This window comes from Gorilla gorilla, chromosome 19 (assembly GCF_029281585.2).
Source record: "Gorilla gorilla gorilla isolate KB3781 chromosome 19, NHGRI_mGorGor1-v2.1_pri, whole genome shotgun sequence".
NCBI lineage: Eukaryota > Metazoa > Chordata > Mammalia > Primates > Hominidae > Gorilla > Gorilla gorilla.
This window is the reverse complement of record NC_073243.2, coordinates 18215463-18359641: the sequence shown is the minus strand read 5'-3', so window position 1 is coordinate 18359641 and position 144179 is coordinate 18215463. Positions and strand designations below refer to the sequence as shown.

The 144179-nt window shown below is 40.4% G+C and overlaps 7 protein-coding genes across 9 annotated transcripts in view; 3 read left to right on the top strand and 4 right to left on the bottom strand.

Moving 5' to 3' along the window:
• The window catches only part of LOC101144085 (olfactory receptor 1D5), a 993-nt gene extending 591 nt beyond the window's left edge, over positions 1-402 (bottom strand). Inside the window, exon 1 of the mRNA XM_004058271.5 lies at positions 1-402. This exon is cut by the window's left edge and continues 591 nt beyond it. Coding sequence (XP_004058319.5) covers positions 1-348 — 348 coding nt within the window. The 5' untranslated portion in view covers positions 349-402.
• Positions 403-21734: 21332 nt separating this feature from the next.
• On the bottom strand, positions 21735-32951 carry OR1A1 (olfactory receptor family 1 subfamily A member 1). 2 transcript variants are annotated; one of them, XM_063700433.1, is made up of 4 exons: positions 32618-32951; positions 31636-32054; positions 28037-28169; positions 21735-25014 (listed from the first exon to the last, which is right to left on the bottom strand). In XM_063700433.1, exon 4 carries the CDS (start codon positions 25007-25009, stop codon positions 24080-24082), a length of 930 nt encoding a protein of 309 aa, XP_063556503.1. In that variant the 5' UTR covers positions 25010-25014; positions 28037-28169; positions 31636-32054; positions 32618-32951; the 3' UTR covers positions 21735-24079. The 2 variants fall into 2 exon arrangements, with proteins under 2 accessions (XP_063556503.1, XP_063556502.1); XM_063700432.1 differs by lacking the exons at positions 28037-28169; positions 31636-32054.
• A 9236-nt stretch (positions 32952-42187) lies between these two features.
• On the bottom strand, positions 42188-43118 carry OR1A2 (olfactory receptor family 1 subfamily A member 2). Its single transcript, XM_004058269.4, is given in 2 exon segments — positions 42188-42376; positions 42378-43118. Coding segments are annotated over 2 exon segments (930 nt in total).
• Positions 43119-85133: 42015 nt separating this feature from the next.
• On the top strand, positions 85134-86204 carry LOC134757652 (olfactory receptor 1P1). The gene has a single exon (XM_063700900.1). It carries the CDS (start codon positions 85134-85136, stop codon positions 86202-86204), a length of 1071 nt encoding a protein of 356 aa, XP_063556970.1.
• A 20034-nt stretch (positions 86205-106238) lies between these two features.
• On the top strand, positions 106239-107294 carry LOC101141868 (olfactory receptor 1G1). Its single transcript, XM_019013074.2, has one exon. It carries the CDS (start codon positions 106239-106241, stop codon positions 107292-107294), a length of 1056 nt encoding a protein of 351 aa, XP_018868619.2.
• Positions 107295-116412: 9118 nt separating this feature from the next.
• LOC101141498 (olfactory receptor 1E3) lies at positions 116413-118072 on the bottom strand. Its single transcript, XM_031003477.3, has 2 exons — positions 117899-118072; positions 116413-117453 (listed from the first exon to the last, which is right to left on the bottom strand). Exons 1-2 carry the CDS (start codon positions 118070-118072, stop codon positions 116413-116415), a joined length of 1215 nt encoding a protein of 404 aa, XP_030859337.3.
• A 9622-nt stretch (positions 118073-127694) lies between these two features.
• On the top strand, positions 127695-143640 carry OR1D2 (olfactory receptor family 1 subfamily D member 2). 2 transcript variants are annotated; one of them, XM_004058263.5, is made up of 2 exons: positions 127695-128013; positions 139073-143640. In XM_004058263.5, the coding sequence occupies exon 2, from the start codon at positions 139123-139125 to the stop codon at positions 140059-140061; it is 939 nt and encodes a 312-aa protein (XP_004058311.4). In that variant the 5' UTR covers positions 127695-128013; positions 139073-139122; the 3' UTR covers positions 140062-143640. The 2 variants fall into 2 exon arrangements, with proteins under 2 accessions (XP_004058311.4, XP_055223126.2); XM_055367151.2 differs by having other exon boundaries at positions 127695-128018.
• Positions 143641-144179: the final 539 nt, after the last annotated feature.

Below are 144179 nucleotides of genomic sequence, written 5' to 3'. Positions count from 1 at the left end.
GGCCAGGATGAGGTTGTCCAGGGTCACCAAGGAGACCAGGAAGTAAAGCTGTGTCAGACACTCTGCATAGGAGATGGCTTTGTTCTGGGACTGGAAGTTCACCAGCATCTTGGGGATTGTGTTGGTGACAAAGAAGAGGTCAGTGAAGGAGAGGTTGGCCAGGAAGAAGTACATGGGGGTGTGCAGGCGGGAATCAGAGCTGATGGCCAGGATGATGAGCACATTTCCCAGCACCGTGACCAGGTACATGGACAGGAACATCCAAAACAGGATCTGCTGCTGCTCAGGACTCTCTGAGATCCCCAGGAGAAGGAACTGTGAGTTCTCACTCTGGTTATCTCCATCCATTCCCCCTACTTTCTATAACATTAACACCAACAAATGTTTATTAAGTGCCCTCATTTGAATAAGGACACGAAGATAAGCAAAATCAACTCTTTTCTTAGAATTAAAATATCTTGGACTAAACTTTAAAAATAATAAAAGCAACAGGTCATTATAGGCACAAAAATAGAATATGGAAAGTATGCAACTTATTTATTCCAGCAACTTCTAAGCTGACATACTGAATATTATAAAAACAATGTCTAAGCCTTATTTTTAATCCTGCCATCTTCCAATAGTCTTGAAGTGTTTAAAGTTTAGTGTGTTACGTTATGATTTTATACAGGGTTTTAAGTGGTATTTAATACAGGTATATGCATTACAAGAAAAGATTATTGTCCAATTGGAGGAAGTGGAGAAATAAAATATTGGAAAGGAGGAAGAAGTATTATTATTACTGGTTGATATAATGATCTCTCTGGGAAATCTAAGAAAATCAGTGGAAACATCATTAGAAAAAAAAAGATACCTGTGATTAGTCAGTGAAGTGACCCATGACAAAATGAACCGGCCCTCAGCTTTCATGGTCCCCGTAAGCCACGTAGTGCAGCGCTAAAGACCGTCCTGTGGGAACTCTTTTTTTTTTTTTTAATTTTACTTTTAGATTCAGGGGGTGCATGTGCAGATTTGTTACAAGGATATATTGAGAGATGCTGACGTTTGGGCATCTATTGATCCCGAACTCTTAAATTCAAGTCGAAGCACTGCCTCTTCTTGGCCGTAATGCCTCAGGCACGTCACTTGTGTTCTTTAAGACTCAGGTTTTTTTAATGTGAAAAATGGGTTGGGGTGAGGAGAAAATTAAGGAATAAAGTACTTAACACAAAGAGCTGACATGTGGAGAGCACTCAATAAATAGTACCTGTTATTATATATGAATGATAAGAATACTAAGATTAAAATATGAAGCACATTATCAGCAAACAATCTATGCATTAAGATATTAATAAGAATCAGCTATGGTCTTCAAATTCTCTATTGAGGCATAAAGTAAAACTTTATTAAATGGACAGATATAACCAAGATTCTAGATAAAAAAGATGAGATGTTGCAAAGGTGCATATTCTGAGTTGTTCTAAAATTTAACCTATTTGAAAGTTAAAATTGTAACAGGGTTTTAAAGAAACAAGAGCTTGTTTAAATTTCCTATAAAATAGGAATGAAAATAAGCTAGGAAAATGTTGAAGACAAGGAGACACTTGCTATATTAAGAACTTTAAAATAGTGGGGGTACTGGTGCTAGAACGAACAGATCAGTAGAACTGTCTAGAAACTTAAGAAACAGCCAAGTTCATGTGGAAGGTAACACTTTAATTCACCAGGGAAGGGTTGCATTATGCAATAAATGACATTAGGACAACTGTCCACCTATTTTTTGGGAAAAGTTACATCAGTGTTTTGTATTTTATCAAACATACTAAAACATACCAAACATACTAGTATATTTTATCAAAATATACTAAAGATTAAAAAATTATTTTTTCCTTTTGAAAACTGAACGTATATGGAATAAAACATTAAAAATCTGAAAAGTTATAAAGGAGATAATATAAATTATATCAAATTCCAGCATGTAGAGTTAGACAACCATGGCTAATGTCTTTTTAGCCGAGACATGCAGGACCACAAAAAGCCAGTCTTGTAACACAATAGGCAAAGAGCTTTGCAGAAAAACAGCCACCCTGAGCAGAGGCCCTGAGCAGGGAAAGGTCGTTCTTGTGTTTAAGGAAGTAAATATAGGCCAGCATGTCTGGGAGCAAAGAGGATATTGGTGAGACAGGATGTTGTGCAATGGCCAGTAATGAACTGTAAAGCAGAAGTGGCTGTGCATATTTAGCAACTATTGTTTTTCTTCGTAGTTTATCAACAGTATTTAAAAAATCAGGTATGGCTGTTGCATTTTTAATAAAACACTTTTTCAGTGTCACTCAAGATACATTATGTGAATAGCCTTCTTAATATGGAAGCATACTTGTATGCCCATTATGAACCACTGAATCAATTTGCTAATATTTTATTTAGACTTTTGTAGTCACAATTATTCGTGAAGTTTGTCTACAGTCTTTTTTGGTACGTGCCTTTTTAGTACGATTTGGCTTGCATCAGAGTCCATACTAAACTTGTATTCACTTATTGTCAAGTCTAACATTTAAAATTTCCTGCAATTTCTTTAATGGCTTACAAGAGAAATTTTAAAAATATTTTGTAGAATTCTTTTTGTATACATTTATGTATTTAGAGATTGGGTCTCACTCTGTTGCCCAGCCTGGAGTACAGCAGTGTCATCACAGCTCACTGTAGCCTTGAACTCCTGAGCTCAAGCCATCCTCCCACCTCAGCCTTCCGAGTAGCTGAGACCACAGGCGTGTGTCACCATGGCTGGCTGATTTAAATTTTTTCTGTAGAAACAGGGTCTTGCTATGTTGCCCAGACTGGTCTCCAACTCCTGGCCTCCAGCGATCCTTCTGCCTTGTCTTCCCAAAGTGGTTTGATTATAGTCATGAGCCACTGAGCCTGGCCTTGGAATTCTTTTTCTAAATAAAAATAGCTTCAGCAGGGTGCAGTGACTCATGCCTGTAATCCCAGCACTTTGGGAGGCAGAGGTGTGCATATCATTTTGGCCCAGCAGTTCCAGACCCAGCCTGGGCAACATGGCGAAACCCCATCTCTACTAAAAATACAAAATTAACTGGGTGTGGCCGCAGATGCCTGTAGTCCCAGCTACTTAGGAGGCTGAGGTGGTAGGATCACCTGAGCCTGGGAGGCCGAGGCTGCGGTGAGCCATGACTGTGCCGCTGCCCTCCAGCCTGGGCAACAGAGCAAGACCCTGTCTCAAAAAAATGGCTCTAAAAAACTATATTGTAATCTATTGATTATAGACAAAAAATTTCCATCGTGAACAATTAAAGCAATACGAAAAAATTTATACAATAAGTAAAAGTCATCCCAAATTCTGTCAGAGCAGCCACTGTTTACACTTTGGTGAAGATACTTTCCGTTTGATTCATTCAGTCACCTTTATTCACTCAGCAATGTGATGGGGAACTTCCTCCAAGTCAATATTGTCATTAGCTATTTTTGTTGTTGTTGTTGTTCAGGGACCTTATTTTTCAGCCTGCATGATAGTTGTTTTTTTTTGAGACGGAGTCTCTTGCTGTCACCCAGGCCAGACTGCAGTGGCACAATCTCAGCTCATTGCAACCTCTGCCTCCCGGCTTTAAGTGATTCTCCAGCCTCAGCCTCCCGAGTAGCTGGGACTATAGGTGCCCACCACCATGCCCAGCTAATTTTTGTACTTTTAGTGGAGAAGGGGTTTCACCATGTTGGCCAGGCTGGTCTTGAACTCCTGACCTCAAGTGATCCACCTGCTTTGGCCTCCCAAAGTGCTGGGATTACAGGCGTGAGCCGCATGATAGTTTTTAAATCTTAATATTTAAAAAAAACACAACCCAGCTACAGGCGTACCTTGGAGATATTGTGAGTTTGATTCCAGATCACCTCAATAGAGCAAATATTGCAATAAAGTGCATCACACAGTGTTGTGGTTTCCCAGTGTATACATGTTACGTTGACACTATACTGTAGTCTATTAAGTGTGCAGGAGCATTATGTCTAAAAATGTACATTCCTTAACTAAAAATACCTTATTGCTGAGAAATGATAGCAATCACCTGACCCTTCAGCAAGTTATGATCCTTTTGCTGGTGGAAGGTCTCACCTTGATGCTGACGGCTGCTGACTTACCAGTGTGGTGGTTGCTGAAGTTTGGGGTGGCTTTGGCAATTTCTTCAAACAAGAACGATAAAGTTGGCCACATCAGTTGACTCTTCCCTTTAGGAAACATTTCTCTGTAGCATGTGATGCTGCCTGACAACATTTTACCTACAGTAGAACTTCTTTCAAAATTGGAGGCCATCCTCTCAGACTCTGCCACTGCCTTGTCAAGTAAGTTCATGTCTATGCTGTATTCTTTGTCGTCATTTCAACCATGCTCACAGCATCTTCACCAGGAGTGGTGTTCATCTCGGGAAACTGCTTTCTTTGCTCATCCGTAAGAAGCAACTACTCATCGGTCCAAGTTTTATTACGAGATTGTAGCTCTTCAGTCACATCTTCAGGCTCCACTTCTAATTCTGTTCTCTGCTCTTTCCATCACACCTGCAGTTACGGAACTCTTCCTCCCAGCGAAGTCTCGAACTCCTCAAATTCATCCATGAGCATTGGAATCAACTTCTTCCCAACTCCTATTAATGTTGATATTTTGACCTGCTCCCATGAATCATGAATTTCTTAATGGCATCTACAATGGTGAATCCTTTCCAAGCTTTCCCTTACTTTGCCCAGATCCATCAGAGGAATCACTATCTATGGCATCTGTAGCCTTACAAAATGTGTTTCTTATATAATCATAAGTCTTGAAAGTAAAAATTACTCCTTGATCCCTGGGCGGCAGATTGGATATTGTCCTAGAGGCATGAAAACAGCATCAACCTTCTTGCACATCTCCATCGGAGTGCTTGGGTGACCATGAACATAATATTTTGAAAGGAATATTATTTTCTGAGTAGTAAGTGTCAACAGTGGCTTAAGATACTCAGTAAACCGTGTTATAAACAGACGTGCTGTCATCCAGGCTTTGTTGTTGCATTTATAGAGCACAAGCAGAATAGATTCAGCCTAATTCTTAAGGGCCCTAAGAGTTTTGAAATGGTCAGTGAGTGCTGGCTTCAACTTAGTCACCAGCTGTATTTGCCCATAACAAGAGAATCAGCCTGTCTTCGAAACTTTGAAGCCAGGCATTGACTTCTCCTCTCTAGCTATGAAAGTTCTAGATGGCATCTTTTTCCAGGAGAAAGCAGATTTGTTTACATTGAAAATCTGTTGTTGAGTGTACTCACCATTGTCAGTTATCTCATCTAGATCTTCTGGATAACTCGTTGCAGCTTCTACATCATCACTTTCTGCTTCACCTTGCACTCTTATGGAGAGGGCTGCTTCTCTTTAACCTTATGAGCCAACTTTTGCTAGCTTCAAATTTTCTTCTGCAGCTTTCTTAGTTGTCTCAGCCTCTGCAGAACTGAAGAGAATTAGGAACTTGCTCTGTATTAGACCTTGGCCTAAGGGAATGTTATTGCGGGTTTGAGCTTCTCTCCAGACCACTAAAATTTTCTCCATATCAGCTAGAAGGCTGTTTCACTCTCTTGTCATTTGTGTGTGCAGTGGAGTAGCACTGTTTAATTTCCTTCAAGAACTTGTCCTTTGCATTGACAATTTGGCTAACTGTTTTGTACAAGAGGTCTAGCGTTTGGCCTATCTCTGCTTTCGATTGTCTTTTTCAACCAGCTTAATCATTTCTGGCTTTTGATTTAAAGTGAGAGACATGTGACTCTCCTTTCACTTGTACACCTAGAGGCCTTTGTAGGGTTACTAACTGGCCTAATTTCAATATTGATATGTCTGAGAATAAGGAGGTCTGAGGAAAGGGAGAGAGACGGAGGAATGGCTGATCAGAGATGGAGGAATCGCTGATCAGCAGTCAGAACACACACGACATTTATTGATTCCGTCCTACTTCTTATGTGGGTGTGGTCCATGGCACCCCCAAATAATGGCAATGGTTACGTCAAAGATCACTGGCCACAGATGAGCATAACAGATGTAATCATGATGACAAAGTTTGAAATGTGAGAATTACCAAAATGTTACACAGAGATGTCAAATGAAGTATCCCTAACAGATATCTATAGAAAACTGCACCTCAAAATAGAACAAGATTCTTTTCAGCCATCCTTGGAATATTCCCCCAGACAGACCATATGCAAGGGCATAAAACAAATCTCAATGATATTCAACAGATGGAAATAACACAAAGTGTGTACTTCAATTACAAAGGAATGAAATTTGCGATGGAAAGAAGAAAAAATGGAGAAAACTCACATATTTGTGATAATCAAACCCCATCCTCCAAAATAACCAATGAATCAAAGAAGCAACAGAAACAAAAGATAAATGAAAGTGAAGATACGGCTTTCCAAAACTTAAGGGATTCGGCGAGTGTAGGGAAAACGGTGGATAGGAGGCAGGACTAACTTGCAGCTCCCACTTGGACGGACAGAGCAGCCCGTGGAGACTCCCATCGTGAGCTTTTGCTCCAAGAACAACCGCAGGAACATACCAGGAAAGCCGAGGTAGAGTGCTCACCTCTGCCTGAGCATGAAGCATGCTTTCGGACAAATTTATCGTGTATTTTCCCTACGGTAGCTGAGGCTCCCCATTTCCCAAGAATAGCTCAAGTTTATGGCCAGGCAGTCAAGGCACAGGATGCTTCAGCCCCAGTGGACTCTCCTGCTTGCCTGACCTCCACTCTCTACTCTAGCAGTGCCTTTGCAGTTTGTATGTTTCTAGAATACACAGAATATTTTGTCTCTGTCCTTCATACTGATTGTTCCTTTTCACCAAATATGCTTTCTTCATTCTGCTTTTCCAGACTGAATTTTTTTCCTTCAATTGTCAGCCTGGTAAGACCTGCTCTAGCACCTGCTTAAGCATCTCCTCCTCGTGACATCTCCCACCCCAGAGGTAACCACTCCAGTTTCTGCACTATTTTTGGCCTTTGTATTCTTTTTGGGATTGACCCTTTGCACATTTTGCTTAACTATCCATTCTCTGCAAGACTGAGAGAGTCTCGAGGGTAGGGACATTACTCTGAATTCCTGCATCCTCAGGATCTTGCACAATGCCAGGCATAATGTAGAGATCAGTAAAAGAAGGTTGAACTAAACTGTATAGAATAGTAGACATTTCATGCATTTGACATAAATGAATGGACAAGAGTCATGAGACCTGGTGCCCATGTATGGATGAAAATGTGGTTGCTTAGCTGATGCCAGGGGAATGTGGAGCGCGTTCTGCAAATTCAGTCTTGAACAGGACAAATTTGAAGTAGCAGCTGGGTAAGCAAATGTTGATGTGGGGACTGTGAGCAACCTAGAAGGTTAAAGTAAGTTGGAGCTACAAGCTTTGGTGGAGGTAGGATGGGGCAGGTAAGCATTTAGCAAATGAATGTGTTTTTTAATTTTAATTTAATTTAATTTTATTTTTTTGACAGAGTCTCACTCTGTCACCCAGGCTGGAGTGCAGTGGCGTGATCTCGGCTCACTGCAACCTCTGCCTCCCAGATTCAAACAATTCTCCTGCCTCAGCCTGCTGAGTAGCTGGGACTACAGGTGCCCACTACCATGTCCAGCTAATTTTTGTATTTTTAGTAGAGACAGGGTTTCAACATGTTGGTCAGGCTGGTCTCGAACTCCAGACCTCACGTGATCCTCCCACCTCAGCCTCCCACAGTGTTGGGATTACAGGCGTCAGCCACTGTGCCCAGCCATGAATGGACTTTTAAATCTCAATTTACAGATTTGAATTCCCTGATATCTAGGGTCAGTGGTATACTGAAAGGAAAGTTTGAGGCAGAAGTGTGGATTCAAATCCTAGATTAACGCATACAGCGTTTCCCCCCACCCCACCCACCCCCGGCAAATAACTCCTCATTTCTGAGCACTTGGACAGAGAATGTGCTTACCGCCTTATCTATATTAAGGTCTTTTATTTAGTCCACACACAGAACTATTTGGCTCTATGAGAGATGATTCCACCAAGAATTAGAAGAGCAATAATCTTTTTACAGTTACTCAGCTTGTAAAAGAATGGGGTCAGTATTTAACCCTCTTTACTGACTCAAAGCTGATGCCCCAACTACTCGACCACATGTTAAAGGACAGCAATAATGTCTACTTTATGCAACGTTAAGAGCTGAAATCCTGAATGTGGAAGGAGTTCTCTAGCTTGAAAGCTGATTTTAAATGGGAGGTGCTGTTATGGGGATGGCAAAGGGAGTCCTGTTTAACCATTTCCTCAAGCTTCTATCTCCCACCCCACTCCAGCAGGAAACTGCTCTCCACCCTGAACATGATTCTGCCCTACTCAGGCACCCTGGGATCCCTCAGTCCCCCCTCGGGTCTGCAGGGAGTGGTCCAGGATGTCAGGGTTGGGACGTAATCGTGTCCGGACACTTGGTGCAGCTACATGGGAGAGAGATGGGGGACATGTTATGATGGGCTTCGCATACAAAGGGATAAGCACTGCCTCGGTCAGAAACTAGAGGGCAGAGAGAGAGAGAGAAATAGGAGCCAGGCTGTCACCCAGAAGACTTAAGTACTGGGCCAGCGAAGGGCACTAGGAAGGAGGTGAACTCCCCGTCACAGAAGGGACTAGAACAGGCTGTACGATGCCATGGGCTGAGCGATCGTTTCAGAGCCAATTGGAGCATTTAGTGGAAGTAAGTGCTGGTTAAGGCCTCTTTTAGCTATAAGGTTCCAAATTACACATTCATGATGGAGTGGTCCTCTGGGATTTCAGTGAAACTGGGAGTAACCCTGAGGACATGCTCTGGAGACTCTTTGTATCTACAGCTTCCCACATCTCTTATCTGTTAGTTGTCTTACGGCTCTAACCACAAACGAGCCCGTTTATTTCCCACACTCCAGAACTTACGTGCAGCCTTGATCCGAAGAGATCTGCGCAAAGTCAGAGCGATTTGACGGCAGAGATGAGCCCATGACCAAAGCTCTGCTTGCCTCTTAGAAAAGCGGTTACAATGAGAAAGAGGGAGCTGATGGGCTCATCCCTGAGATCACCCCAAGGCCCCTACGTGACCTGAGCATGAAAAGCAGCACCGTGGTGATTCCCTGCAGGGCCCCAATCCTGAGCACACTCGCCCACCACCTCTGTTTCTGCCATGGAGAGAAACGGCTTCCACCTTCTTAGACCCCAGAAGAAACTACTTCCTTCCCGCCTTCTGGGTGGGACATCTTCCCAACAGGAGAGAAGGTAGGAGGGAGGTGATGGGACTTCAGAAAACCAAGGCTGCCCAGAGGACTGGACACCTCTGCTCGCCCGCCCTAAAGGTATCATCTCCCACGCTGCAGTGAGCACTAGGATCACCTGCGATGCTCCAAGACAAAAAGCTGATTTTCCCGCCCCTTCTCTGAAGTGCTGGTTCTGTTCTGAGGACCAAGTTATTTTTAGCGAGCCCCGAGTGATTCTGATCCTATGCTTCGGGAAACACTGCTCTCAGCCCAGAAGAGTCAGCAGGGTCTGAACGCTCGTGTGCTGTGAAGGCCGTAGAGACACAAACTCCCATGTAGCGCGGCCTGGGGGAGAGGACAGTGAGTGTGCGTGTGTTACAGAAAAATGCTGCAAGCTTGCTGTTGGGACACTGGCCTTTGTGCCTCCTCTGTTGCTCCCCAGCTGTAGGACTTTGAGTTGGGCAGTCGGTCCCCCAGAGCCACCATGCGGGCATTCTTGTAGGTTGTGAGAATCACAGGCAGCAGGGCGTGTGCCAGTGAGCCCGTGAAAACTGCAGAGTGCCAAAAGGATTGGAGGAATTGTTATCTTACCTTAAACACTTAGCAGTTAGATTATGAAGATGTGAGTATGTTTGCTTTTTGCATCCTTTGGCAAAGATTTAACAAAGATTTCTTTTAATGTCCTTTTTTATATTTTCTGCTAAAAGATTTATTGTTTTACTATTCACATTTAGATTTACTATCAATTTAAAACTGATTTTTGTATCAGGTGAGGTATAGGTCAAGATATATTTTTTATCCCACAAATATGAGAAAGAAAATGGAGGAGAAGATAAGAGGGAAGAGGGAGAAGGAGCATGAGCCTGAGGCGGACGCACCTTACCCACTGCTCTGTGCTGCTCTCAGAGTTCACTGGTTCGGCTGCCTCCACGTTCCTGCTCTACAGGATGAAAATTCAGTAAGGACATAAGAGACTATAATGCATTATTTCCTGAATAGAACTTGGTGACTTGTCCTATTTGCTAAATGTAAAGAAAGAGCAGAGAACTTGTTACCTGCATCTTCAGTCCCTGCAAAAGAGGAGACAGAATTTGAGGCTCTTTATGCCCTGATGAGCCTGGGGGGATTTGAGAACTGATGTCAGAATCCCAGATTCACGATGGAAAGGACTAAACAGGGACTGTATCAGACCTTATCAGTTTTGGAGCCGCCCTGGAGATACAATTCCAAGGTAGCCTCTTGAGATGAACATGGATAATTGCTCCAATGTTATTATCTAGAGGCAAGAACCTTGAGAAATGAGTCTTGTTTACGAGAAGTAAACCAGCTCCTTACTGCGCAGCAGTCCTAAAACACACGCTGGTAGTCGGCCAGAGATAAAGCAGCCCTCATACATATTGCAGCCTGGCTTTGACTTATCAGAGGTCTGGAAAATCTGAAGTACTAAACTTCGATTAGGATGATCTAGACTTCTAGTGACCCCAAGTTCTAAGCAAAAGCAATTGAAACAAAAATCCTATTTGGAGGAACAATGCCACCTTAGAGCTCAAATTACTTCTCTTAATACTTTTTCAAGCACAATATCCAACATACATCTGAAGATAAGACACACAAGGATGAAGGATTCCAACAGCAAGAACCAACAGATGGGAGGCATATAGGGACTCCAGATAATCTAATTATTAGACACAGATTTAAAAAGTCATGCTTATGGTGTCTTAGAAAATAAAATGAAACCTGAAAATTTCATCAGTGACTTTTACAAATGGAACAGTCATAATGAGTAACCAGCACTCAGATGAAAACACATTACTGGCCCTCCAGAAGTCACCTCATTTTCCTCTGTAGTCCTTGTTCCTACACAGGTAATCAGTATCTTGACTCCTAATAGCATAAATTAGCTTTATTCATTTTTGTACTTTATATTAAATCATACAGTTTGTTCTCTTTTGTATCTGCTTCTTTCACTCAACATTATATATGTGTGATTCAGCCACACTGTTGTATGTGGTTGTATATTATTGCTCATATTTATTGCTGTTTAACATTGTATGTGTGAATGTACCATTTAATAAATCCATTTAACCATTGATAGACATTAGTAGCCAGTTGGGCGTGTTCTGAAAAGAGCAGATGCACGTTTCTGTTGGAAATACATACCTGGCATTGAATTTCTGTAACCTAGGGCAGACTTTTGTGTAGTCAACAGGACTAAACAGTTTTCCAAACACGTGTCTCCATTTTAATTTCCCCATGCAGTGTATGACGGTTCTGGTTGCTCCAAATTTTAACATAAGGTGGTATCTGAAGATATTTTGGTGTGTGTGTAGTGGTTTTGTTTATGGTTATAATTTGTATTTTCATGTTGAGTAATGTGGTCAAGTACTTTCTTATATGGCTGTTTATCTGTGTCTGTCTATCTATCGTCTCTCTTTGTTGTCTATCTAACTACCACGTATCTTCTTGTGTAAAGTACCCATTCAAGTATTTTGCTTATTTTTCTATTATGTTATCTTTTTATGTTGGTTTGTATTTCCTTACATGCTTTGTGAGTCTTTGCAAATGCTTGTATTAGGTTGGGGCAAAAGCGATTGCGGTTTTTGCCATTGCTTTTAATGGCAAACCCGCAATCACATTTGCCCCAACCTAATAGACTATCTGTGTCAAGTTTGTGGGTTGGCTTTTATGCAACTAATGGTGGATTTTGAGAAACAGAAGATTTTAATTTTAATGTAGTCCAATTTATCAATTTTTGTTTCAGAATTATTGCTTTTTGCATCCTTTAAAAGTAATATTTGTGAAAGTTCTTTTTTATATTTTCTGCTAAAAGATGTATTGTTTTACCACTCACATTTAGATTTACCATCAATCTAAAACTGGTTTTCATGTCAGATGAGGTATAGGTCAAGATGTATTTTTATCCTACAAATATGAATCTCCAGCTGACCCAGTGCCATTTATTGAAAAGACCATCTTTCCATACTGCATTGTTGTGTAAATGGTTTTTTTACATCTTTATTGAGGTATAACTAACAAATAAAAATTATTTAAGGTTTATATAGTGCTGTTTTGATATATGTAATATATATCTATTGTAAATGATCACCACAGTCAAGCTAATTAGCATATCCATCATTTCACACAGTTACTCTTATTTTGGTGTGAGAATACACTAGATCTATTCTTTTTGCAAATTTTGACTATGTAACATTGTATTATTGGCTATAGACTGGGTATGGTGGCTCAGGCCTGTATTCTTAGCACTTTAGGAGGCTAGGGCGGGAGGATTACTTGAGGCCAGCAGTTTGAGACCAGCCTAGGCGACATAGTGAGACCCCATCTCTAGAGAAATTAATAAAGAATTAGTCAGGCCTGGCGGTGTGTGCCCACAGTCTTAGCTACTTGGGAGGCTGAGGTGGGAGAATTGCTTTAACCCAGGAGTTGGGGGCCACAGTGAACTATGATCCTGCCACTGCACTCCAGCTTGGGCGACAGAGCAAGACCTTGCCTCTAAAACACCACCACCACCACCAACAACAACAACAAACTGTAGTTACCGTGCTATATATTAGCTCTCCAGAACTTGCTCATAACTGGAAGTTTGTTACCTTTCACCAATGCTTCCTCAATTCCTCCGTCTCCTGACCTCTGGCAACCACTCTTTTAGTCTGCTTCTGTGAGCTATACTTTTAAAAAAATCTTTAGGCCAGGTGAGGTGGCTCACGCCTGTAATCCCAGTGCTTTGGGGGGCCGAGGCAGGCAGATCATGAGGTCAGGAGTTCAATACCATCCTGGCTAACACGGTGAAACCCCATCTCTACTAAAATACAAAAAAAATTAGCCGGGCATAGGTGGTGCACGCCTGTAGTCCCACCTACTCGGGAGGCTGAGGCAGGAGAATGGCGTAAAACCGGGAGGCGGAGCTTGCAGTGAGCCAAGATCATGCCACTGCACTCCAGCCTGGGAGACAGAGCGAGACTCCGTCTCAAAAAAAAAAAAAATCTTTAATTTTTAATTTTTGTGAGTTCATAGTACATGTATATATTTATGGGGTACATGAGACGCTTTGATACAAACATGCAATGTATCATAATTACATCATGGAAAATGGTATTTTCCCTCAAGTATTTATCCTTTGTGTTACAAACAATCCAATTATACCCTTTTAGTTATTTTACAACGTACAATTAAATTATTATTGACTATAGTCACCCTGTCCTGGGCCTTATTCATTCTGACGATTTTTTGTACCCATTAGCCATCTCCCTCCACCACTATCCTTCCCAGCCTCTGGTAAGGATCCTTCTACTCTCCATCTTGAGCTATATGTCTTCAGATTCCACATATAGGTGAGATCCTGCAGTTTTTGTCTTTCTTTGTGTGGCTTATTTTGCTTAGTGTAATGTTCTCCAGGTTCATCCATATCACAAATAGCAGGATTTACTTCTTTTTATGACTGAGTAATATATTTTGTGTGTGTGTGTGTGTGTGTGTGTGTGTAAGGTCTATAGGTCTGATTTTTATACATTGATTTTATATCCTGCAACTTTATTGAATTTGTTAATTCATTCTAACAGTTTATTTTGTGGTGTCTTTATGGGTTTCTACATATAAGATTATAAATAATTTTATTTTGTTCTGATTTGGATGTCTTTTTTTATCTTCTTTTTTTATTATTATACTTTAAGTCCTGGGATACAAGTGCAGAACGGGCAGGTTTGTTACATAGGTATACATGTGCCATGGTGGTTTGCTGCACCCATCAACCCGTCGTCTACATTAGATATTTCTTCTAATGCTATCCCTCCCCTAGCCCCCAACCCCCTGACAGGCCCCGGTATGTGATGTTCCCCTCCCTGTGTCCACGTGTTCTCATTGTTCAGCTCCCACTTATGAGTGAGAACATGCGGTGTTTGGCTTTCTGTTCCTGTGTTAGTTGATGTCTTTTTGTTTGTTTCCTAATTGATCTGGCTAGGACTTCCAGTATTATGTTGAATAGAAGTGTCAACATAGCATCCTTGCTTTCTTCCAAATGTTAGAAGAAAAGCTTTCAGTTATTCTTCATTGAGAATGATGCTCACTGTGGGCTTTTCATATATGACCTTTATTGTGTTGAGGTAAATGACTTCTATACTTAATTAGTTGAGAGTTTTCATCATGAAATGATTTTGAATTTTGTCAAATGCCTTCTCTGCATTTATGGATATAATCATGTAGTTTTTATCCTTCATTCTGTTAGTGTGGTATGTTATATTGACTGATTTGTGTATGTCAAATCAACCTTGCATCCAGGGATAAATCCTACTTGGCTATGTATTGTGCTGTTGAATTTGGTTTGTTTATATTTTACTGAGTATTTTGAATCTATGTTCATAAGAGATACTGGTCTGTGTTTTCCTTTCTTGTGGTGTCTTTGTCTGGCTTGGGTATCAGGGTGATGCTGATGTCATTAAATGAGTTTGGAAGTGTTTCCTACTATTATTTTTGGAAGAATTTAAGAAGTTTGGGTATTAATTCTTCTTTAGATATTTGGTAGAAATTACCTGCGAAGCCATCCGTTCATGTTTCTTTTATTGTTTGAAAGTTTGTTTTTTAAATTACTGATTCAATCTTCTTATTTGTTATTGGACTGTTCAGGCTTTCTACTTCTTATTCAGGTTGAAAGGTTGTGTGTTTCTAGAAATTTATCAGTTTCTTATAGGCTGTCCAATTAATTGGCTTGCAATTGTTTATAATAATACTTTCTGACCTTTTTTAATTTCCATGGCCATAGATAATAGAAATTTCACCCCTTCTGATTTTGTTCGAGTATTTCTTATTTTAAAAATGATTCTAGCTAAGAGTTTGTTAATTTTTTCACATTTTTTCCCAATAAACGATGTCTACTTTTGTCTATTTTTGATATTATTTTCTGTTTCATTTATTTCTGCTCTATTCTTTATTATTTTCTTCCTTCTGCTAACTTTGGGTTTAATGTCTTATTTTTTACTTCCTTAAGTGTAAACTTAGGTTGTTTATCTGAGATCTTTCTTCTTTCATAATGTAAGTTTCTCACTGTCAATTTCCCTCTTAGTACTGCATTTGCTGCAACTTGTAAGTTTTTGTATGTTGTGTTTATTTTCATTGTTTTCCCTGAAATATTTTTTAATTTTCTTTTTAATTTCCTCTTTGAGTCAATAGTTGTTCGGGAGTGTTTAATTTTCACATAATCTAGAATTTTCCTATTGTTATTGAATTCATTTTTCATTTTTTAATAGCCAGAAGTGGCATACAGAATGATTTCAGTCTTCTTAAGTTTGTTAACAATTATTTTGTAACCTAGCATGTGATTTTTCTTGGAAAATATTCCATGTCTGTTTTAGAAGAATGTGTTTTCTGCTGCTGTTGGGCAGAATGTTTTGTATATGTCTGACTCATGTGTTAGTTTATGGCATTGTTCAGATCTGGTGTTTCCTTATGGATTTTCTGTTCAGATTATAAATCCTTTATGGAAAGTCTCCTATTATTGTACTGCTTTTATGTATCCGTTAAAATCTGTCAATGTTTGCTTTATATAGTTAGGTGCTCTGATGTTTGGTACATGTATATTTATAATTGTTATATATTCCTGTAGAATCAACCATTTTGTCACTATGTAATGACCTTCTTTGTCTCTTGTAACAGCTTTTGAATTAAAGTCCATTTTATCTGATGTAAGTATAGCCACCCTGCACACTTGGTGTATTTGTCTGTTTTGACACTGTTATAAAGAACTGCCTGAGAGTGGGTAAAGACTAGGTAAGGAAAAGAGCTTTGATTGACTCACAGGTCTGCATGGCTGGGAATGCCTCAGGAAACTTACAATCATGGTAGAAGGCAAAGGGGAAGCAAGGCACATCTTACATGGCAGCAGGAGAGAGAGAAGGGGAGGGTGAAGTGCCACACTGTTAAACCATCAGATCTCATGAGAACTCACTCATTATCATGAGAACAGCATGGGGAAAATCTGCCTCCATGATCCAGTCACCTCTTCCAGTTCCCTCCCCTGACATGTGGGGATTACAATTCCAGATAAGATTTGGGTGGGACACAGAGCCATATCATATTATTCCAACCCTGGCCCCTCCCAAAATTCATGTTCTTCTCACATTTCAAAACCAATCATGCCTTCCCAATAGTCTCCCAAAGTCTTAACTCATTCAGGCATTCAAAAGTTCCAATCCAAAGTCTCATCTGGGACAAGGCAAGTCCCTTCTGCCTACTACCCTGTAAAATAAAAAACAGGTTAGTTACTTTGACACTTAGAAGATACAACGGGGATATAGGAATTGGGTAAATGCTCCCATTCCAAGAGGGAGAAATTGACCAAAACCAAGGGGCTACAGCCCTCATGCAAGTCCAAAACCCAGCAGGGCAGCCATTAAATCTTAAATCTCCAAAATAATCTCCTTTGACTCCATGTCTGACATCCAGGGCACACTGATGCAAGAGGTGGGCTCCCAAGGCCTTGGGCAGCTCCACGCCTGTGGCTCTGCAGGGTACAGCCCCTGCAACTGCTTTCATGGGCTGGCATTGAGTGCCTGTGGCTTTTCCAGCCACCTAGTGCAAGCTGTTGGTGGATCTACCATTTTGGGGGCCGGAGGATGGTGGCCCTCTTCTCACAGCTCCACTAGGCAGTTCTTCTATGGGGGGCTCCAGCCCCACTGCATTGCCCTAGTGGAGGTTCTCCATGAGGGCTCTGCTCTTGCCACAGACTTCTGCCTGGAAATCCAGGCATTTCCATACATCCTCTGGAACCTAGGCTGAGGTTCCCAAACCTCAACTCTTGTCTTCTGCATACCTGCAGGCCCAACACCATGTGGAAACCACCAATGCTTGGGACTTGTACCCTCTGAAGCAATGGCCTGAGCTTTACCTTGGCCCCTTTTAGCCATGGCTGGAGCTGCAGTGGCTGGGATGCAGGGTGGCATGTCCCGTGGCTGCATTGAGTCTTCTAGTCTTCCATGCCTGTGATTGAAGGGGCTGCTGTGAAGGTCTCTGAAATGCCCTGGAGACATTTTCCCCATTGTCTTGACTATTAACATTCGGCTCCTTGTTACTTATGCAAATTTCTGCAGCCAGTTTGAATTTCTCCCCAGAAAATGGGTTTTTCTTTTCTACTGCATGGCCAGGCTGCAAATTTTCCACACTTTTATGTTCTGCTTCTCTTTTAAACATAATTTCCAATTTCAGATTATCTCTTTGTGAATGCATATGACTATATGCTTTTAGAAACAGCCAGGTCACATCTTGAATGCTTTGCTGCTTAGAAATGTCGTCCATCGGATAACCTAAATAATCACTCTCAAGTACAAAGTTCCACAGATCTTTAGGGTGGTGCAAAATGCCTCCAGTGTCTTTGCTAAAGCATAGCAAGAATGACCTTTATTCTAGTTTACAATAAGTTCCTCATCTCCATCTGAGACTACCTCAGCCTGGACTTCATTGTCCATATCACTTTCAGCATTTTGTTCAAAACTATTCAACAAGTCTCTAGGAAGTTCCAAACTTTCCTACATCTTCATGTCTTCTTCTGAGTCCTCCAAACTGTTGCAGCCTCTACCTGTTACCCAGTTCCAAAGTTGCTTCTACATTTTCAAGTATGTTTATAGAGGTACCCTAATCCACTGATAACGATTTTCTGTATTAGTCCATTCTCACACTGCTATAAAAACTACCTGAGACTGGATAATGTATATTAAAAAAAAGAGGTTTAATTGACTCCATTTCTGCATAGCTGGGGAAGCATTCAGGAAACTTACAATCATGGCCGAAAGTGAAGGGGAAGCAAAGTACATCTTACTTGGCAGCAGGAGACAGAGGGGGCAGTGGGACGTGCCACACTTCTAAACCATCAGATCTCAGGAGAACTCACTCACTATTGTCAGGACAACATGAGGAAAATCTGCTGCCATGATCCAATCGCCTCCCACCAGGTTCCTCCCCTGACACATGAAGGTTACAATTTGAAATGAGATTTGGGTGGAGACACAGAGCCAAACCACATCACTTGGTTACTATTTGCATAGAATGTATTTTTTCTTCCCTTTACTTTCAGTTTCTGTGTGTCCTTAAATTTAAAGTTTGTGTCTTGTAGAAAGCACATAGTTGGATCATGTATTTTAATTCATTTAGCTGCTGTATATATTTTGAATAATGAGTGTAATTTGCTTATACTTGAAGTAATTATTGATAGGCAAACACTTACTATGGTCAATTTGTGATTGTGTTCTGTCTTTTTTGTCAGTCTTTTGTTTCTCTCTTTCTCAGAGAAACACCTCCCTTCTTTCTTTGTATCTGACCACAGGGAGTTAACCTTGCCATTACCCCACTATGATCTCTGTGAGGTGAGACTGGAGTGGGCATCCTGATAGGTGTCTTGGAATGCTGGGAAAGCTGGATGTCCATCTCTTGTTGTATTCTTTGGGATTTGATGATTTTTTAAAATAGTGATATACTTTGATCCTTTTCTCTTTGTTTTTAAAAGTTACTTTTATTTATTTATTTTAAGAGGCAGGGTTTCACTCTGTTGCCCAGGCTGGATTGCAGTGGCTCATGATCCTAGCTTACTGCAGTCTCCAACTCCTTGGCTCAAGTGATCCTCCCACTTCAGCTTCCTGAGTGGCTGAGACTACAGGCTCATGCCACCATGCCCTGTCAGTCTTATTTTTTGATTGTACAATGGCTTTTTCCTTGTGATTACCATGAGGTTTGGATAAAAATTCTTATAACAGTCTCTTTGAAGCTGATAACAACTTATCCACATAGAAAAACTCCACACATTATCTTCACACTTGGACACAGGAAGGGGAACATCACACACCAGGGCCTGTTGTGGGGTGGGGAATAATAATAATATAATATATAATATATAATAATATAATAAGAAAAAATAATTCAACAACAATATTTGGAGACTTCAACATACCACTTTCAATAATGAATAGAACAACTAGACAGAAGATCAACAAGGAAATAAAGACTTGATCAACACTGTAAATTAACTGTGCCTGACAGATGTCTATATAACACTCTGCCCAACAAAAGAAGAAAATTATTTTCAAGTGTCATTGGAACATTCTCTATGATAGACCATATGCTAGGCCATAAAACAAATCCCAATGATATTAAAAGGTTAGAAAAAATACAAAGTATGTTTTCCATCTACAATGGAATGAAATTAGCAATGAATAGCAGAAAAAATTGAAAAACATGTTTCATTTCCATATGTTATTTCATTTCCATATTGTGGAGGATAATATACTTCCAAGAAGGTTCTTCCAGGAATTTATCCATATCTGCTAAATGTTCTAGTTTCTGCTCATAGAGGTGTTCACAGTAGTCTCGAATTATCTTTTCTGTTTCTGTGGTGTCCATTTTGACTTAAACTTTTTTTTAAGAGATGGGGTCTTGCTGTGTTGCTCAGGCTGGTCTTGAACTCTTGGTCTCAAGCAGCTCTCCTACCCCAGCCTCCCAAAGTGCGGAGATAACAGGCATGAGCCACCAGGTCAGCGTAAATTCTATTTTCTTAGAATTAAGAATATCTTAAACCCAATTTTATAATTTTTGAAAATAAGAAAGTGATCACCATTCTAACTGGTGTGAGATGGTATCTCATTGTGGTTTTGATTTGCATTTCTCTGATGGCCAGCTTTGTAATGTAGGTAGATGTTATATATATAGCATCTAGCAAAAGGCAGTTGGAGCAATAAATGAGATTATGCAAATACAGAGCTTCTACATTTTACATGAGGTGGTGTGATATTAACTGTAAATGGACTGTGAGAAGCTAAGCATGTATATCGAAATCCTACAAGCATGAATGAAAACAGAAGATAAAGGGGAATAACTTAAAAAGCAATAAATAAATAGGAATCATAAAAAGGACCATTACCATGGCTGGAGTGTCCCCTCTGCTTGTGAAAGTTCTAGCCATGTTTCCTACAGGTGCACACATCCTGACTTCCTTAGGTATCTCTCCTCATTATTCTATATTCCCTCTACAGGCCAGCTGTGGAGTCAGAGGAAGAGCATTCAGCATGAGGAAAACTGGGCTCAAATACAAGATCTGCATTTTTCTAATTGAAAGACATGGGCTAAATCACTTCATCTTTTAGAGATGTGACTTCTTCATCTGGAAGGAGGGCTATTGCCATCTGTGCCACAGGACTATTTTGAAAATTAAAAGAGACAATAATATCTGTGATAGACGAAATGCACACACCCACATGCATATGTACATTTCATATGTAATGAAATGGCTACTTTGTCTGAACCTACGTGGCACATTAATTTCTTTTGTAGCACTTACCACTTTTCCTTGTTTCATTTTTTTCAAAAGCAAGTATTTGAGTGCTCAGTCAATAGTGCAGGACAATACACTGTGCTATGTCCCTTGACTGATATAAAAGGGAGAGAGACACATAGTTTGACTTGGAGGACCATCAAGTCTTGACTGTACAAGTGTCTTCCTTCCCCAACTAGAATCCTCATTCTCCAGCCTGGCTCCCTTTCTTGTAGTCATTCTGCAAGTCTCTTTGTTGAAAACTTGACTTATCAGCTCCCCTCTGATCCATGTTCTGTTAATTTTGCTCCAAAGCTTTGTATCTTCATTCTACTATTTAATTCAATACATCCCCAAGAGTCACAGGAACACTAAAAACACACCCAAAATGGAATTTTTTTTTTCTTAAATTGCTCTTTTGTCCACTACTGTCATTAAGGGCATCTTTTTCCTTTTAGTGACTCAAACTCAAAATCTTGTAGACATCTTATGGCTATCATAATAATTCATTCTATGGTTTCTATTTCCACACTACATTTGCATCTGGATCGTAGATGCAAAGGATACCTTCTTATATAGTATCTATCCTCTTTGGTACTTATTATTTCACCATGGGCAATAAACACCTAATTCCATTTGATCTTACTGAGTTTATCCGTAACAGCAAAATTAGTCTTGTATTCATTTTGTATCTTCACTCTCTCTTCCCTAGATTGCTTTAAGAGATGTCTAATTAAACTCCTGATCTCATCACTCTCCCCTCCTCCCTTACTGCTCTCTTATCTATCCATTCTTGATTAAAGAGAAGCTCTCTTCATTGTTTCATTCAGAGCTTTTATCTAAGTATCTATGTAACTATCAATCAATCATAATTTCATGAACACCCTGGACTCACCACTTAATCTGAATATTAGGACTGTAGTAATAACCTACATCTAACTATGTGATAACCCTAGTTCTATTCCCCCATTTCTTCTTTTGAATTTTCTCTCATCCTGAATCCTGTGGTCATTCTTTCTTTGCTTTTGTTTTTGTTTATTATTATTATTTATTAGTGACTGTCTTGGTAAGATTTTAGGAGGAGTTGTATTATCTTTAGATATAGTCTAAACTATGAAGTAAGCACAGAAATATTTCCCCGGGTCAGTTTCTTTTTTTTATTATTATACTTTTAATTCTGGGGTACATGTGCAGAACATGCAGGTTTGTTACATAGGTATACATGTGCCATGGTGGTTTGCTGCATCCATCAGCCTGACATCTACATTAGGTATTTCTCCTAATGCTATCCCTCCCCTTGCCCCCAACCCGCTGACAGGCCCTGGTGTGTGATGTGCCCTTCCTTGTGTCCATGTGTTCTCATTGTTTGACTCCCACTTATGAGTGAGAACGTGCAGTGTTTGGTTTTCTTTTCTTGTGTTAGTTTGCTGAGAATGATGGTTTCCAGCTTGATCCATGTCCCTGCAAAGGACATGAACTCATCCTTTTTTATGACTGCGTAGTATTCCATGGTGTATATGTGCCACATTTTCTTTATCCAGTGTATCATTGATGGGCATTTGGGTTGGTTCCAAGTCTTTGCTACTGTGAACAGTGCCACAATAAATATACTTGTGCATGTGTCTTTATAGCAGAATGATTTATAATCCTTTAGGTATATACCCAGTAATGGGATCACTGGATCAAATGGTATTTGTGGTTCTAGATCCTTGAGGAGTCACCACACTGTCTTCCATGATAGTTGAACTAATTTACACTCCCACCAACAGTGTAAAAACCTTCCTATTTCTCCACATCCTCTCCAGCATCTGTTGTTTCCTGACTTTTTAATGATCGCCATTCTAACTGGCATGAGATGGTATCTCATTGTGGTTTTGATTTGCATTTCTCTAATGACCAGTGATGTTGAGCTTTTTTTCATATGTTTATTGGCTGCATAAATGTCTTTTTTTGAGAAGTGTCTGTTCATATCCTTCGCCCACTTTTTGATAGGGTGGTTTTTTCCTGTAAATTTAAGTTCTTTGTAGATTCTAGATATTAGCCCTTTGTCAGATGGATAGATGGCAAAAATTTTCTCCCATTCTGTAGGTTGCCTGTTCACTCAGATGATAGTTTCTTTTGCTGTGCAGAAGCTCTTTAGTTTAATTAGATCGCATTTGTCAATTTTGGCTTTTGTTGCCATTGCTTTTGCTGTTTTAAACATGAAGTTTGCCCATGCCTGTGTCCTGAATGGTATTGCCTACGTTTTCTTCTAAGGTTTTTATGGTTTTAGGTCTTGCGTTTAAGCCTTTACTCCATCTTGAGTTAATTTTTGTATAAGATGTAAGAAAGGGGTCTGGTTTCATTTTTCTGCATATGGCTAGCCAGTTTTCCCAACACCATTTATTAAATGCGGAATCCTTTCTCCATTTCTTGTTTTTGTCAGGTTTGTCAAAGATCAGATGGTTGTAGATGTGTGGTGTTATTTGTGAGGTCTCTGTTCTGTTCTGTTGGGCTACATGTCTGTTTTGGTACCAGTACCATGCTGTTTTGGTTACTGTAGCCTTGTAGTATAGTTTGAAGTCAAGTAGCATGATGCCTCTAGCTTTGTTCTTTTTGCTTAGGATTGTCTTGGATATACGGGCTCTTTTTTAGTTCCATGCGAAATTTAAAGAAGTGTTTTCTAATTCTGTGAAGAATGTCAGTGGTAGCTTGATGGGAATAGCACTGAATCTATAAATTACTTTGGGCAGTATGGCCATTTTCATGATATTGATTCTTTGTATAAAAGAGGATGGAATGTTTTTCCATTTGTTTTTGTCCTCTCTTATTTCTTTGAGCAGTGGGTTTTAGTTTTCCTTGAAGAGTTCTTTCACGTCCCTTGTAAGCGGTATTCCTAGGTATTTTATTCCCTTTGTAGCAATTGTGAATGGGAGTTTCTTGAAAGGTTTAAAGGATGAGAAAATAATGTCTGGTTTGATTATCTCTAATTATAATATTACATTTCAGATATTAATATCTTATTCATTCCACTTCCACCAATATTTATTGGATGCACTTTATCTGACCAAGATTGCGAAGGTACAGTGATGTGTAAAAACAACTCCTGCCCTCAGAGGCTTGCAAGCCTAATAAGGGTGATTAAACTTAATAGTCAAATAAAAATGGACACACGAATAGTGATTTATAATCTTGGAAGCATGAGCTATTGTAATCAACACACCATGTGACCCATGTAGGGCACTTATTATTCCTAACATGTAGATGTGAGAGCTGAGGCTCAGATCTTCCCAACTTGACTCTGCTCGTCAGGACATACGCCCTATATCCCTGTGCTGCCACTCTGCCAAAAAGAGCAGCAATGAGTTGAAAGTGGTAATTTCAATAATCACTTATTATTAACTCATTAAAATGTTATAAGAGTTCTGAGATTAGGAATTTCAGGCTAGAAAGATCAGAGACTGCCTCATGTAGGAGGATGACTTCAGAACTGGATTTCCAATATACCGTAATTGGTGACTACAATATCCAGGGTAGGCCCTCACATTGGTTACGAGGAGATTCTCTTGTTGAAGAGTTTCTGCAGGGCAGCCTTCATGTCCCGATTTCTCAGACTGTAGATGAAAGGATTTAACATTGGGGTCACTGCCGTGCACATTACAGTGATCACTGCGTCTTTTAGGCTATAATTGGTCAAAGGGCGGAAATACATGCCCATGACTGTACCATAATACAAAGAGACAACCGTGAGGTGGGAACCACAGGTGGAGAAGGCCTTGAGCACGCCCTTGGTGGAAGGAACCTGGAAGACTGTGGAGAAGACTCGAATATAGGAGACAATGATGCATAGTAATGGCACAGAGAAAATGCCAACCCCTAGGTACATCATCTTCACATGAAAGTGGATGTCAGAACAGGATAACTTCAGCAAGGGGGTAATGTCACAGTAGAAGTTGGCCACTTCCTGGTTGCCACAGAAGGACAGACTAGCTGTGAGCAGAGTGTGGGGGAGGGCATTGGCATTTCCAATCACCCAAGACCCAGCAATAAGCCAGATACAAGACCGTGGACTCATAATTGTTGTGTAGTGAAGTGGGCGGCTGATGGCCACAGCTCGATCATATGCCATTGCAGCCAAGGTATAGCTGTCTGTGTTACCCAAGTCTATCATGAAATACATCTGCGTTAGGCATCCCCCAAAAGAGATGGATTTGCTGCCCGAGAGATGGTTGGCCAGCATCTTAGGGATGGTTACCGATGAGAAGAAGATGTCAACCAAGGAGAGGTTGGCAAGGAGAAAATACATGGGGTTGTGAAGGTGAACATCGGAGCAAATGGCTAGGACGATGAGCAGGTTTCCAATCAATGTGATGGGGTAAATGAACAGGAAGAGGATGTAGAAGAAATCTTCCTGTTCCTGCTGACCAGTAACTCCCAGGAGGATGAATTCCAGTGTAGAGGACTGGTTATTTTCCCTCATGGCTTCTTTAACATGAAAGGGGAGAGGAATATCATTATATTAGCATAGTTATTGTGTGTAGTGATAATCCTTCTCCATCACTTCTGACTTAAGTGATGCAGCTGTGTATACACCTGAGTTTATTAAATTATAGAGATATCCAGTATTTTGGGGAAACATCCCTGTAGGTCAATAGGACTAATTGTCATTTACCCCTTTATAGTCATGTCTAAAAAGTGAGCAATCTCTCAATCAGAAGTGCCCATCCTTCCTGTTCCAAGCACCACCACTAAACGCCTAGAAATTAATCATATAACAAATAATTGTCATGTCCCATGGTCTAGTCACTTTGTTAGACCTCATGGAGAAGTTATAAATATGTGACAAATACAGTTTATTTATCTGTTTATTCAAGACATGGTCTCTGTTCTCAAGGACCTTACAACTTAATGGAGAAGCCAAAATCACACACTAATTTTATTACCCATGATAAGGAGAGGACAGAATTTTGAAGTCTTTGACAAAATATTCCAGTGCAAAAGGTCTGCTGGTGGAAGGGCCAGCCCAGAAATTAGGAATTTTTCCATTGAAAAAACTCAGAGGGATCCCAGAGCCCAGGAGGTAACAGGTATCTACACTGCATCGGAAGATTGTAAATCACAGGGACCACTGCATTTAGATCCTACTAAAACAGTCTGGAGAATTTTCTCCCCAGGTGTCTCATTTTCAAAGTAAATTTTCACCATTTCCTTTGAAAGAAAGGAAAAAAGAGTTTTGTTTTTGTTTTTTTCTCTTTGGCAAGCCCTCAAATATATACAATCACAATGCCTTTCTCTCAGCCTTCTCTTCCTGTTCTTAATTATTTCTTTGGGTAACTCAAGCAACTCCTTAGTGGCTTCAACCATTGCTTAGTAAACTGTGAGGTCTACATCTGTAGGTGTGAACTTTTCCCTCCGTATTTCCACTTCACTCATACTGCCAACGTGACCAAACTGCACACACTGCACATCCAACCTAAGATGAGGGCAAGATTTTAGGGGAAGGAAAACCATATCTTGTTTATTTTTACCTCCTTCAGATAGATTATTATGGAATATTTTCTTTTTTTTCTTTTTTTTTTTTTTTTTTGAGATGGAGTCTCACTGCATCTTGCTCAGGCTGGAGTGCAGTGGTGTGATCTCGGCTCACTGCAAACTCCGCCTCCCGGGTTCAAGTGATTCTCCTGCCTCAGCCTCCTGAGTAGCTGGGATTACAGGCATGTGCCGCTACGCCTGGCTATATTTTTTTTTTTTTTTTTTTTTTTTGTATTTTTAGTAGAGATAGAGGTTTCATCACATTGGCCAGGCTGGTCTCAAACTCCTGACCTCAGGTGATCTGCCCGCCTCGGCCTCCCAAAGTGCTGGGATTACAGGCGTGAGCCACCGTGCCCAGCCGAATATTTTCTATTGTATATATCAATAAGTTTTCTCTTAATATTTTTTGAGTCAAATCCAGGTGTATTTCTTGTACTCCCCATATGTGGGATGCTCACAAGCTTAATGACTCAGTTTATCTCTCACCTCTACATCTAATCTTGTTGATTCTTCATTTAAAATAATTACTACATATTTCAGCCTTTCTACTAAATGTCCCAGTGCTTTAGCTCCATCATTGTTTTCTACCTGAAGTATTGTAATGCTAACTCAACTGCTTGACTCCAGGTTTCCACCTCTTTGATCCATTTTGTACTCTAAGACTTAAATTACAGCGGCAACGATCAGCTGCTTAGTCAAATCCGTGTTGTTCTCTTCTTCTTGGACGTTTAGTTAGACTACATTTCCCAGACTCCCTTGCAGTGAGGTGTGCTCATGTGACTGAGTTCTAGCCATTCCACATGTGTCCCAGTTCTGGGCTCCTCCACACCTTCTTACCCTTGTGCCAATTGGATGCAAATGGAGAGGAGGCTGAACGGGATGATGGAGACACATGGTGGAATGAACCTGTTTCCCTGGTACTCCACACTCAGGAGAACCTCCCCCAAACAAAAACATTTATTGTAACCATTATGTAGGAGAGAAATAAACCTTTACTTTGTTTAAGCCATTTTACATTTTGTGATCAACTTGTGACAGTTCTCCAGAATATCTGGCATTTACTAATTTTTCTAAAGAGATATTGACTCAAAAATATATTAGATCTGTAATTAATTCAATCCTCACTTCTCAGCATCTCTTGTACATGTTTGAATAATGTGCTAGGTATGAGGGATGTAGGTCTAATCATCTTTATCATTTCTCATTGATACAGGAGGTAGAAAGAAATTATTTAGGCAGATAGTGAAAGTAAAAGAGTCTTTGGCAGAGCTTCCCTTTTAACAAAAAGCAGCCCAATAAATTACTTTTTTTCTAACAAAGAGCAGCCTGAGAAATTGAGCTGCAGACATAGATAAGCAAGCCGGAAGCCTGCACAGGGGAAGGCTGGCAGCTGTGCCAATAGGAAAGGGCTACCTGGGGGCCAGACATATCCAACATGGAGGCTCCATCTTCCTTTTTTTGTTATCATGTGTACAATAAGGGAATGGGCAACATGGTGCAAGCCAGACGGAGAACCTACCTGCATAATTAAAGATTAGGGTGGGGGCTACCAGAAATTCGTGCCCTATGCAAATGGCACATCTAGTCCTAATCAGTTTTTCACACCCTATGCTAATGACACACCTGGTCCAGCCAGTCTTTCCTGCTCCATGTAAATCAGACTCTACCTCCTCACCAGGCATCTAACCCCCCCGCCTGTGTTTCACTGCAGATCCGGCAGCCCATTTCTCCAAGAACCCTCTCTCCAGCAGAGAGCTATCCTCTTTCTTTCACCTGTTAAACTTCCACTCTTATCCTCACTCTGTGTGTATCCACGTCCTTGATTTCCTTGGCTGTGAGGCAAGGAACCTCAGGTATTACCCCAGACAAGGAGGCCATTTCATAATTATGATGTACTTTCTCATCTCTGCACCTAAAGAAGTGTGATTTTCTCTCTTGAGATGCCCTCCGCCTTCTTCAAACAGAATCATAATACCTCAGGTGTCAAATCGTTCAGTAAATCTGGAGAGGCAGAGAGCATGGTTAGCTCATATGGTACAGATATGTGAGTTCAGAGGTGGAGCTCTTGGCATCATGGCAGACTAATTTGATGTTGACAGTTCCCATTCCTGTTAAAATACATTGAAGTTATAGAAAAATATCAAAGTAAAGAAAAAAAAAACCCAAAACACATAACCATACCTAAAAGAAAGAAATAGGAATACCTTAGTGTGAGAAACAAGAATAAAACTCAGAACAAGAAACATGAGCCATAGAGGATGCTGTGGTGGCCCCTTGGGGTCTCCATTCAGACATTAGCTAGTTCTTAAGCTCTGGGTATAAGGTCTTGATGCCCCTTGATACAATGTGACCACAGATCCACACGAAGCAGGGAGACTAATTTGAGACTCTGTTAAAAAACACTTGAAGTGTTGTCCTATTTGTGAAAAGAACACTAGAAGGAATTTTGCCATAAAAGAATTGGAAAGAAAAAGATAAGAGTTCACAGAAAATATTGTCTACAAAGAAAACCCAAGGGAATCGATGTTTCAGCAAGTTTGTTTGTTATAAACAAATATTTCAAAAATCAATACTATTCTTGTACTTAAACACTAAATTAGAAAATGCAATTCATTTTTATTTTTTCCCAGACACGCTTTTTCCAGTGCAAGAAAATATAATTAAATTTAATAAAGATTTATCTTAAAAAATAGCCATAGAAAATTTTAAGGAATCTAGAAATAATTCTAATAAGAGATCCAAAATTGATTTAAAAAATAAACTTTAGTGAAGCACAAAAATATTTAAAAGGTGGTGAGGTAAATTGTTAATGGAAGCCTCAATGTTGTGAAAATGTCAATCCTCTTCCAATTACTCTCTAAATTTAATGCAACCCCAAACCAAATACAAGTTTCTTTTAAACATGAGTTTGACAAACTGATCCAAAAATTCATGTAGGAGACTGGGCACGGTGGCTCACATCTGTAATCCCAGCACTTTGGGAGGCCGAGGCAGGCGGATTACCTGAGGTCAGGCATTTGAGACCAGCCTGGCCAACATGGAAAAACCCCATCTCTACTAAAAATACAAAAATTAGCCGGGCGTGGTGGTGCACACCTGTAATCCGAGCTACTTGGGAGGCTGAGGCAAAAGAATTGCTTGAAACTGCAGGGGCAGAGGTTGCAGTGAGCCGAGATTGTACCACTGCACTCCAGCCTGGGGGAAAGAGCAAAATTCTGACTCAAAAAAAAAATTCATTTAGGAGAATAAAGAGGAGAGATAAGACAATTTGAGGAAAGAAAGTGAGGTACTTTTTGTCTCATTAGGTACAAAAAAGGTTTACTGTGATAATTCAAACATCGGAGTAATAGTGAGTTAGAGACCGACAAAGAAATCAATATTTGGTCTAATAGACTAGGAAGGCCAGACACAGGTTAAGCATTTCTTAGAAAGTGGTGTGTGACATGAGGTGGTTTAGAAACAGGCAAGGAGAGGATGAACTATTTAGCCCAGAGTCATTGGACAGTTGGTTATCTGTATATGAGAAGTAATACAGAAAAATAATTCCTAAAGGATTAACTGTGAAAAGCAAAACATCAAAAAATTTAGTGGAAAATAAAGGGAAAATTTGTGTATGCTATCAAGATAGGAACTGATTTCCTACAAACTCATAAGAAAAAGACCAACAGGCCAGGTGCGGTGGCTCACACCTGTAATCCCAGCACTTTGGGAGGCTGAGGCGGGCAGATCACCTGAGGCCAGGAGTTGGAGACCGGCCTGGATAACATGGTGAAACCCCATCGCTACTAAAAACACAAAAATTAGCCAGGTGTGGTGGTGGGTGCCTGTGATCCCAGCTACTTGGGAGGCTGAGGCACGAGAATCACTTGAACCCGGGAAGCGGAGGTTGCAGTGAGTCAAGATTGCACCACTGCACTCCAGCCTAAGTGACAAAGCAAGACTCCATCTCAAAAAAACAAAAACAACAACAACAACAACAAAAAAGGACCAACAATACGGCAGAAGATAATGGTCCAAAGACTTGAATAGGCAAGTCATAGGAAACTGGCATGGCCCAATAAGCAAAGACCTTTAACTAAATTAAAAATAAAATTAAATTTAACATCTTTCATCTTGGAGTGTGTAAAGTGTAAAACTCTGACAATTCCAAGTGTTGGGAAAAATGAATACAGTAGTATTATATTACATTCAGAAAATAGTGAGCCCATATCCAGGAAAGTCGAAATTCACACATCTCTGACCCAGCCATTCTGCTTTCTGCTTAGCTTCTAGAGAAACTAGCACATGGGTGGAAGAAGACACATGTAAGATAATTTCAGCCACTCAGGAGGCTGATGTGGGAGAATTGCTTGAGCCCAGGAATTCAAGACCAGCCTGGGCAATAGTGTGAGACCCCATCTAAAAAAAAAAATGGAAAAGAAAAAAGAAGACGGGCACATGTGCATTGTCATATGGGAAACTTAGAAATGGTCTACCCACGGAGGCATGGATAAGTAAATTGTGCTATTTTCTTAGTAGTGAATCCTATGCAATAGTTAAAATGAATAAATTCATGGGGTAAATTAGGGAAGAAAAGCAATGTGATGATAAAAAGCAAGTTGCTGGAAGATATATGGCATGTCGCAATGTATATGTACATTTTAACACATAAAATAATACATTTGTATGTGGTAAAAGTGTAAATTCTGAATAGGAATATACTATCAACAATAGAATAGTGGTTTTCTCTGGAGTGAAAGGCAGAAAATAAGATTTTGGATGGGAACAAAGAAAATTTCAAGTGTATCTGTAATATCGATTTATTTAGAGACAAGGTCTCACTCTGTTGCCCAGGCTGGAGGGCAGTGGTATGATCGTGGCTCACTGCAGCCTTGAACTCCTGGTCTCAAGCAATCACCCTGAATCTGCCGCTCAAGTGGGACTACAGGTGTGTGCCACCACTCCCAGCTAATTTTTTAAAAATTGGATTTGTAGATTTCCATGATGTGTTTATTTCACATGGCATGCCTGTATCAAAACATCTCATGTTACCCCATAAAGATATGGTAAATTGAATTGTACTCTGTACCCACAAAAATTTTTTTAAAATAATAAAAATAATTTAACAATTATTTTTGTGGAGACAGGGTTTTGCTACGTTGCCCAGGTTGGTCTAAAACTCCTGGCCTGAAGTGATCCTCCCACCTCAGCCTCCCAAAGTATTGAAATTCCCGGCATAAGCCACCACACCTGGCCTGCAATATTTATGATATATTATTCTAAGTGAAGTAACTCAGGAATGGAAAACCAAACATCGTATGTTCTCACTGATATGTGGGAGCTAAGCTATGAGGATGCAAAGGCATAAGAATGATACAGTGGACTTTGGGGACTCGGGGAAGAGTGCGAGGGGGGCAAGGGATAAAAGACAACATATATGGTGCAGTGTATACTGCTTAGGTGATGGGTGCATCAGGATCTCACAAATCACCACTAAAGAACTTACTCGTGTAACCAAATACCACCTGTACCCCAGTAACTTAAGGAAAAATAAAATAATTTTAAAAATTAGAAAGAAACAGTTGGAGCAAATACCTAATGTTCCATTTGTAAAATCTAGATGATGAGCTTCTGTTGTTATTTCACATGTTCTGTGATGATTTGGTCCAGAGGACAGAGATGGAGCTGGGTGGCTCAAGTTCATGTTTCATTTAAGGTGGGAGATAGAATGTTCCTTGTAAAGACGTTGAGAATAAATGGAGGTTTATTTATACTGGAAGAGGGACCCAGGGGCCATATATCAGACCTAGGGGAAAGAGGTAAAAAGACCCTCTACCACCAAGAAGAGAAGCCAGGAGGTGCCTCAACATGCATGCTGGAGACGTAGTGGGCCTTGAGTTCACTGGGATGACATCAGGGTCTTGAACATTGCGGCGCCTTTAATACCCACTTTCCTGGAAAGCGTCATCCTCTGAGATATCAGCCATGTGAATGGGGTGGTACTGAGAACAATTCTGCAGGGACAGAGGAGGCAAGTGTTTCCCCATGTCATCTGGTAGCAGTGTAGACCACCAAGATGCATCTCTCAGTACTTTGAGACTTCCATGATAGTTCAGCTCATCAGTGCTTTGGTAATGAGATACTATGTTTTCTAATGGGCCTGTTAGCATGACCAAGGTGATTTTGTAGGTCTCTAAGACAATACACTTTTGGCAGGTGCTCTCGCTCTCTCTTACACACGCACACATGCACACACACACTATATTACTATAGGAGGTAGAAAGAGCTAAAGACTGAGAAAAGCAAATCAGAATTATCTTTTTCTGATGCTGTTTTCATGGACAACAGCCCAAGGAGAAACATTATCAGAAGGGTAGGGTCCTCCTCCTCCTCCTCCTCCTCCTTCTCTCTCTCTCTATCTCTATCTCTATCTTGTCCATCTGATCCTCAGAACTTGGATACTGGAGCCAGGCCAAGATTTGAGTTCTAATTTTGCCACTATCTCTGTGTGTGTCTTTGGGCAGTTCAATTTACCATCTTTTTATGTTTGATAAAATGACATCATAATTCGACTTACCTCTTAGGCAAGTAGCCCGCAGTTGCTGGCTATCTACCCTTTCATGTTGCTGTGATACAGTCTCTTCCAATGTCTAAGTCTCTACCTGTAGAGTCAGTTCAGATGCTTTTAAAAAGGGTCCTGGCCCTGTGGCCTTCACTTCTCCTCCACAGAAAGGAAGTTTGCAGTTAGCTCATCTAGCACCTGCTAACATCCCGTTTAAGGGCAGCCATGCTGGAGAAGCAGTGGCAGGATGGGGAACAATCCTCTGTTCCTGAGGTGGAGGACAAAGGAATGGGATGGTTTAGAGGGAGGAGCCCCCAGTTTCCCAACAGGGGAGCAGAAGGGACAAGAGGAGCTACCCCGAAAGGGCTTGAGGACAGGGAGTCGAGTTTCCTCCTCAAGGAAGCAGGCAGGTCACAGCATAGAGAAAACTGGGCATTAGTCTCCAGGTTATCAAGTCTCTGGAAAGGTGATTCCTCCAGGACTTCATCCAAGCCAAAGTTAGAGTAATTGTTGAAGCTTATTTACATACTCCTTCAACTGTGTCCCGAGGGGACGCAGTGGCTCACAAGAGTAATCATTTCCAGGAGGACGGATGGACTGGAGGCTTTCTAGAGAGTGTGTCTCCAAGGTCCAAGCCCTGGGGTGAGCTATTCCCACCTCGCTCTTGGAATGTGACCCCCTCTCCTTTGCACAAACGCAGAAGTGCCCCTTGGGAGCTACAAGGATTATGGTGGAGTTAAGCTCCTAGTCTTTCTTCCAGTCTGCTGTTTAGAGTACAAACAAGAGTTATAGTTCATCTTTTCTCTAGAATTTATTCTCAAGGAAGTTTAGGGTGGAAGTTATACTTGTGTACTTGTTTTTAATCTAGCATGCAGATAGTAGGCCTTTTTTTTTTTTTTTTTTTTTTTTTTAGAGTGGAAAGGGCCTAGTGTTATCTGGCCCACTTCACATATGTGTCACCGTTACAGTAGCCCTGACTAATGGTCATTCTCCTATGGCTTAGCATCTCCGGTGGCAGAGAGTTTACTGCCTTTCTGTAGAGGACCCTGAGAAGATGATGGGTTCTGGCTGGGTTTGAATTCTGGCTCTGCCACTAACTAGTTGGAACTGACCTCAGACATTTATGTATTTAATGCATTTACTCATATCTAAAATGTAATAACAACAATAGCAACAACAATATCTTCATTAAGTTGCTATAAGGATCAAATGAATGAATACCTGAAGGCTGTTTTTTGTTTTTTGGTTTTGTTTTTTTTTTTTGAGATGGAGTCTTGCTCTGTTGCCAGGTTGGAGTGCAGTGGCGCGATCTCGGCTCACTGCAACCTCCGTCTCCTGGGTTCAAGTGATTCTCCTGCCTCAGCCTCCTGAGTAGCTGGGACTACAGGTGCCCACCACCACACCTGGCTAATTTTTTGTATTTTCATTAGAGATGGGGTTTCACCGTGTTAGCCAGGATGGTCTCCATCTCCTGACCTCATGATCAGCCCACCTCAGCCTCCCAAAGTGCTGGGATTACAGGCGTGAGTCACTGAGCCCGGCCCCTGATAGCTCTTAAAACAGCCTGGCACATAGTTAGCACTTAGGAAATGTTAACTGTTATTCCTTCCTCTATGCTTTGCTACTTCTATACGACGACCTATAATACTGCCTGCTTTACTACTAGTCATGTGATTGTTGTATTATACAACTCTACAAAATCTATCAGATTCTACACATGGTAGAGGTTGAACCACTGGCAGAATTGCATTTTCCTGCAAACATGTTTCTGCCTGCGCCTTCCTGTTTGCTCTGTCTTTACCTGCCCTATATTGAGACCACATTTCGGTTTCCTGGACATGGACTCTCAGGCACAGATAAGATGACATTCCAGATAGATACTTTCTTCTTAGTAATCACATTTTGCTCCTTGTGCCCTTCTCAGAAGTTCTTACTGATTCCATGCTTTGTTTACTGGGTACGTATTAGGGGCCAAAATTGCACAATGGCATCGAATTATGAAGGAAATGATGCTTTTCCCCCTTCATTTCTTCTAAAAAATGTGATACATGTGCAGAACGTGCAGGTTTCTTACACAGGTATATGTGTGTCTTGGTGGTTTGCCTTTTTAAGAACTTTTAAGTTCAGGGCTACATGTACAGGATGTGCGGGTTTGTTATGTAGGTAAACGTGTATCATGGGGGTTTGTTGTACCGATTATTTCATCACCCAGGTATTAAGCTTAGTATCCATTAGTTATTTTTCCTGATTCTCTGCCTCCTCCCATCCTCCACCATCTGATAGGCCCCAGTGTGTGTGTTGTTTCCCTCTATGTGTCCATCTGTTCTCATCATTTAGCTCCTACTTATAAGCGAGAATATGCATTCTCGCTTATATTTGGTTTTCTGTTCTTGTGTTAGTTTGCTAAGGATAATGGCCTCCAAGCTCCATCCATGTCCCTGCAAAGGACATGATCTTGCAGAGTATTCCATGGCGTATATGTGCCACATTTTCTTTACCCAGTCTGTCATCGATGGGCATTTGGGTTGATTCATGTCTTTGCTGTTGCAAATGGTGCTGCAGTGAACATACACATGCATGTGTCTTTATAATAGAACAATTTCTGTCTCTTTGGGTGTATACCCAGTAATGGGGATTGCTGGGTTGAATGGTATTTCTGACTTTAGGTTTTTAAAGACTTGTCACACTGTCTTCCACAATGGTTGAACCAATTTACATGCCCACCAGCCCCTTTCTTACACTTTTTTTTTTTTTTTTTAGTCAGCACACGCACATTTATTGATTAAGTTTGCCTTCTTATATGGGCATGATTTGTGGCACACCAAAACAATTACAATAGTAAGATCAAAGATCAATGATCACAGATCATCATAACAGCAATAAAATAGGAGAGAATATTGTGATAATTACAAAATGTGATACAGAGACATGAAGTGAGCACACGCGATTGGAAAAATGACACTGATACTCTTGCTCGATGCAGGGTTGCCATAAACCTTCAATTTGTTAGAAAACAGAAACCAAAAACCAAAAACACAATATATGTGAAGAGCAATAAAGTTAAGTACAATAAAACAAAGTATTCCTGTGATTAATGGTAAATATTAAAGGTTGACCCACAAATGTCTTTTTAATCCGCAGCATGTCTGACACTATCCACTATGGGTCTGATAAGGAGGAACCCTGTGGTGTAAGAAGGTTATTGAGAATTTTCTCTCCATTTTTATACCATATACAAATATTAGCTCAAGATGGATTAAAGACTTAAAGGCAAAACCCAAAACTATAAAACCCTGGAAGACAACCTAGGCAATAGCATTCAAGACATAGGCATGGGCAAAAATTTCATGACAGAGACACCAAAAGCAATGGCAACAAAAGCAAAAATTGACAAATGGGATCTAGTTAAACTAAAGAGCTTCTGCACAGCAAAAGAAACTATCAACGGAGTAAACTTTAAGACAACCTACAGAATGGGAGAAAAATGTTGCAAACTATGCATCCAGCGAAGGTCTAATATCCAGCATCTATAAGGAACTTAGACAAGAAGAAAAGAAAAACCAACAACCTCATAAAAAGTGGGCAAAGGACATGAACAGACACTTCCCAGAAGACATACATGTGGCCAATGGGCATATGAAAAAGTCAACATCACTGATTATTAGAGAAATGCAAATCCAAACCACAGTGAGAAATACCACCTCACAGCAGTTAAAATGGCTATTAATAAAAAGTCAAAAAATAACAGATGCTGGCAAGGTTGTGGAGAAAAAGAGATCTTTTAAAATCTAAGTATTTATCACTATAAATTTTCCTCTAAGTACTACTTTCATTGCCTCCTATAAGTTTAGGTATGTTGTATTTTCATTTTTGTTTGTCTCAAGATATTGTCAGTTTTCTTTTTTATTTGACCCATTGGTGGTTCAAATGTGTGCTGTTAAATTTCCATGTATTTTTTGATTTTCCAGTTTTCTTTCTGTGATTACTTTGTAGTTTTGTTTCCATTGTGGCTGGTAAATATACTTGGTATGATTTTAATCTCCTTAAAGGTGTTAAGACTTCTTTTGTGACCAAACATGTGATTTATCCTGGTGAACGTCCATGTGTGCTTGAGAGGAGGTGTATTTTGCTGCAGTTGGGTGGAAAGTTCTGTATATGTCTCACAGTTCATTTGTTCTATAGTGTTATTCAAGTCCACTGTTTCCTGTTGATTTTCTGTCTCATTTCCCTATTCATTATCAAAGTGGGATATTACCGTATCTTACTGTTATATTGTTGCCTATTTCTCCCTTCAGTTCTGTCATTGTTTGTTTTATGTATTAGGGTACTCCAATGCTAGGTGCATATATATTTAAAATTATTATATTTTCCTGGTGGATTGATCCTTTTATCATTATATAATGTCCTTCTTTCTGTGATAGTTTCGATGTAAAGTCTGTTTTGTCCAATAAAAGACTATTTTTCCATCTCTTTACTTTAGCTTATATGTCCTTAAATCTAAAGTGAGTTTCTTCTAGACAGAATACACTTGGGTCTTGTTTTATTTTTTTTCTTAATCCTTTCAGACACTATATGTCTTTTGACCAGGGAGTTTAATGCATTTACATTTAAAGTAACTTTTGGTAAGGAAGAACTTACTATTGTTAGTTTTGTTTTTTTTTTCTATTAGTTGTAGTTCTTCTGACTGTCTTTTCCTTTCTTACTGGCTTCCTTTTTAAAAAAAAAAAGTTTAAAAATTGACAGATAAAACTGTACATATTTATTGTGTATAAGATAATGTTTTGAAATATATACACACATCTTGGAATGACTAAATCTAGCTAATGAAAATATGCATAACATCACAAAGTTATTATTTTGTGGTGAGAACACTTCAAATCTACTTTGTTGGCATTTTTCAATAATACAATATATCGTTAACTGTAGTCATTATGTTGTACAATAGATCCGTTGAACTTATTTCTTGTACTTAACTAAAATTTTGTATCCTTTGACCAACATCTCTCTGACACCTCCTTTTTGTTTTGATGATTTGTTTAGTGTTATGCTTTGATTCCTTTCTCTTTTTCTTTTGTAAAACTTCTATAGGATTTTTTTCTGTGATTTTCTTGGGGTTTATATGTATCTTCTGGTTATGACCATCAATTTTAATCTGATGATTACATACGAAACCTTGCACTTTTTTTCCTCTCTCACATTTTGTTGTTTTCATACTTCACATGTATTCATATTGTGTATCTTTTAATATATTTTATTTATATTCTAATATTTTTCTCTTTTAACTTTTATATTAGTTTTAAAAGTGATTTATCTACAATTACAGTTATGCAGTAATGTCAGTAATGTATATTTGTCCTCATATTTATCTTTACCAATAAGTTTCTTACTTTCTTTTAAAAAATTTTTTGTTTTGTAAATTAAAAATTTTTTTTAGAGACAGGATCTCACTCTGTCACCCAGGCTGTAGTACAGTGGCATGAGCGTAGCTCACTGTAGCCGCAAACTCCAGGGCTCAAGTAATCCTCCTGCCTCCGCCTCCTAAGTAACTAGGACTACAGGTATGTGACGCCATGCCTGGCTTTTTTTTTTCACAAATTTTTGGTAGAGATGGGGGTCTTGCTATGTTGACCAGGGTAATCTCAAATTCCTGGCCTCAAGCAGTTCTCACACCTCAGCCTCCCAAAGCACTGGGATTGTAGCTGTAAGCCACCACACCCAGTGGACTTTCTTATGCTATGGTGAGGTTTACTGACATTTGGTTCCAACTTGCAGAACTCCCTTCAGTGTTTCTGGTAATGCAGGTGCAGCGGTGATGAAGTTTTCCATTTTTTGTTTGTCTGGGAAAGTCTTTATCTCCTCTTCATTTTTGCTGAAAACTCACTGATAGTCTTATGAAACTTCCCTTGTGTATGACAAGTTGCTTTTTTATTTCTGCTTTCAAACTTGCCTCTTTGAATTTTGACAGTTTGATTACACTGTCTCTCAGTGTGGATTTTTGTTTTGTTTTGTTTTTGTTGTTGTTGTTGTTGTTTTTTGAGATGGAGTCTCGCTCTGTCGCCCAGGCTGGAGTGCAGTGGTGTGATCTTGACTCACTGCAAGCTCCGCCTCCTGGGTTCACGCCATTCTCCTGCCTCAGCCTCCTGAGTAGCTAGGACTACAGGTGCCCACCACCACACCTGGCTAATTTTTTGTATTTTTAGTAGAGACGGGGTTTCACCGTGTTAGCCAGGCTGGTCTGGATCTCCTGACCTTGTGATCTGCCCACCTCAGCATCCCAAAGTGCTGGGATTACAGGTGTGAGCCACCGCACCCGGCCTCAGTGTGGATTTTTAATTTTTGGTTCATCTTCTCTGGTGTCCTTTGGTTTCTTGGGTGTGAATATCCATTTCCTTCTACAGATTTGGGAAGCGTTCAGCCATTATTTCTTTGAATAAGCTTTCTGGTCTTGTCTTTTCTCCTTCAGGGACTCCATAACACAAATATTTGTCTGCTTGATGGTATCCCATAGAGCTTTCTTCACTTATTTCTATTCTTTTTTTCTCCCTTTACGAAATTATTTCCAATGACCTGTCTTTGAATTCACTGACCCTTCAGTTGATCTAGTCTGCTGTTGAACCCTTCTGGTAAATTTTTCCTTTCAAGTATTGTGGTTTTCAGCAACATGATTCTTGTTTGGCACTTTAAAAATATTTTTTATCTGTTTGTTAAAATTATCGCTTTGTTCATGCATTATTCTCTTCTCTTCAGTGAATATCTTTATGACAGTTATTTTGGTTCTCTATCAGGTAAATCACATTACTCTGTTTCATTACAATTGGTTTCTGGATATTTATCTTGCTCGTTTCTTTGGTACTTTTTTTTTCTTTTTTTTGAGATGGAGTCTCGCTCTGTCGCCCAGGCTGGAGTGCAGTGGCGTGATCTTGGTTCACTGCCAGCTCCGCCTCCCAGGTTCATGCCATTCTCCTGCCTCAGCCTCCCAAGTAGCTGGGACTACAGGCGCCCGCCACCACACCTGGCTAATTTTTTGTATTTTTAGTAGAGACGGGGTTTTACCGTGTTAGCCAGGATGGTCTCGATCTCCTGACCTCATGATCCTCCCGCCTCGGCCTCCCAAAATGCTAGGATTACAGTTGTGAGCCACCGCACCCAGCCACTTTGGTACAATTTAGCCTGGTTCTTCATTTTTTTTTTTTTGACCGTGTTGATGTCTGTGCATTAGACAAAGCAGGAACTTCTCACAGTCTTCATGGGCTGCTTTTCATACACTTTGTGTTAAACCCTGGGGTATGGAATCTGTGGCATCTACCAGCCCACAGCACCCTCTCATTCTTTTTCTGGCAGCTAGATTGTCCCATCAGAGCTCCAAGTCAGGTCAGAGAGACACCAGCCCTCTAAAGAGTCTTTCAGACACATTGGGGCACTGGATACACAAACCAACTTCCTCCCTTTAGTGGCAGAAGCTGGGAGCTACGCGGTCTCTTCTTAATTATATGACACTGTGCTTGGTTAGGGAATTTGTTGGCTGGATGTTCTGAGTCTCTTAGGTGGCTTTTTGGTAAGTCTAGTTTAACATTTGCCTGAAATGTGGGAGCCTTTCAGTTAGTTTTGGGATTTCTCACAAGGCAAATTTATCCATGAATTGTTTCTAAATGGATGTATTTGTGGGTGAGGGGAATGTCTGCAACTTCCTACTCTGCCACCTTGTTCTCAATTTTAGTTTTTGTTAAGTTTTCCTCATAGTACTCTTGTTCACTATTTCCACTAAAGGCATTTTTTTTTCTTTTAGTGGCTCAACCTCAAAATCTTAAAGACATACCTTTACTTACTATTATCATAAAAATACTATATCCTATTTTTTCTATTTCCATATTACCACTCTGTCTCACCCTTTGTCTATGTCTTCACTGTCTCATCCTAAGATTGTTTTAGGGGCTGCCTAATTTCACTCCTGATCTAACCACTACCTGCTCCTCCCTTATTGCCCTCTTACTAATCATTGATTCAAGATGAACTCTCATCCTCCGTTATTGCATCATGAAGAGCTTTTATTTAATCAATCTACCTATCTATACATCTGTCTGTCTATCATACTACCATGAATACCCAATGACCCATCACCCAACCTGAAAATTATGAGTTTAGTAGCAACCGAAATCTAACCATACGCTATCCCCATTTCCATCCCCTTAGTCTCTCCCCCTTGAATTTTCTCTCATCCTGATCCTATGCTCATCATTTTCTTTTGTTTTTAGTGCACTTTAATGGCATTTATGTATATTCCAGGAAAGCACATTTTTAGTTGTTTCAGTTGTTCATAACCATATAAAAAGCATTAATAATAATCTTTTGGGATTTGCATTTTTCAAACTTAATGTTGTGTTGCTGAGATTTAACCAAATTGTAGCATGGCTCTGTGGGTCATTCAGAAAAAGGGATTTCTCTACTGGCTGGAGTGACTGACCCCAGTTACCAAAGACATTGTGTTGCTGCTACACAATGAGAGGCAGAAGCTCATGATTACAATTATGTCTGGGGTGCTTCTTATTCTTTCCATACCCAGTAGCAAAGGTGAATATAAACTGCACCAACCAAAAGCATTTAAACAGTCGCTACTACTGCTGAGGCCTCAGATCCCCAGAAGTGAAAATTTGGCTTAGCTGACCAGATAAGGGCCAAGTGCCAGCTCTTTGGTACCTGTGTTCAGAGACCTGAGCATCAAATGTGTGGTCATCCCTCCTTGGAGGGTCTAGGTTTCGGTAACACCACATTTACACTTTTATTTTCCTAGTTCTGCCTGAGGTGTCTTCTTCATGCAGTTGGTAATCTGTGGGTGGCATCAGCATCTGCCTTTTCACTATTTAGTCTCTTTCAGGATACACCTATGTAGCCAATTCTCTGTATCAAATCTTCTTGGCATAAATATACCAAGTGTGATTTCTGTTTCCTGCATGGATCTTAACTGACCTTAACAGACATAACAGCTCTATAAAATACATGAGTGAATACTATGTAGTTTGATTATGTTTATTCATTATCAGATTGTATTTTAGAAACTAATATTTTTATACATTCTCCTGCTTTCCACCAATATTTTATATGATCAAAATACTAAAAAAGTAAGTGATATGTTAACACAGCTTTTGCCACCAGAGTACAAGTATAGTAGGGGTGGCTAGACATAAAAGTCCAGTAAAGATTACATTAGAATAGTAATTTGTAGCCTTCAAAGCATGGGCCATTTTGATATACACAAGCTGTGTCAGAGAGTCCGGCAGATATTATTTTCCTAACATGTAGATGTGCAAGCTGAGACTCAGACTTTTTCAACTTTACTCTGCTAGTAAATTTCTGGTAACTGGGACATGAACCTGATATTCCCAGCCTGCCACTCTCTCAAAAAAGAGCAGGAATTTGTCCAAAGTGATAATTTCAATAAAATATCACATCCGTTACAAGATTTCTGGTAGAGGAATTTCTGGCTCAAAAGAACAAAAGGAGCTTCTTGAAGGGCAATGACATTGGAGCTGGATTTCCAAGTGTATCCCACTTGGTCATTACAGTATCCAGTGTGTAATCTCACAGTGGCTATGAGGAGATTCTCTTGCTGAAGAGTTTCTGTAGGGCTGCCTTCATATCCCAATTTCTCAGACTATAGATGAAAGGATTTAATGCTGGGGTCACTGCCACATACATCACAGTTATCACTGCATCTTTGGGGCTGTAACTGGTCAGAGGGCGGAAATACATGCCCATCGTTGTACCATAATATAAAAAAAACAACTGTGAGGTGGCAGCCACAGGTACAGAAGGCTTTGAATAGACTCTTGGTAGATGGAACTTGGAAGACTGTGGAAAAGACCTGAACATAGGAGACAATGATGCATAGTAATGGCAAAGAGAAAACGCCGACCCCTAGGTACATCATCTTCACATTAAAGTGGACGTCAGAACAGGACAACTTCAGCAAAGGCATAATGTCACAGTAGAAATTGGCTACTTTCTGGTTGCCACAGAAGGACACACTAGCTGTGAGCAGAGTGTGGGGGAGAGCACTGGTGTTTCCAATCACCCAAGACCCAGCAATAAGCAGGATACAAGACCGTGGACTCATAATTGTTGTGTAATGAAGTGGGCAGCTGGTGGCCACAGCTCGATCATATGCCATTGCAGCCAAGGTATAGCTGTCTGCCTTGGCCAAGGCTATCATGAAATACATCTGCATTAGGCATCCCCCAAAGGAGATGAACTTGCTGCCCAAGAGATGGTTGGCCAGCACCTTAGGGATGGTTACGGATGAGAAGATGATGTCAACCAAGGAGAGGTTGGCAAGGAGAAAATACATGGGGTTGTGAAGGCGAATGTCAGCACGGATGGCCAAGATGATGAGCAGATTTCCAGTCAGTGTGATGGGGTAAATGCACAAAACAATCACAAAGAAGACATTATTCTGTTCTTGCTGACTAGTAACTCCCAGGAGAATAAAATCCAGGTTAAAGAATTGATTTTCTTTCTTCATGGCTTCTTCAGTATGAAAGGGGAGAGGAACCCAGAATTATTAGCGCAGTTAGTGTGTGTTATAGTCTTCCTTATCTACCACTTAAACATTTTTAATTATTTGACAAATTCACCTGCTGTCAAACTTATCCACCACTTTTCATTAGCCATGGCTATACCTGGTTTTTACAATCGTAAATATAGCCAGCACTTTTGGGTAAAATCTCTGTTGGTCAATGGGACGAACTCTCATTGACCTCCTGGACACTCATGTCTAAGAAGTTAGCGATCTGTGAAGTAAAGATGGTTGTCCTTCCAAATGTAGCACCACCACCTTAATATCTATAATTTAATCACATAACAAAAACCTAATTTCATGTTTCATGTCTTAGATTTTTTTTTACTTTGTAGAGAAACGATAAATATGTGAAAATACAGTTATTCATCCACTTATTTGTTACACAAGACATAGCATCTGTTCTCAAGGACCTTATAATTTAATAGGAAAGCCAGACTCACACAATAATTTTATTACACATGGTAAGAAAAGGATAGCCTCTTGGAGTCTTTGTGAAAAAACAAACAAAAAATACTCCAGTGCAAAGGATGTGTCATAGTAGGAATGCAGTGAACAATTTAAAGTTGTTCCTCCAACCAGTCTCCGGGTGAGCCCAGAGCCCAGGAAGTCAGAGGCGTCTACACTGCCATCAGATTCTAAAACAGAAAGACAACTGGCATTAGGTCCTAGAAAAACAAGCTCAGTGAACTTACTCCACAGGTGTTCGATTTTCAAAGATATTCCCTATCTTTTTGACAGCTTTTCTCTCTTTTCAAAGCCCATAACTATACATAATCACAGTGCTTTTTCCATTGGCCTTTGTCTTGGTTCATTTTGTGTTGCTATAACAGAATACTTGAGACTGGGGAATTTATAAGAAAAGAGGTTGAATTGTCTCATGGATCTGTAGGCTGGGACATTCAAGAGCATGGCCCTGGCTTCTGGCAAGGGCTTTCTTGCTGCATCATAACCTGTCAGAGAAGGTCAACAGGGAAGTGGACACAGGGGAAGAGAGAAAACCCGAGAAGTATACTGGTTTTATCACAACCCACTCTTGTGGGAACATTCCCTTAAGATTAATCCAGTCTTGAGAGAATGAGAACACACTTACTACCATGAGAACAGCACCAGACCACTCATGAGGGATCCACCCCCTTGACTCAAACGCTTCCCACTAGGCTTTACCTCCCAACACCTCCCACACTGGGGATCACATTTCAACATGAGTTTTGGTGAGGACAAACTCAATCCATAGCAGTCTTCTCTTCCTTGTCTTGCTTATTTCTTTTTGTAGTAATCCAAGTCCACAGTGGATTCAACTATTCTTTAGTAAACTGTCATGTCTGTATCTGTGGTCTCGATTTCTTTTTCCCATATTTCCATATTTAGTCATCCTGCTAACATGTCTGACCAAACTCCACACCCCACAGTCTGCACTTAAAACCTAAGTAGTTTGCAAGATGTTCTTTTTTTTGTTTTTTTGTTTTTTTTTTTTGAGACAGAGTCTCACTCTGTTGCCCAGGCTGGAGTGCAGTGGCGAGATCTCAGCTCACTGCAAGCTCCGCCTCCCGGGTTCACGCCATTCTCCTGCCTCAGCCTCCCGAGTAGCTGGGACTACAGGCACCCGCCACCATGCCTGGCTAATTTTTTGTATTTTTAGTAGAGACGGGGTTTCACGTGTTAGCCAGGATGATCTCGATCTCCTGACCTTGTGATCTGCCCATCTCGGCCTCCCAAAGTGCTGGGATTACAGGTGCAAGATGTTTTTGAAGAGGAAAATCATAACTTATGTCTTCCAAATTGACTTTTGTAAAATATCATTCATTTTGTGCACCAATTAATTTGCACTCAATTATTGAGTTGAACCCAGGTTTATTTCATGGTTCCCCACATGTGGGATTCTCACAGAAACACTCATCCAGTTTATCTTCTACCCGTACGTCTGACCTTATTGAATCTTCATTTGAAAAAATTGTTATATAACTCAACTTTTCTCTTTACTTACCTAAGCTAAATTACCCTTTACTAATTTAGCTTAGACCATCATCATTTTCAACTTAAATATTGTAGTAGTCCCTTAACTGCTTCACTACAGTTCCCTCTTCTTTGATCCATCTTGCATTTTGAGATCATGCTAATTGTTGTAGAGACTACAAACTGCTCACCTAAATCTGCATTGCTGTCTTCCTCTTGGACACTCTATTAGACTACATTTCCCAGCCTCCCTTGCAATGAGGTGTGGTAAGGTAACTTCATTTTACCAACTGAGTTCTACTTATTGAGCTCCTCCATACCCTTTTTCTCCTTGTCCCAACTGGATGCAAATGGTGAAGAGGCTGAATGTGACGACGGAGTTGCGTGGTGAAATGAGCCTATGTCCCTAGCTCTCCATATGCAGCAGAGCCACTCATGACCAAGAGGGCCCACTATGACCATTAGAGAAAAAGAAATTCTTATTTGTTTAAACAGTTACTTTTATTTTTTTAAAACACTTTTTTTTTTTTTTTTTTTGAGATGGAGTCGATCTGTCACCAGGCTGGAGTGCAGTGGTGCCATCTTGGCTCACTGCAACCTCCACCTCCCAGGTTCAAGTGGTTCTCCTGCCTCAGCCTCCCGAGTAGCTGAGACTACAGGCCTCTGCCACCACACCCGTCTAATTTTTGTATTTTTAGTGGAGACAGGGTTTCACCATATTGGCCAGGCTGGTCTCGAACTCCTGACCTTGTGATCCACCTGCCTGGGCCTCCCAAAGTGCTGAGATTACAGGTATGAGCCACTATGTCCAGCCTAAACATTTTCTGATGTATTTGCTACTGTAGCCCAATATATCCTAAGTAACTTAATTTTTTTCTTAAAACACTTTGCTGAATAATCTGATCTATAATTAATTCAATCATCAATTCCTGGTGTCTCATATAGTATACATGTGAAGTACATGCTAAGCCCTGGGTATGCAGGTCTAATTATCTTATCCCCAAACATGATGTGTTCTTTCATCTTTGCACCTAAAGTCACTTGGCTTTCTGTCTTGAAATGCCCTTTCTCATCTTCACACAGAATCATAATACCTCAGGTTTCAAAGGATTCAGTAATTTTGGAGGGCTCAGAGACATTAGCTCCTATGATATGGAAGTGTAAGATTCAGACGGAGGAGAACTCTGGGCAACATGGCATAGCAAACTCATGTTGACAGGTCCTGTTTCTATTAAAACATAAACATTCTAGATAAATTATAATTTTTTTGTAAATGTAGCTAAGCCCAAGAGAAAACTCAGAGCAGGGGTTTTAGGCTATAACTGATGCTGTGGTGGTCCTTTGGGGTTTTGAACCAGGAATTTGGCTCTCAGGGATGGAGTCTGTGCTATTATTTCCCTTTTGGTACTGGAGATGCAGTCACAGGTCTGCAGAAGCAGGAAGCTTAACTTGAGTCGTCTGCTTAAAATACTTAAAATACTGTCCTATATTTGAAAGGATCATTGTAAGAAATTTTTGCCCCATGAGAATTGGAAAGGAAATAGAGAAAATTCACAGAAAATGTGGTTGTCTACAAATAAAATCAAAGACAATCAATAGATACACTAAGAGATTTCAGAAGGCTTGTTAGATATAAATCATTTAAAATAATCAATGCTGTTTTTGTATTTAGGTAAAAATAACTTAGAAAATATAATTTGAAAAAGATCCCCATTCAGAAAGCAATAGAAATTTTAGGGAATCTAGGATGATTCTAACAAAAAAAGCCAAGACTGTTATCAAATATTACAAACCTTTACTTAAGGAGAAAAAAAGAATATCTAAAAGCGTGGAGATGAAAGCACTGGTGATAGAAAAACTCAATGTGGTAAAAATGTCAATTCTTCCCCAGTTAATCTATAAATTTGATGCAATCTAATCAACATACCACAGGTTTATTTTAAACATGGAACTTACCAAACTATCCTAAAATTGACGTAGACAAAGAGCCAAGAAGTCTAAGTCCATTTGAGGAAAAGCATGAGAAAAAAATGACTTTTTCAGGTATTAAAATGAATTACTCTGTTCTCAGAAATAAGCTCTAGTATTTGATAGTACAGTAGGGAAATTAGAGTTAACAATAATATATTATTTCAAAGTAGCTAGACGAGAAGAATATGATGTTCCCAACACAAAGAAACGCCAAATGTTTGAGACGATGGATATCTCAGTTACCCCAATTAGAGCATTACACATGGTATACAGGTATCAAAATATCACATGTACCCCCCCAAATATATACGACTATTATATATCAATTAAAAAATGGGAATGAGTTAAAAATGCAAAAAAATAAAGTGTACATATTCCTTAAAAAATGAATTACTGTGGTAGTTGAAGCATTTGAGTAGTTCTGGTGTAGGGACTGAAAATTAAATCTATGTAACAGACTGGAGAGCTCAGAACAGACCAAGCATTGCACCAAGCAATTTATTAGACATTGGTGTATGACATGAGTTGGTTTATAATACGGTAGGCAGAGAAAGGATGGACTGACTTTAGCTAAGAGTGCTGGAACAGTGGGATACCCATTTATTTAAAAAATGCAGAAAAATAATTCCCAAGGGATTAATTGTAAGAGCAAAGCTTCCAAATTTTAGAAGAAAATAGAGAAAATACATTTGTGATATAATTTATTTCTTAAACCACATAAAACATGAAAGAGAATATTGTAAAATTTGACTACATTAAAAATGGAAAACATTTGGTAAAAAACATACCGTAAGGAGGGGTAAAGATGAGCCATGAACTGAAAGAGGTATTTGCAGAACACATAATCGATAAGGAATTCATATTCAGAATACGTAGGAGTCCTATACACTAATAAGATAATTTTTAAAATTTTTGTAGAGACAGGGTCTCGCTATGTTCCCCAAGCTGATCTTGAACTCCTGGCCTCAAGTGACCCTCCCATCCCAGCCTCTCAAAGAGTTAGGACTACAGGTATGAGCCACCATGTCTGACCTCATTTTATAAAAAATAATGTGATTGAAGAAAGAAGTTACTGAAAGATATATACTATATCATATAATATGTGTAAATTTTAATGGATAAAATAATACATGTGTATGTAGTCAAAGTATAAATCCTGACTGGGAGCGTACTACCAACTCTAGAATTGCAGTTATGTCTGGAGGTAAAGGGGAAAAAATTAGATTTGGGATGGAAAAAAAGGGAGTCTCAAAAGTATTTGTAGTATTTATTTATTTAAAAAACTTAGAATAACTAAGACCACATTCTTATATTTGTTAAATCTAGATAATAAATTTTTGTTATATTATTCTGTTTGTTTTGCTGATGTTTTAATCATACTATTATAATAAACACATTTAATAATTTAAGGTAAAGATTTCACATATTTCATAATAATTGGATCAAAAGTGTGTTCATGGCACTGGGAAAAGATTGAGAATAAATGGGGAGAAAAAAATGTATTTACATGCTCAGCCAGGCTTTATTAGTAGAGAAATTTGCTTACTGGCCCCAAAATTATGTTTAGAAAATGCAAATGATGGTGTCTGTCTCTTTAAAACAATTCCTTGTTTCCTCACCACCTAACGGATGAGGTCTCAGTGCCTTATTGTGCCTTACAGTCCTGGAAGAGGGGTCTTGATTCAGACCCCAGGAGAGGATTCTTGGATCTCACACAGGATGGAATTCAAGATGAATCGCAGAGTGCAGTCGGAAGCAGTAGTCTCTAGAAAGCTACTCTCTTACAGGGTAGGGCACCCTCAGAAACTAAGCAGAGGAATGCACTGGCTTTGTGACAAGTTTTTATATAGGGATCTTGTTTATGTCAAGACTAAACTAAGCTGTAACAATGTGCGGGTTGGCTGATGGCGTGACAAAATTTATTATTTTATTGATTTAAAGAAAACTATTCTTGATATTCTGCTGTGTGAGTACATCGAAGCATAATTTTCTTTTTTTTCACCATTCACATTTATTAAAATTAAAACTTCCTCATATATTGAGCAAAAGTGTGCGTGTATTCTCATACATTGTGATGAGGGTATAATTAGAGATTCAGACGACGTTCTTCTTAGCATCCATTTTCAAAAATGTACATGCCCTACAACCCAAAAAGTCTTAAATATATGTTGTACAGAACACTAAAAACCGTTCTGAGACATATATAGAGTGATATGGTTTGGCTTACAATTTTCTTGAAAGCATGTCTTGTTATAGGTATTGGGACAGCTGGACTTTTTGCTGTTGTAGGAATGTGTCCTTACAGGTATCTTTAGGCTGTTTTCTCACCTATAAACGTCTTATGACCGTGGGTTGTGACTGGCAGGGAATGTGCCTTGTTAGTTTCAAGATGGAGCTGTACTTAAAATGGCGTTACTCTGTCTCTCCCAGGCTCCTGCTTCCCTAGCATTATCATTAAGAAAAACTCAAGGACAAAGTGTTCAGTAATGAGGGTAATTTTAAATAGAAATATGTTATATATCTTTTTTTTTTTTTTTTTTTGAGACGGAGTCTCACTCTGTCACCAGGCTGGAGTGCAGTGGCACGATCTCAGCTCACTGCAATCTCTGCCTCCCGGGTTCAAGCGATTCTCCTGCCTCAGCCTCCCGAGTAGCTGAGACTACAGGTGCCCGCCACCACGCCCGGCTAATTTTTTGTATTTTTAGTAGAGACAGGGTTTCACCATGTTGGCCAGGATGGTCTTGATCTCTTGACCTCATGATCCGCCCACCTCAGCCTTCCAAAGTGCTGGGATTACAGGCATGAGCCACCATGTCTGGCTAGAAATGTGTTATATATCTTTATCAGGAGCCGAGGGTACAGGGAAGGGATTAGGAAGAATTCAGTCAGGAAAAGAAATTTGGGGTTAAATTATGAAGGGTTTTGACTAACACAAGGAATTTGCACTGTCTTCATTAGGTCCCTTTGGTTTAATGTAAACATAGGTATGGGGCCCATACATTAGATGCCCGATCAATAGGGCAACATTTTGGAATGACAGTCTGGTGCAAGGACAACCAGAAGCCAATAAAATAAAAAAAAATAAAGACTGTAAGAGAAATAGCACCAGAAAAGGAGAAGAGGTTGATAGAATTAATCACTGTGGGATCTAAAGCAACCCAACACCAGAGGAAAGTTTACTGGGCACATGGGCTCGACCACAGACATCTGCAGGGCTGGATGTTAATGACAGAGCAGGAGCACCCTCATCTTGGACAAACTCCACCACTTTAAGTTTCAGCTCTCTTTCTAGCCTCATGCATTTCAAAGAAATCACTTCTCTTCTAACAACAAGCAGCCAGAAAGAGCAGACAGTGAAACACAGATAAGACAGCTTGGGCACAGAGGGAGGTGGGGAGAAAGTCTGTTGGGTAACTGCCAAACTTCACCCTCATACAATGGGCCCCAGTAAAACAGTGGGCCTTAATAACCACATTCCTTTCCCTTCAGGTGCACTAAGGGAAGCTAAAAGCAGACTCGGGGGGTATCCCTGCAGCTGCAGGAAGATGTATGGGAACAGGCACACAACTCTCCCTCCCAGATAAGCACAACAAAGAGACACAGAAGCAGTCCAAGCCTCTGATAAACTCTCCTGCCCTGAATCCTTAAAATTTCTTAGTCTGTAAGAGAGAGTGCCTCTAACCTAACTCAGCCAGAAGCCCCCTCAGGTTTATTTTCCAAAATAAACATCATCCCAGAGGAAAGGATGGGCAAGAGGATTTCCTGGAGAGTATGTCTCCAGGGTCCAAACTATGGGCCAAGCTAGTTCATCCTACTTATTGGAATGCAGACCCCTCTTCTCTGCTGTCTAGCACAAACTTGGAACCATGCCTTGGGAGCTACAAGGACTAGAGTACAACTGAGTGCTTGGTCTTTCTTCTAGCTCATGCTCAATCCTTCCTGGTGTTTAGGATGCAAAGAAGAATTATATTTTCTTTTCTCTCTAGGATTTGACTTGAGAAGGGTTAGAATAAGAGTCATACTTTTAAAATCAAGCATACTAAAGGTAGGTATTTTAAATTTTTACAGTTTCAGAGATGAAGAGGGCCTATATGTCCAGTCCACTTCACGTGCCTGCCACTTTTATAATAGCTTTAATTAACGGTCATGATACTATGACTTAACACCTCCACTGGCAGAGAAGTCACTATGTTTTTCTTTAAGGCAACGATGAACGCTATAAGCCCTGGCTAGTTTTCAATCCTGGCTCTGCGCATATCACCTGAAACTGACCTTGGACAGTTATTAACTTATATACTCATCTGCAAAATAGAAATAATAATAATAACATCCTCATGAAGTTATTATGAGCACCAAATTAATACCTGAAAAGTTTTTAAAACTGAGCCTGGCCCACAGTTAGCACTTAGTAAACATTATCTATTATTTACTAACACCTAAACTAGTTATGTAATTGTTGGACAACTCTCTCAAATCTTCTAGGCGATTCTGCAAACGCTGGATGTTGCAACAACTTTTGTTCAATTGCATTTTCTTCTAGATATGTTTCAGGTCACAGTATCCTGTTTGCTCTATTTTTACTTGCTGTGTGTTCAGCTCATGCTGTAGTTTCTAGGACACAGTTTCCAAAAACACAGATATGACATCCCACAATAAATGTTTTCTTCCTAATAACAACATTTCACTATTGAGGTCCTTCTCAGAATGTCTTACTACTTCCAGGTTTTGTTGACTGGGTACCCATTAGGCACAAGGAATTGCACACGGGCATAGAAAAGAACTATAAAGAGGCTGGGCGCGGTGGCTCACTCCTGTAATCCCAGCACTTTGGGAGGCCAAGGCAGGTGGATCACGAGGTCAGGAGATCGAGACCATCCTGGCTAACATGGTGAAACCCCATCTCTACTAAAAATACAAAAAATTAGCCAGGCGTGGTGGCGGGCGCCTGTAGTCCCAGCTACTCGGGAGGCTGAGGCAGGAGAATGGCGTCAACCCGGGAGGCGGAGCTTGCAGTGAGCCGAGATCATGCCACTGCACTCCAGCCTGGGTGACAGAGCGAGACTCTGTCTCAAAAAGAACCAAAGAACCATAAAGAAAATAATGCTTTAACTTTCAAACATTTGCACATATTTTCTGTGGGCTGTGACTGCAGATTTCATTAACTTATGAAGGAAATCACTATATTCCACTTATCCCCCAAAGAGAAAAACCTGCAGATAAGAGAGAGTACATTTGTTTGTTGGCAAATTCCAGGTTTGGTTAAATCCCTTCTTTTTTATAGACATTTTGTATAAAAGGAATGATCAATAAAAAATATTTGCAGAATAAAAAACAGCAATCAACATTTTAGATACTTGGACAAAGTTTTATACTTGAACACAATTTAAGAATGAACCAAAATTTTTTAAATTATTTTTCTTCTTCTTAAGACATTAAAACTGAGAGACTGTATTTAAAAAAAAAAAAAAGAAACAAACTCAATGAAAATAAAGTTGACCAGAAAACGGCAAACAGAAATAAAAAAGGGACAGAAAAATATTTTAATTGGCATTTTAGCCAAATTGTCATTTCAGAAAATAAATTAATAACATGTAGAACTGACTTCAGAAGTCTTTCCTTAAAGAAGATTAAAAAGATAAAGAGTTTAAAACAACAAGGAAAGAAAATGAAAAACATTGGAGAAAATGTGGCTCTCTCACTTCGGAGTAATAGTTTCATAGAAAGAAAGCAGAACAAATAGAACAAAAGCAACAATTAAAGTTACAGGCCAGGCACAGTGGCTCATGCCTGTAATCCTAGCACTTTGGGAGGCTGAGGCAGGTAGATCACCTGAGGTCAGGAGTTCGAGACCAACCTGGCCAACATGGCAAAACCGTGTCTCTACTAAAAATACTAAAATTATTCTGGCGTGGTGGCACACACCTGTAGTCCCAGCTACTCCAGAAGCTGAGGCAGGAGAATCACTTGAACCCAGAAGGTGGAGGTTGCAGTGAGCCGAGATCACAACCACTGCACTCCAGCCTGGGCTACAGAGCCAGACTCTGTCTCAAAAAAAAAAAAAAAAAAAAAGTTACAAAAAAGGAAATGTTTTAGAAAATCGAAAACCTCAGATCACAAATGGAAAGCCTCACTGTAGTTTTGACACTATTAATGAAATTATCCATAGATGTATCTTAGTAATATTTTGGTATTTTAGTGACAGGAAAATTGTTCTTTAGATCCTCAGGGATCTAGAACTAGAAATACCATTTGACCCAGCCATCCCATTACTGGGTATATACCCAAAGGATTATAAATCATTTGTGGGGTGGGGGGAGGGGGGAGGGATCGCATTAGGAGATATACCTAATGTAAATGACGAGTTAATGGGTGCAGCACACCAACATGGCACATGTATACATATGTAACAAACCTCCACGTTGTGCACATGTACCCTAAAACTGAAAGTATAATAAGAAAAAAAAATTGAAAGTTTAATGCCAGGGAATAAAGATTACATAAAGATAAATAAAAGGTCAAATTAGCTTTAGACTTCTCCCTACAAAACATCAATGCAAGAAAACACTGAAGAATTATTAGAGTTTTAAGAGGAAAATTTCACAACTCAAAGTATACCCAGCTAGGTTATTTCTATTGTGGATATATTTACAATATGCGGTGAAAATATCCTATTAAAATAAAATCTTATTTGCACAAATTAAATTTTTTTGGAATAACCTGTATTTTAAATCTTTGAATAATTTAACAAAGACCATGAATCTGAAGACTGGGAAGAAATGCAAGGAGCAAAATGTATTCTTTTTTTAATTTTTATTTTTTATTTTAAGTTCTGGGATACATGTGCAGAACATGCAGGTTTGTTCCATAGGTATACATGTGCCATGGTGGTTTGCTGTACCTATCAACCTATCATCTAGGTTTTAAACCCCGCATGCATATTAGGTATTTGTCCTAATAGGAGCAAAATATATTCCAATTCTTGTGACCCAGGTTATTGTTTGGTTCTTGAGTTTATAAATAGAGAAAAAAAAGTTTAAATATGTTAAGCCTTCTAGTTAACTAGATATCCACTAGTAGAATAAAAAAGTCATTGTATCACATCAACTGTGGCCTATATGATCACAGGAATAGATACTTGGAATACAGTTTTTTACTTGAACAGAATTTAAAAATTAGCAAAATTTTTTTAAAAAAATTATTTTTCAGCTGGTCATGTTGGCTTATGCCTATAATCCCAGCACTTTGGGAGGCCAAGGTGGGAGGATCATGAGGTCAGGAGTTTGAGACCAGCCTGGCCAACATAGTGAAACCCCATCTCTACTAAAAATATAAAAAATTAGCCAGGTATGGTGGCGTGCACCTGTAATTCCAGCTACACGGAAGGCTGAGGCGGGAGGATCTCTTGAACACTGGAGGCGGAGGTTGCAGTGAGCCAAGATCACGCCATTGCCCTCCAGCCTGGGTGACAAGAATAAAACTCTGTCTCAAAAAATATATATTTTTTACGTTCTTAAGACATTAAAACTGAGAGACAGTGTAAAAAAGAAACAAACTTAATGAAAATAAAGTCATTGAAAATATGATGTCATAGAGTGAGCAGTAAACTCATATTTTAGTTTAAAGAAGTCCACTGGAGTCAGACATTACATTTATCTTTAAGCAGAAATAGAAAATGGGTGAAATTCCAAGTCTCTAGCAACTAAAAAAACAAAAAACAAACAAAAAAAGCAGGTAGTATGAATAGTTCCAGAAATCAGAGGTGCAAATTTGAAATCATTATTTAGTCAATTAACTAATTAATTGAGGCCATCAGGTTAACACGCCTGAAAGACACAAGATTAAAGATCACATTCCATAAGATATAAAAATAATATTTGAAAATTCAAGTGTCTTGAAAAAAACTTCTATTCGAGGATCTATTTATTTTGAACTAAAAACCGAATAGGATGCTTACAGTTGAAAAATTTTATATGAGACTTTATACTAGAAAAAGAGAGTGAGATAATTTTGTGCCTTATTTTCAGTTTAAGATCTTGTCAGAGTAGTATCTCTGAACCAGATTTTCAGTTCGGGATGTTGTCAGCCCTCTGCAGCTACAAAGAATTCGCTATCCTTATTTTTATTTTCCATTGGCATTTTTGTTCACAGGGAAAGCATATTGGCTCTCCAGAGAAATGGTAATATATATATATACACACACAAATCTGAAATAGAACCAATTTTATTTACATAATATATAAAATTATATATACTTATGTAAAACACATAGTATAATATATAGAGAAAAGGAACCAATTATATATCTGTTTATTCATTTATTGTAAGGAAGTAACATGCTGTTCATCTCTGAAGAGTCTGGGTTAGGTAAGAAAGTAAAGACCCAAGCCTCTGGTAAGCGAATATGATGAAATCTTGATCCTTGTACTGTTTGGAAAGAAAGATGACGTAAGTGTAAACGTCTCTCCAAGCTGAAGTCAAGATATTCCAAAGACAGTCTGTGGGCATCACCAGATGAAGGGTACAGAAAATAGGTAATATGGGAGTGAAGCCACAGAAGGATCCCTGCAGGCTGGTGTGGCCAGGGCCAGCTTCACAAACAAGGGGTCCTGGAGTGATTCAGAGCCAGCCCCACTGGGCTAAAGGACCAACTGGTGAAAGAAGGGTTTCCCTTCACACAGAGACAATCTCAGGATGAGCCTTTTAGGATGGCTGTGTATTTCATACTTTCATCCCAGCTGGGAGTCTCAGAAAGTTGGGCACTCTAAAAAAAAACAAGGCCGGGGGGTTGTGCTTTGACTGAGAAATACTTTTCTAGCAGACTGGTCCTTGACATTCAAGGGTTACGGGTTTGGGTGGGAATGATCTCTTGCTTTGCATCAAGGCAAGCCTACCGTTGACCCATTCCACTGTGTTGCAGACAGTACAGGGTCCTAGACTTCTTGGAATATATGGTCAGTGGCTAGCACTCACCCTGCCACACACGCTCACGAATCTAGGGAAACTAGCTTTTTGTTTACTTCCCTGTGCCTCGGTTTTCTAATTGTAGAATGAAAAGGTTGAATTATACATCTTCCAGTGTTCATGTCTTCACTGACTCCAGCATCCAGTATTCCTTGAATATCTCTTTTGTGCCATGAGTTATTTTAGGTACTGAGGAATCACACGCAGAACAAAACATATAGGGGTCCTGACTTATTGAAGCTTTTATCTGGTGATAGATGTAATCAAATAAATATTGGAAATTCTAGTGGTGTTAAAATAGGGGGATATTAGAAATATCAGAATAGCCAGGAAGGTGCAGAAAGTCCTCTTTGGGGTGTTCATGTTGTGACCTAAGGGATGAATAGAAGTTAAATGAAGAGATAGGGAGTGGATGGCGGTAGAGAAGAGAATGTTTCAGGCAGAAGAAAGAGTATGTGAACCTCCAGACACGAAGTCTAGGGGTGTGGGGTTGAGGGGAGTCTGTGTTTTCAAGGCACTGATGGAAGGAACTCAGGAGACACATGAGAAGATCTCTGGGACCATCAGTGGGAGAGACCCCAATCAGAATGAACAATAGCTGGCTAGGAGGAACTATTCAGGTGCAAATGTAAGCTCTTGATTGCCATTCTTCTTTCCTAAGCACACCATACCGAAGCATAGCATTTGGAGTCAAAAGAATCACGATCAGATCCAGATTCTGCTACTTATCAGGGTATGACTTTGGGGCAACTCACTCAGTTTCATTTATCTATTTATTTTTCATACATTATAATTGCATATATTTATGGGAAGCATGTGATATTCTGATACATGCGTACTATATATAATCAAATCAAGGTATTTGGGATATCCATCATCTCAAACATTTATCATATTTTTATGTTGAGAGCATTCTAGATCTTCTAGGTATTCTGAGGTATAGAAAATGTTATTAACGATAGCCACTCTGCTGAGCTATCAAACACCACAACTTATTCCTTCTAACTGTATTTTTGTACCCATTAAGCAAACTCTCTTCATTCCCTCCTTCTCCCTACCTTTTGTAGCCTCTGTTAATCATCATTCTACTCTTTACCTTCATGAGATCAATTTTTTTAGCTCCCATGCATAAGTGAGAACATGCAATATTTGTCTTTCTGAGCTTGGCTTATTTTACTTAATATGATGTCTCTCAGGTTCATCCATGTTGCTGCCAATGACCAAATCTCATGCTTTTTTATGGCTGCATAATATTCCATTGTGTATACCACATTTTCTTTATCCAGTTATCCATTGATGGACACTTCGGGTGATTCCATATCTTGGCTATTGTGAATAATGCAATAACAAGTATAGCAGAGCAGATAGATCTTCTGTATACTTCTATATATTCCTCTCTTTTGGACATATATTCAGCAGTGAGATTGCTGGATCATATGGTAGATTTATTTTTAGTTTTTTGTCACTTAACCTCTTTGAGCCTCAGTTTCCTTATATACGACAGGTTGATAGCAACGTCTACCTTCAGCGACTCTTGAAGGGATTTAGGAAGTTCTCAGCAGCCTCAGCAGGGAGGCTTTGGCAGGAACACGCTGTGCTCAGTTTTACTTTACAGGGAATGTTCCCATACTTGAGGTGGGTGAGGTTCTTGCTCAGTCTGTACTCTGAGGTCTGACAGAGCCAGTCATCCTGTCCAGTGCCTGAGTCCTTAGTCCTGTGGAGGGAACATGGCCCTTAGAGGTCACTGGCATCCTGGTGTTTCTGTCCACCCCCTGAGACCCAGGCCCTCCTATCCTGGCTGTTTATACTGTTGTTCATCCCCCTCCCCCCCACTCTCTCTTCTCCTGTCTTGTGCTGGCTGCACGTAGAGCACAGCCCATTCTGTGTAGCTCCTCTCCCCCTGTACCACCTCTGGATGGACTCATCCCAGACCCTGGGCTTCCATGGAGTCCCCACCACTGACAGGAGTCTGTCACTTTCAGGACAACTTACTTGTAACTCCTCAACGTTTTCCCTTACTTCTAACTCCTCTTCTTCTCCCCTTTGCTAAAAGGATGCGCGTTGGAATTAGGGGTGCTGTGGAAGGCAATCTAGTTCATTTTTCTTGTTTTTTTGTTTTGTTGTGTTTTGAGACGGAGTCTCACTCTTGTTGCCCAGGCAGGAATGCAGTAGTGCGATCTCGGCTCACTGCAGCCTCCGCCTCCCAGGTTCAAGGGATTCTCCTGCCTCAGCCTCCCATGTAGCTGGGACTACAGGTGCCCGCCATCACGCTTGGCTAATTTTTGTATTTTTTAGTAGAGGTGGGGTTTCACTATGTTGGCCAGGCTGGTCTCCAACTCCTGACCTCAGGTGGTCTGTCCACCTCAGCCTCCCAAAGTGCTGGAAGAGGCTGTTTTGCCTGTTTAGGGCTTTCAGTGATGGGGAGCCCCCCACAGTAGAGCGACCCACCCCACTTTGGATTGGGTTCCCATTTTACCTTGTGATGCTGTAGCCTGGGCATTTTTTAGTACTAACCAGTTGGGGCTCCCTGGACATTCAGGAGCATATTAATTTCCATATATTTGTATATTTTCCAAAAATTTCTCTCATTATTGATTTCTAGTTTTATTCCATTGTGGTCAGAGAAGATACTTGATATTATTTCAGTTTTTTTGAATGTGTTAAGACTTGTTTTGTGGCCTAACATATGGTTTATCCTTGAGAATGATTTATGTGCTAAGGAGAGGAATGTGGATTCAGCAGCCATTGGAGCAAATGTTCTATAAATATCGATTAGATCCATGTAGGTCTATAGTGCAGATTAAGTCCGATGTTTCTTTGTTGACTTTCTTTCTGGAAGATCTGTCCAATGCTAGTGGGCTGTTGAAGTCTCCAGTATTATTGCACTGGGGTTTATCTCTCTCTTTAGCTCTAATAATGTTGCTTTATGTATCTAGGTGCTCCAATGTTGTGTGCATACATATTTAAAATTGTTATATCCTTTTGCTGAATTGATCCCTTTATCATTATATAATGACCTTCTTTGTCTTTTTATAGTTTTTGCTTGAAATTTATTTCGTTTAATATAAATATACCCACTCCTGCTCTTTTTCCACCCCTTTATTTTCAGTCTCTGTGTACCTTTATAGATGAAGCGTGTTTCTTGTAGGCAACAGATCACTGGGTCCTGCTTTTTTAATTCAGTCAGCCACTCTATGTTTTTGATTGGATAGTTTAGTCCATTTACATTCAGTGTTATTATTGATGAGTAAGGACTTACCACTGCCATTTTATTATTTGTTTTATAGTTGTTATGTGGTCTTGCTTTCCTTCCTATCTTTTCCTTTTTTTTTTTTTTTTTTTTTTTGAGATGGAGTCTTGCTCTGTCGCCAGGCTAGAGTGCAGTGGCACGATCTTGGCTCACTGCAATCTCTGTTTCCCAGGTTCAAGTGATTCTCCTGCCTCAGCCTCCCAAGTAGCTGGGATTACAGGTGCCCACCACCATGCCTGGCTAATTTTTGTATTTTTAGTAGAGATGGAGTTTCACCATGTTGGCCAGGATGGTCTCGATCTCCTGACCTTGTGATCCACCCACCTCGGCCTCCCAGAGTGCTGGGATTACAGGCATGAGCCACTGCGCCTGGCCCTCCTTCCTTTTTTTTATTTTAGTGAAGGTGATTTCCTCTGATAGTATGTTTTAATTTCTTGCTTTTTATTTTTTTGTGTATCCATTGTATGTTTTTGGATTTGAGGTTATCATGAGGTTTGCAAATAATGTGTTATAACCTATTATTTTAAACTGATGACAACTTAACATGATTGCATAAACAAACAAGCAAAAAGAAAATGAATAAAAACTTTACACTTTAACGTCATCCCTCCACCTCTCTAATTTTTTGATGTTTCTATTTATATCTTATTGTACTATCTGTGTCTTAAAAAGTTGTTTTGGTAATTATTTTTGACTGGTTCTTCTTTAAGTCTTTCTAATTAAGATCAGAATAATTTACACACCACAATTAATATTCTATGTACTTACCATTAGCACTGAGTTTTGTGCCTTCAGCTGATTTCTTATTGCTTGTTAACATCTTTGTCTTTCAGATCGGAAACAACCCTTTAGGATTTCTTGTAGAACAGGTCTAGTGTTAATGAAATCCCTCAGCAAGCTGTTTCTCTGGGAAGGTTTTTACTTCTCCTTAGTATTTGAAGGATATTTCTACCAGATACACTCTTCTAGGGTAAACTTTGTTTTTTCCTTCAGCACTTTAAATATGTCATGCTACTCTCTCCTACCCTTTTCTCCACTGAAAAGTCTGCAGCCAGCTATATCGGAGCTTCATTGTATGTTATTTTTTTCTTTTCTCTTGCTCCTTTTGGGATCCTTTCTTTATCTTTGATCTTTGGAAGTTTGATTATTAAATAACTTGAGGTAGTCTTTTTTGGGTTAAATCTGCTTGCTGTTCTACAACCTTCTTGTATATTGATATCTTTCTCTAGGTTTAGGATATTCTCTGCTATTATCCCTTTGAATAAACTTTCTATCATTATCTCTTTACCTCCTCTTTAAGGCCAATCACTCTCAGATTTGCCTTTTTGAGACTATTTTCTAGATCCTGTGGGTATGCTTCATTCTTTTTTATTCTTTTTTTTTTTTTTTTTTTTTTTGCCTCCTTTGTGTATTTTCAAATGCCCTGTCTTCCAGCTTACTATTTCTTTCTCCTGCTTGATCATTTTTTCTATTAAGAGACTCTGCTGTATTCTTTTGCAGGTCAGTTGCATTTTTCAGCTTCAGAATTGCTACTTGATTCTTTTTATCCATTTGAATTTCTTTGTTAAATTTATCTGATAGTATTCTGAGTTCCTTCTCAGTGTTATGTTGAATTTCTTTGAGTTTCCTCAAAACAACTATTTTGAATTCTCTCTCTGAAAGTTCACATATCTCTGTTTCTCCAGGAGTGGTTCCTGTTACCTTATGTAGTTCATTTGGTGAGGCCATGTTTTCCTGGATTGTCTTGATGCTTGTGGAAGTTTTTCAGTGGCTGAGGATTGAAGGGTTAGATATTTATTGTAGTCTTGCCAGTCTGGACTTGTTTGTACCTGTGCTCTTGGAAATGCTTTCTAGGTATTTGAAGGGACTTGGGTGTTGTGATCTACATTTTTTTTTTTTTTTTGTCACTGCAGCCATATCTGCATTAGGGTGCACCTCAAGCTCAGTAATGCTGTGGTTTTTGCCAACTTGTAGAGGTACCTACCTCCTTGGTGGTCTTGGATAAGGTCCAGAAGGATTATCTGGAGTACCAGGCAGAAACTTTTGATCTCTTCCCTTACTTTTTCCAAAACAAATGGAATCTCTCTCTCCCCTTCTCTGTGCTGAGCTTCCTGGAAGCTTCCTGAGCTTCCTGGGGGAGGGGTAACACAAGTACTCCTGTGGCCACCACCACTAGGGCTGTGCTGGGTCAGACCTGAAGACAGCACAGCACTGGGTATCGTCCAAGACCCACTGTTACCACTCCTTGGCTACCACTTGTGTTTGCTCAAGGCCCTAGGGCTCTACAATCAGCAGGTGGTAAAGACAACCAGGCTTGTCTTCTTCACTTTGGACTGCCAAGTCACCCAGGCCCTGGGTGAGTCCAGAGATGCCATCTGGGAGCCAGGGCCTATAGTTGGAAGCCTTAGAAATCTACCTGGTGCTCAATTTACTGCATCTGAAGATGACACCCAAACCACAAGACAAAGGCCTTCCCACTCTTCCCCCACCTTTCCTCAGGCAGAGGAGTCTCTCCCCATGTCCACTACCACCACAGGCCCATGAGAAATACTGACAGGTGTATTAGGCTGTTCTTGCATTTCTATAAACAAATACCTGAGATTGGATAATTTAAAAGAAAAGAGGTTTAATTGGCTCATGGTTCTGCAGCCTATACAGGAAGCATAACACTGGCATCTGCCTCTGGGGAGGCCTCAGATAGCTTTTACTCATGGTGGAAGTTTGAGGCACTTTACATGGTGAGAATGGGAGCAATAGAGAGAGAGGTGGGGAAGGGGGATACCTCACACTTAATCATATTTTGCCAGAACTCACTTATTATCACAAGAAAGCACCAAGCTATGGAGAATCTCCCCCCATGACCCAAACACCTCCCATCAGGCCCCATCTGCAACACTGGAAATTATAATTCAACATGTGATTTGGGCAAGAACAAATATCCAAACTATATAATACCATTTCTGGTCCCCCACAAATCTCATGTAAGTCTCACATTGCAAAACACAATCATGCTTTCTCAACAGTCCCCCAAAGTCTTAACTTGTTCCAAAAGTTCAATATCTCATCCAAGACAAGGCAAATCCCTTCCACCTGAGTTTATAAAATCAAAAACAAGTTATTGACTTCCAAGATACAATGGGGGTATAGTCATTGGTTAAACATTCTCATTGCAAAAGGGAGAAATTGGCCAAAAGAAAGGAGCTGTAGGTTCCACTCAAGCTTGAAACCCAGCAGGGCAGTCATTAAATCTCAAAGCTCCAAAATAATCTTTGACTCCATGTCCTATATCCTGGGCACACTGATATGAGGAATGGCCTCCCAAGGCTTTGGGCAGCTCTACCACTGTGGCTTTCCAGGGTTCAGCCCCTGTGGCTTCTCTCATGGCCTGGAGTTGAGTACCTGTGGCTTTTCCAGGTATAGGGTGCAAGCTGCCAGTGGATCTACCATTCTAGGGTCTGCAGGGTGGTGGCCCTTTTTTCACAGCTCCATTAAGCTGTGCCCCAGTGGGCACACTTTGTATGGGTCCTCCAATCCCCCATTTCCTCTCCTTACTGCCCTGTGAGGGCTCTGCCTCTGCAGCAGACTTCTGCCTGGATGTCAGGCTTTCCCATACATCCTCTGGCATCTAGGTGAAGGCTGCCAAGTCTCCTTCACTCTTGCTGTGCCCCTGCAAGCTTAACACCACATGGAAGCCACTAAGACTTATGGCTTACATTCTCCAAAGTGGCAGCCTGAGCTGTACCTGGGCTCCTCTGAATCACAGCTGGAGCTGGAGTGGCTGGGATATGGGAACAGTGTCCCAAGGCTACACAGGGCAGCAGAACCCTGGGCCTGGCCCAAGAAACCATTCTTCCTTCCTAGGCCTCTGGATCCATGATGGGAGGGGCTGCCATGAAGGTCTCTGAAATGCTTTCAAGGACTTTTTCACATTGTCTTGGATAGTAGCACTTGCCTTCCCTTTAGTTACGCAAGTATCTCTAGCAAGTGGTTGCTCTACAGCCTGCTTGAATTCCTCTCCAAAAAAGTTCTTTCTTTCTTTGCCACATAGCCAGGCTCCACATTTTTCAAACTTTTACATTCTGCTTCCTGTTTAAATATAAATTCCAACCTTAAGTTATTTCTTTGCTCCTGCATCTGAGTGTGGGCTGTTAGAAGCTGCCAGGCAATTTCTTGAATGTTTTGCTGCTTAGAAATTTCTTCTGCCAAATATCTTAAGTCATCATTCTCAAGTTCGACCTTCCACAGATCCCTAGAGCATGAACACAATGCACCCCAGCTCTTTGCGAAGGCATAAACTGGGTGACCTTTGCTCCAGTTTCTAGTAAGTTCCTCATTTACATCTGAATCCTCATCAGCCTGGACTTCACTGTCCATATTACCATCAGTATTTTGGTTACAACTATTTAGCCAGTCTTTAAGAAGTTCGAAACTTTTCCACATTTTTCTGTCTTCTTCTGAGCCCTTCAAACTCTTCCATCCTCTGCCCATTACCCAGTTCTAAAGTCACTTCCACATTTTCAGATGTAGCCATTTTCAGGTATCTTTATAGAAATTCCCCTCTTCTCAATACCAATTTTCCATGTTAGGCTGCTCTTGCATTGCTATAAAGAAATATCCAAGACTGGGTAATTTATAAGAAAAGAGGTTTAATAGGCTTACAGTTCTGCAGGCTGTACATCAGCATCTGCTTCCGGGAAGGCCTCAGGGAACTTTTCCTCTGGCAGAAGGATGCAGACGCTTCACATGGCAAAAGTGGGAGGGAAAGAGAGTTGTTATGGGAGGTGCTACGCACGTAAACAACTAGATCTCTCAAGAACTCGCTCACGATCACGAGGCGCGCACCAAACCGTGAGGAATCTGCCTTCCTGACCCAAGCACCTCCCACCGGGCCCTATCTCCAACACTGGAGATTACAATTCAACATGAGATTTGGGCAGGGATAAATATCCAAACTGTGTCAGCAGGCTACTGCCGGTGTTCGCTTAAGGCCCCAGGGCTCTTCAATCAACCTCATGGTGAATGCTGCCAGGCCTGGGACTCACCCCTCAGGGCAAAAGGCTCCCTTTGGGTCCAGGGTATGCCCAGAAATGCCATCCAAGAGCCAAGAACTGGAATCAAGGACTCCAACAGCCTGCTTGGTGCTCTACCCCACTGTGGCTGAGCTGGTACCTGAGCTGCAAGACAAAGTCCCCTTTGTGCTTCCCTCTGCTTTTCTTAACCAGAAGGCGTCTCTTTTCATAGACAGTACAGCTGTGAGTGTACTGGGTCTAACCTGAAGCCAGAATATCTGAGTCTCACCCAAGGCTGATGGTGTGTACTACTTGGTTACTGCTGCTGATTATTTGGGGCCCAAGGGCTCTTTAGTCAGCAGGTGATAAATCTTGCCAGGACTGAGTTCTTCCCTTCAAGGCAGCAGGTTCCCTTCTGGCCCAGGGTGTGTCCAGAAATGTCTGGGAATTTGGGCCTGAAATAGGGGCCTTGCAACTGCCCAGTGCCCTGGGCACTGTGGCTGAGCTGGTATCCAAGTTGCAAGAGAAAGTCCTCTTATTCTTCACTCTCAAGCAGAAGGGCCTCTTTCAAAGCTGCAAGCTCTGCTGCCTCGGGTTGGTGAGGGGTGGCACAAGCACTCCTTTAGCTGCCCCATCTGGTGTCTCACTAGGTCACGTGCCCTCCCCTCCAAGTCCACTATCTCTGAGCCCAGCACAGCACCAGGACTCACCTAGCAGTTTCAGTCCTTGTGGCCTAGACTGCCTTTCAAGTTTTTGCAGGACCCCAGAGTACTTTAGCCTGTGGTGGTGAGCCTTGCTGAAACTTGGGTTCTGACCCAGCTGCTGGGATGGGCAATTTTCCTCTAGCTAGAGTTTGTCTAAATGCGCCCTTCATGGACATTAGCTGAGTTTTACCCAAGGTTGGCAGCACTGACTTTCAATGCAAAGTCCCACACTCACTACATTCTCTCTCCCCCAAGCACTCAGTCTCTCTCTGCACCATGTAGCCACTGCTGAGGGCTGGGAGAAGGGTAACGTCTGTAATTCCAGACTGTCTTTCCTACCCTTTTCAGTGCCTCTTTCAGCAATACGAAGTTCAAAACAGGTGCTGTGATTGCCTGCCTGATTTTGGATCTTATGAAGGTGCTTTTTGTGTGTAGATAGTTGTAAATTTGGTGTTCTTACAAGGAGGATGATCAGTGTAGGTTTCTATTGAGCCATCTTCCTCTGCATCCTCTATACCTATTTTGTTGAGAGTTTTTATCAAGAAAGAATGTTCAATTTTGTTAAATGTTTTTTTCTACTTCTGTTGAGACACTTGTGTCTCTGTGATCATTTATTTCTTTCGTTTTAAAATTCATTCTGTTAACACATTTTTATTTTGTTATCTTAATGTGGTGTATCACATTGATTGATTTGCATCTGTCAATCATTCTTGTACCCTAGGGATACATCCCACTGGATCGTGGTGTATGGGCCATTAAATTGGGTTTGCTAGTATTTCGTCAGGGATTTTTGTATCTATGTTCATCAGGGATATTGGCATGTAGCAGCGGTTCCTGCTTTGTCTCCAGAGATGGGGGTGCAATTGCTTGGGCTCTGCCTGGCTGTGTCAGGTGGAGTCAGCATTGGCAGAGACTGTGGAGGTCCTCAGTGGGGAAAGGTGTCCAAAGTGGAGAGAGGTCCTGAAGGATCTCCTACTCTTCTTTTCCCCTCATGAGGGGAAGTTGCTGCTGGCAGGATCCCTCTTGGCACCTGCTTTTCCAGCCTGGGGGATGGAATAAAGCCAGAAAAATGTTCATATACAGGTATGCCTCATTTTATTGTATGAAGATATTTCAAATTTACAAATTGAAGGTTTATGGCAACCCTGCCTTGAGCAAGTCTGTTGGTGCCATTTTTCCAACAACATGTGCTCACTTCAGGTCTCTGTGTCAAATTAATTCTCTCAATATTTAAAACTTTTTTGTTATTATATCTGTTATGGTGATTTATGATCATTTACCTTAGATGTTACCCTTGTAATTGGTTTTTGGCTCCACGAACTGCACCCATGTAAGATGGTGAACTTAATTGATAAATGTTGTATGTGTTCTGACTGCCCCACCAACCAGCAATTCCATTGCCTCTGTCCCTCTCCTTGGGTCTCTCTATTCCCTGAGATGCAACAATATTGAAATTAGGTCAGTCAATAACCCTACAATGGCCTCTAAGTGTTGAAGTGAAGGAAGAGTTGCATGCCTTTCACTTTATTTTATTATTATTTTTGAGACAGGGTCTCACTATATTGCCCAGGCTGGTCTCAAACTCTTGAGCTTGAGAAACCCTCTTGCCTCAGCCTCACAAATAGCTGGGATTACAGGTGTGCACCACTGTACCCACCTTTCTCACTTTAAACCAAAATCCAGAGATGATTAAGCTTAGTGAGGAAGGCGTGTCTAAAGCAGGGATAGACTGGAAGCTAAGCCTTGCGTCAAACAGCCAAGTTGTGAATGCAAAGAAAAGGTTCTTGAAGAAAGTGAAAGTGCTACTCCAGTGAACTTATGAAAGATAAGGAAGTGAAACCGTCTTATTACTGACGTGGAGAGGGGTTGAGTGGTCTGGATAAGATCAAACCAGCCAAAACATTCCCTTTAGCCAAAGCCTAATCCAGAGCAATACCCTGACTCTCTTCAATTCTGTGAAAACTGAGAGAGGGGAGGAAGCTACACAAGAAAAGTTGGAAGCTAGCAGAGGTTGATTCATGAGGTTTAAGAAAATAAGCCATCTCCGATATGGTGAAACACTGTCTCTACTAAAAATACAGAAATTAGCTGGGTGTGGTGGCGGACGCCTGTAGTCCCAGCTACTCGGGAGGCTGAGACATGAGAATCGCTTGAACCTGGGAGGCAGAGGCTGCAGTGAGCCAAGATCGTGCCACTGCACTCCAGCCTGGGTGACAGAAGAAGACTCCATCAGAAAGAGAAAGAGAGAAGTAGAGGAAGAAAGGGAGAGGAAGGAAGGGAAAGAGAGAGAAAGAGGAGGGAAAAGGAAGGGACCATCTCCGTAACACAAAAGTGTGAGAAGATGCCATCTAGAACTTTTTGAGCCAGAGAGGAGAAATCAAGGCCTGGCTTCACAGGTTCAAAGAACAGACTGACTCTTGTTAGGAGCGAATGCAGCTGGTTACTTGAAGTTAAAGCTAATGCTCTTTTACCATTTCAAAAATCCTACAGCCCTTAACGATTATACTAAATGTATTCTGCCTGTGCTCTATCAGTGGAATAACAAAATTCTGGATGACCGCACATCTGTTTACAGCATGGTTTACCGAATATCGTAAGCCACTGTTGAGACCTGCTGCTCAGAAAAAAAAGATTCCTTTCAAAATATCACTGCTCATTGACAATGCACCTGTTCACTCAAGGGCTCTGATGGAGACACACAAGGAGATTAATGTTGTTTTCAAACACAACGTCCATTCTGCAGCTCGTAGATCGGGGAGTCATGTCTCCTTTTTTTTTTTTTTTAAGTCTCAGGAGCTCTCTACACTTTGGACACCTTTCCCCACTGAGGACTTCCACAGTCTTTGCCAATGCTGACTCCACCTGACAGAGCGGGGCAGAACGCAAGCAATTGTACCCCCTTTGAAGCAAGAGTTTCACTCTTGTTGCCCAGGCTGGAGTGCAATGGTGTGATCTCAGCTCACCACAGCCTCCGCCTCCTGGGGTCAAGTGATTCTTCTGCCTCAGCCTCCCTGGTAGCTGGGACCACAGGCACGCACCACCACACCCGGCTAACTTTGCATTTTCAGTGGAGATGGGGGTCTCTCCACGTTGGTCAGGCTGGTCTCGAACTCCCGACCTCAGGTGATCTGCCTGCCTCGGCCTCCCAAAGTGCTGGGATTACAGGCACAAACCACCGCACCTGGCCAAGTCATGTCTATTTTCAAGTCTATTATATAAGAAACACGTTTTGTAAGGCTGTGGCTGCCATAGACAGTGATTCCACTGATGTACCTGGGCAAAGTAAACTGAAAACCTTCTGGAAAGGATTCACCATTCTGTTTTTGTTTTTTGGTTTTTGTTTTGTTTGAGATGGAGTCTTGCTGTGTCACCCAGGCTGGAGAGCAGTGGTGTGATCTCGGCTCACTGCAACCTCTGCCTCCAGGGTTCAAACTATTCTCCTGCCTCAGCATGCCTAACAGCTGGGATTATAGGCGCCTGCCACCGCTCCCGGCTACTTTTTGTGTTTTTAGTAGAGACAAGGTTTCACCATCCTCGCCAGGTATGCCTGTATTTTTCTATGCTGCAGCCACTCTGTTTCTGTGCTACACTGTGCTGCTGAACCTTCTTAAATGTACTGTGGCGCTCTCCCAGAGCTATTTTTGTCCCTGAGAAGTTGTTAAATGTTTGGGACTTCCTGGTTGCCATTTTGCTGACATCACTGCATCAATGCCTAGTTTGAATTTTGTCTGATATTTTCTCATACGTAGATTCAGGCTATGAAGCTATGGGCAGGAGCATGACAGAAATGCTATGTCCTTCTGCGTGTGGTCTATGAGAAGGTACATAATTTATCCCAATATTGGTGATGCTGTTGTTGACCACTTGCGAAAGGTGATATATACTAGTCTGTCTACTGAAGAGATACAATTTTTTCTTTGTAATGAATAAATATCCTGGGACAACTGTTATTGTGTCTGCTAAATATGATTTTTTTCTGATTCAATCATGCCTTATACATTAGTTGAAATTATATCCAAGGAAGTTTTTTTATTATTTGTTTATTCATCTGTTTTTTCATTTATTCATTCATTTATTAATCCATTTGCAGCAGTATGATAAACTTATTTTGATTTTATCTATGAGTTATAATTCATTCCTATCTTCATATTGTTGCTTGATTTTCCCACTTTGTCACTGGGAACCCTTCAAGTTGGCTTCTGTGTCTTTTGGCGTGCTTTCAGCAATTTTGGAACACTTTCCTCCTTTCTGGCAAAACAAATGTTCCAGACTCATCTTTTATTTTCTCTGTCCAGAAGTGGAATTATACATTTCTCCAAAAAGTATTTCTCTTAGAAGAGAATGCTATTTCAAAGCTGAGGTCTGGGTAATTAATAGATGTGCTCATTGCTATTGAGTTGTCATTGCTTCGAGGTCCTTTCAATGGACAGAGCCAAGACGTACGCATATACACAAATACACACACCTCCATCTCCTCTCTCTCTCCAGAACTATGTGCTTATAACCATACTTTCAATTCCAGTGCAACATCTCAGGGTTCATTCTAGCCCTTCCCCTTTCTGTATTCGTTTGTTTGTTTTGAGATGGAGTCTCACTCTGTCACCCAGGCTGGAGTATAGTGGCACGATCTCGGCTCACTGCAGCCCCCATCTCCCGGGTTCAAGTGATTCTCCTGCCTCAGCCTCCCAAGTAGCTGGGATTACAGATGCCTGCCACCATGCCTGGCTAATTTTTGTATTTTTAGTAGAGACGGGGTTTCACCATATTGGTCAGGCTGGTCTCGAACTCCTGACCTCAAATGGTCTACCACCTCAGCCTCCCAAAGTGCTGGGATGACAGGCGTGAGCCACCATGCCCGGCCAACCCTTTCCGTATTTGTAACTCCCTTCTGCAACATTATGCAACCTGGCTCTTATTATGTTGTTCATATTATATTTATTTATTTGCTAAATCTTAGAATATACATAAAGTATTTCCATACTACTGTAAAAAGAAAATAACAAGAGAATATATTTTTTACAGTTAGTTTTCTTTATCCTGAACATATATAGTCAAATTGCTATGTTCAAGAGTTGCTTGGATTAGATCTCCTTCCTTTTCTTCAGTGTGGTTTGTTATTAATTTGAAATACAGTTAGATTTATTTGTTTCTAGTTGTATTATTTTTTGGTTTTCTTCTATACTTGATTTTATATACATATCTGTTTGTATAGCTGTATCAACATCTATACCTAAGCTCAATCTATCTGCCTATATGGTATGTTTTATGATTTTATAACACATTCCCCTCCCACTCCCACTGTCTTTCAAATGAGCAACATAACCACACCGAAAGGGGGCAGGGAGAATTAATCTAGGTCTTTTTTTTTGAAAAGGAGTCTCGCTCTGTTACCCAGGCTGGAGTGCAATGGCGTGATCTCAGCTCACTGCAATCTCTTCCACCTCCTGGGTTCAAGCAGTTCTCCTGCCTCAGCCTCCCGAGTAGCTGGGAATTACAGGCACCCGCCACCATGCCCGGCTAATTTTTGTATTTTTAGAAGAGATGAGGTTTCACCATGTTGGCCAGGCTGGTCTTGAACTCCTGACCTTGTGATCTGCCTGCCTCAGCCTCCCAGAGTGCTGGGATTACAGGCGTGAGCCACCGTGCCCGGCCGGGTTAGTGATTCTAAGACAACTGTAAGTATATTCTAAAATTGAGCTTTTCTTTTCCAGTCTTTTTCTGGAGGAAGAGCAATCAAGTTCGTGGCCACAGAGATGCTGGTGGGATGGACATGGTTCTGGATCTGAGCTCTAATCACAATTGCAGCAGCTGCACCCAGAGGACCAGTGCTGGATCCCCACTCTGGGGAAGGCAATGGCTGTGTACCCTGGAGCTCATGTTCACTGGGGATCTGCAGGTGGAGCTGGAGGTGTGTCCACAGCCCTCAGTTTTCTAACATCTGCTGCCCCTTGTTCCCAAACTTGTACTTGCTGGAGGCTCACGAAGCACTGTGTCTTTCTCTTGGCATCTCCCCATTTCCTGACCAAGTTTAGAATGAGCTTCTCATAAAGACTCCAAGAAAAAACCCACGCTGAAATGAGAATGGCCATGGCTTCACACTTTCTCTATGGTCTCGAGAGATGATTCCCTCCAGGCAACACATTTTAATTTTAGCAGAGGCCTTTTGCGACTTAAGAGTATCATTGCAAATATGAAAGGAGATTTTTTTTTTGATAGATTGGTTAGCTCTCTAGTTCCACCCAAGAAACAAGCAGATAATAACTTCTCATGGAAGAAATCCCAGTACTGTTGGACCACATCCTTCCCCCTTCCAAGAAACTGCTCCTGAGGGGATACAGAGGGCATGGGAAATGACAAAGCTCCCGTTTCCCAAGGGACACCCCAGGGAACTCACACAGAGCCTACCTGGGAAATAAATAAATAGGACAAGTACCCTGTAGCGCAGGGCTGGAGAACCTAGGATGATTCCAGAGGTCGTGGGGTTAATGAACAGAAATCTCCCATCTGCTATCCTGCTGCAGTTGGGGTGCAGCAAAGTTCTGCTGCCACAGAGGAAGGGGAACCTGGCCGTGTTCATCGCGCCACAGGGGGACAGCCTCCGAGTTCTCAGGCAGCTTTTTAATGTTTATTTCCGATGGTGTAGAGGACAGAAGAGGCAACAGGTCATTGTGATGGTGGCTGACGTGGACACAGGCCGGAAGGTAAGCCTCCCAGCTGGGCTGGGACACAAGTCCCAGGAGAGCCTCTGTTCAACAGAGAAATGGTGCTGAGAGAATATGAAAGTACCTAAGACATGTTCTCCATCTCCAAGAGTCAAAGTCAAGTAGGGAATAAAGACCTAATGATTTGATAACAAAAATATAATGAAATCTTGACACTTGCACTTTTGGGGAGGAAGGACTATATAAGTCTAAAAGTCTTTTCAACCCAAAGGCAAGAGATTCGCGAGGCAGTTTATGGAGTCACCAAATGAAATCTCGACACTTGCAGCACTTTGGGAGGCCGAGGCGGGTGGATCATGAGGTCAGGAGTTTAAGATCAGCCTGGCCAAGATGATGAAACCCGGTCTCTACAAAAAGTACAGAAATTAGCTGGATGTGGTGGCGGGCACCTGCAATCCCAGCTACTAGGGAGGCTGAGGCAGGGAATTGCTTGAACCCAGGAGACGGAGGTTGTAGTGAGCCGAGATCGTGCCACTGCACTCCAGCCTGGGCGACAGAGTGAGAATCTGTCTCAAAAAAAAAAAAAAAAAAAAATCTTGACACTTGCACTTTTTGGGAGGTAGGACTAAGAGAGCGGATACAGCATCTGATTAATGGGCCTGCTGGACAACAGCTGGCCAGAAGGAAAAGCTATTTGGGTCCAAATATAAGCTGTGCATGGCCACTCTTCTTTCCAAAGCACACCACACCAGGGCATAACATTTGGAATCAAAAGAGTAATGATCAGATCCAGATTCTGCTACTTATCAGGGTGTGACTTTGGGGTAACTCACTCAGCCTCTTAAGCCTCAGTGTGCTCCTTTCACACAGGATGATAGCAAGGTCTGTCTCCAGTGACTCTAGAGGGAATTTAGGACATTCTTGGGTCACAGCTCCTAGATACAATGCAAGGTTCTGGACTGGATTCCTATTTTAACAAAGCAGACAAAAAGGATAGTTTTAGGGAAACTGGAAAAATTTGAATATGGCCCAGTAATGAATAATAATAAGAAATCATCATTAATTGAGTTGGTGTGAAAGTGCTATTTGGGGCAAGTAGAAGAAGGTGTTTTTTTTTAAAGAGATGTAGGCTGAATATTTAGGGGTGTAATGCCACAATAATTACAATTTACTTTAAAATATTGCAACATAAAAATGTAAATTTAAAAGGCCTACATAGGGTGCAGATAATATGAACCCTCCAGAAGTGATCATCTGTTTTGTAGAGTAAAAACTTAAGAATTCCTCAAAAGTTTCACAGGAAAGCAACAAGAGATAAAAATAACGAGAAAAGGCCGGGCGCGGTGGCTCACACCTGTAATCCCAGCACTTTGGTAGGCCAAGGCGGGCGGATCATGAGGTCAGGAGATCAAGACCATCCTGGCTAACACGGTGAAACCCCGTCTCCACTAAAAAAGGAAAAAAAAAAAAAAAAGATACAAAAAATTAGCCAGGTGTGGTGCAGTCGCCTGTAGTCCCAGCTACTCCGGAGGCTGAGGCAGGAGAATGGCGTGAACCCGGGAGGCAGAGCTTGCAGTGAGCCAAGATCGCGCCACTGCACTCCAGACTGGGAGAGAGAGCGAGACTCCGTCTCAAACAAAAACAAACAAAAATGAATAAAGACTGGTAGGCTAGATAATGGCTTCTCACATATGTCCACATCCAAATCTCTGGAACCTGTGTTACTTTACCTGGTATGTGTACTGCCACTGCTGCTGCAACAAATTGTCACAAACTTCGTGGCCTAAAACCACAGAAATGCACTCTCTCTCAGTTCTGGAGTTGCGAAGTCCTAAATCAAGCTGTCAGTAGGGCCACACTGCCTCCAGGGCTCCAGGGGAAGATCCTTCCCTGTCTCTCCAAGCTTCAGGTGGCCGCAGGGGATCCTTGGCTCCTGGCTGCATCACCCCACCTTCTGCCTGATAGTTATAGGGAATAGAGAACTAAAATCCAATGCAAAAATTTGAGAAACTCCAGAGGAAAATATTAGAGCCCTTTGTACTAAAATAGAGACTTGCAATTGGAAATCTAAATGGCTCTCAGAATTCTGCAAATAATTATTGAAGAACAATGACTTATACATGTACATATCTTGGAACTTTTAAATTTCAAAGAAAAATATTAACCAACCTCTATTGAGTACGAATCAGTATTTATTGAGAGCTTACTGTCCAGGATACTTTCCAAAGTTCTTTACCTGTTTTATTTAACCTTCACAATACAGTAAAAGGAAGAAACTATTTATTATCTCAATTTACAGGTGAGGAAGTTGACATTTAGAGAAATTACTTAAAATGTTCACACAAGCTGGGCACAGTGGCCTTTGCCTATAGTCCCAGCTATACAAGAGGCTGAGGCAGGAGAATCGCTTGAGCGCAGACGTTTGAGGCTAAAGTGAGCTATGGTTGCACCACTGCACTCCAGCCTGGGTGACAGGGCAAGACCCTATCTCTAAAAGTAATAAACAATCATTTAACAATTATTTAAAGTTCATATAACTTTTAAATGGTAGAATCAACACTCAAGCCCAATTCTCTCAAACTCGAAAACTTGGACTCTTGGGCTCTTGTGTTTGACCAGAGCAAGTTGATTCCTTCTCATTTTCTAGGTGAACTCAAAGCTCTTTACCCTCAAAGCGGATCTCTGGCAAGAGGCAAGAACAGGTGACGTTTCCTTTACTAACAGTATGACATTCACTCATTCAACAAATATTAACTGAGTATAAACTATATGACAGGAACCCTGTAAGTATCTGGGGGTAGAAATTATTGCACATAAAAGCCGGGATGGATGGATGGATGGATGGATAGATAGACAGACACAAGGGATATATATATACACATATATATGTATATATATGTGTGCATATGTATATATGTGTGTATATGTGTATACATATATGTATATACACACACATACGTTATATATACACACACATATATATACATGTATACATATATATAGAGAGAGAGAGTGCAGACTATATATTTTTTCTCAGCTTTGGTAACCACAGGCTAAAAAGAGAAATTGAAAAAAAAAAACACAGCAGCAACAATGACAACAAAATCTCTGAAACAACTTAAGAATAAATGCAACAAGTAAAACATAAACCCTATAGGAAGAAAATTATAACATTTTATGAATAAAATCAGCAAGATGTAAAAAATGGGAAAATGTTCCAGGCTGTGCAAATGTATCATAAAAATCCTAACTCTCCCCAAACAAAATATAAATACAACACGATTCCAATTAAATTACTAACAAGTCTTAATTGTTAAGTCTCAGCTCACATGCCTTTAAGTCAGGGTCCTTTCTTGACTTCTTTGTGTAGAGAAGCCACCCTCATATACGGGTCATGCTCCGTCATATCCTGTGCTTGTCAATTTAATGGCACTCTGCATATCCTGGCTTGTCAACTTCATGGCACTTGGCATGTTGCAATTATCTTGGTTAGGTTTACTTGTTCACTGTCTTTTCCTCTATGGAAGTAGGTTCCTTTTCAGCTTGTTCATCACTGTTTCTTCATTGTCTCAAACAGTAGTAGAGGCAGGCTAGAAACTCAGTATAGCGTGTTGTAGTAGAGAGATTTATAGCATACATAGAGGACACTAATGTATTCTAGACACTGGAGGGGTATTTCATTTGGTTTTGTTGGTGAGAACAGGCTTTCTAGAGGATGTTACACCAGAGCTGAGGCCAAAATGTGCACGCTCAGAACACTAAGTGGCTCAGAGTGCTTGGAATAGAGGAGGGGAGGTTAAGGTAGCATTTGTGTAGATAGAGGAAATCATGCATTGTTAAAATCATGTTTTGAAAAACACTTAACATGGGTAAATGCACCATATTTGTTAATGCATTATAATCGTCAATGCGTTTAAAATATTTCAGCATGAAAATGTAAATTTTAAAAACTGACATAGGGTACAGATAATATGAATATCAATACTCCAGAAGCGATCGTCTATTTTGTAGAGTAAAAACTTAAGATTTCGTCAAAAGTTTCATGTGAAAGCAAAAAGAGATAAAAACAATGAGAAAAAAATGAAAAAAGACTGGCAGCTTAATAACACAAGTAAATGCATTATAATTGTAAATGTGTGTAAATACTATATTTTACACAGGTAAAATACAGTATTAAGTGAAAAGTGTTTTAAAAACACATCCTAATTTAAAAACACATATTAATTTAAACACATTAGTATTAAAAAGTGCCTGGACTTCCGGTGTCACAGGGTAAAACGGAAGCTTCTTCAAAGTGCAGTAGGTCGCTCTGCTGAGGGGGAGCTCCCCCTGGCTGTAGGTCCCTAAGCAGGCAAAACACCTCTTCAGGATGCTTGCGAGAGGATTCTTGAATTGACAGAAAAGATGAACTAGGTGCTGTGAAACAGCACCTCTAATTCCAATGCTAGTTCTTTTAACAAAAGGGAGAAACGAGGGATTATAGGTAAGAGAATACCTTGAGGAGTTACAGGTAAGTTGTCGTAAGAAAAAGATAGACTCCCATCACTGGTGGGGAAGTAAGGGAAGCTCAGAGTCACAGGTCAGGTTCATCTAGATACAGTGCAGGGGAGAGAAGAGTATGGAATCGTCTGTGCTCTACATGCAGCCAGCAACAGACAGAAGGAGAGAGAGGTGAGTGGGGATGAGGAATTGTGTGAACAGCTGGGAGAGGAGGGCTTGGGTCCCATGGGCTGGACAGAAACACCAGGCTGCCAGTGATCTCTGAAGGCCATGTCCTCTCCACTGGAGCAAAGACTCAGGCACTGGGATGGATGCCTGGCTCTACCAGACCCAAGAATGCAGGCTCAGAGCAAGACCCTCATCCACCCCGGGGAAAGGAGCATTCCTGGTACAGTAAAACTGAGCACAGCGTGTTCCTGCCAAAGCCTCCCTGCTGAGGCTGGGATGGGTTTGCTGGGAGGAGGATGTTAGAGGGAAGGGAACTTGTCCAACTAGTTATGATTCCTCTTACAGACTTTTAGTCTATAACAATGGCTTTTCAGCATTTCCATGGTTGATTATGTTTCTCCTGTATTTAACCAGCCTTGCATTCCTGGAATCAATCCCATGTGATGAAGATGTAGTGTTTGTTTTTTGTTTTTTGTTTTGGTTTTGGTTTTTTTGAGACACAGTCTAGCTCTGTCACCCAGGCTGGAGTGCAGTGGCACCATCTTGGCTCACTGCAACCTCCGCTTCCCTGGTTCAAGTGATTCTCCTGCCTCAGCCTCCCAAGTAGCTGGGATTGCAGGCACCTGCCACCACACATGGCTAATTTTTGTATTTCTAGTAGAGATGGGGTTTCACCATGTTGGCCAGACTGGTCTTCAACGCCTGACCTCAGGTGATCTGCCTGCTTCAGCCTCCCAAAGTGCTGGGATTCCAGGTGTGAGCCACCATGCCCAGCCTAGATGTAGTGTTCTTCTAGTGTTTTGTTAGCTTCTGCTTATGTTTTGAGTTTTGCATCAATAGTCACAAGTGAGATTCTTCTGTGGTTTTAATTTTGTGCAATACTTATCAATATTATACCTACTTTATAAAAGTATTTTGGAAGATTTTTCTTCTGTTTCTAGAGTCGGAATAGAAAAAGAGATTTCCGTTTAAATGCCTAGGCAAATCTCCTGTGACACTAAGTCATCCTGGCACTTCTGTAGAGGGTAGGTCCTTGACAGACTAGACAGTATTTTTGCTGTCAGTTGTTTTCCACTTTCTCTGAAAAAGGAGTATACACACCCATTCTTTGCCTGGACATGATGTGTGCCAGTTCCAAGCAAAAGCTTTAAGAGCCATTGTGGGTTTCTGTAAGTTCTCTGCTTTTTTCTCCTTTTCTCTAAGAGTGGCATTCTTAGAGCATCCAAAATGGCATATCCCAGGACTGCAAGGCTAGTTAAATACGGGAAGTAAAGGAATGTCCCAAGACGAAGACACATGAAGCAGTGCTAACCAAAAGTGCATACAACTTGCAGGCCATATAAGTGAGCAAATAAATCTTTGCTTTTTTAAGCCACTGGGATTTGAGGGTAGTTTCTATCACAGCATTAACAAGAGAAAAATGATTAATACATTTTTTTCTTTGTGGAATATGATCAGCTTAGACTTTTTATCCCTTCCAGGGTTATTTATCCCTTCCAGGGTTATTTTTGGTACATTGCATTTTCCAAAGATCACTCACCTAGGGTTACACATTTATTCTTATGGACTCTTGCAAAACAGTCTTGTGATTTTAAAAAGTTTCTTTTTCAGTGTGTATGTTCCTTTTCATTACTTACTTTGTCTATTTGTGTTCTCTCTCTCTCCCTACCTCCCCTTGTTTAGGTTAGCAAGTGGCTTATCTCTTTTATTGACTTTTTCAAAGAACTTTTTTTTTAACAAAAAATCAACAGCTTTATTGAGATATAGCTCACATACCATATAATTCACCCATTCACAATGTACAGTTCAGTAGCTTTTACAGTTCACTGTCTTTTACTATATTCAGAGTTGTGCAACAATCATTACAGTCAAATTTAGAACGTTTTCATCACTCCAAAAAGAAACCCCCACAACTCCTTAATGACCCACACTTGCCCATCTCTCCCAGCAGCTCCTGGCAGACACTCATCTCCTTTCTGTCTCTATGGATTTGCCAATTCTGGGTCTTTCATATAAATAGACTGATACGATATGCAGTCCTCTGTGACTGGCTCCTTTCACTGAGCATCGTGTTTTCCAGGGTCATCCATGTGGAAGCACGCGTCAGTATGTCATTCCTTGTTGTTGCCCTACTATTCCACTCTACAGCTATGCCACATTTTACATTTTATTTATCCATTCGCCAGTTGGTGTTTGGGTTGTTTTGGTTTTTGTCTATCATGAATAGTGCTGCTGTGAACATATGTGTAAAATGTCTGTGTGGATGTTTGTTTTCATTTCTCTTGTGTATACCTAGGGGTGGAATTGCTGGGTCATATGGTAATCTCTGTTTAACCTTGTGAATAATTACCAAACTATTCTCCAGTGAGGTGCACCCTTTTACATTCCCACCAGCAGTGTATGAGGGTTCCAATTTGTCTGCATCCTTGATAATGCATGTTATTACCTGACTTACTGACTCCAGCCATCCTAGAGGGTGGGAAGTGGTATCTCGTTGTTGTTTTTTTTTCAGGTGAAACAATTTTATTTCACATTTGTCTCTAAAACCACAAGGATACCATTTTCTTCATATAAAAAGGTAAGTACAGATACCTCTGCTTTCTAGAAAACGATCATGTAGACCGTCACAAAGAAAAATGCATGCTATTATATGGTTTCAGTGAGGTTACTTGGAAAAACTCACGTCGGAACTGATTTCTAAATTGTAGCATTGTTAGTTGTCTTTTGAGTTGTATTTGTTTTTTTCTATATTCCAGATAGAAATTCCTTATCTGCTTATGGAACAGGAAAAAATAAAATTTTCTGTTATGTGAGAAGTGAGCTATTCCATAAGCTGCCTTCTCACTTTCTTAATAGTGTCTTTTGAAGCACAAATGTTCTAAATTTTGATGATGTGCAATTTGTCTGCTTTTCATTGTGTTGTGTGCTTTTGGTTTTATATTTAACAAACTATTGCCTTATCCAAGGTCACAATGATTTATGCCTGTATTTCCTTTTATGACTTTTATAACTCTAGCTCTTACATAGGTCTTTAATCCATTTTGAGTTAATTTTGTATATTATCTGAGGTAGGGGTTCCAATTCATCCTTTTGCAATAGTTCCAAAACTATTTATTGAAAAGACCAAAGAACTGTTGTTTTTTTAACTTTGTGTTCTGGTTTCTAACTCAATTTTTGCTTTAAATATTTTTTCTTCTTCCTTTCAATTTATTTTTGTGAGATGCTTAATTCATACGTTTTATTCTTTATTGTCATTCATATAAGTATTTATGGCAGTGCATTTTTTATTATGGTGTTAACAATATTCTGTAGATTCTGATATGTGGTATTATTATTGCTATAGTTTTCTAAAAATTCTGGAATTTAGATCTTTATATCTCCTTTGGACCCTAGAGTTATTTAATGAAGATATTTAAATATTTTTTCCAGGTTAAAAGACCATTTTTATTTTTTGGAATGAATTTCTATTTTTATTGCACTTTTGTCAGAGATCATTAGTTAAATTATTGCTACTTTTTGGAATTCATTTGAGGTTTTGTCTGTGGCTCTATAAAGTGTATTCATTACCATTACTAAAACATACTGATACACAGAAATGCACACATATACTCATGCACATATTATTTTGTTTGATTGTTTTTGTTTCTGTTTTTTGAGACACAGTCTTGCTCTGTCACCCAGGCTGGAGTGCAGTGATATGATCTCAGCTCACTGCAAGCTCCGCCTTCCGGTTTCATGCCATTCTCCTGCCTCAGCCTCCCGAGTAGCTGGGACTATGGGCACCTGCCACCACACCCGGCTAATTTTTTGTATTTTCGGTAGAGGTGGGGTTTCACCGTGTTAGCCATGATGGTCTCAATCTCCTGACCTCGTGATCCGCTCACCTCAGCCTCCCAAAGTACTGGGATTACAAGCGTGAGCCACCGCGCCCAGCCTTGTTTGATATTTTCTATCCTTCCTTTTTAATCACTTGATCTGCCTTGGACTGACAAAACATTCTCTTTTTATTAATGTGTTTCTGTTTCTTCGTGTATCTTTTAAAGAAAATTTCTGTTTTATGTAGTACCCAGATATTATAGATTTATTATATGCTAAGTTCTGGGATACATGTGCAGAATGTGCAGGTTTGTTATATAGGTATACACATGCCATGGTGGTTTGCTGCACCCATCAACCCATCATCTACATTAGGTATTTCTCTTAATGCTATCCCTCCCCTGGCCCCCCACCCCTCAACAGGCCCTAGTGTGTGATGTTCCCCTCCCTGTGTCCCTGTGTTCTCACTGTTCAACTCCCACTTATGAGTGAGAACATGTGGTGTTTGGTTTTCTGTTCCTGTGTTAGTTTGCTGAGAATGATGGTTTCCAGCTTCATCCATGTCCCTGCAAAGGACATGAACTCATCCTTTTTTTATGGCTGCATAGTATTCCATGGTGTATATGTGCCACATTGTCTTTATCCAGTCTATCATTGATGGGCATTTGGGTTGGTTCCAAGTCTCTGCTATTGTGAATAGTGCTGCAATAAACATATGTGTGTATGTGTCTTTATAGTAGAATGATTTATAATCCCTTGTGTATGTACCCAGTAATGAGGTTGCTGGGTCAAATGGTATTTCTGGTTCTAGATCCTTGAGGAATCACCACACTGTCTTCCACAATGGTTGAACTAAGCCAAACTAAGCTTCATAAATATTATAGATTTTTAAAAACAATTTTATTTTGATTGTAGGTTTAGTTTTGTCCTCCTGAATTCTGTTTTTTCGATATAAGGATCACACTGTTTTGGTCACATTAACCTATGTCTTTGCCTATCATTTCATTTTCAATCATTCTGAATTACTTTATTTTAGCAATTTCTCTTATATACAGAATAGAGTTGGGTTTTGCTTTGAGAGTCAGTTTGAAGGATTTTTCTTTTAAAAGGTTCATTAAGCTCATTTACATTTATTAACATAACTGATGTGTTGGTGTGCCATATGACTTTATGTTTAGTATGTAGTCTGCCATTCTCTTTCTGATCATAGGAAGTTTTCATAATGCTAATATCATAATATAATACCTTTAGTCTCTTCTTTCTTTAGACAGTATCTTTTGTTCCTTATTATATACAATGAAATTAACTTGTAAACTTTATTCTCCCGTCTCCTACCTCTTTTTCACCGTTCAATATTACTATTTTTTCAAGAATATTCTGTCTTTATCCTCTTAGACAAGCTTAAGCTTCTACTATTTGACTTATTTGCTTTATATGATACTCCTTTTCTCCTAAGAGATAATCAGAAACTTATACTTCCTACTTTCTTCCTTTTTGCACTTATTGGCTAGTTATTTCCATATTATTAGCATATATTGCATTTAGGTATTATCCTGTCACCTTTAGCCCCACATTCTGATCCTAGTTTAGTTCTGCAGTAAATCTATATTCAATGCTTTTCACTTGTATTTTTGCTAAGATTATTCCAACATTTTCCTGATTATATGAACCGCATCTTCTAGTAGAAACCCCAGAAAGAGCCATGGGAACAATAATCCCTGAGTTTCTTTATGTTCAGACTCTTTGCTTGTAGCCCTTATACTTAAAATACAGACTGGTTGCTATAAAACTCCTGGCTTATCTTTATATTTCTGAGTTTCTTGTAAGTGTTCTTTTATTATTTCCTGGTATAAAAAGTTGTTATCAAGACTGATGTCAACCTGATTTTTTTTTGGTTGGGGAAGAGAAACTGGTTACTTGAAGGATTCTTTGTTTATTTTAAAGGTCTAACAATTTTACTAAGATATTTTTTGGAATTTACTATTTTATATCCATTTTCCAAGATATATGCCTTTTCGATATGTAGATTAAAGTCTTTTATTTCTGGGAAGTTCATTTTAAATTAATTTTTAATCTTCTATTCTGAAATTTACTTTGGGATTCTGCTTATAATATACTGAATCTTCTTGGTCAGTCTTCTAGACCTATTTAAGTCTTTCACTCCATTCTTTATTTTTGTTTCTTTTGCTTTTCTGATTTCTAGCCTTTAGGTCCTTTATAATGATTTCTGTATTGTTCATTTTTAAAAACTCTTTGTAACTTATTCTTCATCGAGTAAGTACCTTTTGCTTTAATTTCTTTCTAGACTTCTCTCAGTAACTATTTCACACCTTCTTGTGGTCAGGCATATTATTTTCTCTGAGTTTACTTATTTCCTCTTTGTAGTATTCTTTTATGACTTTGAAAATTCTTGAAGACATGTTGTAATTCTTGAAGACATGTTGTATTGGAATTTTTCTCAATAGAGACAATTTCCTAGGAATTTTTCTCAATAGAGACAATTTCCTAGTGAGTTCTATTGTGATAAAAAGCTTGACTTTTCAGGGGTTCCTTTTTTTTAATATTTCTGTATAGGTCCAGCAATTTAGTCATTAGTTATGATTCACATTTGAACAATTTGCCTTTTTTCTGTACCAGAGATTTAGCAAGATTAGGGTAACTTGCCCAGATTCTCCATTTGAGGACTCCTTCCGTTGCTACAATGATGAAGGTTGCTTTATCACATGAGGCTTCTGTGTACAAGTGCCTCACCTTTCCTCTTCACCTTTGTTCAGCATGACTTCTCGCCCTGTTTCCTCAGATCTATACATAACTATCCCTCAGGGTTGTGCCCTCTGTTTCTAGGCTTGATTGTCAGCTAAGGATTTGTAGATTCTGATACTCCCTGCCCTACTCACCTACTTTGCTACTTGGCCTTTACTTTCCACATTGATGGGGCTGATTCATGGTGTTTTCTTCCACTCATTTGCAAGGTTTTTTTGTTGTTGTTTTTTTTTGATTGTGGGATGTTTCTGACTCTCAGTTTCAATGAAAGTATACGTATCTGAGCTTATTGAGCTTATATTGCCCCTCCTTGTCACTTTGCATAGTTCTCAGGGGAGACATAAGAAAATCAGGATCTAGACAATCACTGTTTAGTCCCAAATACATAATTCAGATATAAATGGTTCCATGCACCCTTTTCGTAATGTAGTTCCCTTTGTACCCTTTTTATTCTTTCTTCAGATATGTAGTTGTTGAAAAGCATACCAAAAGCTTATGAAAGTTTTATCTGTGACTTGATCAAATTATGTTTTAGAACTTCTCCCTTTCACAGAGTCCTCAAAGCCATCACCGCCAGTCAACACTTCATTCAGTCCAAGGGTGTTTATGCAGATAAAATACACAGAATGCACTGCTGTGCTGGGTAAAGACAGTCAAGATGCATGTACAGAGGGTGAGAAGACTGATAAATGTTTGCAGAATTGAACTGAATTAACTTGACCCAAACTCATGTTTCACTCCGTGTTTTAAAATTCTCAGCCTTTAGAAGAATAAATTCAGGAAACGAAGGTAAGCCCTAAGAAAGTAGAAAAGTGGAAACTCTAATCATTTAATAACATTTATTTCTCTATATTCAAGACACTACTACAGCTACTGTGTGGACGACATAGCATGTTAAAGAATCTATCATTAATACGGGGGCACAAAAATGTTCAAAAAAGAGATGTGTAGTCAAAATATTGGGAAGTTTGGTGCAGGAACAACCTTTTCTTATAGAAGGACCATGAATTATTAAGTAGTAGGTGGCATTTGTGTGGAAATGTGTGGAATTTTACCAGTCAGAGATGGAGAGAAAAGTCACCCCCACATAGTGGCCATACTCATTAGGGGACCTTTAGTCCCTGTTGCTGATTTCTTTCTTCCTTCCTTTTTCTCATTCTGTGGCCCAGGCTGGCATGAGTGAGGCAATCTTGGCTCACTACCAGCCTCCGCCTCCCTGGTTCAAGCGATTCTCCTGCCTCAGCCTCCCGAGTAGCTGCGATTACAGGCGCCTGCCACCACACCAGGCTAATTTTTTTGTATTTTTAGTAGAGACGAGGTTTCACCATGTTGCCCAGGTTATTCTCGAACTCCTGCTCTTAAGTGATCTGCCCACCCAGGCCTCCTAAAGTGCTGTATTTCAAGCCTGAGTCAGCGTACGCGGCCTATTGCTGATGTTTCTATCCATACGAAGGCTTCTTCCATCAGAATAGCCCTACCTGCTTCTCCAGTGGTAACCCTGGGTTGAGTTACCTGATTGCTGAGTTTTGGCCTTCAGCTTCTCTTTCAGGACACATTCGGTCCTGTCCTGTTTAAGATTCTGGAGACTAGTAAAGACCCACTATATACAGGTTACTTTTTGAGGTGTCAGTGAAACTCCAAAGAACAAATCATATTCTCTAAATAGTTGATTGTTGAATTGGTTTCCAGAAGAATAGATAATATGAAATTGCATCTTCAGAGAATATTGAGTTTTGGGCTTGATTAATCAGAACAGGTGCAGTCTTGGGGTCAAAGAGTGGTTTGAAAGCAGGTGAATGGCTGGAGAACTTGTATCCAACTCATATAAGATTTTAATAGAAGCAGTTATGTCTAGCCCATTAGATCAAAAATTCCCTGAGGTTAAGGGTTATCACTGTGCCAGGTCCAGAGTCAGTAATTAATATCTGTAAAATTAATGAATGAAAGCATCTTAACTCCTCTGAGAGTACAACTAAAGAAATCTGGGATGGAAAAGAGTGTAGAAAAACAAACGAGAAAGGTATTTTAATTACCTTACGTTGTATCTCCCACACTTTCTAGCATGGTGTATTTCAATAAAAATTTACAGTGCACATAGTAGACGGCCAATAAAAGTACACTTTCTTTCTCCTTCTTCTTCCTTAAAGCTCAGAGAATAGCATGCTCACCAGTCTAAAGTAAAACATTTTTACAGAATTGTAATGGGGCTCACTCAAGATTTTTTTCCTCCGACCTCTGATCTCCTGGAAGGAGGGAATCAGACTAGCACCTTTGAGTTCCTCCTCTCGGGACTCTCAGACCAGCCACAGCAGCAACACATCCTCTTCCTGCTGTTTCTGTGGATGTATGTGGTCACTGTGGCTGGGAACCTGCTCATTGTCCTGGCCATTGGCACCGACACACACCTCCATACCCCTATGTACTTCTTCCTTGCCAGCTTGTCCTGTGCAGACATCTTTTTCACCTCCACCACTGTGCCCAAGGCCCTGGTGAACATCCAGACCCAGAGCAGGTCCATTTCCTATGCAGGGTGCTTGGCACAGCTCTACTTCTTCTTGACTTTTGGGGACATGGACATCTTTCTCCTGGCTACAATGGCCTATGACCGCTACATGGCCATTTGCCACCCGCTCCACTATATGATGATCATGAGCCTCCACCGCTGTGCCCTCCTGGTGACAGCGTGCTGGACCCTCACGAGTCTTGTTGCCATGACTCACACCTTCCTCATATTCCGGCTTTCCTTCTGCTCTAAGATCATTCCTGACTTCTTCTGTGATTTGGGACCGCTGATGAAGGTGTCTTGCTCTGACACCCAGGTCAGTGAGCTTGTGCTCCTCTTCCTAGGGGGAGCAGTCATTTTAATCCCTTTTATGCTCATCCTGGTCTCTTATATCCGCATTGTTTCAGCCATCCTCAGGGCCCCCTCTGCCCAGGGAAGGCGCAAGGCCTTCTCTACCTGCGGCTCTCACCTCGTTGTTGTTGCTTTGTTCTTCGGGACAGTGATCAGGGCTTATCTGTGCCCCTCATCCTCTTCCTCCAACTCAGTAGACGAGGATACAGCGGCTGCTGTCATGTACACAGTAGTGACTCCCCTGCTGAACCCCTTTATTTACAGCCTGCGGAACAAGGACATGAAGGCTGCGGTGGTTAGACTTCTCAAGGGCAGGGTCTCTTTCTCACAGGGCCAGGGACTTCTGCTGAGAAACCGAAGGTGTTCTCCATCCCCTCCAGTGAGGGGCTTGACAGAAATTTCTACCTCAAATTTCTGAATCCCACGTATCCCTTACCAGCACTCCCCTCCCTGAATGCCCACTGCAAGTTTGGTGATATGAAGGAAAATCAAGATTTTGCTTCGTGCTTCATCTGTTAAGAGCGCCTTATTTGCTCATTTAACTTATTAATAATTTTTCACAAGGAGGCGTGACTTTTGCAATGCTTTTAATTCTAAAAGCCCATGTAGCCTGTTATATGCTAGTTTATTAAAACTTAATGAAGTCATGGAAAGTGGGCTAATAACAATATTAGCAATAAAGTCAATATCTGATGGCAAAGAAAGACTTTACAACTTTAAGTGAACAAGTATGTTTTCCTACAAAAATAGGAAATTATACAAATTGTCTCAAGGTTATGAATATTTGCAGCTATTAAAGCTCTCAGCAATATAGGAGTGATCTGTGTTCTCTTAGTAAAAAGATATACAAACAATTTGTAATGAGAAGATATAATAAATAAATGTAAGTTTATATTATGGTAACTATTTTCTTTTTTTTTTTTTTTTTTTTTTTTTTGAGATGGAGTCTCACTCTTATTGCCCAGGCTGGAGTGCAATGGCACGATCTCGGCTCACTGCAATCTCTGCCTTCCAGGTTCAAGCGATTCTCCTGCCTCAGCCTCCCAAGTAGCTGAGATTATAGGTGCCTGCCACCACGCCCGGCTAATTTTTATATTTTTAGTAGAGACGGGGTTTCACCATGTTGGCCAGACTGGTCTCGAACTGCTGACCTCCAGTGATCCACCCACCTCGGCCTCCCAAAGTGCTGGGATTATAGGCGTGAGCTGCCATGCCCAGCCATGTGTATTTATTTCTAGCTTTCTTCCTTAAGTCGTGGCTGACTGTGAGTGTTGTGTGTGTGTATCTGCCTATAGTCCACGCAGGTCTGGGTCAAAAACTGGAATTCCAGCCATCTTGAGGAATTTGACAAAGACTGGTGGACCACACATATCTTTGCTTCCTTGTGCTGAGTAGCACGCCCCATCTCCCACAAGAGGGGTAAGGCTGTCAGTGGTAGTGACTTGGTCCAGGAGGCAGGGGATGCCTTCAGAAAGAAGGAGATCGTCAAGAGAAACTGAGGAGGTGCATGAGGTTTGTGTTCAGTGCAATCCACGCCTGTGCTACTCAGATCCATGTGCAGTTCCCCATTGTATCCAGCTCTCATCCTATGATACGGAGCCTCTAAGTGTTGTTCAAATGAATTCAGCCTGATTCCTTCCCAAATAGGGTGGGTATATGCCCCATAACTCAGAATTCCCTTTAAGGTGGTGGCCAGTTAGGAGTTGGAAAGATTTCATAAAAGTGTAATCAAAACAAGATACAGTTCATACTACTGTTGGTTGTCCCAAAGCTGTAACTGCAGATAATTAGCTCAATTCTCTACTACATATTTTAGATTTCCCTCATCTAGGCTATCACTTGGCAGGTCTGTGTTGATGCCTGGTAGAATGAATTAGACCTTCAACAATCAGAGGTTTTAGTTATTCTGCTTTTTTTGTGTTATGATGACTAAAATTCTTGTTAGCATTTATTACTATTTATGGAATTAATATGAAAGTTCATGGCATATCCAAGTAAATCCCCTAAGTTTAAGATGTATTATTTTCAATTGTGTAGTAGCAGCCATAAATCTTCATGGTAATCAATATCAATTATTAGTTAAGTGGCTCATATCTTTTTCTGTTGGTCTACTGCATGAGGAACACGAAATGGTCGGGGGCAGTTGGTTTTATTTGAGTGGATTAATTAAAGGGAGGTAAGGTTTCCACGCTTCACTTGAACTGGTAAAATGATGAAAACAGTAAAATGTGATAAATTATGTATGTGTGTTTAGTGTAATGCCTACAGCAGCCACTAAAAAACTATACAAAGGGATATACTCAAAAACACCAAGTGTTAAAGCAACTCACAAGAAGGCAGGAAAAAGAAATCATTAATTATATTACATGTAAATGGTCTAAATGCACCAATCAAAAGACAGAAGTTGGCAGGGTAGATTCAAAATAAACATTACCCAACTCTATGTTGTCCACAAGAAACTCACCTCAAATATTACAGCTTAGGTTGAAAGGAAAAGAATGGAGAAAGACATATAAACATTAATGAAAAGAAAGAGACGTGGCTATATATATTTCATATAAGTGGATTTCAGAGTAAAGGAAATTACCAGTGACAGAGAGGGATATTATAATAAAGGGTTCAATCTACCAGGAAGACATAGCAATCCTGCAAACGTATTCATCATACAATTGAAATGCAAAATATGTGAGAAAAAAACTGAAAACTGAAGGAGACATAGACAAATGTTCACAATTATAGTTGAAGAAAAAAACTGAAAACTGAAGGAGACATAGACAAATGTTCACAATTATAGTTGAAGACTTCAAAACCCCTCTCTCAACAATGATAGAATAACTAGACAGAAACTCAGTAAGGATATGGGATAACTCTACAACAGCAGTAACCAACAGTATCTATTCGACATTTATAGACCACCCCCTTCAATAACAGCAGAACTAACTAACATTATTTTCAAGTGCTCCCGAATATATACCATGATAGATCACATACCGGGGAATAAGATAAACTTAACAAATCAGCCTAGAAATCAATAGCAAAGATGAGGAAAATCTCCAGACACTCAAAAACTAAACAACACATTTACTAATAATCCATGGGGAAGTTGCAAGTGTAATTTTAAAAAACAACGTTGAGCTGAATTAAAATGAAAATATATCAGAATTTGTGGAACAAAGCTAGAACAATGATAGGAAGAAAACGTATAGCACTGAATACATACGTTAGAAAAGAGGAAAGTCTCAAATCAATAATCTAAGTTCCCATTTAAGAAGCCTAGAAAAGAGCAAAATAAATTCAAAGCAAACACAAGGAAGGAAGTAATAATGATAGGATCAAAAATCAATGAAATTGAACATAAAAAACAACAGAGAAAAATCAGTGAAGCGAAGACCCGGTTCTTTGTAGAGATCAATAACAAATCTCTAGCAAGATTGACAAAGAAAAACAGAGAAGACAATATAAGAACTGAAATAAGGTATATCACTACAGACCCTGCAGACATACAAGAGATAAGAGGATACTATTAGGAATTCTACACACGTAATTTTGACAATGAAGATAAAATGAACGAATTCCCCAACAAATACAAACTACCACAGCTCATCCACTGTGAAATAGATCATTTGAGTAGACTTACAGCTATTAAGGTAATTGAAATAATAATTTTATAACACCTCAAAAGAAATATATAGGTCCAGATGGTTTCACTGGAAAACTCCATCAAATGTTTAAAGAGGAATTAACACAAATTCTACACAATGTCTTCCAAAAATAGAAAAGGAGAGAAGAGATTACCCTGATGCCAAAACCAGATAGAGAACTACAGACCAATACCCTTATGAATATAAATGCAAAAATTCATAATATCAGATAAAATTCAGCAATATATAAAAGAAATTATACACCATGATCAAGTGGGGTTTATTCCAGGTATGCATGGTTGGTTCAATAGTTGAAAGCCAGTCAATCCAATCTAGCATACTAACAGCCTGAAGAATTACATGATCCCACTAGTTGATACAGTAAACAGATTTGACAACATTTAACATTCTTTCATAAATTTTTAAAAATAAAACCGGAGAAGAATGAAGAGGAATGTGCTCAACTTGATAAAAAGTATCTACAAAATCCTATGGCTAACATTACACTGTAGGTTATGAGGAAAGACTGGGGACAAATCAAAAATGTTGACTGTCATTACTCTTATTCAATAAAGAACTGGAAGTTATGTCCAGTGCAATAAGATAAGGAAATAAAAGGCACACAAACAGAAATAAATGAAATTGTCACCATTTTCAGATGACATGATTCAGAGGACATAGAAAATTCTAAGAAATGTCTTTAAAAAGCTAAAACAAAACAAAAACAAAACCTAAATGCTTATGTGAGTTCAGAAAGGTCACAAAATGCATGATAAACATACAAAAATCAGCTGTATATCTATACAGCAGCAATAAGCATGCAGACACCAAACTTAAAAATACAAAAGCATTTACAATCACTCAGGAAAATAAAACAGATGTAAATCTTAAAACAAAAACACATGTACAGGACTGGTTTTTTTTTGTTTTGTTTTGAGACACAGTCTCACTCTGTCACCAGGCTGGAGTGCAATGGCGGGATCTTGGCTCACTGCAACCTCTGCCCCCCGGGGTTCAAGCGATTCTCCTGCCTCAGCCTCCCAAGTAGCTGGAACTACAGGTGCGCACCACCACACCCAGCTAATTTTTGACATGTACAGGATTTTTATGTTGAAAACTACAAAACACTGCTGAAAGAAATCAAGAAGACCTAGATAAATGGAGAGACAGAACATGTTCATGAATTGTGAAATTTAACCTAGCAAAGTTGCCAATTCTCCTCAAATTGAGATTTAGGTTTAAATTCCTCTCAAAATTCCAGCAGAATTTTTTTTTGTTTTATATATAAACAAGATTATTCTAAAATGTATAAGAAAATACAGAGGAGAGGGCCAAGATGGCTGACTAGAAACAGCTGCAGTCAGAGGCTTCCTCTGAGAAGAATGAAAATGGCAGCTGAGGTATCCAGGTTCTCTCACTGGGACTGATTAGGTGGTTGGCGTGACCCATGAAAAGTGAGGAAAAGCAGGGTGATGCAATGGCCCACCTGGGAGCCACACAGGACAAGGGGAGCTCCCACCCCCAGCCAAGGGAGGTGGCGAGTGATGGTGCTACCCTGCGCAGGGAACCACACTTTTTCCCCGGATCCGTGCAACCCACAGATCAGGAGATCCCCTCACAGATCAGGAGATCCCCTTCGGGAGCCCATGCCACCAGGTCCTTGGGTCCCAAGCACAGAGCTGTGCAGACTCTCAGTGGCCACTCAGCTGGAGATTGCTTAAGCCTACTGAGTTCCAGTGGGAGGAGGGACTGCCATCATCACTGCAGCTGGTGGCTGCCTAAGAAGACTGAGCTCCCTGCCAGTGTGGTGGCTCAGACCTGTAATCCCAGCACTTTGGGAGGCCGAGGCAGGCAGATCACCACAGGTCAGGAGTTCGAGACCAGCCTGGCCAACATGGTGAAATTCTGTCTCTACCAAAATACAAAAAAAAAATTAGCTGGGCAGGATGGTGGGTGCCTGTAATCCCAGCTACTCAGGAGGCTGAGGCAGGAGAATCAGCTGAATCCAGGAGGCGGAGGTTGCAGTGAGCAGAGATCATGCCACTGCACTCCAGCCTGGGTGACACCACGAGACTCTGTCTCAAAAAAAAAAAAAAAAAAAAAAACAAGGCTGAGCTCCCAGGGGAGGGGTGGCAGCCATCACTGCAGCTCCAGTCAGCTGTTTTTCCCCTGCCAGTGCCGGGGAAACTGGACAGTTTAGATCCAGGATGAATTTCCTACAGTGCAGTAAAGTGGCTGTGGTGGATCATGGCCAGACTGCCTGTTTAGGCTGGACCCTGACCCATTCCTCCTCATGGCTTGGCTCCCTGCAGGAATTTTAGCAACTCCAGGCAAGGGAGGACTTCACAATGCAATCACAGTATCAACAACAGGAGGACTTCACAATGCAACCAGAAGTACCAATAACCAAACAGACCAAGCAGAGAAAAGAATTTGAGCTTGAAGACTATCTTGAAATAAGACAAGCAGACAAGATTGGAGGAAAAAGAATGAAAAGGAACAAACAAAACGTCCAAGAAATGTGGGACAAGATTGAACCTACGATTGATACAAGTATCTGAAAGAGATGGGGAGAATGGAAACAAGTTGGAAAACACACTTCAGGTTATTATCCAGGAGAACTTCCCCAAGCTAGCAAGACAGGCCAACATTCAAATTCAGGAAATACAGAGAACATCATAGGATACTTCACGAGAAGATTAACCCCAGGACACACTATCATCAGATTCTCCAAGGTCAAAATGAGGGAAAAAATGTTAACAGCAGCCAGAAAGAAAGGTCAGGTCACCTATAAAGGGAAGCCCATCAGACTAACAGTGGATCTCTCAGCAGAAACCTTAAGCCAGAATAGAGTGGGGGCCAATATTCAACATTCTTAAAATGAAGAGTTTTCAACCCAGAATTTCATATCCAGCCAAACTAAGCTTCATAAGCAAAGGAGAAATAAAATCCTTTACAGACAAGCAAATGCTGAGAGATTTTGTCACCACCAGGCCTGCATTACAAGAGCTCCTGAAGGAAGCACTAAATATGGAAAGGAAAAACCGGTACCAGCCACTGCAAAAACACACCAAAATATAAGGACCAATGACACTATGAAGAAACTGCATCAACCAGTGTGCAAAATAACCAGCTAGCATCATGATGACAGGATCACATTCACACATAACAATATTAACTTTAAATGTAAATGAGCTAAATGCCCCAATTAAAAGACACAGAGTGGCAAATTGCGTAAAGAGTCAAAACCCATCGGCGTGCTGTATTCAGGAGACCCATCTAACATGCAAAGACACATATAAGCTCAAAAAAAAAGGGATAGAGGAAAATTTACCAAGCAAATGGAAAGCAAAAAAAGCAGGAGTTGCAATCCTAGTCTCTAACAAAACGGACTTTAAACCAACAAACATCAAAAAAGGCAAAGAAGGGTATTACATAATGGCAAAGGGATGAATGCAACAAGAAGAGCTAACAATCCTAAATATATATGCACCCAATACAGGAGCACTGAGATTCATAAAACAGGTTCTTAGAGACCTACAAAGACACTTGAAGTCTCCCACTATTATTGTGTGAGAGTCTAACACCCCGCTGTCAATATTAGATAATCAAGACAGAAAATTAACAAGGATATTCAGGACTTGAATTCAGCCCTGGATCAAGTGGACTGAATAGACATCTATGGAACTCTCCACCCCAAATCAACAGAATATACTTTCTTCTCAGTGCCACAGGGCACTTTTTCTAACATTGACCACATAATTGGAAGTAAAACACTCCTCAGAAATGCAAAAGAAATGAAATCATAACAGTCTGTCAGACCACAGTGCAATCAAATTAGAACTGAGGATTAAGAAACTCACTCAGAACCACACAACTACATAGAAATTGAACAACCTGCTCCTGAATGACTCCTGGGTAAATAACAAAACTAAGGCAGAAATTAAGAAGTTATTTGAAACCAATGAAAACAAAGAGACAATGTACCAGAATCTCTGGGACACCGCTAAAGCAGTGTTAAAAGGGAAATTTAAATGCCCACATCAGAGGCTGGAAAGATCTCAGACCAACACCCTAACATCACAATTAAAAGAATTAGAGAAGAAAGAGCAAACGAATCCAAAAGCTAGCAGAAGACCAGAAATAACGAAGATCAGAGTGGAACTGAAGGAGGTAGAGACACGAGAAAACTTTCAAAAAATCAGTGAATCCAGGAGCTGGTTTTTTTTTAAAAAAAAGTTAACAAAATACATAGACCACTAGCTAGACAAACAAAGAAAAAGAGAGAGAAGAATCAAATAGACAAAATAAAAATGATATAAGGGATATCACCACTCACCCCCTCTCCCAGAAATACAAACTACCATCAAAGAATGCTATAAATACCTCTACACAAATAAACTAGAAAATCTAGAAGAAATGGATAAATTTGTGAATGCATACACCCTCCCAAGACTAAACCAGGAAGAAGTAGAATCCCTGAATAGACCAATAACAACTACTGAAATTGAGGCAGTAATGAATAGCCTACCAACCCAAAACTGCCCAGGACCACCAGATTGTTCCTCTGGTAGAATTCGGCTGTGAACCAAAGAGGAGTTGCTACCATTCCTTCTGAAACTATTCCAAACAATTGAAAAGGAGGGACTCCTCCCTAACTCATTTTATGAGGCCAGCATCATCCTGATACTAAAACCTGGCAGAGACACAACAAAAAAATAAAACTTCAGACCAACATCCCTGATGAACATTGGTGTAAAAATCCTCAATAAAATACTGGCAAACGGAATCCAGCAGCACATCAAAAAGCTTATCCACCACAATCAAGTCAGCTTCATCCCTGGGATGCAAGTCTGGTTCAACATATGCAAATCAATAAATGTAATCCACCAGATAAACAGAACCAATGACAAAAACCACATGCTTATCTTAATAGATGCAGAAAAGGGCTTCAATAAAATTCGACATCGCATCATGTTAAAAACTCTCAATAAACTAGATATTAATGGAATATATCTCAAAATAATAAGAGCCATCTATGACAACCCATAGCCAACATCATACTGAATGGGCAAAAGCTGGAAGCAGTCCCTTTGAAAACTGGCACAAGACAAGGATGCCCTCTCTCGCCACTCCTATTCAACACAGTATTGGAAGTTCTGGCCAGGGCAATCAGGCAAGAGAAAAAGTAAAGGGTATTCAAATAGGAAGAGAATCTGTTTGCAGACAACATGATTCTATATTTAGAAAACCCCATAGTCTCAGCCCAAAAACTCCTTAAGCTGATAAGCAGCTTCAGCAAAATCTCAGGATACAAAATCAATGTGCAAAAATCACAGGCATTCCTATACACCAACAATAGACAAGCCAAGAGCCAAATCATGAATGAGTTCCCATTCACAATTGCTACAAAGAGAATAAAATACCTAGGGATACAGCTTACAAGGGACGTGAAGGACCTCTTCAAGGGAAACTAAAAACCACTGTTCAGGGAAATAAGAGAGGACACAAAAAATGGAAAAACATTCCATCCTCATTTATAGGAAGAATCAATAACATGAAAATGGACATACTGCCCAAAGTAATTTATAGATTCAATGCTATTTCCATCAAACTGCTATTGACATTCTTCACAGAATTAGAAAACACTTCTTTAAATTTCATATGGAACCAACAGAAGAGCCCGTATAGCCAAGACAATCCTAAGCAAAAAAAAAAAAAAAAAAAGCTGGAGGCATCATGCTACTTGACTTCAAACTATACTACAAGGCTACAATAACCAAAACAGCATGGTAGCATGGTACTGGTACCAAAACAGACACATAGCCCAATGGAACAGAACAGAGACCTCAGAAATAACACCACACATCTATAACCATCTGATCTTTGACAAACCTGACAAAAACAAGCAATGGGGAAAGGATTCCCTATTTAATAAATGGTGTTGGGAAAACTGGCTAGCCATATGCAGAAAAATGAAAATGGACCCCTTCCTTACACCTTGTAAAAAATTAACTCAAGATGGATTAGACTTAAACATAAGACATCAACCCATAAAAACCCTAGAAGGAAACCTAGGCAATATCATCCAGGACATAGGCATGGGCAAAGACTTCATGACTAAAACACCAAAAGCAATGGCAACAAAAGCCAAAATTGACAAGTGGAATCTAAAGAGCTTCTGCACAGCAAAAGAAACTATCATCAGAATAAACAGGCAACCTACAGAATGGGAGAAAATTTTTGCCATCTATCCATCTGACAAGGGGCTAATATCTAGAATCTACAAAGAACTTAAATTTACAGGAAAAAACCACCCTATCCAAAAGTGGGCGAAGGATGTGAACAGACACTTCTCAAAAGAAGACATTTATGCAGCCAATAAACATATGAAAAAAAGCTCAACATCACTGGTCATTAGAGAAATGCAAATCAAAACCACAGTGAGATACCATCTCATGCCAGTTAGAATGGCGATCATTAAAAAGTCAGGAAACAACAGATGCTGGAGAGGATGTGGAGAAATAGGAAGGTTTTTACACTGTTGGTGGGAGTGTAAATTAGTTCAACTATCATGGAAGACAGTGTGGTGACTCCTCAAGGATCTAGAACCACAAATACCATTTGATCCAGTGATCCCATTACTGGGTATATACCTAAAGGATTATAAATCATTCTGCTATAAAGACACATGCACAAGTATATTTATTGTGGCACTGTTCACAGTAGCAAAGACTTGGAACCAACCCAAATGCCCATCAATGATAGACTGGATAAAGAAAATGTGGCACATATACACCATGGAATACTACACAGTCATAAAAAAGGATGAGTTCATGTCCTTTGCAGGGACATGGATCAAGCTGGAAACCATCATTCTCAGCAAACTAACACAAGAAAAGAAAACCAAACACTGCACGTTCTCACTCATAAGTGGGAGTCAAACAATGAGAACACATGGACACAAGGAAGGGCACATCACACACCAGGGCCTGTCAGCGGGTTGGGGGCAAGGGGAGGGATAGCATTAGGAGAAATACCTAATGTAGATGTCAGGCTGATGGATGCAGCAAACCACCATGGCACGTGTATACCTATGTAACAAACCTGCATGTTCTGCACATGTACCCCAGAATTAAAAGTATAATAATAAAAGAATCTGACCTGGGGAAATATTTTTGTGCTTACTTCATAGTTTAGACTATATCTAAAGATAATACAGCTCCTCCTAAAATCTTACCAAGACAGTCACTAATAAATAATAATAATAATAAACAAAAACAAAAGCAAAGAAAGAATGACCACAGGATTCAGGATGAGAGAAAATTCAAAAGAAGAAATGGGGGAATAGAACTAGGGTTATCACATAGTTAGATGTAGGTTATTACTACAGTCCTAATATTCAGATTAAGTGGTGAGTCCAGGGTGTTCATGAAATTATGATTGACTGATAGTTACATAGATACTTAGATAAAAGCTCTGAATGAAACAATGAAGAGCTTCTCTTTAATCAAGAATGGATAGATAAGAGCAGTAAGGGAGGAGGGGAGAGTGATGAGATCAGGAGTTTAATTAGACATCTCTTAAAGCAATCTAGGGAAGAGAGAGTGAAGATACAAAATGAATACAAGACTAATTTTGCTGTTACGGATAAACTCAGTAAGATCAAATGGAATTAGGTGTTTATTGCCCATGGTGAAATAATAAGTACCAAAGAGGATAGATACTATATAAGAAGGTATCCTTCTTTGCATCTACGATCCAGATGCAAACGTAGTGTGGAAATAGAAACCACAGAATGAATTATTATGATAGCCATAAGATGTCTACAAGAATTTGAGTTTGAGTCACTAAAAGGAAAAAGATGCCCTTAATGACAGTAGTGGACAAAAGAGTAATTTAAGAAAAAAACAGTTCCATTTTGGGTGTGTTTTTAGTGTTCCTGTGACTCTTGAGGATGTATTGAATTAAATAGTAGAATGAAGATACAAAGCTTTGGTGCAAAATTAACAGAACATGGATCAGAGGGGAGCTGATAAGTCAGGTTTTCAACAAAGAGGCTTGCAGAATGACTACAAGAAAGGGAGCCAGGCTGGAGAATGAGGATTCTAGTTGGGGAAGGAAGATATTTGTACAGTCAAGACTTGATGGCCCTCCAAGTCAAACTATGTGTCTCTCTCCCTTTTATATCAGTCAAGGGACATAGCACAGTGTATTGTCCTGCACTATTGAGCACTCAAATACTTGCTTTTGAAAAAAATGAAACAAGGAAAAGTGGTAAGTGCTACAAAAGAAGTTAATGTGCCACGTAGGTTCAGACAAAGTAGCCATTTCATCACATATGAAATGTACGTATGTATGTGGGTGTGTGCATTTCGTCTATCACATATATTATTGTCTCTTTGAATTTTCAAAATAGTCCTGTGGCACAGATGGCAATAGCCCTCCTTCCAGATGAAGAAGTCACATCTCTCAGATATGAAGTGATTTAGCCCATGTCTTTCAATTAGAAAAATGCAGATCTTGCATTTGAGCCCAGTTTTCCTCATGCTGAATGCTCTTCCTCTGCCTCCACAGCTGGCCTGTAGAGGGAATATAGAATAATGAGGAGAGATACCTAAGGAAGCCAGGATGTGTGCACCTGCAGGAAACATGGCTAGAACTTTAACAAGCAGAGGGGACACTCCAGCCATGGTAATGGTCCCTTTTGTAATTCCTATTTATTTATTGCTTTTTAAGTTATTCCCCTTTATGTCTTCATTCGTGGTTGTAGGATTTTGATATACATGCTTAGCGTCTCACAGTCCATTTACAGTTAATATCACACCACCTCATGTAAAATGTAGAAGCTCTGTGTTTGCATAATCTCATTTACTGCTCCAACTGCCTTTTGCTAGATGCTATATATATAACAACTACCTACATTACAAAGCAACCAAATCAATGTCATAATTTTTCATTATTGTTTACATTTTTCAAAATGTTGTGGGTACATAGCAGGTGTGTATATTTATGGGGTACATGAGATATTTTGATACAGGCATACAGTGTGTAATAATCACATCAGGGTAAGTGGTGTATCCATCACCTCAAGTATTTATCCTCTGTGTTACAAACAATCCAATTATACTTAGTTATTTTTAATGTATGATTGAATTGACTGTAGTGATGGTATTGTGCTATCAAATACTAGATCTTATTCATTCTCTAAAAGATAAAAGGGGGTCCTTGCAAATGCTCATCTGGTCAAACTAAGAACACGTGAGTTGGATTTGGGCTCCCTTTATGTTCTACCTCTCCAGGTTTTAAGAAAAGAAGTGAAATACGAAGAAGGACGAACACAGATGACTTTTCCAACTCCAAGACCTGCATTGCTCTCTTCCCAGCTTTTGTTCATTCAGCTGCACCAGTAGCCATTCCACTTTGATGAATGGATTGAACATCAAATACCACAGCTAAGCCATGTCATGTGTCTGGAAGACAGAATATGGGTTTCATACTACTTTCTTCTTAAACAAGCAGCTTATTCCCTTCCTTTTGCCAAAGGTAGAAAAAAAAATAAACTAGATTTTTTTTAAGCATAAAGTTAGGTGGTTGTTCTTTTGTTCAATCCAATGGAATAATATATTTAAACTATTATATTGCTGATTTAAAGGTATATCATAATTATACCTCTAGAACATACAAGACATTGGCCACTGTCCCAAAGAGATATCAAGAATAAACCATATGTCCAAGTTATCCAAATTCTATGCTTCTTTATTCTCTAGATTCCCTGGATAGATCAACTGGGTTAGGGAGACTCATGGGGCCATTTCTACAGGAGAAAACAGAGACTCCATTTTCTGGGTGTCATTTCACTTTCCACCTGCCCCATGGAGCTGTTGATGCCACATCTGCCAGAATGGTGTTCAGGTTTCTGGCACCTGCCATGCTTAGGGATGTTCAGATTCTTATCTCTGCTCTCTCCAGTCCAGAGAAGATAAAAATAGGGCAAGTGAGCCTGCACCAACATAGTCTAAGCCTTGCTTCTCGGGTTCTCATGTCTGGAAGAAGAAAAGATGGCATAAGCATATTTTCCTGCACTAACACAGGCGCGTACACACTCTTGCTCACACACAGCATTAAGACATTAGAAGGATGTGGCTCCAAACATACAAGTGTCTCTGCTATTTATGGAATCTTCATCAAAGAGAAGCTGCATTATACTGCATTTTCTTCTGTTTTATACATTTTATGAGCCCATGGTTTGCTTTTGGGGTAAGACTTCCTAATTAATTTATTTTTCAGTAAGGAGTACATTCACATATTCAAACTCCAAAATGTGCTAAAAGGTACACATGGAAATCGTTTTTCTCTCCTGTCTCTCATCCAATTCTAACAAGTAATCATTGTTATTGGTTTCCTGTTTATTCTTCCAGAATTTTTAAATAAACATAATAGCTAAAATCATTCATATGACTTTGGAGCCAACAATAGTTTACACCATCTGGCCCTTTTCATGGTCCTACAGGCCTCTATCTGAACTACCCTGAAAAGCTCCAGAAAACAAAAATCCACTCTTTGCTGGTGAACTTGGAATACCAAAATTCTTCTGAGACTCCAGAGGTGTCGTGGGCCGGTACCCAGTGCCTTATCCTCTCTTGGACCCGATCACCACAGGGATCCAGCGCTGGATTCCTAATCCCCTTGGGTTTGGGGCATCTCCCAGAATTAATTACCTCCAATTTAACATGTTTTGAAATTGACCCAACCTGTCACTAAATATATCAGGACCCTAATTCCAGGTGCTGATGACATTATAAGGACTCATTTCTCATGGTCTCTGTGAATAAGGAAAGTGAACAGACATTAGAGCAAATTTTGAAATAAGTAGAAAAGGGGCAGGATGTGATTATCAGGCTCTGTGTGGGGTTCTGTGAATGCAGCTTCCCAAGATAGCATGTGCTGGCATGATCCTGATCTTGACCTGGAGCTTTTGTCCCTTACTCTCAGAATGGACAAAGATAAGAGGTTCTCTAATCCTGTGAGACAAAAGGAGGAATTGAAGCAGAGGTAGTGATGTCAAGAGTCATCATTCAACTCACCCAGAGTCTGAAGCGGTTTTCCTTTTGGTGCCTTTAAAAGGAGTTTTTGTCATGTTCCTGTCCCCGTCTTCAGGGGGAGAGATGCAGGTGAAGCAGGGAGAATTCTGACAGTGACAGCCTGGGAACTGGTGAGAACAATCAGGTGAGGACTAGAGGAGGTTCTTTTTTTTTTTTTTTTTTTTTTTTTGAGACAGAGTCTCACTCTGTCGCCCAGGCCGGAGTGCAATGGCACGATCTCGGCTCACTACAACCTCCGCCTTCCAGGTTCAAGCGATTCTCCTGCCTCAGCCTCCCAAGTAGCTGGAATTACAGGCACCCGCCACCACACCCAGCTAATTTTTGTATTTTTAGTAGAGATGGGGTTTCACCATGTTGGCCAGGATGGTCTCGATCTCCTGACCTCGTGATCCACCTGCTTTGGCCTCCCAAAGTCCTGGGATTACAAGAGTGAGCCACCGCGACTGGCCTGGCTTCTTTTTTCTTGCCCCTTCTCCTGCCCATTCCAGCCTTTGGTGCATTGAGAGCCTGTCTCTCAAAATCAGCCCTGTAACCATAATAATGACATGATGCTGCTTTCATAGCCAAAAAGGCCAAAGACCCAGATCCTCAGGACCTTACAGACAATCAGAGTGATTGTGAAATGGGAGAGCAGGAAGCAACAGAGACCTCTGTCCAAACAATCCCCTGATGAGCCCTTTCTCTGCAGGAGACACGGATGTGGTCACACCCCCATGTACACACCATATGCACACTCTTGCCCACACAGAACGCTGACGCATTAGAAGGATGAGACTTCAATCATACGGTTCCTCTGCTATTTGTGGAATCTTCGTCAAAGAGAAGCTGCATTAGACTGCATTTTTTTCCATTTTATACATTTTATGAGCTTGTGGCTTGCCTTTGGGGTAAGATTTTCTTAATTTATTTTTCAGTAAATAGTACATTCTCATAGTCAGACTTCAAAAAGTGCTGAAAGGTAGATATGAACATCTTTCTCCCCTCCTGCCTTTCATCTACCCAATTCTGTGCCTCTAACAAGTAATCACTGTTATTGGTTTCCTGTTTAATTCTTCCAGAAAGTTTTAATGAACATACTAGACAATATATTGCATGTTATTTTGGAAGGTGGAGTTAAAGTGTTATTTGTGACCAAAATAAGAATAGGGACTTGAGTTGTGTCCTGATCACTCCGGTCCCCCACCACATCCTTATTCCCTCTGGTTTGTTTTTAACCTTATAACTTTCACTTCTTTCCTCCTTGAATGTTTCTTTCTTCGTCAGTGGGGAGCATAAGTTCTCTACACTTTATTTCCACCTTCAAACTTGAACCTGGGTCCAAAGGCATCCAAACTAAGTTCACCAAAAATTATAATCCATCTACCGCAGAAAAAATGTCTTCTAAAACAGCACACAGCTAATATAAAATATAAGAACGATTTTATTTTGAGTTGTTGGAGTTAGGGTTCCTAATAAGCCTAAGAAAATGCCCGCTGACTGCACATGAAAAGAAAGAAGGACGATGCATGGAAAGGGTCTTCTCTGTGGACGAAGGGCTGGCCGTTCACTGGGCACACGCTGGTCTAAGAGGAGAAAGAAGGAAATAAGATCTCTGGTCAGTGACTTGGGGACTAAGAGAAAAAATGGAGGGGAAACGGGCTGAGGTTTCCATCTCTGCTAAACTACAGCCAAGAGCCACACGATGAAGGAGGGTGAGGATTCTAAGGCCTTTTTAATCTGCGTAAGTCAATGAAAGGCTTGTCCTACATGAGGGAGAGGTGAGAATCAATTCCAGGCACTACAAAAAGCAACAGCTGTTAAAGTGAGGGAGCTGCAGGGGTGATCGTGCTCACCAGGGCGTCGGGAGAGCCTTGTAGATGCACCTGTAAATATGCACTGAGGCTGGCGTGGTGCCTCAACGCTTGTAATCCCAGCAATTTGGGAGGCCGAGGCAGGTGGATCATTTGAGTACAGGAGTTCGAGACCAGCCTGGCCAGCATGGCAAAACCCCATCTCTACTAAAAATAGAAAAATTAGCCAAGTGTGGTGGCATGTGCCTGGAATCCCAGCTACTCGGGAGGCTGGGGCAGGAGAATCGCTTGAAACCAGGAGGCGGAGCCTTTCATTGACTTAGGCAGATTAAAAAGGTGAGATTGCGCCACTGGATGACAGAGTGAGACTCTGTCTTAAAAAAAAAAAAAATGCACTGAACCCCACGAATCCACCCGCTTCGCCTAGAGCTCTGTCTTGGGAGGATGAGGAAGGCAGAGGCTAATAAACACATGCCTTGAGTGGTAATGGGGACTCTTGGTAGGGAGTAAGGGAAACATCACCTATTATGACCACATTTTGGCCAAGAACACGCAAGGGGGAGACCTTGGTGATTTCAGCGGCTAGCAGATAAAATGATTACAGAAGACCACGTGGGCAGGTGAGAAGAACAAGAAGCTTGGGATTAAACAGTGGAGGCTGCATCCAGGCTCTGCCACTTGCTGGATGTGACTTAAGGGTCAAGGGATTCTTCATTTTTCTATGAATGAAGGAAAGATACCCTTTTCTCATTAATGGAACGTAACACTTTTAAGAATATTAATTATTTCCTTAATAAATGCAAAAAGTACCTTCCTACTTTGTTTTTTTACTTGGCATGTGATCTTTTTCTTTAAAAGAAATTTATTATTATTATTATTATTATTATTATACTTAAAGTTTTAGGGTACATGTGCACAATGTGCAGGTTAGTTACATATGTATACATGTGCCATGTTGGTGTCCTGCACCCATTAACTCGTCATTTAGCATTAGGTATATCTCCTAATGCTATCCCTCCCCCACTCCCCCCACCCCACAACAGTCCCCAGAGTGTGATGTTCCCCTTCCTGTGTCCATGTGATCTCATTGTTCAATTCCCACCTATGAGTGAGAATATGCAGTGTTTGGTTTTTTGTCCTTGCGATAGTTTACTGAGAATGATGATTTCCAATTTCATCCATGTCCCTACAAAGGACATGAACTCATCATTTTTTATGGCTGCATAGTATTCCATGGTGTATTTTTAATTTAATTTGATCAAACCAATTATTCTTTTCCTTTCTTGTTTTCTTCACTGTTTTTTATTTAGAAAGTCCACCCTTGTCCTGACAGTAAATCTTTATTGTGCTGCATTTTCTCCTGGTTGCTTTAGAGTTATATCTGCAGGGAAAATGCTTTAACCATCTGAAACTTATTCAGGTAAGTGCTATTAGGTTGGAATTTAAATTAATTTTCCAGAGACTTAACCAGCTTGTCCCACCATTGTTTGTTCAATCTCTTCTTCCTTTTGATTGGCAGTGCCACCGTTAGTAAAGCGAAGTCTGAGGAATACTGTGCTCTGCTTCTGGGTTTTCTGTTTTTTCCTTTGATGAATTGTATTGAGGAGAGAAGCAACATATACCACAGTCCCTGGGGCATCCACATACTAGCAGAAGATAGTTCGGTAAGACATAGCCATGTTCAGGCCGGACACAGTGACTCACACCTGTAATCCCAGCACTTTGGGAGGCCAAGGTGGGCAGATCACCTGAGGTCAGGAGTTTGAAACTAGCCTGGCCAATGAGGAGAAACCCCATCTTTACTAAAAATACAAAAAAAAAAAATAGCCGGGTGTGGTGGCGTGTGCCTGTAGTCCCAGCTACTTGGGAGGCTGAAGCAGCAGAATTGCTTGAACCCAGGAGGCGGAGGTTGCAGTGAGCCAAGATTCTGCCATGGCACTCCAGCCTGGGTGACAGAGTGAGACTCCATCTCAAAAATAAATAAATAAGAAATATCCATGGTCAGAGAGAGAGTAAGACGTAAGATGCCACTATTGCCTAGTAAGTAGTAATTTTAGCATATGTAACTAAGGCTTACAAATTCATAGGTTATATTAAACTCTGAAGGTAAAAAAAAGTGGCACAGGGAAACTGATTCCGGGGTTAATCACTCGGCTGAAACACTGTTCCATCCCAAGAATTTCACCTAGAAAGAATGCATTTGTTTGGAACACTTATCTCTCTGTAACCGTAGTGATTCCCTACATAGTCCTATGGCCAGGACTCCATTAACTCAAAGCTACCACTGAACCTACTAACAAAAAGGTTGGCTGGGTGTGGTGGCTCATGCCTGTAATCCCAGCACTTTGGGAGGCCGAGGCAGGTGGGTCACCTGAGGTCAGGAGTTCAAGTCCAGCCTGGCCAATGTGATGAAACCCCATCTCTACTAAAAATACAAAAAAAAAAAAAAAATAGCCAGGTGTGGTAGCAGTGGCTTGTAATCCCAGCTACTCAGGAGGCTGAGACAGGGGAATCACTTGAACCCAGCAGGTGGAGACTGCAGTGAGCTGAGATCATGCTACTGCACTCCAGCCTGGGTGACAGAGTGAGACTCCATCTCAAAAATCATAATAATAATAATAAAGGTTCAGGCTAATTCTTATGCCTGATATTACCTCTATAGCAAACCCCCTTTCCATTCTTCCCACTCTTTCCATTCTCTGGAGTTTATGTATTTACATGATAGATTCATACTGAGCATCTGTGTTGTACCAGCCTCAAGGCTAATGCTAGATTTCAAAGCTGAGCCAATTAGGCACTATCTCTGCCTACTGCCAGTGATGCTCACAGCAGAATGAGGGACACTCATATAAACAGACACTCACAATCCAAGGTGACACGTGCTGTGATGGGGGAGGCACTGCATTAGGAAGGTCATGAACCTGAGTTTCTGGTGAGAGGATGAGTTGGGAAAGACTTCCCAGAAGAGGTGACATCTAAGGTGAGACCTGAAGCTTAGCTCGTCTGATAAATGGGATAGGAAAAACTATTTCAGCCTGAGAAAGCCTAAAGGTGAGGGAGTATCTGGGCCTTTAAAATAATTGAAACTATGATTAGTGCATAAAGTGTGGAGTGGAGGAGGGAGTTTCATGAGGAACTGGGGATGTCTGTAATAAATGATGGTAAGATCAAGGACATTCAGCCGTGTCAAGTTTAGAGTTTATCCTGGGAGTAATGAGGAGTGTATGAAGGATTTTTCAAGTAGAAAGACAAAAGTCGAATTTGATTTTTAGCAAGCCCATTCTCTGTGTATTTAGAACAGCAGGTGGTAGGTGGGCATACCTGGGGACATGGAGATCAACTGCCCAAATCCAAGTGAGAAATCACAGTGCCCTGAATGACATGAGCTGCAGCTGGGACTGATGGTGACCAGTAAACAGAGAGACGTCAGTAAATTGTAGCCATATTGAGAAGGTAAAATTGCCAGGCTTTGGTGGTGGTTGGATGTAGGCAGGGAGGAAGAAACGTGGGTCAATAATGACGCTCAGGTTTCTGGCCAGACCCGCTGTGTAGATAACAGTGATAATGATTTCCATGTTAGCCATGCTTTTCCCAATTCCAAAACCCCTTTCCAGGAGTTGTCTTTTTAATTATTGGTACAATGGGCTCATTTGACCTGTAAAATCTTGGGTTGTATAAATGTCATAGTTTCTACATGAACACTACCAGAGCAAAGCCAGCAAGCCCCTCCAGCCCAGCCCCAAAATACACATATTGGCTTAATGCTTATGGAATAAATTTAAAAGCCTCTCATTACATTACAAACAAATCTGTGGTTTCTCATAGCACCAAGCACAGGAATTTGCAAATATTTAGTCGAACCCTATGAAATGGCCATTTTTGCAGGTCCCAAAGAGTCAAATAGTGGAGATTTCCTATGATCCAACCTCACACTAGAAGATCAACACTGGAATATTGCATAATTTTCAGAGTTCACAATCCAGGGCTTACCAGCGTCACCCAATTAACCCAACTTTCTTCCTACAGACAAATGGAGGGGAAAAATCTGACCAGCATCTCAGAATTTTTCCTCCTGGGGTTCTCTGAGCAGCTGGAGGAGCAGAAGGCCCTCTTTGGGTCCTTCCTGTTCATGTACTTGGTCACGGTGGCAGGCAACCTCCTCATCATTCTAGTCATCATTACTGACACTCAACTCCATACCCCCATGTACTTCTTTCTAGCCAACCTCTCCCTTGCAGATGCCTGCTTTGTGTCCACCACAGTCCCTAAGATGCTGGCAAACATACAGATCCAGAGTCAGGCCATCTCCTACTCAGGGTGTCTACTACAGTTGTATTTTTTCATGTTATTTGTGATGCTGGAGGCATTCCTCTTGGCGGTCATGGCCTATGACCGCTACGTGGCCATATGCCACCCACTTCATTACATTCTGATCATGAGCCCTGGGCTCTGCGTCTTCCTCGTGTCTGCATCCTGGATCATGAATGCCCTCCACTCCCTTCTACACACACTTCTCATGAACAGCCTGTCCTTCTGTGCAAACCATGAGATCCCACACTTCTTCTGTGACATCGATCCCCTCCTGAGTCTGTCCTGCACAGACCCCTTCACCAATGAGCTGGTCATCTTCATCACTGGGGGTCTCACAGGACTTGTTTGTGTGCTTTGCCTGATTATCTCTTACACGAACATTTTCTCAACCATCCTGAAGATCCCATCAGCTCAGGGGAAGCGGAAAGCCTTTTCCACCTGCGGCTCTCATCTCTCCGTGGTCTCTCTCTTCTTTGGGACTTCTTTTTGTGTTTATTTCATTCCTCCCTCAACCCGCTCGGCCCAGAAGGACACAGTTGCATCAGTGATGTACACAGTGGTAACTCCAATGTTGAATCCCTTTATCTATAGTTTGAGGAACCAAGAAATAAAGTCTTCCCTGAGAAAGTTAATCTGGGTTCGGGAAATTCATTCCCCTTAGTGGTAGTGACTTGACATCAAATATGGGGGTCTCCATGCACCTGCGTTCACCACAGTAAGCAGTGAAGAATGAAAGATGGAGAGAATCTAGAGACCTCTGTTCCAGTACCTATGATCTGAACCTGAAATATTCATGTCTAAGCTACAGGACTGCATCATAACCCATCATCAGGCCAATGTCACAGGTGAAGTTCTTACAATTATGTTCTAAAACCACAGCCATCCAATGTATAATATAATGTCATGCCTTATTATATTTGCTATAGTTAATAATATTGATTTAATAATGTTATTAGTTAATGCTTTTTAAACAACATGGGACAGCTCGTGACTGAAATAAGGGAATATCTGGCTGGGCTGTTGTAGAGGGCCAAGAATAAAATTCAGGGAAGGACGGCCTTCCCCCAGCATCACTGTGATCCTGATCACTCGGATCCCCACCCACAGTGTTTCTGCCACAGGCACTGCCCGTATCTGTGACGCTCCCATGCTCAGTGATGAGGAACTGGGTCTAGGAAGGGCTTGATGGAGATGGCATCTTCAGACAGACTCACTGCAGTGTCTTACCAGGCCTCCAAGACCCATAATCCTCCTGCCACCTTAGACTCCATGTGAAAACCTCAGGTTCCTCTTCAGGGCAGTTTTTTCCACACTCATTTCGTCTCTGCAGCCCCAATGCTTACCACGTGGCGTAATGCCTGGTACCATTGATAGGTGCTGAATCCCACTGAAATGGTTACAACTTAAAGTTAGGGGAAAAGAATGATTTTTATGGACACTTTATGCTCTCCTGCCTGAATGATTAAAGCCTCCTCCTAGTTGGTCTTCAGTCCTCAGTCTACCCACATTCCATCAACTCTGTACACCATAATCACATTAATCTTCATAGGGTACCATTATATCACTAAGAGAAATGTCCAGTGGCTTGAAACTGCCTGCAGAATCAACTTCCAGCTGTTTACCGTAGCATGCGAGCCCAGTGCCACCAGTTCATAACTGAAGTCCACAGTTAACCACACTCTTCCGTATTTCTCCCAAGGTCAACTCAGGCCAACGGTTTCAGAATACATTGATTATCGTGCATGGTTGCCAAAAACGACTTGGAAAGCTTTGTCAGTAGACGTTGTGGCAAAACTCTCTACAGTATGTTACAGCCACAACCAATACGTTTCTATAGGAAAATAAAATGTCACCACTGGGTGCTGTTTTTCATTCTTGTTGTCCGCTTACCTTCAGGTATCTGACTGCAGGCTGCTGTGCCATAGATGGTAATTGCTGTAAATAATAGCAATTCTAGCTCACCAGCTCCCTATTTACCTTATCTGAAGCCCAGACACGATCGTCTGATAATAAAAGGTAGTAGAGCAAAGTGGTAAGCAGCGTGGACGCTGTGGAATCAATTTCAAACCTCGGCTTTGCCACTTTTAAGCTGTGTGATCCTAGGAAATTATTTAATGTTTGGGAAAAAAAAAAAAAAGAAAAAAGCTACCTCATTGTGTTGTAAGTTTAAATATGATAATATACGTAAAGCATTCTCTGTGATAATTAAATGAAATGTGCATAAATACACATACAGGGTTAACTCCTAGTACATAGTATATTTTCAATCAGTGTCAGCCACTGAGGTAGAAGCTCTGAAGCAGGTTCACTGTGCACCGGTTACCAACTTGTCCGAGTCGAGTGAAACAGAACACCCACACAGACAACAAGTGACATCAAGCAGGTTTATTATTCACAGACAGGCAGCAAGGAACAACAGACGCCTAGGATTCACCTCGAGCTGGTCCCCCAAGGCTCAGAAAAGCTGCACAGGGGGAATGAGTCTCACCTGCAGGTACTCCACTAACACTACAGCTGAGAGACCCTGTAATGCCGCCCACCTTGGGCCTTACATCCTGGGGGTCACAGGATCCACTTGGCTAAACGGCTGAAGAACATTTATTTTTTTATTTTTTTATTTTTATTTTTTTTTTGCTTCTGCTTTAAGTTCTGGGATACAAGTGCAGAACGTGCAGGTTTGTTACATAGGTACACACGTGCCATGGTGGTTTGCCACACCTATCAACCTGTCATCTAGGTTTTAACCCCCGCATGCATTAGGTATTTGTCCTAATGCGCTCCCTCCCCTTGCCCCCTATCCCCCACGACAAGTCCCGGTGTGTGATGTTCCCCTCCCTGTGCCAATGTGTTCTTATTGTTCAACTTCCACTTATGAGTGAGAACATGTGGTGTTTGGTTTTCTAGAACATTCTATTTCTAGGGCAAGTGGATCAGAACCTGGGCTGTTGCATCCAGCTCTTCCCTATCTCAGGATGTCACATTCTACAGTTATTCTGGAAAACTATAAGCAAGAAAAGGGGGAAACCTGGTTCATTCAAGGCCACCCAGAGAACTGTCCTGCATTAGCCCTTCTTAAAATGAAAGCTGAGCAGCGGCAGATAAAGTGAATCCACTCCTCGGAACTGCGAGTAAGGAATGACTTATTGCCTGCACTGTGAACCGGGAAGGGACACTGCTGAAATTACACTTTTGGGGACATTGTGGCATTTAATGAGGAATTACCTACCTACAGAGATTCATTTGCAAGAAAGATTGCAACCTACCTTTCAAATAATGCATACTAGGTACTTAACAGTAAAACTGCCTACTTAATTTAAAATACAAAAGTTTTTACATCATCCCATATTCTCTCCTAATTCATTGACAGACACGCATCTTTCACTGTTTAAATTAACACGCATCCATACTTTTAGTTCTACCTTTTTAACTTAAATTATTTGTTACTCTTTTATATGTATTTTTGTACAAGAATGTCCATGTAACAACACAGTTTACGTGTTTGTCATACAGTATTTGAGGTGTGCCTATATACTTTTTTTTTTTTTGAGACAGTCTCACTCTGTCACCCAGGCTGGGGTGCGGTGGCGTGATGCTGGCTCACTGCAAACTCCACCTCCTGGGTTTAAGCAATTCTCCTGTCTCAGCCTCCCGAATAGCTGATACTATAAGTGCACACCACGACGCCCAGCTAAATTTTTGTTGTTGTTGTATTTTTAGTAGAGATGGGGTTTCACCATGTTGGACAGGCTGGTCTTGGTACTCTTGACCTCAGGTTATACACGTGTCTTGGCCTCCCAAAGTGCTGGGATTATAGGCGTGAGCCACCATGCCTATACACTCTTACACCATAGTTTGACCGAAGAGTACTCTACTGTCAAGTTTATGGATTAAAGCAAATTTTTGAATATATAAACATGATTTTTATAAGCATATTTTTGTGTGATTTACTCTCCTAGCCTACATTCTTAAAAAATATATCCAGCAATAATTACAGATAGTTTTAAAGCTAATTTTCTTTAATTTCCTTAATTTGCCAAATTGCTATGAAAATGTAAAAGATCATCTAGAAAGAAAATCAATAAGGAAACACTGGACTTTAATTACACTTTAAACCAAATGCACCTAACAAACATGTACAGAACATTTAATCCAACATCGACGGAATCCATGTACTTCTCAAGTGCACACAGACCATTCTCCAAGACAGATTATCTTGTATGTTAGACTACAAAAACTCTTAACAAAATTAAGACTATTGAAGTCAATCAGGTATCTTTTCTGATCACAATAGTATGAAACCAGAAATCAGTAACAGGAGAAATCCTAAAAATTTCACGAATATGTAGAAACTGAATAACATACTCCTAAAAAACCAATGGGTCACTGAAGAAGTCAAAAAGGAAATAGAGACAAATGAAAATGGGACTACAACATACAAAAACTTATGAGTACTTTTCTGCATCGTATAAGCAGGAATTGTATAGTAACAAATGTTTATATCAATTAACAAAACTCAAATAATCTAGCAGACTAAGCTCAAGTTAGCCAAAGAGAGGAAATAAAGATGAGAGCAGAAATAAAATAGAGATGAGAAACAATGAAAAACAATGAAACTAAAAGTTGTTTTATTGAGTAAACAAAGCCAACAAAGCCTTTCCTAGACTAACTAGGAAAAAAGAAAGAAGACTCAAATAAAATGAGAAATGAAAGTGGAGACATTACAAATGATACCACAGAAATACAAAGGATCATAAGAAACTAGTATGAAAAATTATACAGAAACAAAATGGATAATCTAGAAGTGGACAAATTTCTAGACACACACAACCTACCAAGACTGAATAATGTATCATGAAGAAACAAATTCTGAACAAGACCAATAACAAGTAAGGAGATTGATTCAGTAATAAGAAGTCTCCCATCAAAAAGAAGCCCAGGACTCGATGGCTACACCACTGAATTCTACCAAACATTTCAAGAACTAATACCAATCCTTCTCAAACTCTTCCAAAAAATCAAAGTGGAGGCAATGCTTTAAAACTTATTTTACCAAGCCAGCATTACCCTGCTCCAAAACCAGACGAGGACAATACAAGAAAAGAAAATTACAAGCCAACATCTCTGATGAACGTAGATGCAAAAATTCTCAACCTAATACCAGTAAACCAAATTAAACAACACATTAAAAAATTATTCACCTTGATCAAGTAGGATTTACCCCTGAGTAGCAAGGATGGCTCAACATATGCAAATCAATAAATGAGATAAGCATTAACAGAATGAGGGTCAAAAACCATATAATCTTAAGAAAAGTCATTTGACAAAACTCAACACCCTTTTGTGGTTAAAAAAAAAAACTTCTCAAAACTTTAGGTATAGAGGGAATGTACCTCAACACAATAGAAGCAGTAATCACCCCTCCATATTTGCAGATTCCATATTCATGGATTCAACCAACCATGGGTCAAAAATACAGTATCTGTGGGATATGGAACCCACATATAAAAAGGGCTGGCTTTTTGTATCCACAGGTTCCACAGACAAACTGCAGGACTTGAGCATCCATAGGTTTGGGGATGTGCAGGGGGTCGTGGAATCAATTCCCCAAGTAAACTGAGGGATGACTGTCTGTGACAAACCCACAGCTAACATCATATTCAACAGTGAAAAGTTGAAAGCTTTTCCTCTAAGATCAGGGACAAAACAAGGATGCCCACCCTCAACACTTCTTTTCAACGCAGTACTGGAAATTCTATCCAGAGCAATTAGGCAAGAGAAAGAAAGAAAAGGCATCCTAATATGAAAAGAAGTAAAATTGTTTCTGTTTGCTGACAACGTGATCTTATATATAGATGACCCTAAAGACTCCACCAGAAAACTATTATAAATGATAAAGAAATTCAATAAACTTGCAGGATTCAAAATTAACACACAAAAATCAGTAATGTTTCCATACACGAATAATAATATGACAATGAAATTAAGAAAGTGATCTGATTTACAACAGCAACAAAAATAAATAAAATATTTAGGCATAAATTTAACTAAAGACCTGTATGATGAAAACTACTAAATACTGTTGAATGAAATTGAAGAAAACACAAATAAATAGATATTCTGTGTTCTTGGATTAGAATTATTATGAAACGCCCAAACTGATCTACAGATTTCATGCAATCCTTATCAAAATTACAATGTCATTTTTCACAATAGAAAATAATTCTAAAATTCATATGGAACCACAAAAGACCCCAAATAACCAAAACAATATTGAGCAAAAAGAACAAAGCTGGAGGCATCACTCTCTCTGATTTCAAAATATATAATAAAACAATTATCAGAACAGCATGGTACAGGCATATAAATGAGCACATCAACCAATGGAACAGGATAGAAAGTGCAGATATAAACTCATACATTTATGGCTAACTGATTTTTTACAGTGGTGTCAAGAACACACTATGGGAAAAGATGATCTATTCAATAAATGGTGCTGAGGAAACTGGGTATCTACATGCAGAAGAATGAAATTCGACCCTTATTTTAACTATAAACAAAAATCAACACAAAATTGATCAAAGTCTTCAATATAAAACGTAAAACGTAAAACTGTAAAACTACTAGAAGAAAACATAGGGGAAAATCTCCATTATTTTGGTCTGGGCAATGATTTTTTTAATATGTCTTCTAAGGCACAGGCAACAAAAGCAAAAATAGACAAACAGGATTGAATCATACTGTAAAGCTTCTCCAGGAAATAATACTAATAATTAAAACCTAGATGATGGGTTGATAGGCGCAGCAAACCACCATGGCACATGTATACTTATGTAACAAATCTGCAGGTTCTGCACATGTATCCCAGGACTTAAATTTTTTTTAAAAGTTACACAATGAAATTTTTTAAAGATTAAACATTAAAAAGCAAAATATAATTATGTTTAAGTATGAAATTTCATTTAAAATATAAAAGTAAATGGAAAAAATTGCAAACCTAAAATTATTTTTCAAATGCTTTTTCTAAATTGGCAAAAAATATATTGAAAGCAGAATAAAATTAATATAAAATTTTTACTGAAATTAAATAAGGAATATTTCTTGTTTTTATTATAAATTTTTACAAAAATAAAAATATTTTCATATGTAGCATTCAAAGTTCATTCAGTTGCCAGTATAAAGAATCAGAATAACATTTCAAACATGTTACATTAACCCATCTGTATGAAAATGTGTAAGTAGGCCGGGCACAGTGGCTCACACCTGTAATGCCGGCACTTTGGGAGGCCGAGGCAGGTGGATCACCTGAGGTCAGGAGTTTGAGACCAGCCTGGCCAACATGGTGAAACCCTGTCCCTACTAAAAATACAAAAATTAGATGGGCGTGGTGGCGGGCACCTGTAATCCCAGCTATTCAGGAGGCTGAGGCAGGAGAATCCCTTGAACCCGGGAGGCAGAAGTTGCAGTGAGCCAAGATCATGCCACTGCACCCCAGCCTGGGCAACAAAGAGCGAAACTCCTTCTCAAAAAAAAAAAAAGAAAATGTGTAATATAAAATTTTAAACTTGTAATATTTAAATTAAATATAACCATCATTCTCAGCAAACTATCACAAAGACAAAAAACCAAACACCGCATGTTGTCACTCATAGGTGGGAATTGAACAATGAGAACACTTGGACACAGGAAGGGGAACATCACACACCAGGGCCTGTTGTGGGGTCGGGGGAGGGATAGCATGAGGAGATACACCTAATGTAAATGGCGAGTTAATGGGTGCAGCACACCAGCATGGCACATGTATACATATGTAACAAACCTGCACATTGTGTACATGTACCCTAGAACTTAAAGTATAATAAATATATAATATATAAATAAAAAAATAAATAAATATAACAATGTTATTGCAAAGATCTGATCCATGTTCACAGTGCATTCGACAACTCTTATCTATTATTAAACAAAAGAGGTCTAAATATCCCTCCTACTTAGTGGACACAAGCCTCAGTTCTCTACCAATCTGTGAAGAAACAAAGGACTTCATATTGGCATCAAAGTGCAGAAGAAAAACATTTTGTTCCCAATGAAAGAATGACAAACTACAAATATATAATGATTTTTTAATTAGACTTTGTTCAATATCAAGTTCGAAATATCATCTCCAATAGCATATATGTTCGTGTTATGATAGAGGCATAATCCACATATTAATAAAATAACAATTTTTGATCATGTTTCTGCAACTGATTTTTCTCAAATCTGGCCAGCTTTACAATGATCTGTGTGACCTGCTTGGCCCCATGAAAACGTGGTTTTACAAACTCTGCTGTCCACTTTCTGGTTGTATCTGAAGACAATCATAATTCAAGCTCACAATGAGAACTATGAGGAAGATATGAAGGAAATGGTCATGATTAAATGAGAAGTGATTGGAACCAAATGAAACAGGAGTAGGACTTTACAGCCCCAAGACACAGTAGAGTATAGTCATGATCTCTAAACTTAAACTCCCTGGGTTCAAATCTTAACTATATCACTGACGTTTTGTGTGATATTGGATGGCAAATTATTATTTTTTTTTTGAGACAAAGTCTCACTCTGTTGCCCATGTTGGAGTGCAGTGGCACAATCTTGGCTCACTGTAACCTCTGTCTCCCAGGTTCAAGCGATTCTCCTGCCTTAGCCTCCCAAGTAGCTGGGATTACAGGTACGTGCCACCATGCCCAGCTAATTTTTGTATTTTTAGTAGAGACGGGATTTCGCTATGTTGGCCAGGCTTGTCTTGAACTCCTGACCTCAGGTGACCCACCCACTGCAGCCTCCCAAAGTGCTGGGATTACAGGTGTAAGCCACCGTGCCCAGCCTCTGTCTCTTTATTCATAAAATTGGGATAATCATGGGACCAACTTCATAGTGTTGGTATGTGAGTAGGTTGTGAAAGTGCCTTACACAGAGAAAACCACCCAATAAGGGTTTACTATTTATTATCTCTTTTACAGACAGGTTGTTCTTCGAGGTCTGGAAAATTACATAAAAATTAAAGGATAGAATGATGTGAGGATGTGTATGCAGAGAAGGAAATAAATGCTTTTATTCAACAGCAAAGAGTAAGGTATTGGAAGCACAGAACTCTAGGAGTACATGTGCTCCATAAGACAGAAAATGTTGGGGTTTTTCTTTTCTCCATTTGAGAATGTCATTGAAAATTCTTGAGCAGGATAAACACAAAGATTACAGTGATATTTAAGAAGTTAACTCCCAAGGCCTGGCGTGGTGGCTCACACCTGTAATCCTAGCACTTTGGGAGGCCAAGGCGGGTGGATCCCTTGAGGTCAGGGGTTTGAGACCAGCCTGGCCAACATGTGAAACCCCGTCTCTACAAAAATACAAAAATAAGCCGGGTGTGATGGCGTGCACCTGTACTCCAGCTCCTTAGGCGGCTGAGGTGGGAAAATTGTTTGAACCCTGAAGTGGAGGTTGCAGTGGGCCGAGATCATGCCACTGTACTCCAGCCTGGGGGATGGAGCGAGACTCTGTCTCAAAAAAAGAAAAAAAACAGTTAATTCCCAACTAATATGGATAATAGGTGTTGGCACAAAGATATTTAACGTTTATTTTCAAGCTTCAATTCCACCTGGGAAGGAAGGAAGAAGCATACTTAGCACCTGGCTTCCTGCCCCCAACTTCACTCCAAACACAGCTCCGTTGTCATGTTTTTCCTGTTAGCCTTTAGCATAGAGTTTTGTTTAAACTAAAGGTTTAGTGGTCTTAAAAAATCTTTAAGCCACTGATTTAGAGTGATATTTCATTATCAACTTTACTACACCTACTAAATTCAATAATGGTAAAATGCCAACTATTACTATTTTAAAGACTAAGACATTTTCTTTGTGCTGAAGACTCTGCCCAGGGTTCCCCCTCATGTCTCTGTTCCTCAGGCTGTAGATGAAGGGGTTCAGCATGTGGGTCACCCCAGTGTACATCACAGCCATGACAGTGTCCTTCACAGTGTTATGACTCGTCGATGGGCACAAGTAGAGACCAATAATTGTCCCATAGAAGAGAGACACCACAGAGAGGTGGGGGCCACAAGTAGAGAAAGCCTTCTGGATGCCCCCAGTGGAAGGGACCCTGAGGATGGTGGAGACGATTCTTGCACAGGACATGATGAGGAGTAGGAATGGGATGACAAGGATGAGCCCGCCCATGAAAAACATCACCCACCCATTGACTTGCGTGTCGGAGCAGGCCAGCTTCAACAAGGTAGATGTATCACAGAAAAAGTGAGGAATTACATTGTCAGCACAAAAGGACAGCCTGGCCATGAGCAAGGTGTGCAACGTGGCATGGGCAGTGGTCAGCAGCCAGGAGAGTGCCAGCAGAGCAAGGCAACCCTTGGGGCTCGTGATGGTGGTGTAGTGCAGAGGAAAGCAAATAACCACATAGCAGTGATAAGCCATGACCACAAGGAGGAAGCTCTCCAGAACTCCATAAAACAGATGAAAGTACATCTGAGCCAGGCAGTCCGCAAAGGGGATGGATGGGTCTTGGTTCCGCATGCTCTGCAGCAATTTGGGCATTGTGACCGAGGAAAAGCAGAGGTCAGAGAAGGACAAGTTGCTGAGAAACAAATACATAGGCATGTGGAGATGGGAGTCCAGTCGAATGAGGACAATGATGAGGAGGTTCCCCAGGAGGGTGCTAAGATACATGGCCAAGAACAAGGTATACAACAGATTCTGCTGCTCAGGTTGGATGGGAAGGCCCAGGAGCAGGAACTCTGAGATCATGGTTTGGTTCTTCTTCGTCGTTCTGTGACTCTATTATCCTGAAGAAGAATATAATGCACCTTAACACCTACAGGTAACCAATAAACATATCTCTATAATGTGTGGCCTATTTGCAAAGAGACCACGAATGAGAATTTAGGCACAGGTAGCAGACTGGCCTCTGAACCCCATCATCTATTGAAATTTCCCAGTCGAAGCCACTGATGACTCTAAATCCCCATCTCTAAATCCAATAACCTATCACATTTAACACTAATGATCACTTCCTACTCCATGATACCCTCCCCTCACTTGGCCAGGTGACACTCTCCCTCCCTACCTTGCAATACTTCACACTCTTCTCAGACAACCGCTCCTGTTCCATTATCTTTGAATATTGGTGCTTCTCAGAGTACTGTCCTTACACATTTCCCAAATATGCCAGTGAGTCCCAAATGTACTTCTTCAACCCACACCATTCCTCTGAGCTACAGACCTGGATGTTCAGCTCCCTGACGACCATCTTATTTGCATGTTTCATGGCCACCTCAAGCTTCACCTTTCTGATACTAAGTCTGCTGTCTTCCCTGACCCACGTGTGTTCCACTCCAGTATTCTCTTGCTGCCTATGCCGTCTACATGGTCCCCAAGCCAGAAACCTGACAGTCATCCTTGACTCTTGCCTACCCTTCAGTTCCCTCATTCAATTACCACATCTTATCAATTCCACCTTCTAAACATCCCTCCTTATGCTCATTGTTTGCACCCCACAGCCACCTCTCAGGTCAGCTCTTTTCTCACCTGCACCACTGAGGCAGACATGGTCTCCAAACATGTATTTTTGCTCTCTTTAAATCTATTGACTTGAGGCCGGGCGTGGTGGCTCATTGCCTGCAATCCCGGCACTTTGGGAGGCCGAGGCCAGTGGATCGCCTGAGGTCAGGAGTTCGAGACCAGCCTGACCAACATGGTGAAATCCCATCTCTAATAAAAATACAAAAAAATTAGCCAGGCGTGGTGGCGGGCACCTGTAATCCCAGCTACTCAGGAGGCTGAGGCAGGAGAATCACTTGAACATGGGAGGCGGAGTTTGCAGTGAGCCGAGACCACGCCATTGCACTCCAGCCTGGGTGACAGAGCGAGACTCCATCTCAAAAAAATAAAAACAAAAAATAAAAATAAATAAATCTATTGACTTTATCCTGAATCATCCTTTTCATAACTCAACCTGCTCATGTCACCATCTAATTAAAGAGTTTCTCATTTCTGTTAAGGTAATGTCCAAAATAGCTAATGTGAACCATAAGACCCTGTTTTACCAGGTGAATTCTCTCCTGTTTACCTCTCTCTCTCTACTCCAGGAACAACACTGGATTTCTCCTAGTATCTCAAAAGCATCTGCTCTCACCCACCATGACATATCACAGTACCACTGCCTTGAACATGCTGTCTCAACCCCATTCCATCTCTTCTCCTGGAAACTCATCCTTTAGATCATTAAATGTGGGAGGACTTGCTCCTTGCTAGACTTTAATAATTGAGAAAATATCTATCTTGTTCACTGATGAACCCCAACATCTACAGCAATGTGTGCCACAAAATATGTATATATATATATTTGTGCTACCTAAGAGACTACTGAATTATTTCAACAGAAACCAAAACTACTGGAGGTTAGAACATCTGCTGCCACCGGGCCTTTCCAAATCAAGAATTCCTTCTTATAAATCCTTTGTTCTGATTTCTAGGTAACTGCACTGTAGGCTTGCCAGCTTCATTCCAAAATATTACCCCATCCTCAGCTACCCTGTAACATGGCTTAATGCCAATCTACCCAGACAAGGCTACGATTTTCTTTCCTTGTGATTCAGCCTACCCAATATCAAGATATTGATGTGGGCAGAAATGAGACTGATGTGAAAGTTTAAAGATCATGGGAAGGCCAGGTGCGGTGACTCACACCTGTAATCCCAGCACTTTGGGAGGCCGAGGTCAGTGGATCACCTGAGGTCAGGAGTTCGAGACCAGCCCGACCAATATGATGAAAGCCCGTCTCTACTAAAAATACAAAAATTAGCCAGGCGTGGTGGAGGGTGCCTGTAATCCCAGCTACTCAGGAGGCTGAGGCAGGAGAATCACTTATACCTGGGAGGTGGAGGTTGCAGTGAGCCGAGATCGTGCCATTGCACTCCAGCCTGGGCAACAAGAATGAGACTCTGTATCAAAAAAAAAAAAAATCATGGGGAAAGGATTAAGGACATTTCCAATCCCTCCGACCTGGCTCCTGGTCTCCTCCAGATGCCTCTCTCACAGTGCAATCCTGGGGAGTTTTCGGAACTTCTACAAACCCTGAAGATACAGAAGGGACCTCTCACTACAGGGTATTTAACAGGATCGTGGGGTTTAACCCGGCCAGATTAATGTGTACAGAAAAATGAAAGATGTGGTGCTGTGTTTTACTGATGAGAAGAATCTATCTTTGATTCTCTGGGAATTCCCATCCTGGGAACTAAGTTGGTACCATCTCTTTTTAAAATGTGTGATTACGGAGCCCAAATCAGTCAGATATCACAAATGCTGCCACTGAGGAGATGAGGCATGTGGGCTTTGCCTGCTCTTTTCATTTCTCTGCATCTTAATTTCTTCAGCTGTAAAACAGGAATACTGACTTAACCCTGCTGATGGCACAAAGCAGTGATAAAGTTGAAATCTCTTATGAAAACTCCTTCTTTACGTGACTCCACTATGTAATACAGTTGACCCTTGAACAACACAGGGATTAAAGGCACCAATCCCTGTGCAGTCCAAAATACACAAATACATTTTGACTGCCCCAAAACTTAACTATTACCAGCCTACCGTTGACCAGAATCCTTACAGATAACATAAACAGTCAATTAACACACATTTAGTATGTTATATTCTTACAATAAAGTAAGCTAGAGAAAAGATGTTACTAAGAAAATCATAAGGAAGAGAAAACATATTTACTAATCATTAAGTAGAAATGGATCATCATAAAGCTCCTCATCCCTGTTGTCTTCATGTTGAGTAGGCTGAGGACAAGGGGTTGGTCTTGCCACTCAGGGTGGGGTTAGTCTTGCTACTCAGGGTGGCAGAGGCAGAAGAAAATCTAAGTGGACCTACGCAGTTCAAAACCTGTGTTGTTCATGGGGCAACTGTATTTATGAATATTTTAAATAAAGAAATTGAATCTGGTAAACAGCAATCAAGATATTTCTAGAATGTTAAACAGTAATTTGGATTTTACAGTACCTAAAGAACAGTCCCACATAGTCACACCATAGAACCCTAGTAATCAGGACCCGAAGGTCGAAAGGACCCAGAGGGACACAGCTTCCAGCCTAACTTACCAGGAATGTCTGAAAGGAATCCCGAGGCCTTGACCTGGGAGCCTTCACTCTTTTATGCACGTTAGACCACATGGAGATACAGCCTCTGTCGTCATCACCTAAGTCCATCCCATCCCTTCACACATCTCCCAGTCTATGTTTTCCAGGTTCTAGAGACAGTAGGTCCCATTGGACCCCAGGCCCTGGTGAAACTTATTAACAACAAACAAAGTAATTGCCCATGATCGCCTGGGACAAATCTCCTAGGAGGTCTAGAGCAGGCACTACTTTATAGCTGCCCATTCTGGGGTAGGAGAACAGGCAGAAGAGGAAGCAAGATCATCCCCAAGTCCCACCAGGAATGCTGCTCAGACCACAGCAGTCCACAGGATCTCTTCCTTGTCTAAATATTTCTTTATTTTATTTTATTTTTTGAGATGAAGTCTAGCTCTGTTGCCCAGGCTGGAGTGCAGCAGCATGATCTCAACCCACTTCAACCTCCGCCTCCCGGGTTCAAGTGATTCTCCTGCCTCAGCCTCCCAGGTAGCTGGGATTACAGGTGCCCACCACTGCTAATTTTTGTATTTTTAGTAGAGACAGGGTTTCACCATGTTGGCCAGGGTGGTCTTGAACTCCTGACCTCAGGTGATCCCTCCGCCTCGGCCTCCCAAAGTGCTGGGATTACAGGTGTAAGCCACTGCGCCCAGCCTGAATATTTCATTATTTTAATTCCTAAAATATTTGCTTTCCAAAATATAATGAATTGCTCTGTATTGTCCACTTATTACTTCAAAAATGTTACCCTAAAAATGAAGAAAGAAACGTTCTTTATTGATCAACTAATTCCATCATCTGGCCCCATCATTTATCTCTGCTACATTTAGGAAAACCCACTTTGAGTTATTTCCACACATCCCTCATCACTGAATGTTGAAATCTAATCCCAGTCTCTAAACACAATACAATTGCTACCTCTACACAACTACTTCCTAATTTCTCCCAGCCACATATGACAACTTTATCTTGGGTCTTTACAGGTTAAGAGGGCGTAAAAAGATAAATGGGGAGAAAGTGGAGTTCTGAGAAAAGTAACCACATTTGCAAAGACTCAAGAGGTCAAGACAACATGGCATACTCAAGAAACTAAAGGACGTTCTATGTCCGGACGCGTATCGTGTGAAGCAGAGAACTGAAGGGGAGAAAGGGAACCAGGCAATGTCCTGCTCCTCAAGGCCTTGTGAGATGCGGTCAGCAGCACCACCCTCATCCCAAGGGGAAAGTCTCTGACTGGTTTCAGGCAGGGCAATTAGATGCTTAGATTTAATTGGTAGAAATGTAAATCTGATTAAAGTGAGGAGACTAGACTAGCATTAATCAATCAGAAAGGCAGATTAATCATTTACAAGGTTATTTCAGTAACTCAAGTGAGAGATGATGGTAACCTGCATTACGAGTGGAAACAGGGCCTCAATTACACATACTGGAGAAATAGGGACACCTATAAATATTCTTCACTAATCTTCATTTCAACATGAGAATAAAATAAAACTTTAATTCATCTGGTGAAGTAAATAAGGGGGAGCTATCAAGGGATAATTGTTGCCAAAGAATACCTTCTTATACAAGTAGTGTGATTTATACCCTCTTTTGTCCACCAAATGTTGTAACCAAACTAAGATTTCCTGACATTTTTTTGAGACAGAGCCTCACTTGGTCACCCAGGCTGTAGTGCAAAGGTGTGATATCTGCTGACTTCAACTTCTGCCTCCCAGATTCAAGCAACTCTCGTGCCTCAGCCTCTCAAGTAGCTGAGACTACAGGCACATGTCACCACGCCCAGCTAGTTTTTGTATTTTTAGTACAGACGGGGTTTCACCATGTTGGCCAGGCTGGTCTCAAACACCTGACCTCAAGTGATCCTCCCACCTCAGCCTCCCATAGTGCTGGCATTATAGGCATAAGCCACAATGCCAGAGACACAAGTCTCTTCAAAAATAAAAGAGGCAGACCTCTGCTTGCACACAGGATATAGTGGGTTCTAGCAAGCTAAAATGATCCTCCTGCAACAATTAGAATTTTAAAAGGTAAAATCATAATTTTAAAAGGTAAAATCATAATTTTAAAAGGTAAAATCATAATTTAAAGGTATCAAAGAGTTGCAGAAGCAACAAAAACTACATAACCTAAAGTTTCAGAGAGAGGGTGACCATTCTAAGATGAGGTTACTCCAACTAGCTATTTTTTCCCTTGGGAAAAGTAGTTGCTGAATCTGGGCACAGACTGAGGTAGAGGATCTGTGCTGGGGAAATGAAAGCATTAAAGCGTGTAGCACTCACGCAAGACCAGAATAACAGTTTTGAAGCATGAGGGGCCTCAAACCATGTACTATTCTCCCCATGAGACATTTGCTGACTCTGATAAGAATGCTGGAAATCTAGGCAGACACTACTAAAAGACGGAAAAGAATCTCCTGCCGACTTTCAGGACTGAGGAAGCAAACACACTGTTAGAAGAGGCCTTTTTCGAACACGTATCTGGTCTCTCCCTCAAGATATTTGCCAAATGTTGAATTTTCATGGAGGCAAAGTCCAAAGAACTAAGCTAAAAACCTCTGAAGAAAATTTCTCACTACTTTTCAGGGCTAAGGACATCAAGATGCATGAAAATCCCAATAAGGAAACAACCTAGGAACAGGAGTAAACTTAACCTTCCTAAAGTTACAACCTAATCCTAAGCCCAAACCAATTCCTGATTGAATTGAGGTGATGAACCCACTCACCATATCTGCATTAAAGAGGAAAAGAAGAACCATCTCTGGTAGAGGTAACAACACTTGAAGCCACTGTAACCCTGGTATCCATGACTCCCAGCACATACTATTGAAGCCACTGTAACCCTCGTATCCTTGACTCCCAGCACATACTAAAAAAATTACTACACACAGGCAAGAGGCAAAATTACATGCCTAATAATTAAGACCAAAAAATAAAGATTGAAAGATGACTCTGATCTTAGAGGTGGCAGGCAAGGAATTTAAGATAACAATTAGTATGTGAAATAGATAAAAAGATGAATAATTTTACTAGCAAATAGCATAAAGAACACAATAGACATTCTGGAAGTGAACACTACAGTATCTGAAATTAAGAACTCAGTGGATGAATTTAACAAGTTGGACATAGCAAGATACAGAATCAATAAACTAGAAGACAAGTCAATATAAAATACCTAAACTGAAGTGCAAAAAAAATTAAAGGAAGAAACCCCAGATGCAGCCATAAGAGATGAATGGAACATGCACAGAAGGCCTAATTATGTATCACTGGAGTCCCAGAAGGACTGGAGAAAGAGAATGGAACAGGGTCATATGTTTGAGAAGATAATTAACCAAGAATTTTTCAAACAGATAAAAGACATAACACTACAGGTTGAAGGAGCTCAGCAAATCTCAAGCAGTATAAATCGAAAGAAAACCAAACATAGGCATATTGGAGAAAACTACTGAAACCAAATATAAACAAAAACCCTAAAAGCTGTTGGGGAACAGGACAGGGTCTCAATACCTTCAAACAGCATGTCTTAATCCATTCAGGCTGCTGTAACAAAATAGTATAGAGTGAGTGACATACATAGCAGAAATTTATTTCTCACAGTTCTGTCTGGAGGCTGGGAAGTTCAAGATTCATTTGCCAGAAGATTCAGTGTCTGGTGAGTACCCACTTCCTGATTCACAGATGGCCATCTTTTTGCTGCGTCTTTACATGTCAGAAGGGGACAAGGGAGCTCTCTGGAGTCTCTTTTAAAAGGACACGAATTCCAGCCAGGCGCAGTGGCTCATGCCTGTAATCCTAGCACTCTGGGAGGCTGAGGCAGGTGGATCACTTGAGGCCAGGAGTTCAAGACCAGCCTGGCCAACATAGTGAAACCCCGTCTCTACTAAAAATACAAAAATTAGCTGGGCATGCCGGCACATGCCTATAATTCCGGCTATCCAGGAGGCTTATGCAGGAAAATTGCTTGAACCCGGGAGGTGGAGGTTGCAGTGAGTTGAGATCACGCCATTCACTACACTCCAGCCTGGGCTGTGTCAAAAAAAGAAAAAAAGGAAATAAGAAGAAGAACAAGCAAACCATATAGCAATCCTATTAGAAGATATAATAATTAATATGTAGACTATCGATATAAGGATAGGCAAACTGACAAATGGAAGAGATTAAGATTCCAGAAACAGATTCATATATATAGTCACCAGACTGATGATAAAGATTTCCACTGTGATGGAGCAGGGAAAGGACGGCTTTTCTCCAAATGGCACTGGATCCGTTGAATATCCACACTTCAGGAAGAAAAATGTATGTTGATCTCTACCTCACCGAATATAAATATCAATTCCACATTGATCACAGATCTAAATGTGAAAGGTAAAAGCAAATCTTCCTGATGAAATCACAGAGAACATGACAAAAATTTAGCAAAGATTTCTTAAGATATAGACAGCACTAATTATTTAAAAATTGATAAATTAAAACATTAAAACTCTTCTATTTCTCTAACGGCACCATTAATTGAACAAAAGCCAACCCACAAAGGTGGATAAGATAGTCTTGTTACAAACATCTGACAAAAGACTCATAGCCAGAAAATATGAAGAATTACAAATCAACATTTTAAAAAAAAACAGATAACCCAATAGAAAAAAATGAGAACGCTTGAGTAGGTGATTTACAAAGACAATATACTTTTGGATAATAACTCTATGAAAAGTGCTTAACTTCATTAGTCATCAGAGAAATGTAAATGGAAATCAGCAATTCCACTGTCGGACATATATTCAAAAGAAAAGAAATCAATGTATCGAGGAGATATCTACACTTCCACGTTTACTGCATCACTGTTCACAATGGCCAAAATATGGAATCAACCCAAATGCCCATCAAAGGATGAATGAAGAAAGAAAATATGGCATATATACGCAGTGGAATATTATCCAGCCAAAAAAAAAATGAAATCCTGTCCTTTGCAGCAACATAGATGAAACTAGAAGTCATTATGTTCGGTGAAATAAGTCAAGCACAGAAACACAAATATTATATGTTCTCACTCAATATGTGAAAGTTTAAAAAGTGGATCCCATGATGATAAACGAGCAGACTGGTGGTCACCAGAGGCCAGGAAGAGTAAGGGGAGGGGGAGGAAGAAAGGTTGATTAATAGGTACAAAAGTACAGTTTGATAGAAGCAGTAAGACTGAATATAGTTTACAATCATCTATTGTATATTTCAAAATAGTAAAAGGGGAATAATTCAGATGTTTCTAGCATAAAAAAAGACAACTATTTAAGGTAATATATATCCCAATTACACCAATTTGATCTTGACAAATTTTATGAAGATATTAAATTATCACATGTACCTCTATTATGTATCTTTTTTTAAAAAAAAATTCAACCATGGCGAGATACCACTATACTCACAACAGCTAAAATGAAAAGGATGAAAAATACCAAATCATGTTAAGGTATTGAGCAACTAGAACGCTCATATACTGCTGGCAGTAGGGAAAATTGATACAAGTCCAGTACTTTGGAAAAGTGTTTAGCACTGGCTACAAAAACTATACACAGGCCTGCCATGTGATTTATAAATTCTACTCTTAAGTATATATGCCTAAGAGATATGCGTAGTTACACGACTCAGGCCAAAAACCGGAAACTACCAATGCCCAAAATGGATGTTTAGTGGTCTCTTCACACAATAGAACACCATACAGCAATGAGCATGAACAACCTACAACCACATACAACTGTGTGGATGAATCTCACATATACAATGAGTGAAAAACGCCAACACAAAAGAGTACAAACTGTATACTTCCATTTAAATAAAGTAAGAAAATAGATAAAGCTAACTTAATGATATTAGCAGTTAGGATAGTGAGTACCTGTGCAGGAACAGTGACTAGAAAGGAATATATGGTCATTTCTGGAGGGTCAGTAATGTATTTTTCATCTGAGTGCTGGTTACTCATGACTGGCCTGTTTGTAGACATTCCTGATAAAATTTTCAGGCTTCATTTTATTTCCTAAAATAATGTAGCATCATTATTTTTCCATCTATGTCTAATAACTATATTATCTAGAGTCCCTATATGCCTCCCCTGTGTTGGTTCTTGCTATTGGAATCTTCCTTGTGTCTTTTTATCTTTGGGTTTATGTTGGATATTGTGCTTGAAAAATTATTAACAGAAATAATTCTGTTATTTCAGCTCTAAGGTGACATTATGTTCCTCTAAATAGGATTTCTTTCTTGCTTTTGCTTAGTACTTTGGGTCATAGACATCTGGAATCATTCTAGTTGAAGTTTAGTACCTTAAATTTGCCAGACCTCTCCCTACTCAAAGCCAACAGGCGATACATGTAGAGTCTGCTTTATCTTTGGCTTACTGTTACTTTGGCTTACTGTTATATGTATTTTATCATTTATTATTTTTTTTTTCAGATGGAGTCTCACTCTGTTGCCCAGGCTGGAGTGCAGTGGTGCCATCTCGGCTCACTGCAACCTCCACCTCCCAGGTTGAAGTGATCCTCCTGCCTCAGTCTCCCAAGCAGCTGGGACAACAGGTAAGTGCCAGCACACCCAACTAATTTTTGTATTTTTAGTAGAGATGGGGGTTTCACCATGTTGGCCAAGATGGTCATGAACTCCTGACCTCAGGTGATCTGCCTGCCTCGGCCTCCCAAATGCTGGGATTTCAGGTGTGAGCCACCACACCCAGCCTTCCTAGGGTATATTTTAGGATTACTGCACAGTAAGGAGCTGGTTTACTTCTTGTAAACAAGACTCATTTCCCAAGACCCTCACCTCTAGAGAATAACATCGGAGCAATTATCCATGTTCGTCTCAAGAGGCTATCTGGGGATTGCATCCCCAAGTTCTCTCCAAAATGGATAAGCAGACCTGATGTGCTCCCTGTTCATCCCGTTTCTTCATGAATCTAGGATCCAAGACTCAGTTCTCATATCCCACAAATCTCACTGGGGCATCAATAGCCTGAAATCCTGTCTCCTTTTTTACAGAAGCTGAAGACCCAGGGAACAAGTTCTCTGCTCTGTACCTTTAGCCAATAGGATGAATCTCCAAGACCTATTCAGAAAATAATGCATTCTGGTCTTTTATGACCTGAATGTGTTTTCATCCTGTAGAGCAGGAACGTGGAGGAAGCTGAACCAGTGAACTCTGAGAGCAGCACAGAGCAGTGGGTAAGGTCTGTACATCTCAGCCTCATGCTCTTTCTCCCTCTTCTCTCTTATCTTCTCTCTTCTCCATTTTCTCTGTCACACAAACATACTCACACACTTTGGGAACTCATGTAATCTCACCTCTTAGTCTTCAAAGGTAATAGAACAATCCCTTGAATCTTGGAAGCACTCTACAGTTTTCAAGGTACTTTCACATTCTCTGTTGCATGCAATTCTCACAGCCTGCGAGAATGACTACCTAGGTGAGAAGAGGGGATTTAGACAGGTCGTGGGCCCTACTCAAGGTCATACAGCTAGGAAGTAACAGAAGAGGTACAAAGCCCAGTGTTTCCACTGCAAGCTTGGACCCCTTTTCCATATTGCCCCTGCCATCTCCCCCCTCACACCCCAGCGACACAACAGAGGGGTCTGTGTCTCTGTGACTGTCTGACCACACCAGTGTTCAGAACCCACTGACTCTTACAAACTCAGAGCAGTGTTTCCCAAAGTATAACATCAGAACTACTGCATGCTTGCTAAAAAGAACTTGGTTCTCAGAAACAGGACTTCAAGAGAGAGAGTCAGAAAGTCAGCTTTTTGTTATGAAGCATCACAGGTGATCGTGATGCACATGAGTGCAGGAGATGCTTGCCTTGTGGGTTACAAAGCAGAGGTATCTGGCCGGATGCAATGGCTCACGCCTGTAATCCCAGATACTCAGGAGGCTGAGGCAGGAGAATGGCTTGAACCCGGGAGGTGGAGATTGCCGTGAGCCGAGATCGCGCCACTGCACTCCAACCTGGGCAACAGAGTGAGACTCCATCTCAAAAAAAAAGAAAGGAAAAGAAAGAAAAAAAGGAAGCAAGCAAGCAGAGGGATCAGTTTCTCAATTTCCCTGGGAGTTCTCTGGCCTTCCTCAGTCTTGTCACCTGCCCTCTACCCTCCCTCCCATCAGCAGATGTCCCATAGAGCTCTGAATGGTAAGAACAAGACTGCAGAAGGAAGTCATTTGTGATGTGGGAAGCCTATAATACCGTGTGCCCTCATCTTCTGTCTCCCCTGCAGTTGCACCATGAGGCCTGACACCAGGAGTCCCACCCTGACATCCTGGACCATTCCGGACAGACAGAGTGGGGTCCGGCTGCTCCTGTCTGAGCGGGCAGCAGAACCAGGGTAGAGGCAAGACTGGGAACCCTGTTGCTCTTTGTACTGAGAGAGCGGGTTCCCTACTAGAAAGGGGTGGGAAATAGAAGTTGGAGGAATGAAGAATAGGAGTCCCTTTGCCACCCCCATCAGAGGCCCCTTCCATGGACAATTAGGCTTTAAGTTTGGAGAGCTGCTTCCACATACAGCATTTCAGCTCTTTCTCCTGACCCCGGGGGAGGTGGGCATTATTGCTGTCCTCCATCCCATGGTAGAATAGTTAGATTGTGAAATCTGGAGGCAGAACGGGGGCTCAAATCCCACTGTGTCAGTTCTAATTGAGTGAATGTGAGAAACTCATTAACCTAAATCTCAGTCACCTCATCTATAAAGCAGGATAACAGAAACAAATAGCTCGTTGTTACAACGATATACGTCGTTGTAAATAAAAGATGTACATACATAGCACCGTAGGTATGTATGTGTGTGTGTGTCTAATGAAATCGCAGTTTGTTCAAAAAATGCTTGAATTTGTTACACTGGGGTTTGAACCCAAACTTCAGACTCAAAATCTCCTTCCACTATGCCACCTACCGTGGACATCTAGGAGTTTAACTTGCTACATTGAGGTAAGGAATTCACTCATTTGATGAATGCTAGGACTGCCCTATACCCTCACCCCACCCCAAATCTGGCACTCCAAATTACTTTAATAGTCGAAATTACTCACAGTTCCCTCATCTCCATTTGCTTATTCTGCTGTGACTTCAAATTAACCATGTTTCAGATTGAATTTGCAGAACAGGCTCCATACTCCCCTGGCACACTGGCTGGTTTTCCAAAACATTGCAATAATATGTACAGTAATAATTAATATGTACAGTAATAACTGTACATATTTTGGGGGTACATGTGATATTTTGATACATGAATATAAGTGTAATCATCAAATCAGGGTATTTAGACATTCATCACCTCGGACATTTATCATTTCATTGTGTTGGGAGCATTCTCTTTGTAGCAATTGTGAATGGAGGTTCATTCATGATTTGGCTCTCTGCTTGTCTATTGTTGGTGTAAAGGAATGCTTATAATTTTTGCACATTGATTTTGTAACCTGAGATTTTGCTGAAGTTGCTTATCGCTTAAGAAGTTTTGGGGTGGAAATGATGGGGTTTTCTAAATATAGAATCATGTCATCAGCAAACAGACAATTCGACTTCCTCTCTTCCTATTTGAATACCCTTAATTTCTTTCTCTTGCCTGATTGCCCTGGCCAGAAATTCCAATACTATGTTGAGCAGGAGTGGTGAGACAGGGCATCCTTGCCTTGTACCGGTTTTCAAAGGCAATGCTTGCAGCTTTTGCTCATTCAATATGATATTGGCTGTGGGTTTGTCATAAATAGCTCTTATTTTGAGATACGTTCCATCAATACCTAGTTTATTGAGAGTTTTTAACATGAAGCGATGTTGAATTTTATCAAAATGCTTTTCTGCCTCTATTGAGGTAATCATATAGTTGTTGTCTTTGGTTTTCTTTATGTAATGGATTATGTTTATTGATTTATGTATGTTGAACCAGCCTTGCATCCCAGGGATGAAGCCAACTTAATCGTGGTGGATAAGCTTTTTGATGTGCTATTGGATTCGGTTTGACAGTATTTTATTGAGGATTTTTGCATTGATGTTCTTCAGGGATATTGGCCTGAAGGTTTCTTTTTTTGTTATGTCTCTGTGAGGTTTTGGCATCAGGATGATGCTGGCTTCATAAAATGAGTTAAGGAGGAATATCTCGTTTTCAATTGTTTGGAATAGTTTCAGAAGGAGTGGTACCAGCTCCTCTTTGTAATTCTGGTAGAATTTGGCTGTGAATCCATGTGAACCTGGGCTTTTTTTGGTTGGCAGGCTATTAATTACTGCCTCAATTTCAGAACTTGTTATTGGTCTATTCAGGGATTTGACTTCTTCCTGGTTTAGCCTTGGGAGGGTGTATATGTCCAGGAGTTTATTCATTTCTTCTAGATTTTCTAGTTTATTTGCGTAGGGGTATTTATAGTATTCTCTGATAGTAGTTTGTGTTTCTGTGGATAAGTGGTGATATCCCCTTTATCACTTTTTATTGTGTCTATTTGATTCTTCTCTCTTTTCTTCTTCATTAGTCTAGCTAGCAGTCTATCCATTTTGTTAATGTTTTCAAAAAAACCAGCTTTTGTATTTATTGATTTTTTGAAGGGTTTTTTTGTGTCTCTATCTCCTTCAGTTCTGCCCTGATCTTACTTATTGACTTCTGCTAGCTTTTGGATTCACTTACTCTTGATTCTCTAGCTCTTTTAATAGTGATGTTAGGGTGTTGACTTGAGATCTTTCTAGCTTTCTGATGTGGGCATTTAGTGCTATAAATTTCCCTCTTAACACTGCTTTAGCTGTGTCCCAGAGATTCTGCTACATTGTCTCTTTGTTCTCATTGGTTTCAAACTACTTCTTGATATCTGCCTTAATTTCATTATTTACTGAGAAGTTATTCAGGAGTAGGTTGTTCAATTTCCATGTAATTGTGTGGTTTTTAATGAGTTTCTCAATCCTGAGTTCTAATTTGATGGCACTGTGGTCTGAGAGACTGTTATTATTTCAGTTCTTTTTCATTTGCTGAGGAGTGTTTCACTTCCAATTATGTGGTCAATTTTAGAATAAGTGCCATGTGGCACTGAGACAAATTTTGTTGATTGGGGGTGGAGAGTTCTGTAGATGTCTATTAGCTCCACCTGATCCAAAGCTGAGTTCAAGTCCTGAATATCTTTGTTAATTTTCAGTCTCATTGATCTAATATTCACAGCGGGGTGTTAAAGTCTCCCACTTTAAAGACGCATAGACACATAAAGTCTATGAGTCTTTGTAGGTCTCTAGGAACTTCTTTTATGAATCTGGGTGCTCCTGTATTGGGTGCATATATATTTAGGATAGTTAGCTCTTCTTGTTGCATTGATCTCTATACCATTATGTAATGCCCTTGTCTTTTTTTATCTTTGTTGGTTTAAGGTCTGTTTTGTCACAGACTAGGATTGCAACGCCTGCTTTATTTTTTATTTTTTTGCTTTCCATCTGCTTGGTAAATTTTCCTCTATCCCTTTATTTTGAGCCTATGTGTGTCTTTGTATGTGAGATGGGTCTCCTGAATACAGCACTCTGATGGGTCTTGACTCTTTATCCAAATTGGCCACCCTGTGTCTTTTAACTGGGGCATTTAGCCCATTTACATTTAAAGTTAGTATTGTTATGTGTGAATGTGATCCTGTCATGATGCTAGCTGGTTATTTTGCGCACTGGTTGATGCAGTTTCTTCATAGTGTCATTGGTCTTTATATTTTGGTGTGTGTTTGCAGTCGCTGGTACCAGTTTTTCCTTTCCACATTTAGTGCTTCCTTCAGGAGCTCTTGCAAAGCAGGCCTGGTGGTGACGAAATCCCTGAGCATTTGCTTGTCTGGAAAGGATTTTATTTCTCCTTCACTTATGAAGCTTAGTTTGGCAGGATATGAAATTCTGGGTTGAAAATTTTTTTCTTTCAGAATGTTGAATATTGGCCCCCACTCTCTTCTATCTTGTAGGGTTTCTGCAAAGAGATCCACTGTTAGTCTGATGGTCACCTTTGTAGGTGACCTGACCTTTCTCTCTGGCTGCCCTTAACATTTTTTCCTTCACTTTGACCTTGGAGAACCTGATGATTATGTGTCTTGGGGTTGATCTTCTCATGGAGTATCTTAGTGGTGTTCTCTGTATTTTCTGAATTTGCATGTTGGCCTGTCTTGCTAGGTTGGGGAAGTTCTCCTGGATAATATCCTGAAGTGTGTTTTCCAGCTTGTTTCCATTCTCCCTGTCTCCTTCAGGTACTCCAATCAGTCATAGGTTCAGTCTTTTTACATAGTCCCATATTTCTTGGAGGCTTTCTTCATTCCTTTTCATTCTTTTTTCTGTAATCTTGTCTGCATCCCTTATTTCAGCAAGGTGGTCTTTAAACTCTGATATCCTTTCTTCCACTTGGTCGGTTCAGCTGTTGATACTTGTGCATGCTTCATGAAGTTCTCATGCTGTGTTTTTCAGCTCCATCAGGTCATTTATGTTCATATCTAAACTGGTTATTCTAGTTAGCAGCTCCTGTAACCTTTTATCAAGTTTCTTAGCTTCTTTGCATTGGGTTAGAACATGCTCCTTTAGCTCAGAGGAGTTTGTTATTACCCATCTTCTGAAGCCTATTTCTGTCAATTCATCCATCTCATCCTCCATCCAGTTCTGCTTCCTGGCTGGCGAGGTATTGTAACTATTTGGAGAAGCAGCAGCACTCTGGCCTTTTGTGTTTTCAGCATTTGTTGTTGTTGTTATTCTTTCTCATCTTCACGAGTTTGTCTAGTTTGGATCTTTGAGGCTGCCGCCCCTTGGATGAGGTTTTTGTGAGGACTTTTTTGCTGTTGTTGATGCTGCTGTTGTTGCTTTCTGTTTGTTTTTCTTTCAATGCTCAGGTCCCTCTTCTTTAGTAGGCCTGGGGGCTCATTACAGGCCCTATTCATCTGGTTCGCTGCTGTGCCTGGAGGTATCACTCAAGGAGGTGGAGAACAGGAAACATGGGTGCCTGCTCCTCCTTGTGGGATCTCTGACCTCAAGGGGCACCAACGTGATACGAGTAGGTTCACTCCTGTATAGGGTGTCTGACATCCCCTGTTGGAGGGTCTCACCCAGTTGGGTGGCACAGGGAAAAAGATCCGTTTAACGAAGCACTTTGTCCCTTGGTGAAGGGGGTGTGCGCTTCACTAGGGGAAACCCACTCATCTGGGCTACCTGGATTCCTCAGAACTACCAGGAGGAAAGGCTAAGTCTGCTGATCCACAGAGATTGTGGCCACCTCTCCTGCTAGGGGCTCAGGCCCAGGGAGATCAGGGTACTGTCCCTGAGCCCCTGGCTGAAGTTGTACTTCCTGCATTGAGGCCCCAGCCAGTGAGGAAGAATGGGTCAGGATCAGGCCTGAAGAGGTGCTTTGGCCACAGTCAACCATAGGGGTGTGTTGGGCTGTGGTGGACGCCTTTTGGGACCAAGTCAACCAGTCTCCCAGGCTCCGGCAGGGGAAAAGTGTGGGCTGGAGCTATAGAGATGGCTGCCGCCCTTCCCCCACCCAGGGAACTTAGTGTGCTAGGCAGTTATCAGTCCCAATGTTGGGTGCTGCCCCTCCTGCAAGGAGCTCAAACAGCTTAGACAGCAGGCAGCTGCAGCTATGGTGCTAGTTGCCTCTCCCTCAAGGAACTTGGCAGGCTTAAGCAGATTCTAGCTGAGAGGCTGTTGAGAATCTGCACAGCTCTGGGGTTGGTACCCTAGGCACCAGTGGCATGGGTTCACCAGTGGAATCTTCTGATTTGTGGGTTGCAGAGTTCCGTGGAAAAAGCATGATTTCCCTGGCTGGGTAGCATGCTCACTCACCACTTCCCTTGGCTTGGGGGTGGGGACTCGTATTTAGAGCTTTCTCAGCATACGATCATACCATTGGCAAACAGCACTAATTTGACTCTTTTCCAATTTGGATGTCCTTTATTTCTTTCTCTTGTCTTATTGCTCTGGCTAGGACTTCTAGTACTATGTTGAATAGAAGTAATGAAAGTGGGCATCTTTGTCTTGTTCCATTTCTCAGTGGGAATGCTTTCAAGTTTTTTTAAAGTCCATTGTAAAATGGACACCACAGAAATAGAAAAGATCATTCGAGACTACTGTGAACACCTCTACGCACACAAACTAGAACATTTAACAGATATGGATAAATTCCTGGAAGAACCTTCTTGGAAGTATATTATCCTCCACAATATGGAAATGAAGTAACATATGGAAATGAAACATGTTTTTCAATTTTTTCTGCTATTCATTGCTAATTTTATTCTACTGCAGTGGGAAAACATACTTTGTATTTTTTCTAGCCTTTTAATGTCATTGGGATTTATTTTATGGCCTAGAATATGGTCTATCATAGAGAATGTTCCAATGACACTTGAAAATAATTTTCTTCTTTTGTTGTTGGGCAGAGTGTTATATAGACATCTGTTAGATGCAGTTAATTTATAGTGTTGATCAAGTCTTTTTTTCCTTATTGATCTTCTGTCTAGTTGTTCTATCCATTATTTAAAGTGGTATGTTGAATTTTCCAAATACTGTTGTTGAATTACACATTTCTGTCTTCATTTCTATCAGTTCCCTTCATGTATTTGGGTGCATATATGTTTATAATTGTTATATCTTCTTCATAGATTGACCCACTTGTCATTATAAAATGTCTCACTTTATCTCTAGTCAGACTTTTTGACTTAAACTCTCTTTAAGAGATGGGGTCTTGCTATGTTGCTCAGGCTGGTCTTGAACTCTTGGCCTCAAGCAGTTCTCCTACCTCAGCCTCCCAAAGTAATGAGATTAACAGGCATGGGCCACCAGGTCAGCATAAACTCTATTTTAATCTTTAAAGCCATTTTATATTTTAAGGCTAAAGTATAGCCATTCCGTTTTTCTTGTGGTTCCTGATTGCATGGTATCTTTTCCCATCCTCTTACTTTCAACCTTGCTGTATCTTTGAATCAAGTAGGTTTTCTGTAGAATGCATATAAATGAATCATGTTTTTATCCACTCTGACAGTCTCTGCCTTTTGATTGAATTGTTCTATGCATTCACACTTAATGTTATGATTGATATAGTTAGATTTATGTCTCCCATTTTACTTTGTGTTTTCTATGTGTCCCATGTCCTTTTTTCCTCTATTTTCCTTGACCACTTCCTTTTCCATTAAGTTTAATATTTTCTCATGTTGCATTTTAATTTCTTTAATAATTTTTCACTCTATTTTTGAAGGTAATTTTTAGTGGTTGCTCTAAAGTATACCACATACATCTTATCAGAATCAGCTTCAGATTTATACCAACTTAAGTCCAATGATATATAGAAAATGATTTCTATATAATTCTATTATTTTCTTCCTTTTGTAGTATTATTGTTACAGATGTAACATCTATTAATCCTGATAGTAACATCTATTAATCCTGATAATCCATTGTTATAATTACTACTATACCTTCTGTAGTCATTTCCTTAGTCCAACTTTGCCTCCACCCAGCTCCTTTATGCTGTAATCGACAAACATGTTATACATATATTTCTATATGCTATGGCCTCAACGATACATCATATACATATTATCTTACATAAATGGTGTTTAAATAAGTTATAAGAAAAAACAAGAAAATATGAATTTATACTGTCATACTTAATAGATATATGTAAAATATTACATAGATATATAGAGATTATATCAATATATATTTACATATTTACATACATTTATAATATCACATTTTCATACTTTATCACTATTCTTTCCTTTTTGTGCATGTGGATTCAAATTATCATCTGAGGTAACTTACTTTCAACCTAAAGAAATTTCTTTAGTAGTTTTTATAAGATAGGTCTGCTAGCAAAAATTTTCTGTTTTTGTTCACCTGAGATAATCTTTATTTGGCCTTCATTCTTTTAAAGATAGTTTTGCTGAATATTAGACTCTTACTTGATGGGTTTTTTCTTCAACCATTTTGAATATGTTATCCAACTGTCTTGGAGCCTCCTTTGTCTCTGTTGAGAAGTCTGTTGTTCATATTATTAGGCTTCCTTTGTAAGTAAAAAATCTTTTTTACTTGCTGATTTCAAGATTTTCTCCTTGTCTCTGCCTTTCAGCCTTTTTACTATGATGTGTCTATTTGTGAATCTCTTTGTATTTATTCTGCCTAAAGTTTGTTGAGTTTCCTATATGTGTAGTTTTTTAAATAAATTTACTAAGTTTTCAGCCATTCTTTCTTTGAATTTTTTTTCTGATTTTTCTCTCTCCTCTCCTTCAGCACTTGCATTCATGTGTGCTGGTATGCTTAATGGTGCTCCACACTTTTCTGAGTCTCTGTTCATTTTTCTTCATTTTTTCTCTTCCTCTGTTTTTCAGCTTAATTGATATCAATCTATCTTAAAGAATGCTATTTTTTCTGCTAGTTCAAAACTACTATTCAGCCTGACTAATAAAATTTTCATTTCAGTTATTGTACATTTTGACTGCAGGATTTCCATTTGGCTCTCTTTTATCCATTCTTTTTACTGATATTCCCCATTTGTCATGACATTCTCACTGTACCTTCCTTTACTTCCCTAATCATGCTTTCTCTTAGTTTTGTGAAAATATTTTCAATGGCTACTTTGAGGTCTTTTCAAAGAAGGCTGACATCACATTGTGCTCACAGGTAGTTTCTGTTGCCTGATTTTTTCCTCACATGTGGATCATACTTTGTTTCTTTTCATGGTTCATAAATTTTGTTGGAATATGGACATTTTAGATAATTTATTGTAACAATTCAGGGTACTAGTCTCCCCTAATGGGGCTGGTTATTGGTATTTACCTATTTGCTTAGTTCCCACTGAGCAACTGAGTCACTGAGAACTGTCAGTAGTACTGGAAGAGATCTTACTCTTTCCCTGACCGCATTCAGCTGTTTTATATATACTACATTTTTTATATTTTTACATATACATGTTTCTTTTTTCTTTTTTGATTTTTTAAACATTTTATTCCATACACATTAGGCTTTCGAAGGAAAAAAAGGCACACTATAGTATTTTAATCTTTAGTATGTTTTAAATGTGTTTGATAAGATACAAAATATTGTTCGAACTAGTCCTCCAAAATTAATTACACAGTTATCTCAGTGTGCCATTTTTTGAATAATGCAGACTTTACTTGCTAATATAGAGTGTACCCATGCAGAATTTACCGGCTAATATACAGTGCACCCAAATTAATCTGCCAAATTCCACGTTTTTGTGTCTATCTGTGAAGTTTCTACTGATCTGTTCATTCCAACATTACTATCATATTGCTTTAGAATTCTTAATATTTGATGTGCAAGCATCACCCTGTTATTCTTTTATTCAATGTTTTTCTAGCTTATCTACATGCTTATATTTAGATGAAATTTAGACCAGTTTCATTTCTCAAAAACCCTGTTATAATTTTGATATCCAGTAAACTTTCAATTAATTCAAAAGAGTATATAGCTTGGTGACACTTCTCTTCATATTAGAAACCTTGATATGTTTATCAATTTATTTAATTTTTACTTTACCCCTCACTGGAGAATTTGAAGGTTTTGCCTGATTCTTGTTAACATCTGAGTGCCATGATTTATTTGTTGACAGTGGGGATGAGATAGCTTTTCATTATAACATTTTTCCTGATTCTCGTTAAATATAACAATAATAGGCAACATTTCTGAGTGCTAATTGCATACGAACTCCTTGTGTTAAGCACTTTATTACTTAATTTTGCCCCACCCCATAACTCATGTTTCGCATGAAGAAACTGAGTCTTAAAGAACTCTGGAACCCTACCTGAGGTTTCACAGCAAGTAAGTGGCAGTGCTTACTATCTTACTAGCAGGGAAAGACTTAATTTCAAGTATTCTAAACTCTATTTCTAGTAGTCTTTCAGTTGATAGTCCCACTTTTTTCAGATAGATCATCATATCAACAAATAATAATTGTTCCTACTCCTTTCAAATACTTTTATTTTCTTCCTTTTATTTTTGAACTACTTATACTGCATGTATCTATATTAATTATTTTAACACATATACATATCATAACACACTAATCACCAAACACTTCAAGAATACTGCAAGATGACAGGATTGAAAATAAGAATTACACATTATTCCTTTAACATTGAGTTTCCCAGCTTTGAAGTAGCTGAAATAATTATATCGCATAAAAACTTTGTTATATTTTTCACTTTCTTATTTTCAAAAATTATAAAATTGGGTGCAAGACATTCTTAATTCTAAGAAAATGTTGATTTTGCTTATCTTCATGTTTTTATTCAATTAAGGACTTTTGGTAAACATTTGCTGGTGTTAATGTTAAAAGAGAGTTGGGGAAATGGATGGAGGCAACCAGAGTGAAGGTTCAGAGTTCCTTCTCCTGGGGATGTCAGAGAGTCCTGAGCAGCAGCAGATCCTGTTTTGGATGTTCCTGTCCATGTACCTGGTCACGGTGGTGGGAAATGTGCTCATCATCCTGGCCATCAACTCTGATTCCCACCTGCACACCCCCATGTACTTCTTCCTGGCCAGCCTCTCCTTCACTGACCTCTTCTTTGTCACCAACACAATCCCCAAGATGCTGGTGAACCTCCAGTCCCAGAACAAAGCCATCTCCTACGCAGGGTGTCTGACGCAGCTCTACTTCCTGGTCTCCTTGGTGGCCCTGGACAACCTCATCCTGGCCGTGATGGCATATGACCGCTATGTGGCCATCTGCTGCCCCCTCCACTACACCACAGCCATGAGCCCTAAGCTCTGTATCTTACTCCTTTCCTTGTGTTGGGTCCTATCCGTCCTCTATGGCCTCATACACACCATCCTCATGACCAGAGTGACCTTCTGTGGGTCACGAAAAATCCACTACATCTTCTGTGAGATGTATGTATTGCTGAGGATGGCATGTTCCAACATTCAGATTAATCACACAGTGCTGATTGCCACAGGCTGCTTCATCTTCCTCATTCCCTTTGGATTCGTGATCATTTCCTATGTGCTGATTATCAGAGCCATCCTCAGAATACCCTCAGTCTCTAAGAAATACAAAGCCTTCTCCACCTGTGCCTCCCATTTGGGTGCAGTCTCCCTCTTCTATGGGACACTTTGTATGGTATACCTAAAGCCCCTCCATACCTTCTCTGTGAAGGACTCAGTAGCCACAGTGATGTATGCTGTGGTGACACCCATGATGAATCCCTTCATCTACAGCCTGAGGAACAAGGATATGCATGGGGCTCTGGGAAGACTCCTAGATAAACACTTTAAGAGGCTGACATGAGGGCAATTTGGAAAGACAGCATTAAAGTGGAGACTAGGAATATCCTTCACCCTATGTAAGGGATTGTCCTGTGTGTTATACAGCAGTGATTGGGACATGGCTCCAGCTCAGAGACAGCATATAGATATTTGGTGATAAAAAAAACATATTTGTAACCTGGTGTCCCCCAGGTCTCATCAGCCTTGGCCGTAAATAAGGTCACACTAACACCAACACTAGAATGTTGCAGGGTCAAATTCTTCAATGCACCTGACTACAGGGCCACATTCTTGGCCTCATCTGACTATATCCAGTTTAAACCTAGAAGTGTCTCTCATCTAGCACACATCCAAAGTACAGAAAGTAAATAGTAGCTGATAAGAAAGTTAGTCACTTGGCTGTGGTGGTTTGAAAGAGATTGCAATCATACATATTTGTATCAGCTGAGCCAGCACGTGATATAGACCTTAACAGGTGGTGTTCAATTCATTTGACATTCATGCAGTCATTCATCAACTCATTCTATTCATAATGACAGTCTACAGAGGCCTCAAACTGGGTTACAAACGTGAGGTCACAGTCTACTGGGGGAAGTACATAAATTTACATTAAACATAAATGGACCTAACTCATCAATTAAAAAGTAATGTTCAACATACTGATTAAAAAATAAAACATAGATAGATGTATTTAAAGAGACACGATGAAAGCACAGGAATGTATAAAGCTTGAAATTAAAAAGAGAAACAGACATATTTGGAAAATACTAAATATTTTAAGTGAAATATTGCTGCAATGACATCAGGTAAAAGATATTTCAAAACAGAGGTGAAAGGAGTGATGTCAACAAGATGGTGGAATAGACAGTTATATCTCTCATCCACCAACATACAGACTGATTTATCAACCATCCACAGATGAAAATACCTTTGTGAGAGCTCCAGAATCCAAGTGAAAGTTTATAGCACCCTGGTAGTACACAGAAGTAGAAAAAACACCGTATTGAACATTGTAGAAAAAACTCTGTCACATTACCTGAATCACCCCTCACCCAAGCCAGCACAGAGTAGCACAAAGGGAGATCCCCTCATCTCATGAGTTCTTCCATAAGTAAAAAAGAAAATAAAACATATGTACAACTTCCCCTGACTTTCAGGATGCTAACCAAGAGGACCACTTCTGTCATGCCTCACCAAGAATACTGAGGCAATTCACATGGCCAGACCCCTCTGAGTAGCTAAGAACAAGAAAAAAAAAAAAAAAAAGAAAATGGTTGGGAGCTCTTAATAGTCAGTGTGTGTATTTTAACAACTGGGGCCTTGCACCCTACAGTGGGCCTGTGCATGGTGCCCAGAAGCTGGCACATCCACCCACATCCCCAAGCACTAGGCCTGCCTGCCCATAGACCCTGCCAACTGGCCAGCCCAGAATATCTGGCTAAGCTGACTGGTGAAAAACAGTTCCCATCAAATAGGACTTTCCCTATCAAAACCAGCCTGTAAAGACTAAAAGAGATGACTGCTTCTTCAAATGTGCAAACACAAATGTGAAGCTACAGGAAACACAAGGAATCAAGGAAACTTAGCAAAGCCAAAGGAACAAAATAAAGCTTCGGAAACCATCAAAGAAATGGAGAAATACGAACTGCCTGACAAAGAATTCAAGTGATCATTTGAAGAAACATGGTGACCCACACAAAAACACAGGTAAACTACTAAACAAAATCAGGAAATCAATACATAAATAAAATGTAAATTTCAACAAACAGAAACCACAAAAAAGAAACAGTAATTCTGGAGCTGAATAATACAATGACTAAACTTTAAAAAACTCAAAAGAGCTTCAGCAGCAGATATGAAGAAACAGAAGAAAGAATTCACTACTCAAAAACAGGTCATTTGAAAGTACTAGTAAGAGAAACAAATGGAAAAAGAGTGAAGAAAGCCTATGGGACGTATGGGACCCATCAAACAAATACACACATTACGGAAGTATCAGAAGGAAAAGTGAAAGAAAAGGAGGCAGAAAACTTATTTTTCTAAAAATGGCTATTCACAGCAGCCACCACAGGCAGGAAGACAAGAAACCTGAAAGTGCTGCTTGCTTTCTCAACAGGGAGACTTGCAGCCTGGAACAAGTTTTCAGCCCTGCTCACCAGCTACCCGGAAATAAACTCAGCACTGTTAGGGGTAGGGCACATTGGGAGTGAGATGGCCACTTGGACAGCATGGGAGCTGGGTGAGGCCTATCACTGCTGGCTTTCCACCACTTCCCTGGCAACCTGTATGACACAGCAGAGGCAGCCATAATCCCCATGGGAACATAACTTCATTGGCCTGTTAACCACACCCCCATCCCTCACGGTGGCCACAGCAAGCCCCACCGAAGGAGAGTCAGAGCTCACACATGCCTAACCCTGCCCCAACCTAATGGTCTTTCTCTACGCACCCTGGGAGCCGAAGACAAAGGGCATAATCTCTTGGGAGCTCTATGGTCCCACTCACCACCTGAGAAACTGGAATACTTATCCAGGCCACCTTAGGGCAAGTTTGTATCCCCCCTATGCTACCACAGCTGGTGCACTCTTGAAAGGACCACCTCTTGGCTGGAGGCCAACTAGTACACTAAACAAAACTTCAACCAAGGACCATAGACTCCTAGATAAACACTTGGACCATGAGAGTTCACTTTACTCCACTGCTACCTCCACTGGACCAGGCGCTGGTATCCATGCCTGAGGGACTGAAGACAGATCACATCACAGGACTCTTCACAGACACCCCCCAGTACCAGCTCAGAGCCCAGTAGCTCTGTTGGATGGCTAGACCAGCAGAGAAATAACAATCATTGCAGTTTGGCTCTCAGGAAGCCCCATCCCCAGGAGATGGGGTAGAGCCCCGTATCAAGGGGGGATCCCATGGACAAAAACAATCTGATAAGTAGCCCTTGAGCCCCAGATCTTCCTTCTGACATAGTCTACCCAAATGAGAAGGAACCAGAAAAACAAATCTGGTAATATGACAAAACAAGGTTCTTTAACACCCCTGAAAGATCACACTAGCTCACCAGCAATGGATCAAAACCAAGAAGAAATCTCTGAATTGCCAGAAAAAGAATTCAGAAAGTTGATTATTAAGCTAATCAAGGAGGTGCTCGAGAAAGGTGAAGTTCAACTTAAATTAAAAAAAAAAAAAGTAAGGGTGGAGACCACCCCTCATATTGTCTTATGCCCAATTTCTGCCTCCAAAGAAAGAAGTAAAAACTAAAAGGCAGAAATGAAATCTAAAGGCAGGCAGCCTGTCACCACGCCCTGGGCCTGGTAGTTAAAGATCGACGCCTGACCTAACTGGTTATGTTATCTATAGATTACAGACATTGTATGGAAAAGCATTGTAAAAATCCCTGTCCTGTTCTGTTTCGTTCTGATTACTGGTGCATGCAGCCCCCAGTCATGTACCCCCTGCTTGCTCAATTGATCATGACCCTCTCACGCAGACCCCCTTAGAGTTGTGAGCCCTTAAAAGGGACAGGAATTGCTCACTGGGGGAGCTCAGCTCTTGAGACAGGAGTCTTGCCGATGCTCCCGGCCAAATAAACCCCTCCCTTCTTTAACTTGGTGTCTGAGGAGTTTGGTCTGCAGCTCTTCCTGCTAAAAAAGATACAGGATATGAAGGATATGAAAGCAAAAATCTTCAGTGAAATAGATAGCATAAATAAAAAACAATCACAACTTCTGGAAATGAAAGACATATTTAGAGAGATGTAAAATGCACTGGAAAGTCCCAGCAATAGAAACAAACAAGTAGCAGAAAGAACTTCAGAGTTCAAAGACAAGGGTTTCAAAAGCCCAACCCATCAAAGACAAAGAAAACAGAATTTTAAAAAATGAACAAAGCCTCCAAGAAGATTGTGATTATGTAAAATGGCCAAACCTAAGAATGACTGGTGTTCCCAAGGAAGAAGAGGAATCTGAAAGTTTTGAAAACATATTTGAGGGAATAATTGAGGAAAGCTTCCCTGGCCTTGTGAGACATTTAGACATCCAAATGCAAGAAGCTGAAAGAACACCTGGGAAATTCATCACAAAAAGATCATCACCTAGGCACATAGACATCAGGTTATCCAAAGTCAAGATGAAA

Excerpts from the sequence above, each read along its gene's own strand:
- OR1A1 (XM_063700433.1), bottom strand. The coding sequence starts at position 25,009 with ATGAGGGAAAATAACCAGTCCTCTACACTGGAATTCATCCTCCTGGGA.
- LOC134757652 (XM_063700900.1), top strand. The coding sequence starts at position 85,134 with ATGGGGCTCACTCAAGATTTTTTTCCTCCGACCTCTGATCTCCTGGAA.
- LOC101141868 (XM_019013074.2), top strand. The coding sequence starts at position 106,239 with ATGATCCAACCTCACACTAGAAGATCAACACTGGAATATTGCATAATT.
- LOC101141498 (XM_031003477.3), bottom strand. The coding sequence starts at position 118,072 with ATGACTGTCAGGTTTCTGGCTTGGGGACCATGTAGACGGCATAGGCAG. Across the intron at positions 117,454-117,898 it reads TCAGGGAGCTGAACATCCAG|AGTCACAGAACGACGAAGAA; the intron begins GTCTGTAGCTCA and ends TCAGGATAATAG.
- OR1D2 (XM_004058263.5), top strand. The coding sequence starts at position 139,123 with ATGGATGGAGGCAACCAGAGTGAAGGTTCAGAGTTCCTTCTCCTGGGG.